At 46.0% G+C, this 142247-nt stretch overlaps 4 protein-coding genes across 8 annotated transcripts; 2 read left to right on the top strand and 2 right to left on the bottom strand.

The window, feature by feature from the left end:
- The first annotated feature begins 20263 nt into the window (after window positions 1–20263).
- On the top strand, window positions 20264–22445 carry LOC142873439 (glycosylation-dependent cell adhesion molecule 1-like). The gene is made up of 4 exons (XM_076007841.1): window positions 20264–20327; window positions 20998–21069; window positions 21851–22090; window positions 22315–22445. Exons 1-4 carry the CDS (start codon window positions 20264–20266, stop codon window positions 22443–22445), a joined length of 507 nt encoding a protein of 168 aa, XP_075863956.1.
- An 18827-nt stretch (window positions 22446–41272) lies between these two features.
- Window positions 41273–49191, top strand: PPP1R1A (protein phosphatase 1 regulatory inhibitor subunit 1A). Of its 3 annotated transcripts, none has more exons than XM_012764590.2 (7): window positions 41273–41513; window positions 45294–45354; window positions 46314–46351; window positions 46680–46743; window positions 47337–47447; window positions 48421–48527; window positions 49062–49191. In XM_012764590.2, the coding sequence occupies exons 1-7, from the start codon at window positions 41430–41432 to the stop codon at window positions 49065–49067; spliced, it is 471 nt and encodes a 156-aa protein (XP_012620044.1). In that variant the 5' UTR covers window positions 41273–41429; the 3' UTR covers window positions 49068–49191. The 3 variants fall into 3 exon arrangements, with proteins under 3 accessions (XP_012620044.1, XP_012620038.1, XP_075863446.1); XM_012764584.2 differs by having other exon boundaries at window positions 41277–41513; window positions 47337–47492; XM_076007331.1 differs by lacking the exon at window positions 41273–41513 and adding an exon at window positions 44188–44282 and having other exon boundaries at window positions 47337–47492.
- Window positions 49192–50238: 1047 nt separating this feature from the next.
- Window positions 50239–77802, bottom strand: PDE1B (phosphodiesterase 1B). Of its 2 annotated transcripts, XM_012764551.2 has the most exons (16): window positions 77641–77802; window positions 77430–77552; window positions 60481–60594; window positions 59425–59607; window positions 59170–59236; window positions 58729–58845; window positions 56355–56495; window positions 55885–55985; window positions 55651–55776; window positions 55422–55523; window positions 54272–54392; window positions 53873–53954; window positions 53411–53519; window positions 52789–52919; window positions 52160–52280; window positions 50239–51662 (listed from the first exon to the last, which is right to left on the bottom strand). In XM_012764551.2, the coding sequence occupies exons 2-15, from the start codon at window positions 77537–77539 to the stop codon at window positions 52177–52179; spliced, it is 1608 nt and encodes a 535-aa protein (XP_012620005.1). In that variant the 5' UTR covers window positions 77540–77552; window positions 77641–77802; the 3' UTR covers window positions 50239–51662; window positions 52160–52176. The 2 variants fall into 2 exon arrangements, with proteins under 2 accessions (XP_012620005.1, XP_012620026.1); XM_012764572.2 differs by lacking the exons at window positions 77430–77552; window positions 77641–77802 and adding an exon at window positions 64870–65058.
- A 4767-nt stretch (window positions 77803–82569) lies between these two features.
- Window positions 82570–127091, bottom strand: NCKAP1L (NCK associated protein 1 like). Of its 2 annotated transcripts, none has more exons than XM_012764537.3 (31): window positions 126917–127091; window positions 125700–125810; window positions 124908–125000; window positions 118246–118302; window positions 117161–117303; window positions 115908–115998; window positions 115679–115816; window positions 114987–115035; window positions 114732–114888; window positions 110086–110142; window positions 109683–109779; window positions 109023–109132; window positions 108717–108849; window positions 108240–108321; window positions 107969–108027; window positions 107618–107763; window positions 106442–106574; window positions 106033–106152; window positions 103097–103242; window positions 102670–102801; window positions 99908–100126; window positions 97798–97928; window positions 94853–94950; window positions 94640–94733; window positions 94405–94487; window positions 94024–94104; window positions 91208–91301; window positions 90245–90361; window positions 89812–89921; window positions 87534–87623; window positions 82570–84000 (listed from the first exon to the last, which is right to left on the bottom strand). In XM_012764537.3, the coding sequence occupies exons 1-31, from the start codon at window positions 127016–127018 to the stop codon at window positions 83869–83871; spliced, it is 3405 nt and encodes a 1134-aa protein (XP_012619991.2). In that variant the 5' UTR covers window positions 127019–127091; the 3' UTR covers window positions 82570–83868. The 2 variants fall into 2 exon arrangements, with proteins under 2 accessions (XP_012619991.2, XP_075863445.1); XM_076007330.1 differs by having other exon boundaries at window positions 94640–94730.
- Between the last annotated feature and the right edge of the window lie 15156 nt (window positions 127092–142247).

Raw genomic sequence — 142247 nt, 5'->3', positions numbered from 1 at the left:
CACCCATGTTTAAAAAATTGATTTGCACAGTTCAGGCAAAATAATCTTTTAATCATTTGAATTTCCTATCTACTTGTAATATCCCATTCTTATTTCTTATTCTGGTTTCTCTCATGCGTAACCCCCTTTCTCTCTCTTTTTTGTTAAGTTAGATAATCATTTATCTATTTTTTCCCTAAATAATAAGTTATCTGATATTTTAAGTTTAGGTTCTATGATTTTTTTCTATATATTTAATTTCTGCTTTTAATAATATATTCTCTCCGTTTTCATTAAATTTAGCTCATTCTTTTGAATTGGGTGCTTAATTAATTTTAAAAACTTTTTCTTTGACTAATGTTACCCTTTAAGGCTGTGAAATTTCCTGTGAACACTGTTTTAGCTGTACCTTATAGATTAGATATGTAGTATTTTCATTATTGCTATGTTCTAGGTATTCAGTTATTTTAGTTTTTTTTTTATTTTATTTCGGCATATTATGGGGGTACAGATTTTAAGGTTTCAATAAATGCCCTTTCACCCACTCCCCCCACAAGTCTGAGTTTCCAGCATGACCATCCCCCAGATGGTGCACATCTCACTCATTATGTATATATATAACCGCCCCCCTCCCCTCTGCCCAATACCCTATTCCTGTAGTACCTATGTGTCCACTTAGGTGCTGCTCAGTTAATACCAATTTGCTGGTGAGTATATGTGGTGCTTGTTTTTCCATTCTTGGGATACTTCACTTAGTAGTATGGGTTCCAGCTCTAACCAGGAAAATATAAGATGTGCTATATCACCATTGTTTCTTAGAGCTGAATAGTACTCCATGGTATACATATACCACATTTTATTAATCCATTCTTGGATTGATGGGCACTTGGGCTGTTTCCACAGCCTTGCAATTATGAATTGTGCTGCCATAGCATTCAAGTGCAGGTGACTTTTTTGTAGAGTGTCATTGGATCTTTTGGGTAGATGCCCAGCAATGGGATTGCTGGATCAAATGGTAGATTCACTTGTATTGCTTTAAGGTATCTCCATATTGCTTTCCACAGAGGTTGAACTAGTTTGCAGTCCCACCAGCAGTGTAGGAGTGTTCCTCTCTCTCCGCATCCACGCCAGCATTTGTTATTTGGAGACTTTTTGAAAAAGGCCATTCTCACTGGAGTTAAGTGATATCTCATTGTAGTTTTGATTTGCATTTCCTTGATGATTAGAGATGATGAGGATTTTTTCATATATTTGTTGGCCATTCTTCTGTCTTCTTTAGAAAAGTTTCTGTTCAAGTCCTTTGCCCAATTTTTAATAGGGTTATTTGATTTTTTCGCTGATTTTCGTGAGTTCTAAGTATATTCTAGTTATCACCCCTTTATCAGATACATAGGATGCAAAAATTTTCGCCCATTCTGTAGGTTGTCTGTTTACTTTCATGACTGTTTCTTTGGCTGTGCAGAAGCTTTTTAGTTTCATCATGTCGCATTTATTTATTTTTGTTGCTGCTTTGATTGCCTTTGGGGACTTCTTCATAAACTCTTTGCCTAAGCCAATTTCTAGGAGAGTGTTTCCAACTTTTTCCTCCAGAATTCTAATAGTTTCATACCTTAGGTTTAAGTCTGTTATCCAGCGTGAGTTGATTTTTGTGAGAGGTGAAAGGTGTGAGTCCTGCTTTAGCCTTCTACAAGTGGCTATCCAGTTTTCCCAGCATCATTTATTGAAAAGGGATTCTTTTCCCCAGCGTATGTTTTTGTCTGCTTTGTCAAAGATTAGATGGCTATATGAGGATGGTTTTATATCAGGATTCTCAGTTCTGTTCCACTGGTCAATATTCCTATTTTTGTGCCAATACCAGATTGTTTTAATTACTACAGCTTTGTAGTATAGTTTGATATCTGGTATATTAATGCCTCCCATTTTATTTTTGTTGCCTAGAATTGCTCTTGATATTCGGGGTCTTCTTTGGTTCCATACAAAGCGTAAAATTATTTTTTCTATATCTGTGAAGAATGCTGATGGGATTTTAATAGGTATTGCATTGAATCTGTAGATCAGTTTGGGTAGTATAGACATTTTAATGATGTTGAGTCTGCTGATCCACGAGCATGGTATGGATTTCCATCTGTTTACATCCTCTGCTATTTCCTTCCTCAGTGTTTCATAGTTCTCCCTGTAGAGGTCTTTTACGTCCTTGGTTAAGTATATTCCTAGGTACTTTAATTTCTTTGTTGCTATTGTGAAGGGTATTGAGTCTTTAATTTGGTTCTCAATTTGATTGTTGTTGGCGTATACGAATGCCTCTGATTTCTGTGTATTGATTTTGTATCCTGAGACTTTACTAAATTCATTTTATCACTTCCAGGAGTTTCTTGGTTGAATCTTTGGGGTTTTCTAAATATAATAACATATCATCAGCAAACAGTGAAAGTTTGATCTCTTCTGCCCCTATTTGGATACCTTTAATTCCACTTTCCTGTCTGATTGCTGTAGGCAGGACTTCCAGCACTATGGAATAGAAGTGGAGATAGTGGGCAGCCTTGTCTGGTTCCAGTTCTAAGTGGGAATGCTTTCAGTTTTTCACCATTCAGTATGATGTTGGCTATGGGTCTGTCATATGTGGCTTGTATCATTTTTAGGTATGTCCCTTCTATGCCTATTTTCTTAAGTGTTCATATCATGAAAGGGTGTTGAATTGTGTCAAAAGCTTTTTCTGCATCTATTGAAAGAATCATGTGGTCTTTGTTTTTGCTTCTGTTTATGTGGTGAATTGCATTTATAGATTTACGTATGTTGAACCATCCCTGCATCCCTGGGATGAAGCCCACTTGGTCGTGATGGATTATTTTTTTGATAACCGTCTGGATTCAGTTACCTAAGATTTTGTTGAAAATTTTTGCATCTATATTCATAAGGGATATTGGTCTGTAGTTTCTTTTTTTGTTGCATCGTTTCCTGGTTTTGGTATCAGAGTAATATTTGCTTCATAAAAGGTGTCAGGGAGGTTTCCGTTCTTCTCGATGTTGTGGAATAGTTTCTGCAAGATAGGTATTAGTTCTTCTTTGTAAGTTTGGAAAACTTCGGGTGTGAAGCCATCTGGACCAGGACTTTTCTTTTTAGGGAGATTTTTAATTGCTGTTTCTATTTCAGCTCTTGAGATTGGTCTGTCCAGGGAATCTATTTCTTCCTGATTGAGCCTAGGGAGGCTGTGTGTTTCTAGACATTTGCCCACTTCCTCCACATTTTCCAATTTGTGTGAATAAAGATTTTTGTAGTACTCATAAATTATATCTTGTATCTCTTTGGGATCAGTTGTGATATCTCCTTTTTTGTTCCTGATGGAGCTTATTAGAGATTTCTCTTTTCTGCTTTTCATTAGCTTAGCCAGTGGCATGTCAATTTTGTTTATTTCTTCAAAGAACCATCTTTTTGTTTTGTTAATATCCTGAATAGCTTCCCTGTTTTCAATTTCGTTTAGTTCTGGTTTGATCTTATTGATTTCACTTCTTCTGCTGGGTTTGGGGCTGGTCTGTTCTTCTTTTTCCAGCTCTTTGAGTCATTTCATTAGATTGTCTATTTGTGATCTTTTTGACTTTTGGTTATAGGCATTTATGGAGATAAACTTTCTTCTCAGAACTGCTTTAGCTGTCCCAGAGGATTTGATAACTTGTCTCTCTATTGTCATTTTCCTCATAGAATTTTTTTATTTCCATCTTGATTTCTTCATTTATGAAGTAATCATTTAGTAGGAGGTTGTTTAATTTCCACATTTTTGTGTTGAAATGTGAGTTTCTATTACGGTTGATTTCTACTTTTATTCCACTGTGATCTGAGAAGATACATGGTATGATTTCTATTTTTCTAACTTTTCTGAGGTTTACTTTGTGTCCTAGGATATGGTCAATCTTAGAGAATGTCCTGTGTGCTGATGAGAAGAACGTATATTCAGTGGATTTGGGGTAGAATGTCCTGTGAATGTCAGTCACTCCAATTGTTCTAGAGTTTTGTTTAAGTCCATTATTTCTTTATTAATTTTCTGTTTGGCGGATCTGTCTTGTGCCGTCAGTGGGGTGTTGAAATTTCTGGTGATTATGGAGTTGCTATTAATCCATTTGCTTAGCTCCAGTAAGGTTTGCTTTATGAATCTAGGTGCACCTAAGTTGGGTGCATATATATTTAAAATTGTTATCTCTTCTTGTTGAAGTGTGCCCTTCACCATTATATAATGACCCTCTTTGTCTTTCACCACTTTTGTTGCTTTAAAAACTAAATTGCCTGAAAATAGAACTGCCATGCCAGCCTTCTTTTGGCTTCTATTCGCTTGCTTGGAATACTGATCTCCACCCTTTTATTTTTAGTCTATATGCATCCTTGCAGGTTAGATGTGTTTCCTGAAGACAGCATATACTTGGCCTGTATTTTCTTATCCATTCAGCCAGCCTATGCCTCTTGAGTCGAGATTTTAAACCATTCACATTTATTGAGAGAACTGATAGGTATGGTAGATTACTGTTCATTCTGTTGGATTGGATGTTGTTGCTATGATTTCTGTCTTGAGCCATTGTAATATCTGGCCTTTAATCTTTGGGTTTTGGTTGTTTTTATATTCGTGGGTTATTATTATGATGTTCCGTGTGTAACGCTGTTTTGAGTACTTCTTATAGGGCTGGTCTTGTCTTGGTGAATTCTCTGAGACTTTGCTTGTCTGAGAATGTCTTTATTTCTCCTTCATATACGAAGCTTAGTTTTGCAGGGAATAAGATTCTAGGCTGGGCATTGTTTTGTTTCAAAAGAGTGAGAATGGGGCCTCAGTCTCTCCTTGCTTGTAAAGTCTCATTAGAGAAGTCTGGTGTTATTCGAATTGGCTTTCCCTTGTATGTTACTTGCTTCTTTCATCTTACAGCTCTAAGAAGGGCCTCTTTAGTTGATATTTTGGTCAGTCTGATGACTGCATTTCATGATATCTTCCTGTTTGCATTGAATCTCTCAGGGGTCCTCTGAGCTTCTTGAACTTGTATATCCAGATTTTGAGAAAGGCCTGGGAAATTTTCCTCTATTATATCTTCAAATAGTTTGTCCAACCCTTGAGTGTTGTCTTCTTCCCCTTCTTTAACCCTATGACCCTCACATTAGGTTTCTTCACATAATCCCACAGCTCTTGTAGGCTTTGCTCTTTTCTCTTGTTTCTCTGCTCTATTTCTGTGACTGGTTTATTTAATTGGAGGGTGTTATCTTCAAGCTCTGAGATTCTTTCTTCTGTTTGATCTACCCTGTTCTTGAGACTTTCCACTGTATTTTGTAGTTCCCTGAATTGATTCTTCATTTCCAGGAGTTCGGTTAAACTTTTCTTCATTGTGTCTATTTCTTTAGTGAACTTTTTTTCCAGATCGTGGAAGTTTTTTGTGGTTTCTTTGTGTTGGTTATTGAGTTGTTCTTGCAGGTTGGTGAGTGTTCTTATGATCCACGTATGAAATTCCTCTTCTGTCATTTTGGTTGCCTGATTTTGGTTGGTGCCCGTTTCTAGGGGGCTGGGGCTCCTCTTTGGGGGTGTGTTTTCTGCTTGGTTCTTCATATTTCCTGAGTTCATTCGCTGATTTCTTCCCATGTCGATCAGTTGTTGTTTATTTTCTTTAGGTTTTTGTTTGTGTATTCACAAGCCTTCTTTAGTTTCTGAGCTGGTAGGTGGTGTCTGTGGATGAGATTCAACCACTCTCTGTATAATGCATCAGTAGGTGTCGTGTAAAGGGTGTGCAGGATGCTCTCCCTGTCAGTAGGTGGTGATTTCTTGGAGGAACAGTGTATGCTGTTGTTTTTATGTCCTGTTATCAGTTCTTGTTCCTGTAGAGAGAACTCTAGTGCCTCAGGTGGTGGGTGGGGCCCTGGAAGTTCCAGGTGTGTCCTTTTCTCCCCTTCAGTGAGGGCTAGTCTAGGAGAGAATCTGGGCAGAGCTGGTTGGGTAAGCCTGCCCTCAGGCACCACCATTGTCATTAGCAGGGGTCAAAGTTCTGTTCTCTGCTTCCAGGCAAAGCTGACAGGAAGCAACTGGAATGGCCTGGCTCAGTCAGAGAGTCTGCATGTGGGGCTGGGGCTCTCTGATACTCGCAGTCTGGAGCAGGCCTCGCTTCTTTCCACCGTCCCCAACTCCGCAGCTACTCCTGGGCCTCTGCCAGCAGGCCAGATCACACGCCACCAGGCCTCCCCTGGCTGTGCTGCCGGCAGGGAGTTTCCCTGCAGAGGAACGCTGGGCGCACGGCCTCCCTTAGCAGGGAGGGTTGCCCTCTAAGACACTGATCTGCCCCTGAAGGCACACACACCTCAGTAGGCTGTTCACAAATATCCCTTCTGTGCCCCAGGCAATGCGAGGCCTCGGTGCACAAGATGTGGTCTGTAGGTCTGACCTCTGGGTCCCAGAGTTCAAACTATATTCCCACCAGGGAGAGCAGTGCCAGTCCCAATTCACCCACAGGGAGCCCACTCTGGGTCTATGTCTCTCAACCTCAGGGTCTGCCCCGTTCTCCTGGGATCACCATGCCAGCAGCACCTGGGAGGGCTGGCGGGTAGTGAGCTCACAGTCTGAGTTCCCCTTAGTCAGCTGTAGGGCCCCAGAAGGGAAAGTCCCATTCCCTGTAGGTGCCTCCAGCTGGTGGCTATATTATCTCTCTGTCTTTCTGGGCAGCTGCAGGTAGGGTCGGGGGAGGGGAGGAGGTGGCAATATGGCGTCTGCCGCGTGGCTCGGGTCTGTGCACACGGAGGTGCCCGGAGGGAGTTGGGAGCCTGGTGCTGCATCCGCTACTGGCTTACCGCTCACTGGCAGCGGCCGTCACTGGGCTGGCGTCCGCAGGTCTCTCCACTCGCTGGGGAGCCCACCAGCAGTCCGGGATGCAGGGGAGGGGAAACGGCCAATCTACCTACACTTCCCGCTGGTCTCCGGGCTGCTCTGGGGGTCCCAGCCTCCAATTCTCCTCCGTGTCCTCCTCCTGTGGAGTCTCCGGTGGTCTCAGGTACTCCTCCTTCCGACCCTCATCTGATGTAGGCTCGTCTTCTTGCTTCTTTCTTCTAAATTCTGCTAGAATCTATCTTTTCTGCAGAGACATTCTGTCTGGTGGTGTTTCTTGTCCGCCATCTTCTCTGGATCTGCCCTAGTAATTTTGGTTTTATTTTCCTTTTTGAATCAAGAATTGTTTAAGATAATTATAAATTCTCACATGGATAAAAATTTTTTTGATTATCTAGTTCTGTTTCTAATTTCTAGCTTTATTGCCTTATTAATGGAGAATGTCCATTTGCATTACTTCTACATTTTAGAGTTTATTTTAGTATTGGTTAAGAGTGTAGACTCTGGGCCGGGCACAGTGGCTGAAGCCTATAATCCTAGTGCTCTGGAAGGCTGAAGCAGGAGAATCGCTTGAGCTCAGGAGTTTGAGACCAGCCTGAGCAAGAGTGAGACCCCATCTCTAATAAAAATAGAAAAATTAACTGGGCATGGTGGCATGCACCTGTAATCCCAGCTGCTCAGGAGGCTGAGGCAGGAGAATCACTTGAACTCAGGAGTTTGAGGTTGCTGTGAGCTAGGCTGATGCCACAGCACTCTAGTCCAGGTGACAGAGCAAGACTCCATCTCAAAAAAAAAAATTTTTTTTAATTTAATTTAAAAAATAAAGGACTAAAAAATAAATAAGTAAATAAAGGACTAAAGAAAGTAAAAAGAATACCATAAAACTAAATCTATAATATCAAAAACTAAAATTCTAGAAAAAATCAACATAGCGGGATGTGGGAGAAGACCAAAGGAACATAAGTGACATGAAGTCCTTGTCTTATTAGAGAGAAAATATACATATTAGGCATCCCATTTCTTCCCCCCAATATTTCAGCATTTTTCTCCACTCTCTTTCTTTGCTGGGGTTGAAGTCTAGGCTAGAGGTACTCATTTAGGAATAATCAACATGTAGATTGACTATAGATGGGATTTAAGTGGAAATTGAATGGAATCACCAAAGAACTATAAATAAAAAGTACAAATAGAAAGAAAAAAATGCCTTCTCTAATATTTAAAAAAGGTTGGGGAAAGTTAGGAAAACACAGCAGAGAAGTAGCAGCCAGTGAGGTAAGAAGAAACCAAAAAAATGTGGTGCTTTGTAAGCTGAAAGAAAACATGTATTTCCAGGACAATGAGATGATCGACTGTGCCAAATGCTCCTGGTAGATAAAGTAAGAGACCTGCAGACTGACAGAATCAGCAATGTGGCTGTCTTGACAAGAACAATTTTGTTGGGGTGGCTTGGGTGAAAGCCTGATTTAGAGCGAGTTTCATAGGAATTGGCAAAAACAAATATAGACAATTTTAAAATAGGTTTGGCTGTAAGGTGAAGCAAAGAGCTGAGCTGCTCCCCAAAGAAGTATTTTGTCAATGTCCAACATGGCCCTCAAGGATGATGGACAAGGAAGATCCTCCCAGAGAACAGAACTGACGGCTGCTAGATTGACCCACTAGGAGTATCATTTCAATGCGAGGCAGGGTACTTTGGTATTTCTGCCTAGCACGATATTCACTGTGAATCACTGGCTACTGGAGTTGTTTCCCATCCCTCCTTTTTTTTTTTTTTTTTTTTTGAGACAGAGTCTCACTTAGTCGCCCAGGCTAGAGTGCTGTGGCATCAGCCTAGCTCACAGCAATCTCAATCTCCTGGGCTCAAGAAATCCTTCTGCCTCAGCCTCCCAAACAGCTGGGACTACAGGCATGTGCCACCATGCCCACCTAATTTTTTCTATATCTTTTTAGTTGGCCAATTAATTTCTTTCTATTTTTAGTAGAGACGGGGTCTCGCTCTTGCTCAGGCTGGTTTCGAACTCCTGAGCTTGAGCAATCCACCCGCCTTGGCCTCCCAGAGTGCTAGGATTACAGGCGTGAGCCACTGCGCCCAGCTTGTCCCTCCTTTTTTAATGGGACTTTTCATTATAGTACACTGTTTCTTCTCTACTACTGTATGTATATTGGATGTTTTAATGGCGGGTAATATCTTTTTACCATAGATCATAGGACATCAAGGAATTACAACTAGGCTTGAGATCTAGATCTGCAATTAGGTACAGTAAATAGATGAGAAACTTTGGGGTATCTCTTTTTAGAGAAGGAGGCAATGTGTTTCATATAGTGCAAAAAGATTCAAAGGTTTACAAATGTGATGAACAGTCTTTACAAATGATGGACACCCAAAGGTGGAACTGTAGCAGACACCTGAAATAAGATACTGAATAGAAATCTCTGTTGTTTTATAACTGAGACTATAGCTACCAGTTGAAAACAGTAAGTGCTGTGTAACCTATAACCTAAAGAAAGCGACCAGACACATTCCTCAGGATTGACTCAGAACTCACATAATTGGTCCTGTCGCCATCATTCTGAAACTGTTTATATTAAAATAATGTAAGGCCGTAAGGCAAGAACTTTGGTAAAAGTCTGATTTCCATAGAAGTATACACATATCTAAAAGTTAACCAACCACTGTTTCCTAACTTGCCTTCCTCTAACCACTTACTGCTATAACTGGTTATTACTTAAGTGTTACATATCCTTGACAAGTGCAAGATTTGTGACTTCCCCAGTCACTTCTATAGATAGCACAGCTATTGTAAAATCTAAGATTGATCTTTGAAATACCTTCCAGACTGTGTGTTTGGGGAGACCAACTGACATCAATCAGACAAGTGACCATGCTTGGGAACTGACCCAACAGGTTCCATGACCCTCTACCCAGGACTGTCTCAGCCAAAAAGACAATTTCTGCTTCCCAACCTTATGAGTTCATCCCCAGCCAATCAGCAGACCCAATTCCCCAGTCCTTTGTTCACCAAACTTCCTTTAAAAACCTTAGCCCCAAAAATCTCAGGGAGGTGGATTTGAGAAATTTCTCCCACCTCCTTGCTTGGTGCCTTGAAATATTAAACTCTTTCTCTGCTGCAACTCCTGCTATCTCAGTACATAGGCCTCCTCCTGGGCAGCCAGAAGTGACCTAGTTGGGTGGTAACAACCCTACTCCCTGGAGTGTGTAAAGAACAGGAGTGTAAAAGAAAATGTAGGAAATTTATCAGGGTCATGGGTTGTCTTGTCTTCTCTCCACACTCGAGCCAGGCAGCAATGGCTTGGTGCCTGCCAGAAGGAAGAATAATGTCTAATTCCAAATTCAACACCTGCCTACACAGCTGACGTGCTGATCTGCCCTCTGTGCTTCCCCCCTCTACTTGAACAGGGGGAAGAATTAGAGGGATAGAGTGAGTAGACAGCATGATCAATATGGAAAGGAGGCAAGAGTTTCCTGTGTATCCAACGGGTCCTGTGGCTTGAGCCACCTTACTGGCATCCCATCCAAAAGGGGTGGTTGCACCACAAGGTGACTCCAGATGTGAGCAGATACAGGGTAGACTGCCAGGAATGGTTGTTGAGGGAGGTTGAATGAGAAAACTGCATGGTAGGAAGGCCCCCAGGAACTTAAATATACACCCCTTCCTTGAGACAGCCATCATTTGGACTCTTGCCACACGGAGGACATAATCAACCAGTCCTAGCCAGAAAAGCAGCTCTATCCTGGAGAAGATTATGAGAGCAATCAAATAAGACATGTTTATTTCTTTTCATTGATCCAGTCCCTCCTCCTGACCTAAACACACTGGGAGCAGCAGAGGACTAGGAGGAAAGAGGAGGTAGAGAAAGTGAGTGCTAAATTTGGACATGAAATTGAAATTTTAAACTGGACTTAACTATAGGATATTCGGCCGGGCATGGTGGTTCATGTCTGTAATCCTAGCTCTCTGGGAGGCCGAGGCAGGAGGATCACTCAAGGTCAGGAGTTTGAAACCAGCCTGAGCGAGAGTGAGACCCTGTCTCTACTAAAAATAAAAATTAATTGGCCAACTAAAAATATATAGAAAAAATTAGCCAGGCAGGTGGCGCATGCCTGAAGTCCCAGCCTGAGGCAAGAGGATTGCCTGAGCCCAGGAGTTTGAGGTTGCTATAAGCTAGGCTGATGCTGTGGCACTCTAGCCCAGGCAACAGAGTGAGACTCTGTCTCAAAAAAACCCAAAAAAACTATAGGATATTCTTGAGATATCATTAATGGGCCAGAAATAGAGGTTCCTTGGAGCATTTTTTGAGCAGCAATTAAAGGAAAATAAAACCATCTCATACTTGAATGCCACTGAGTTCAGACTGTTGAGTATACTCGCTAAATGCTGTTGGTTGCCTACTCAACAGGCGTAACTCCCTTTCTCCTTGTTGACAGATGAGTTTATTCTCGCATGTCCCCTCCTCCTGGCCATGTGTTTCAGGGAGGCAAGCCCCATGCAGGAATGAATCACAATCAGTCAAAGCCAATCAAAGAGGTCCCACTGCTTGTGCCAAGGACTGGTTGCTGTGTCACACAAAGGCATGGGATGCGATTCTGGCTAATGAGACATGAAAGAAGTTTGCTATGAAGACTTCTGAGAAAGGTTTCCCTTGATCTTAAAGGAGGAACAGAAAGGTCCTTTTTCTGCCTCTGGATATTGTAGGAGATGATACCCGGAGGGGCAGCAACTGGCTTGCTACCTAAAGAGAGGCAGCCAGAAGACAAGGCTCCTGAACAGAGAATAGTGGTGTGGAGAAATGGAAGAAATCTAAGTTCTTGATTATTTCATGGAGCTGCTGAATTAACTAAGCCTATCTCCAGTATTCTCATGACATAAGATAATACCTCTTTTACTGTGTGAGCCAGCTGAATTAGACCGCCTGTTATTCGCACGTAAGAGCATCCTACCGGAGGCTATCCAGGAAACTGAGTGCTCTGGGCTGCATTCAAAGCCTGTGCTACCAAGCCTCAAACAAGGGCCCCAGTGTTAAACTCTCCTCCCCACCCCCATGAAGGAATTAATGGGAATACAAGTTCTCCTATCACATAGATGTGATCACGATGGGTCGCAGCCACACCTGTTTTGATTTTTCTCACTTAGAGTCCTCTGTGTGGGTTCACAAGTCATGTGATTTCCTCCAAATTCCAAAATGTTTTCACTCTCAGTGCTCCCCAAGAACAAACTCCTTTCCTCCCTCTGCCATTTTTATTTCACCTCCCAATGTGCAAGTGGAAAGGACCGGTCCCTTGGCCTCCAGGATGTCTAACCTCGAACTGCCCCTTCTCACATCTTACAGTTCTCACACTGGAAAATAACCCCACTGACCAGAGCTGTTGACACAAAGCGTCCAATTCGGCTATTGCTCATGTAGTTTGAGAGGTGGTTCCTAAGGGCTTTACAAGGACAGGAGAAAAGCCTGCCTGGAGCCCCACGGGTGGGTGAAGGGTCACAGGGCCTGCCCAGGACTGCAGCTTTCTGTGCAGCGGGCCCATCCAGCCATGGCCGCTCACCCTCCTGACCTGGCTCGCTGGGCTCTGTGCGGGACGCTGAGCAGCCGGCCAACGCGAGCAACATTCTCAGGGCCTCATCTCCCAGATGTCCCAGATGGAGAGTGCTTTCACAGGCTGGGCCACATCTGACTCGGACCTTCCTGCAGAGAAGCTGGAGATGGCTGGAGTGGACGTGTCAGCAAGGCACCCTGACGAAGGAAACCAGGGACTCAGGAAGAACCACTAGAACCCGACGAGGAACAAGCAGGAAGCCGCTCACCCTGCCCACCTGCCCCAGTGTCCCGTGGATGTGGAACCTTCCTGCAAGTATCTCTCCCTTGCTGACTCTCTCCTGACCCCTTCGTTCCCCATCTCTAACCTGGGCCCGTTCCCTCTGGCTCTGTTACCCTCTGAGCTCCCCTGCCAATGGCCTTATTTTCCTGCCTGTCCTGGTAACAGGCTTCCCTACTGCTCCTGGGGAGGAGATGAAATCTGGGGAGTGTTTGGAGGCAGAAACATTGATTTCCCAGCACAGGCCGTGAATATGTGGGAAACAGCTCAGAACGTGTGAAACAGAGTTCCACTGGGAAGCCAAGAATTTATGGCTGCTATACTGTGAAGTTGACACCAGCAATGCTTGGGGCAGAGGGGCATTATGGGAAGAGTGTGGGAGTCAGAACCAAACAGCTCTGAGTTCAAATCCCACCTACGCTAGGTGCTATTGTGGGCTAAAATAAAGTCCTAAACTCCTGGGGACCGAACGGACCCCCCCTCAGCCAAGGGGACCGTAAAGAAATCTTAAAACTGAGTTCCCAGCCATGACAAGATGTGAGGTCAGACACACCTCATTATACCCCCATCTTGCTAACAGACATCAGACTTTTTTACTAAGGGCTAAAAAACAGAAACCAATCTCCTGATCTAGACCAGCATTCCTTCCTGATAAGAGACCACCAACCCTGGAGTAGTTTTAACCAGTCAATGGAGCATGCTCTGAGAGGGTTCTCATGTCCTTGCTTCACCTTTTGACATCAGAGAGCTACCATTTCTGAACATGGACCCAATAAAAGGGCATAAAGCTTGATTGCCCATACACGTGTTTCTCCTTTCATAATTATGCATGATTCCTCTTATAGCTTGTTAAATATGTATATTTGGCCATCCCGCTCAGTGTAAATTCCTGTTCCCATCGTCCCTGCCTCAGAGCCCTCGTTCCTGGCTTCTGGCCGGGGCTCTGCTTTCCAGCCTATCAGAATGCCCATCCACAGGCTGCAACCCTTTATGAGGAATAAAGCTTTCCTTTCCACATTTATGAACCTCATCATTTTTTAGTTAACATTGTTATGTCACTTTAGTAAATTTACTCACCCTCTCTGAGCCTAGTTGTCCCATCTGTCGGACGCTATCAATACTACCCTACATATTATCAGAATTACACAATCATGTGCGTGGCTCAAGGTCAGACCTGACAGAATGTTGGTCTCCTTTTTCCCTTTCTCCTCTCCAGCCCCCACTGCCCCAGGACAGCAGCCACCATGGTGACAAAACACACGGGCACACACACACAATCTAAACAACAGACTCTCTACTTCCCAAAATCCTTACCAGAAAAGAAATTTGAACTTTTTTTTTTGGAGACAAAGTCTCACTCTCTTGAGTGCAGTGGCATCATCGTAGTTCGCCGCAACCTTAAACTCCTGGATTCATGCTTCCTCAGCCTCCCAAGTAGCTGGGACTAGAGGAGTGCTCCACCACACCCAGCTAATTTTTCTATTTTTAATAGAGATGGGGTCTTGTTCTTGCTCAGGCTGGTCTCAACTCCTGAGCTCAAGCTCCTGCCTTGGCCTCCCAGAGTGCTAAGATCACAGGAGTGAGCCACCACACCTGGCTGAACTTTTGCTTAGAAGCCATTCTGCCCTGACAAGCATTATGAAAGCTATCCATGTAACAAAAACATTTGTACCCCCTTAATATTTTGAAATTTAAAAAAAGTTAATTTAAAAGAAGCCATTCTGTCAGCCTAGGGGAGTGTTGTTCTCAATATCTTGGCATCAGAATTGTCCTGGATGCTGGTTTTAAAATGCAGATTCCTGAGCTAAACCCCAAACCTACAAAATGAAGAGGAAAAAAGACTAAAATAAACTCCTCAGCTGATTATGAAGCTTGAGAATAACCAGCCTGATGCTGTTCTCCTTCTTGAAATGAAAATCTGTCTGCTTCTGGAAATGCTGAAAAAGGAAAAGAAAAAAGAAAATCTCCCAAGAAGTTTTATATCCCTGATCCGAGAGGGTGTCAGGTCCTGGAACAGGAAACCTAGCGATTCCCGGAGGTCCATTTGGATGCTCCCTGTCCTTGCTGAAGAGGATAAGGTGCCAAAACGGGGAGTGGCTGGTCAAAGGCCACACAGGGAGGTGGTGGCAGCACTGCACCTTAGGCATAGATGTCCTGACTAAAAGCTTACGATGCTTGACAGGGAGCTAATAACAGGCTTTTTCAAGTTACAAGACTCACTGAGGTTACATTAAGTGACGGAAGGGAGGAAGGAAGATCAGGAAGCCATCTCAGCAGGCCTCCTGGAGTGCTAGACAGGGCAGAGCCATGGCATGGCCTTGAGAGCCATGGCTGGGCCTCTGTCATCTTGTCAGAGCTTCAGGCCCAGGGCCTCCCCAGGCCCGAGTCTTCCCCTCTCCCTGCCTCCATCCTGGCCTCTCTCTGCTTCCTCCACTCCTCAACTGTTTTTATCTTTGTGAGTTTTCTTTCTCTCTGTTTTTCTGTCTCAGAATTCACTGAGAGTGATGCGGGAGATGTCCCCATGAAGGGAAGAAAGCCTAGTGAATCTGCCAAGTGGGTTCTGGCCTTCACACTGGAAAGAATTCAAGAGCAAGCCAACTAGTGACAGAGAGTTTATAGAGAGAAAGACAGATGTGAACTAAAATAAGATCTTAAGCCCACAGCTGACTGAATGGGCCCCCTCTCAGCCAAGGGGACCCCAGGAATACCCCTGAAACTGAGTTGCTGGCCATAAGAAGGGAGGTCAGACATACCTCCTCATGCCCCCTTCCCTTCTTGGAGATGTAATTCCTGTCTCCCTGAAATCTATAAAACCAAACTGTAACCCAGCTTTGTAAACCAAACACACCCACTGTGAGACCACTTGCTCAAGATTTCCTGAGTGTGACTCCAGGCCGCAGTCACTCATACTTAACTCAGAATAAACCTCTTTAAATTATTTTACAGAGTTTGGGTTCTTTTCCGTTAACACAGACAACAGATCCTGCTTCAGAGACAAGGCAGGAGTTCTTTTCCAAACAGCAGGGGGACCCCTTATGAGCAATGGTAAAAACCCCACTAGGAAACAGCCATACATGACCAGCATTGTCTTGCGGCAGGCCATAAAGGGTCATCGTCAACTGCTGTCACAGAAAGCAAGCACAAGCAGTTTGTAAGGCATCCAACTTAGTCACTCATCCATCCTCGGGTGGCCCAGGCCGACAACTTGCTAGCGACTTCCTTGCTCGGGGTGGTTAGGGCGTGTTATCTGCCAAAATGGCTGCACTCAGGCTCTCTCAGCCTTCCTTTGCTGCCTTATCCCTGCATTAAGAGGAATCTCATTGGCCTGGTGAGGAACCATCCCACGTGGAGCACCAGAATAGGCCAGGTCTCTCGGCCAGGCCTCCCCGGAAGCCACTGGTCTTCCTTGTGTCCAGGCTGTTGGTGGCTACCTCTGAATAAAGCCCAGACTTTCTCACAAACGAGAGTGGTCAGGACAGCAAGGTCATCTGGCTCAAAGTCTGTATCTTGTGTGCAAAGAATCACTGTGACCTCTTTTCCCAGAAGGGAGTTATAGATGTGGCAAACACACAGTCACCTCTCCCCCGTATCCAAACCCTTCCCTGAGCACACAGGATGAGACGGGGGCTCTTGGAGGGACAGACCAGGAATGGTGGGTGTGGAGAGCCTCACTGTTTCTCATCCTCGTCTGAGGCTGGTCTGGAGCCTTGGGGGCCGTATTTAGCAAATAAATACACAACACTCAATTAAATGTGATTTCAGACATATTCGAGACATACATATGTCATGTGCAATATTTGAGGCATACTAAAATATTTTCACCGTTTATCTGAAATTCACATTTAACTGGGTGGCTTATATTTTATTCGGCACCCTTACCTGAGAGAGCAGGGAACTGGTCTGTTTTGCTCAGTGTTGGAGCGCCAACACTCCAGCATTATATACTATCATGCCTGTATGTAATAGACATTCAATACGTTCTTGTTGGGCTGGGCACGGTGGCTCACTGCTGTAATCCTAGCATTCTGGGAGGCCGAGGTGGGCGGATCGTTTGACCTCAAGTATTTGAGACCAGCCTGAGCAAGAGCAAGACCCCGTCTCTACCAAAAATAGAAAAAATTAGCCAGCATGGTGGCGCATGCCTGTAGTCCCAGCTACTCAGGAGACCAAGGCAGAAGTATCGCTTGAGCCCAGGAGTTTGAGGTTGCTGTGAGCTAGGCTGACACCACAGCATTCTAGCCAGGGCAACAGACTGAGACTGTGACTCAAAAATAAATAAATAAATAAATAAATAAATAAATAATACATTCTTGCTGAAACATTTATGTGTCAAAGAAGGCCTCTCAGAGGTCACATGCACACTAAAGAGGTACTTCACTGTACAAGCATATCCCCCAGGGGCCAGCCTTGAAGAGGCAAATTGACTCATTCAACAAAGCTAGACTGGAGCACTTAGCAAGTGTTAAAATTTATGCTAAACATGTAATATGCTGAAATAAAAAAATAAATTTAAAAAATTTATGCTAAACAAATTGTGATTCAGAGATAAATAAACTATGGCTCTGTCCCCAAAATGGTAATTGACTAGTAACAGCAATAGATCCCAAAACAGATAATTACAATAGAGTGTGATAAGTGCTAGACAATAAAAACCAAAAGGATAGGGACCTGGAGTGACATTTAGGTTACCATATATCTCCAAAACTTGTTGCATGGCAGGCACTCAGTAAATAGTGGTAGAATGCAATAATGAAAAAATAGAAATATGAACAATATATTGTGGAATCGCAGGTGCGATGACTATCCAAGGGAGGAGGAATGGTGAGAAGGTTGTATTTCTTGCTGAATGCAGGTTCTCCTACCTGCCACCTAAGAACCAAACTCAAGAGGTAAGTGTTGGTGGAGGAAAGGTGGTTTATTCAAGTGCCAGCAGGCTGAGGAGGTGGCAAACTATTGTCTCAAAGACCATCTCATCTCCTCTGCTTCCTGAGCCACTATAAAGGGAAGAGGTGAAGGGGGTTGATGGCAGAAAGCAGGCTTTGTGCAAGTCATCATTGAAAGGATGGCCTTGCTAACAAACTATCTAACAGAAAATTAAACGGAAAAAAAGGACAAAACTCACAACAAATAATTGCTCCTCTGAAGGGAAAGCTCACAGCACAACTGCCCCTTTTTGATAAATCACCTGTAGCTTAACCTGGTGTCTTTAAAAATTAACCACCTGCAGAGATTTGTTTCTACAGCACTTGAAAAGAACTGAGCAGATAGAAGGAGGAGTGATGCTTCCCAAGCTCTTGTCAGACCACATTCCAAGGACTCCAATAAGCCAGTCTCGCAGAGAAGAGGGGGGAAAAAAGGAAAAACAGATGCAGCTGTTTCACAGCCATTTTCTGGTATCAGCTGGCAGCAATCACTTTTTTTCTTTCTCTGTCTTTATCCCCATAAAAACCCCCGAACTCCTTATCCTCCCTGCCAGAACTTCTCCTTTCTTTCTCTTGTGCCGAGCAGCTGCCTCCCTTTGGGAAGTAAAATAAGCTTTCTTTCTTTAAAACTATCCTAATCTTTGTGTCGAGAATTCTTTGTCATCCCACACTATGAGTTCCCACCCTAACAGTCATGACTTGCTGCCTGATTATCAGCAAACAATAGATCATCTGGTGGGTGTTGTTATCAATTTGTGGTTGGCCTATTCTGGACTTGATCTGTTTTTCCTCAAGTTCATTTTCTAATCTTGTGCCTGGCAGCTGTGTATGCAAGCTGCAGGTTAATTCTACACTTTTAAGACAGAACAAGCGAAAACCCACTGGAAACAAATGGCTCCCCTTTAGCTTAGCCTGGCGATACAGTCTGAATGGCTCTTGGAGTTCGCTTACAGGTTCACTCCAGGGAAATGACATCTGGCTTGGATCATGGTGTAGGAATATACCAGGCAGATAGAGAGGAAAGAGCATTCCTGATAAAGGAACAGCATGAGCCCAGGTCTAGCATTTTAGGGAGTAGGGAATAGTCCACAGGGCTAAGAGATGAGGTTGAAAGGTGGAGGGCCAAGGAGTTTGGACTTTATCCTATGGGTGATGCATAGTCATTAAAGACTTTTGAGTAGAGACGTGGCATGAACTTGAGGCGATCCCTCCAGCATTAGCATGGAGAATGGAATATAGTGGATGCAGACTGGAAGCCAGAAGAGCAGCGAAAAACTAAAATATCCTAGTCTGGAGATGACAGAGCCTCAACTTATGAATTATGTGCATTAGTAAATAGGTCTGCAGAGCTAAAAGCCCTGCCCTTGTGAGCTTGCTGTCAATGCCCTCATCTGTTCCCGTCCTATTCCTAAGTGCCTTGGGCTATGGAAGGGCAGGTTGCTGGTGAGAGGGGGAAATCGGGGAGGAAGGGAAGGTGGGAGGCAGCCCAAGACAAACTTCCTTCACTGTACCCTCTCGCCTAAGGAGATGGCTGTTCCGGAGCACATGGAGGACAACTGCCAGCCCCCTGGAGCTCTCCCCTCCTTCAGCAGGAGAAAAGGCCTCACGCTGGTTGGCACAGCCAACTGTGGTCTACGGATAGGACCCTACCCTCAGTGGAACCCCCACTTTCCCAGCAAGCCATGTTCCTTGCTGGAGGTTCAGTCTCAGGGTGCAGCAGTCTTCTCCTTCCTGGAGATGATCCAAAAACAGAGTTTCCACAGAGACCATCAAAACACCCAGCTGGAGAAGGGCACAAAATCAACTAGTTCAGCCCTTAGGCCCAGGACCAGTACCCAAGGCCTAGGCACAAAACCCCTCTCCTTTCCCAGTGCCTCTTTGGGCATCCAACTGCTCCGTCTTGCCTGCTTCTAGAGCCACTAGACCCTGGATGTGGAGTTACACTGGCCTGGGTTCAAATCCACCCACATATGTGACGTTATGCGAGTCACCTCACCTCTCTGAACATCAGTTGCTTTGCTTGATAAATAACACATACGTCCCAACCATCATGAATTAAATACCACAGATAAACAAACTCAGGACAGTGCCTGGCACATAGCTGGATTTCCTGTAACCACCTCATTCCTTCATTCCTGAAGTGATGGGAAGTTTCATCTGGACCCTACAGGACAGCTTGGCCCTTCATTGATTAATTCATCCAACTAATATTTTCTGGGCCCCTACTATGTGGCAGCTACTTGCTAGGTGCTGGAAAACAATGGCAAGAAAAACAGACATAATGGAAGTTTCATTCTTCTGGGGGAGAAAGATATTAAATGGCCACACGAATAAAAGTAAAAGTAGACCAGTAGTGAGTACCATGAAGGAGGAGAACTCACACCCGGGTAGTTATTCCAAGGACATCTGGGGATGGAGCCTGTGGCTGGCACACCCTTGGCATGGCCTGGGCCAGGGGGAAGGCTGGGGGCCATACTTTCCTGTTAAATGTTTTCCAGAAACTCCAGTTCCCCAAAACAAGTGTATTCGGAATGGGGAACGTGGGAGGGAAAACCTGGTATGCTTCCAGGTCCAATCCTGAACCAGTTTCCCCAGAGCCCATCCTTACCCCAAAATAAATAAAGCCCCTGCCAGGCAGCCTCCTCAGCAACTCTGAGCAGCCTCCCCAGGGAAAACTGATCCTGTCACAGCTCCGCCATGAAATTCTTCACTGTCCTGCTTCTGGCCAGCCTGGCCTCCACCTCTCTTGCCATCCTGAATGGTGAGTCTGGCCTCCTTCTCACTTCCCTTGACCCTCTAGAGGTCATTGAGCCATCAGCTAGAGAGATCTCAGCACTAGGAAGGCCCTTGCTTACCATTTGTAAGGCGCTGTATGGAGAGGAGGAGGGATGCAGAACCAAAATTCTCACCTGGATTGACTTAAGTATGAAGGCAGGGAACTAGGGCATATGACCCAAGTAATCCTGCAATCTAGAAAGCCTAGGGCTAAGGCCAATGGGTCAAATTGGACCAAAATAAGGGCAAACCATGGGTCAGCAGAGATTCCAGTTAGATTCCAGCCTCTGGTGATGCTGGACAACCCAAGCAGAGTCACTGCCTTTCTCCGGACTTCCATGCCTCCCTCTGCACAATGAGGACGAGACATATACACACATTCATTCCACAGCATTTACGCTGTGCCAGACACATAGTTCTAGGCACATGGAATACACTAACAGAATAGACAGAGACTCAGTCATCACCAAGATTGCATTTTAGGAGAAAGAAACAGTGAACATATTACATAAATTACATTATGTATTAGAAATGCTAAGGAAACCAAAGGGTGAAGTAAGAGAGATTGAGAATGCTGGGGCGGGAGGAGGTTACAGAGAAACATCTCGAATTAACCATCTTGAGACTTCTAGAGACTTTAACCTCTTCTCTGTCAGAGCCAGAAGATGAAATCCACTGGGAGACTCAGCCCACAGATGCTCATAAGTCTCAAGCTGGCATCCTTCAGAGTAAGTTGGTGGTGGTAAAAGATTTTCCAGTAAGTGATGAATTCTCCATCTGGGGAAGAAGTGGAGCTAAGGCAGTCACTCCGGTTTTGGACCTTAATCCTTCCTGCTGCACTCACTGGCCAAGATCTGGAGGCCAGGAGCACTTGAACAGCACTTTATGGCGGGCAGTCATTGAAGATGGGAGAGGGGCCTACACCTCACACCCAAATGCTAGCAGGTGAAGGGGTTCAGCTCCCCCTGAGGCAAGGGTGTTGGAGGCGTTCATTGGTTCCAGTCTCCCCACCCCCACAACCCCCAAACCATGAACATTTCAGGGTTCTGCTTCATAGATTACCTGTAGACATGGGTTATTCACAGGCTGGCTGGCTTCCTCCAATTTACCTGGGAGAAGCCAGAGAAAGCAGATGCAAGCAGTACCTGGAATTCAAAGGAAAAGAACCAATATTTATTAAACTCCTCCTATGCACCAGGCAATGGGACAGGTGTTTGCAAACTTAATTTCTTTTAACTGGGAAGGTAAATTTGATGGGAGAAGTGGAATTCCTAATCAATGGCATTCTAAATCAGGGATGTGCCTTTTGAGTGCTTATAGATTGGGATTCTTGCCTTTCCAGTGCTTATAGATCTGGATTCTGGTATGGGACCTCAGTCCTACTTGTGTATTAATTAGGCAATGATTCCACCTTGATCCCCTCCACCTGCGAAGGACATGATCTAGGGCAGGCTGGCTGCTTCTCACTGTGAGCTCTTTCTCTGCCCCTCACTCCCTCTATCTCCTCAGTCCCAGATGCCCAATTCACCCCTAACAGCCACCCCGGGATGGACCATGACTCCAATGAGGACTTTCCTAAGGAGAGTTTCATCTACAGAGAAGAGCTGATTTCCAAAGAGAATGTTGTGATCAAATCTACTCTACAAAAGAGTCAAAAACCTGAGCTGCTTCACCCCATGCCACAAGAGGACAGTTTCGGAAATGCTGAGCTGCAATCAGAAGAGACCGCAGAACTCACTCCCATGGCTGGTATGAGCCCTGGGAAGGGGGAAGCTGCTGGGAAGACATTAAGCTACTTGGGTGGAAATAGGTTGGGTTAAAAAGAGAAAGGAAACTCTGGGGGACAATTAAATGTAAATAGGTCCAAATGATGCCTTGATCGCCAGTGCTGTGGAAGGTTGTTGCTGGGGTGCAGGGGAGGAATGGGTTGGAAACCCGCCTTAACTTGACATTTCTCTCCTCATATTGCCCAGCAACCACCTCAGAGGAAAAACTGGCCAAGTTCAGCCAGAAAATCAAGAAGAATCTGGACAAAGCAGCGGAAAGAATCATGAACTCTCTGGAAAGTGTAATCCCTGGTGCCAATGATGTCATGAGTCCCTAAGGAAGAGGGTGTCTGAACCCCAGGCTGGTCCACGGAGGTGCCTACATCATCCACACTGCACTCATCCCAACACCAAGTCTCAGTCCCTCAAAGTCATGCATTAAAGCAGTGCGTTCCATGCCTGGCTCTGTGATGGGTTCCTTGGGCCCAGGAAGTGAGGCAGGATGCCCCACTCTGTAGGATTCTCCTCTGGTTTCCCTGTCCCTTTGAGTTTAAACCGCCCATCCTCCTCAGCGAGTCTCCACTTCAAACATCTTTTGCCAAGTCTTGGCCCTTTCACACTGCCCCCACCTCATCAAGGCATTGCCTCCGGGCCACCTCTCCCTGCACGCCACTGCTCTCCCCAAAGTCACAGACAATAAACCCATGTCTTTTTCTCAGTCTTGATGCTCTTTACTGTCTCTGTAGAATTGGACACAATTATCCAGTCTAGAAACTTCTCAATGACTTTCCAGGACACTGCACTCTCATGGTTCTTCCAAGCTCCCTTCTCCTTTCCCAGCACTCTATGCTCCCAGGGTCCCCTCCTGCACCCTGTCTTCCCTCCACCCCTCTTCCTCTAGGCCCCATCTGCCAAGACTCTGCTTCACCGCAGGCTGAATGACTCCTGTCTCCCCACTCAACAAACGTCCACCAGGTGCTCGTGATGCCAGACCCATCTACCTGATATGTGCCAGTCTCCTCCTACCCTGGCCAGTTTTTGCTGTAAAGGCATATGCGGCTCAATGGGTAAAGAGGAGCACAGGAAATGAAAGCCCCTCTGTCTTATAAACAAAGGGAGGCTGCCACCCAACGGCAGGTGGGAGCCATCTCTGATCTCTAGCATCCTACCCCCAGGACATATCAAAACACCTGCTCAGATGATCAACAGAGCAACTGACCTACTGCAGTGCAGGGCTGGTGCTATCCTGGGCCAGGAACATGTGGAAGTATGTTCAGAGCTAGAGACAGATAAAATTCTCCTTCCTTCCTTTGCTTTCTCCTGGTATAGAAAGTTGCCACATGCCCACTTTCCCTAGTTTGCCCACCCTCCTCCCAGTAGAAGGACAGGCAACTCCACAAAAAGCATCTCCCAAACTAGATTGAAAGTTCTATTATGGGTCTTTCTTAACCAATAGCTTAAGACAAGGCAAAAATTCTTGTCAAAATGACAGAGAAGGTAGGTAAGGAGATTACCAAATTCAGGGAGGAATTAGAGGGGACATTTCCTGAGAAAATTAGATTAGGAGAATTGAAGTGCCCTGGAGACTAAGAAGCCCCAGACTCATCCCTCTGATGCTCTAGTTCAGACCAATAGAGAAAATGGGATGAGGTCACTACACAATGGGGATGAAAGCACCCACCTTACTGATGGCGGCACAGCTGTGCCAGAAACCCATGGTGCAGGCGAGGTACAGGTTCTCACCACTCTTCTTTATATCCTCCTGGAGTCAGGGGGTGGCCAGCTCACTTTTGAGCCCCATGGCCTTTGAATTGGGTTCCCATAGGGCACAAATAAACTCCAAGACCGGGCCCTATAGTCTACCTCCCTGATGAGCTCAGTCATGTCGCTCAGCACCACTCACTCAAGGGTTACAGCATAAGCACTGAAAGCAGCATAAAATAGCAAATAATTCAATACTAGCAACAAAAAATTGCCCTATATTGGAACACAAACCCCCTCCTAATTTCAAAAGTAACAAAGAACAAAACTGAAATATATGCTCTTTTAAATAAATTAAAATTCAAGGAAGTAAAAGTCCAAAATTTCTTCACTTCCCAATTCTTATTCTGCTCCTTAGCCAGGGGTCTCGCTCCAAAGGAATCTAGGCATGTCCCTATTCCTATTCATAGATATCCCTATTCCTAAAGATGTCAATGTCCCACAAGGTCAGTTCTCTGTTTCCCCCAACCAGCTGCCAGGCTCTGGCCAGGCACACACACCTGGAAAAAAAAAAATTGTGATATCTTGGGACGGGCTGGAGAGAGTGGTTTAGCTGTTGTTGCTCCAGCTGTTTAGTAGAATAAGGTCTGGATTCTGGAACTTAAGGGGCAGGTACACACCCTCTGTAACTTTAGCTTCCCAATGTGGAGGTAGGGGTAGGTACCTGCATCCTCTCCCTGGCCTGGGCTGAGCCACATCTCTAGACCTCCAAGCTGTGACCGGAGGAGGGATTGTGGTGAGAACTCACAAACTGAGGATGAGGAAGGTAGAGACCCACTACCATGGGAATGTTCCCTCGGAGTCAGGGGAAAGGCTGTTATGCCTGGGAGTAGAGAACTGGCTGTATCCTGGTCTTTTTCCCCCTGAAATGTGAGTAGTTCCTCTAGCATCTCCAAAGTTGACTTAATCCATCCCCAAGTAACTCATAGGTCCCTCTTTTTCAAAGTCAGAATAACTAGGACACAGGAAACACCATGGCACCAGCTCCACACCAGCAAAACTTAGAAACATAAGTGTATCCTCAGAACCCAGGGCAATTATATGCCCAGAAACTAGTGCATGGTTTTTTGGTTTTTTGTTTGTTTGTTTGTTTTGTTTTGTTTTGTTGTTTGTTTGTTTGTTTGTTTTGCAGGGGAGATGTAGGGGACTGACATATATTTTCCTAGTTTAAAAATTAAAGTTAGTGAGTAATATACGTGTTCTGCCCAGAGTGTTTGAAAGTAATCTGTTCCGGACAAGGTCCTTGTGATAAACAAGGTGTTGCCTAGAGGCATAACAAAGGACCTGAGCTGCGAGTAGCAAGAGCGGCCCCGCCACATGGCACTGGGGGTCTGGAGGCCACACAATAAACATATTGTTCCTGTGATTGCTGCATATACCCCATAAGATGGCTGGTTAGTCAATGATGGGTAAGACCCCTCAAGGAAGGGGCAACCTAAGCCATGCACAGCCGCCAGGGGTCAGCCAAAGATCTTAGGGGGTCACCCTAAGAGAAGGTGGGGATGAGAAATGCCCCCTGTAGCTCACCTTGCCCATCCTTGCTAATCTCAGTCCTTTATCTATGCCTAGTGCCTAGAGCAACCACCTTGAGATTCTGAGTCTGGGTACATCTGCTTCCCTAAGGCTATTCTGAAATTTATGGCCATTGCTGCAATGCCTGGGTGGTTACGTACAAGGAACTAACTTTAATCTTTTAGAGTATAAAAATAAAACTGACCCAGTGTATTATTACTCGAGTCAACCGTCTGTATGTGTGTCCGTGTTTTTCTTTGTGTTCTGCGTTTGTGTTTTGTGTTCTGTGTTCATCCTCTGTCCAGCAAATGGGCCAGGACAGGAGTGGTGGCAAAGGAACCTTTGATGCAGGTTCAAAGTGCAAGATAGATGTTGTGGCTCGTGGAGCTTCCCTAGCCGTGCTGCTGCTGCTGCTGCTTGCATCTGTGCCCTCCTAAGCATCACCATCCATGCACAGCTCACACAGGGGGCAGGAATCTGTCTTGCTTAGCCAGAGCAGAGTGCAGCTGAGATGGAAGGGGCAACGGCAAGGCATCTATGTCAATGACAGTCTCCTCCTCCTCTAAGTCCAAAAGACATGCGAGGGCACTTGAGCTCTGCAGGAATCACGTTGCTAATGCCAGCATCGTGCCATGGCAGAAACTTCGTGGTATCTGCAAGAAGACAGAAAGCTTTGACTTCACCTCGCCAGGATGTTCTCAGTCTGCACCAGCCCTTTAGAGTTCTCAGCATGTGAACTTAAACCTCAAGTGGGAGAAATCTCTCATGGAAAGGTCAATTTTGGCATTAAGTTTACCTTGGAGGGTGGGGGCGTGCATACTGGCTCTTCTCTCAAAGTGGAGCATTTAAGATATTTTTGTCATCTTGTGATATTTAGAAATTTAAGCTTGATTTAGTCATGCCATAATGTATACATATATCAAAACACCACATTGTATCCCATAAAATGTATATGACTGTTACCAGTAAAACATTAAAATCTTTTTTAAAACATAGAATCTCTTTTAAAAAATCATACTGTACACCTGTAAAAAAGTTATTAAGAAATTTAAAGTTATGCTGCCATTAGTCCCAATTTAACTCAGAAGTGACTAGATCTATTTCTTTTGTGCATGAATTCCCTTTTGAGTATATTTCATTTTCTCAGTAACCGTGTGGTGTGTCTCTTGGGCACGTTTCCTCAGGACATAGGCAATACCCCACCTCCTTAAAAAAAAATAAAATCTGTGTCCCTTTGAAACTTGCCTAATAATACTTACAGTGTTGCCACTAAACCTCCTGCCTGGTCTTCTTCCCTCACACTATGCAAATGACTGAGTGCGTGCTCCCTCTAGTGGCCTCACTCCACTTTGCACCATTAAATTTCTAGGCCCCATTCATCCTCCCAGATCTAGTAATGAATAAATATTCTGCTCTTTTCTAGCTCCATCCTTAAAATTCCTTAGAAGGCTGGATGTGGTGGCTAACACCTATAATACTGGCACTTTGGGAGGAGGGTTTATTGAGGCCAGAAGTTTGAGAAAAGTATGGGCAATATACCCAGACTCGATCACTACAACATTTTTCTAAAAATTAGCTGGACATGGTGGCATGTGCCTGTAGACCTGTAGTCCCAGCTACTTAGGAGGCTGAGGCGAGAGGATAGCTTGAGCCCAGGAGTTGAGTGTTACAGGACTACAGTGAGCAATGATGGCACCGCTGCATGCCAGCCTAGGTGACAGAGGCAGACCCTGTCTCAAAACAGAAAGAAAAAAAAACTACTTAACCATAGAGACATTTTTTTTTCTTTTAAAATATCTCAACCATGGGCTTTAAAAACTCACTTTCTCCCAAGAAAATCTTCTGTCTTCCCCCAGCCCAATAATAGAACGGCCTTCTTTTTTCTTTCTCTTTCTCTGATTTTTCTCCTTATAAGACCAAGTCTTGTATCTTACATGAACTCCATGCCTCCTTGATTCCCTAAGTAAGTCTTTTTCTAGAGACAGAGTGTCCCAGGTACAGGGCTTGTTCATTTCTCTCTTACCCTGAAGGTTTGTAATAATTCCATTGAGTTTTTTTCCCACTTTCACCCACAATGATGTTTCCTCTGTATAAAGGGTCTTGTTCCTTGTTATCTGTATGAAGCCCACCATACCTCTGTGGTCAATCCCACAGTGGGCCTCTGAGATCCAAACCCTGATCAGAGCTTAATAAACCTATAACACCAAGCCAATTTGAGATTATGTGTTAGGAAATAATTCCAGGAGCCTACGATCAGACCGTAAACAGAATCCCTCCTCAGTCCCCTCTATAGCCCTAAATGCAGTTCAGAACGAAGTAGAAAATCAGGAACTGGGACCACCAGCCTAGCATCATCTACTAAAGATTAGCACACACATGCCACTGTAAAAACAAGTCAAAAATAAAAAAATTGGCCGGGCGCGGTGGCTCACGCCTGTAATCCTAGCTCTCTGGGAGGCCGAGGCGGGCGGATTGCTCAAGGTCAGGAGTTCGAAACCAGCCTGAGCAAGAGCGAGACCCCGTCTCTACTATAAATAGAAAGAAACTAATTGGCCAACTAATATATATAGAAAAAAATTAGCCGGGCATGGTGGCGCATGCCTGTAGTCCCAGCTACTTGGGAGGCTGAGACAGAAGGATCGCTTGAGCCCAGGAGTTTGAGGTTGCTGTGAGCTAGGCTGACGCCACGGCACTCACTCTAGCCTGGGCAACAAAGTGAGACTCTGTCTCAAAAAAAAATAAAATAAAATAAAAAAATAATAAAAAAATAAAAAAATTAAGTAAAATAATAAATCAATTTAAAAAAAGCAAACAAAAAAGATTAGCACACACATCTGAAACCAAACTTTCACAGTCTGGTGCTGTGTACCCATGTGTCATTGGGATAATTTCATCCCAGCCTCTGGGATGACCTGCACCTACAAAACTGCAGGTCAGAGCTACCTTTAGAGATTTTGCCAATTAAAGGCCACTGAACTTGAGTCCCCCAAGGCCAGTCTTTGACTTTACCACCAAGTCTCGAGGGAGGCCCACCAGCATGCCATCCTTCTAACCCTGTTGAGTCCAGAGGTATCCAGAGAGCAGAGGGCAAACAGGAGACCAAAACATGAGTCTTATCAATGGCTACACACGTTCCAGACACCCCCAGCACGCTGACCTCTCTGGCAAAGCTGAGCTGCAGAATGCAGCTGAGACACAAGTTCAAAAGGGGCCTCCTCTCCATCCTCCCACCTGAGCCGCTAAACAGAGGGAGAAACAGCAGACATCCCCTAGGGGAAAGGTGGGGAAGGGAGGCCCTGGCCAAGTGTGTGCCCTCATGAGACAGGGCAGGAGAGAAAGAGGCAGAGCTATGCAGGAACATTCCTGTTCATCATTAACTCCACCCCATTGTGAAACATAATCTAATAAATGTTCTGTCTCACCAGCTGTCATAGCATCCCCCTCTGCAGGAGGGTGCAGTCACCCAGAAGAGGAGAGCCTTTCATCTTGTATTAGTTTTCTAATGGCAAATTACCACAAACTTACCAGCTTAAAACAACACAAATTTATTATCACACAGTTCTGTAGTTCAGAAGTTCCAGATGTCTCTCACTAGGCTAAAATCAAGGGGTGTCAGCAGGGCTACATTCCTTTCTGAAGGCTCTAGGGGAGCATCAAGTGCCCTGTCCCTTACAGCTTCTAGGGGCTGCCCACATTCTTTGGCCCATGGCCTCATGCCTCTGTTTTCCAGGCCAGCAACATCTAGCCAAGACCATCTCACCCTGCCTTCTGGCTGGTTCTCTCTTCTGAGTCCTTCTTCTTTAAGGACCCTTGAGATTACCCAGATAATCTGGGATAATCTCCCTAGACTAAAGACAGCTCATTAGCAACCTCAATTCCATCTGCAACCTTAATTCCCTATCGCCAATGTAAGCTAACATATTCACAGCTTCTGGGGATTAGACTGTGCTCCCATCCAGCTCCCATGGGGTTGGCCACCACCTAATCCCCCTTTAAGCCACAGGAATCAGTCACAGAGGCTCCCAAACCATTCAGGCAGGTATTTAGGTCCATACTTTGTCCTGATTGCTCTTAGAGGAAGATGGGCCACCAGGTTCCTCCTGTCCTGCTCTCTGTTGGTCTCAATCACCACCAGGGCCAAATCAAAGCTGCCAGTTATCTTTGTTATCCAGAACCCCATCCCCTCTTGGCTCTGTCAATCCCAAATCCAACCAATCCTCTGCCAGTCTCTCCCTCTCAAACCCCTTTATTGTGCCCTCTAGAACTCCTGATCCATGATCAGCAAATTCCTTGATAGTCCCAGTGTCTTGTTTTGAAAGCTCTATTGCCTAATCTTAAATAACATTGTAAGATTTCCTAAGAATCCCACAGCCTCTGCAGCTCTTTCAAGTGGAAACTGCTTCCCCCTTAACCACTACTCACCCAGAATCAAAAGGTGCACAGGGCAGTCCTCTGTGTTCCCCACAGCTGCTTCACCCTTCCTCCTCCTTCCTACTGCAAATCTCCCCTCCTTTGGAGCTCAGAACACAGCCTGCCCCCTCCTCCCAGCCTCTCCCTCCGTCACTGATGACCTCAGCACCTGGCCTTCCTCCTCTTACTGCTCCTGTGGTTATTCTTAGAGACATTCAACATTCACGTGCATGACCCCTCCAGCACTCTGGCTTCTCAATCCTTGACCTTTGTACCTCAGTCTACACTTTGCTACAGTGACCTCCAAAACCCTAAGTCCGAGGACCACACCTTCTGTCCACAGCCTCCTGTCCCTCCAGCTCCATCACTGTAGGGCCCAGCCATGACAACTCTTTGGCTTGATGCAGCCCTCCAGCCACTGACCCTGCCATTTCCCCCACGTGGCAAATGACTGCATTTCCCCAGCTTCCTTGCAACTAGATGTGGCCATGTGACTAGGTTTTGGCCGGTAGGATATGAACAAATAAGAGCAAATTATGGGTGGTGTCCTTGACAGAAAAGGGGTGTGCCCTCCCTTTCTCCTTTCTAAACCCTTCCCCCAAGTGGAATGAGATAAAGCGGTGGGAGCTGGGGCAGTTCTAGGCCACTGAATGGAAGCTGCGTGCTGAAAAGGAAGAGTGCAAGATAGAAAGTCTTGAATATTGTGGAGCCACCGTATTATCCCTGTTTAACTTCTGTTCTGTTTAAACCATGGTATTAACACTTTGTTGTGGTGCCTGAACTAGTACCTTAAGATACTTTCCCATCTCATCTTCCTGTGTCCTGAAATGCCACTACTCAACTACTCAAACCAAAAACCCGAGAGTCAATCTTGATTTCTTTCCCATAATCTCCACAATCAATACATCGATGAGGCCATAGACTCTATCTCCAAAATATGTCTTTATTTCATCCCTGTCTCCCCTTCTCCATTGCCACCACCCTATTCCCACCGCCGTTATGTACCACCCGGACTTCTGCTTCCTGACCGACCCTCTGCCTCCACTCTCACCCTTACACTCCAGCCTCCACTCAGCATTTAAACAGGTGATTTTTTTTTTCTTTAGAGACAGAGTCTTGTTCTATAGCCCAGGGTAGAGTGCAGTGGCATCATCACAGCTCACTGCAACCTCAAACTCCTGGGCTCAAGCAATCCTCCTGCCTCAGCCTCCTGAGTAGTTGCAACTGCAGATGCGCACCAAGACACCCAGCTAATCTTTCTATTTTTAGTAGAGACAGAGTCTCGCTCTTGCTCAGGCTGGTCTTGGACTCCTGACCTCAAGCAATCCTCCCGCCTCGACCTCCCAGAGTGCTACGATTACAGGTGTGAGCCACTGCGCCCAGCCCAGACAAGTAATCTTTCTAGAGTATATATAAGATCATGTCAGTCAGTCTACTACTTAAAACCATTAGATGGTTTCCAATTACACTTCAAATAAAATCCAAACTCTGTATCAGGGCCTACCTGCGTGGTCTGGCTCCCAAAAAGTCCCCCAACTTCATCTCATTCTACCCAATATGGTGTGACCAGGCTGCATCCTTCATGGTCCTTGCACACTCGCCAGCATCTCCTCAGCTCATGCCTTCATTCCTCTGCTAGACCACTCTTCCTCTTGCTGTTTGTGCAGCTGACTCCTGCCCATCCTTCAGGTCTTTGCTCAAAGCCCATCTTCTCAGAAAGAGTTCCCCTGGCCACCCTCTTCAGCACCCACCCAACTTCCCTCCCACCAGTCACTGTCACCTCCCCCTGTTTATTCCCTTCATACATTTTTACCATGCTCTGAAATTATCTTACTTATACATTTGCTTACTTGTTTATATACTTTTTCCCTCATAAAAATGTAAGCTCCATGAGACCTGGGAACTTATCCATCATTGTTATTCACTATTTTCTCTCCAGGACCTTGAACAGTAATTACTGGGCAAAGAATTGGAGTTCAATGAATGAATGGAATTTGAATTGAACTTATGAGTGAACTGAATGAGTAAACGAATGAATGAATGAATGAGTGATTAGTGAAATTAGCTACTCTTTTCCTTGAAAGGAGCAAGTAAGGAACAGAGAGAAGCTAGACGGGTTCACGCCAACACTCACCCCCTTGTGAGGAAGGACGCAAAGTCCTCTCTCTAATGGAAACAGGTGCAGGGAAGGAGAGATAGAGAGGGGTCTTCCTCTGGCCAAGTGGTTGGGAAGGGAATGATCCTGGGAGGGGCTGAGGAGCCTTCCTGATTGGAGGTCCAGTGTTCCCATCCACACCCCCTACAGGGTTAATGTAGAGGTGAGGAGAAGGCACCTACCCAGAGAATCTGATGTGGTATTAGAGGTCCAGACACTGCAGGGAGGAAGCCTGAAGTTATGTCTCTGGAAGGGATTCTCAACACATGTTCAGGTAAAGGGACCCCAGACTGGGGACTTTCTCTTATTAGGGGTGGGAAAGGGTCTTATAAAGGAAGAGCATCCCCCTTTGCTCCCAAATTTCCTACCCAGAATATGGAATTCTACCACATGGAGGTAGGATGGACAGGACAACCTCCCCAGAGCCTGCTGCAAGTCCTCCCCTGACCCAAGAAGGCAGGAGGACAGCTACAGCCTCAGACGACCTGGCTCTAGACTAACGAAGCACCAAGTCTCTCTACTACGGCTCCTTCTCTCCTGTCCCAGGGGCCCTTTTCCTTCAAGAGGAATCACAGAATCTTTCACTCAGAGCCTCTGATGCATAGTTTCTGAACAACCCAGGATCCCAATGCATGGAGTTAGAAGGAGCCCCTGGACAGCTTCTGCTTGGGTTCCTCCATCAACGGAGATCTTCTTCTGCACAAGGCAGCCTGCTCCAGGCTCCGGTGGCTCTGAGGGAGGAGCATTCTTCCTCTCAGCCAGCCAAACCTGTCACCCTCGAACTTGCGTTGGTCATTCAGCCTGGTGGAGCAGCACAGGTAAGTCAGTCGGTTCGTGTTTCCATGTGACAACCTTTGAAACATCTAAAGACAATTATCCTAATAATAAATGCTACCATTGAATGAGCATTTACCAGGAACTGTACTATTATTTACATTATCTTATCAATACCTGCAACATCCCTAGGGCGTAGAAATTATTGTTCCCATTCCATAGATTAGGAAATAAACTCAGAGAAGTAATGCAACTGGCCCATGGTCACTTGAGTATTGGAAGAGTCAGGGTTTGTTCCCAGGCCTGACTCTATCCAAAGCCCATTCCCTTCCCCCTCTGTTACACCAAGCCCACCCCACTACTACTGAATCTTTCTTCCCAGCTCAACAGCAAATCCTTCAAGCGATTCTTCTCTGAGGAGTGCTGGGCCCCAACCCTCCTCCATTTCCTCCAAGTTCAATGGAATCCTTGCAGCCACAGAGCCTCAGACCCTTTTCTTGGAAACTGGGAGTGGAAAAGGAAGTCCTTCCTCTGCTATTAGGAGAAGATAGAATCTTTCCAAATTTCTCCCCCCTACCCCAGTTTTCAAACACTGGCCCTAGCAACCCCACCACTCCCTGCTACCCTCCCTTGTTCAATTTCGCCTCCCTTGTCCACCAGGACTTTGTTGATCTACCTCCCCCCTCCCTTATCCACACATTCTTCTTCCCCAAGTCCTACCTAGCCTGTTAAAAACCTCGCTCCAGTTCACCCTCCTCCACAAAGCCTCCTCCAGTCCTTCAGGCTGCCCCTTCCTCAAAGCTCCCAAAGCCCTTATTTCTGCCTCGACAAGGCAGTTACTGTTTGCAGCTCCTCGTGTCTGCTTACAGGTCTCTGTCCCCGGCTGGGCTTCTCCAGCGCACAGAGCATGACTTTAATCTCTGCACTCATCACAATGCAGGTGCTTAGAAAATGGCTGTTAGCATCAAATGCAGATTGGTTCCTTTTTGATCCTTCAAAAATGAATGTAGAATGGTGGTTAGGCTGCAGAAATCCAGGAAACTAATTGAGATACCATGAGAGCTGGGTCCCCAGCACGTAGGGGGCACCTGGCCTCTGGAGATTGAATGAAATAATCTATTACAGTTATCAATGAGTCCAAGGAAGGAAACAGGCTTTGAAGCAGGATCTGCTGCCCTCTAGTGGCCATTCTACCACCGAGCGCCGAGCCATTTGTTTTGTATCTATTTTTCTCAAAGAGAAGTTAAGCTGCTGGTACAGACTTAGAAACTGACACCCGTCTCTCCTGGCACAATCTTAACTAATCCAGTTGTTTTTGTAAACGGTTATTAAAATTATAATTTCAAGTAGGCACCAGGATGCAAATGAAATTCAGGCTGGACACAGTGGCTCACGCCTGTAATCCTAGCACTTTGGGAGGCTGAGGCAGGAGGATCACCCGAGCCCAGGAGTTTGAGGTACAGTGAGCTATGATCAGGCCACTGCACTCCAGCCTGAGCAACAGAGTGAGATCCTGTCTCTAAAATCTTTATTTTAATTTTAAAAAAGCAATTTCAAAGTGAGGTGCCAAACCATCATATGAACAATTTCAAAGGAAATTTTTAAGAACCAGTTTCTGACCCCCTAAAGCCAGATCAAGGATATAAATGGGGGTCATATAATGGGGAGGAAGGGGGATTATGTGGAGAGGAAATGTATGGAGAAAACTGTGTCGTCAGCCCCATCCCCTCCCTCCCAAGGAAGGAGAGAGGGGCCTCCTCCCTTAGAGCAAACCTAGCGTGGTGCTTGCTCAGGTTACCCCAAGAGCAGAGTGTTCTGGAGTCTGGGCGCTGCCCAGAAGTTTAGAAGGAGAGAGAGGGCTAAGGAACTGCCATCTTGCATCCTGGCAGAGCTGCTGCTGAGCCACCTGGGCCACAAGGTTTGTCTGACAAAGTAAGCAGCAGCTACGGCTCCCGCAGAAGATGGGTGCATCCCTATGCGTCACCTTGGTCCTGTGCAGTAGGGCTACCTCAAGGGACAAAAGGACCCCAGCAGTTGAGGGAGGAGTCTCAAGCTCCTGGGACAAGCGAACCAGGAGAACGGGGCTGGCAGGGCAACGCGCCGCCGAGGAGCCGGGAACCCCCACCCCACCCCCAGAGAATAATCACCAAAGAAGCAGAGGAGTCTGGGGACAGCAGCAGCTGACAGAGGACGCTGAGCACTGACTGATCTCAAACCGGTCTGCCCTGCCCACCCGCCTGCACCACCGCCCCTCCCCAGCACACCCCACTCTGAAACAACATCCAGTGACAGTGGGAGAAGGGCCAGGCTGGGGGGCAGAGTGGGAAGGAGAACATAACAGATAAACACAACAGAAAACAGCCACTCCCCCTTCCTCACGGGAAGCTTCCACCGAAGTAGGGCCCAGCAGGCTGGAGAAGTGACATTAGTTTCAGGTTTCGATTCATACATTGGCCTGATCATTCTGATTTCTGAATAGAAACTGCCCCTTACTGGAGAGTGAGCAAAAAAGTTAAAAGAGGCTTTCCTGGGTTCTCACCAAGGAGCAAGGAAAAAGTTTAGCCCTGCCCACCGCCCAGTAAACTAGAAAGGAATGTTTTATAAGGAGCAAAAAGTATCATGAAATCAAAATGCAACTTAGATTGTATAATCAAAATGCAACTTTATTTTTTAATTATATGACAAGTCGTGGTTTGCATCATACAGGTTACGATCTCCTCTTCACTGGGACTTAGTTACAGGGATCCAAGATTTTCCCTTCAAAGTCCTCTCAGCCTTCTTCTCTCCAATCTAGAACACCCCTGCTGCCGCCCCCTCCCCTTCTTACCCCCAGTAGTGTCCCCCGCAAGGCCCCTTGAGACCAGCACAACCCCACTAGGGGTCCTGAACACTCCCTCCACTTCTTGGGTGGGAGACAGAAACGGGGGCCCCTGGCCTCCTGTACAGTTCCGGCACGGCCCCCTCACCACACCCCTGCCCTGCCTGGCATGCTCACCATCTGTAGTGCATTGAATAGTGTCCCCCAAAATTTATTTACCCAGAACCTCAGAATAAGAAAAGAGGGTATTTGTTAACATAATTAACTACAATTGCTAGGTGAAATAATCCTGGATTTGGGGTGGGCCCTAAATCCAATGACTGGTGTCGTCCTTGTAGGAAGAGGAGAAGACACAGACACACAGAGGGACGAAGGCCATGTGAAGAAAGACGCAGAAACTGGAGTTATGCTGCCATAAGCCAAAGAACAGCTGGGGCCATTAGAAGCCAAAAGAGGCATAGAAGTGTTCTTCCCTAGAGCTAGGGTCCTGCTGACACCTTGAATTCGGGCTTCTAGCCTCCGGAATTGTGAGAGAATAGATTCCTGGTGTTATAAGCCATTCGCATCTCACCCTCCAGCAGCAATCAATGGCTAACCTCTGGCAAGAGGAAAATGCAGGAGGGGAGAGCAGGACTGTAACTTTCAAATGACCCCTCTGTCCACACTCCCCTGCTGAGCAGCCCCGGGAAAAATGCAGGCATCTGCTCCCACAGCCACCCACAACAACACGCCCCTGGAGCCCAGGGGGCCCTTCCCCACCCACTGCTGGAAACCTACCCTTGTCCTGTCCTGGTTGAGGAATTTTCCATCCTCCCACCCCCCAAGTCAAAGTCATTAGATTTAATCATTAACAAGGCGGGTGTTAATTAGCAGAACAGGGTGATTGTCCCTGCTGATGAGGACACACTGGACATCAAGAACAGCTGCTCCAACAAGAGCAGGGAGGCACAGGAGCTGGCTGAAAAGGAGCAAGGGATGTCATCCTGTAGACACCTTCTCCCAAATCCTGAAGGCAGTGAAATCCACATTCAACAAGAGTCAAAGGAAAAAACATTAGCAAGTGCATACTACCGACATTACCTCATCCCACCCCTCACTATATATCGTAGGCATACCTGCTGTTGATCCAGTTTTAAGGGTGAGGACATTGAGGTTCAGAGAGATGAAGCTACTCAACCAAAGTCATAGAGCTAATAAATGGCAGAGCTGGGATTTGAACCCAGGCAGAGTGCTCTCGAGGCTGTGCTTTTAACCACCACGTTGAAAGAAGCCAGCACAGAAGGGAAGCAGTGGGGTCTGAGTAGAGGTCATGCTGACCTCCTTCCTCCTCCCCGTGCCCCTTACCCCACAGCATCTCACGCTTCCACTTTTGTAATACTCACAGTTCATGATTATGTGGCCACCCCACTGCCACCCTGGCTCCTGCCAGCCTATAGGCTGTCAATGAACAGAGACTTTATCTGTTTTGTGCTCCACCATGTCTCCAGCACTTAGCATAATGCCTGGCACATACAGATACCCAGTAAATATCTGTTAGAAGAATAAATTCAAACTTTAAGAGGGTTGGGAATGGAAGGGACCAGCTAGAGGCTAGCTAGGGATTGGGTCTTCTGCATTGTTGATGATCACAGTTCAAATGCATCTCAAGAGGTCATCTGGTCCATGCCCCTGCTTCAGATTGAGCCATTGCCCTGCCATACCCACCAAACCTGGTTTGCTGGGGAAAGCATTGTCATGGCTCTGGTCCTTGGGAGAGCTGCTGCTTCTCTGTTGGCCTCCATTTCCCCTCTCTAGCTGGAGGGGGTTGGATTGGCTATTCTCTAAGACTCTTCCATCTCTACCAGTGGTGCTTGTGGTTCGTGAAGAGGCAAAGCACTTTGGAGATAAGCATCCCCTCTGTTTGAATCACCAGCTCTGGCCCCATTCCTAAGTGTGCCAGCTGTTGGGGGTGCACCCAAGCCTGGCAGGATTGCAATGATGGGCTTTTTCACAGGCAAACTGGGACTCACACAGTCATCTCCTCAAAGGCCACACATGTACTCCATGGCTGCTTCTGGGGCTCACAGACACTATGGAAACTTCTTGTAGAGAGGCCCTCTAGCCAGCCTAAAGCCCCACAGGACCAGCCTCACTGCCAAGTACCCACGCCTCTGTTCCAGGTCAGGGCCTACTCTCCACCTGGCTGCCTCCTTCACAAGGCTTGGCCCCTTAAAGACTCTCAGTCGTTTCCAAAAAAGCAAAGCCACCCAAATGACAAAGATTCACTCCCCAGTGAGGGTTTTCAGAGCATATGCCACAACCTCTGAGATTATTCCAAAAGAGTTTGCAGAAATGTTTGAGAAACTGCAGCACATTGGTATGAGCATATGGCTTCCTGGGGGACCACTTGGAGGGGTCGTTGCTCCTTTGGGTGTATGGAAGCAATCTCTCATCTCAGAACTGCGTTCGTGAAAAGCACACACACATCATGAATTTAACAAGCAGGAGTGTGCCCTGCCACACTGGCCAGGCAGGGAGAAATGCAAAGACGGAGGCAAGGCCCCCAGCTCCCGGGTTCTAACCTCGGTTCTGAGACTTCCTGGCTGTGTGACTGGAGCACTCTTAAGTTAGAAGGACAGAATAGTAGAACAGGAAGAAACCTGCACAGTCACCTGGTCCCCTTCATTTTGCAGATGAGGAAACTGAGCACAGTGCAGGAAAAGGGGGTAGCATGGGAGGGGGTAATCCCAGAGTCGCCCAGAGAGTTGGTAGCAGAAGGAGGAACTGAACCCTGACCTTTCAAAGGTGGCCCAGGTGGCCCATGTCAGCAATACCCCTCTATGCTACGCTGCCCTTGAAAAGTAAAATAAAGATACTAATACCTGCCCTCCCTCCAGGTTGGTTGTGAGGATTAGTGGATTAATGCATGAGGAGGTTAGTGGGGGGTGAGAAGGGTAAATAAATAAAAGCAGAAAGTGCTGAGAGCAACAAAGAGCAGCCACATTAACCCAGAGCCCAGCGAGATGAGAGTGGGCACGTGGGAGTTGCTAAGTGGCTGCATAACTAGTCACATCCCTGTCACCTTAAATATTTCATGGACCCCGGAGTGCAGCTCCCCCAGCCAGGCTGTGACTGCAGCAGGGCCATGAACACTTGCACACTCGCACGCACCTGACATAGAAACAGGCCAGCCGAGGGAAGGGGTTGAGATGAGGCAGCTCCAACTCTTACTCACTCTAGGAAAGGCTCCAAAGGCAGGCATCAGGCCCTGCGCCACTCCCGGCCCCGTGTGTGAGCAACCCACGCCTTCTCACACCCACAACCCAACAGGCGCTCTCACATGGCTCCGGACATAAATAAAAGTCAAAACAACACACACCTTCCAACTTAGCTCAGCACCCAGCCACACTCCCTCTCCCTACTATCCAGAAATGCCTCGCCCACCTGCCCCAGTCTCCTCCTCCCGAAGCCAGTACTGAGAGCTGTCTCTTCCCTCTCTCCTCCTCTGCCTCCACCCCAGCACCAGCTGCTCCCAGGACCCCTCTTCCCACGCGGCCCTTCATCAGCCATCTCGCCAAAGCCTGAGCTCTCTTGGCCCCTCCCCTGACCTGTGGCTTTTGGGGTCTGAGAATCTGGGACTTGAGACAACAACATGAAGGGTGGCCGTGAGGCTTTGGGAGGAATTTCCACGACTAGACCAAAGTTTGAGGGAAACTGGATGGCCAGGTTGGGGGCAGGGATCTTTTAAGGAGAGCCGGGAGAGGTGGCCCCCACCCCAATTCTGCTGACCTACTAGGAGATGGCAATAATGCCAGCAGCTATCAATGCATCGAGGACCTTCTATGAGCCAGGCACCTCACTTCACAACTCAACCCTATGAGTTCTGTCCATCTTGCAGATGATGTTGAGGCTCAGTGAAAGGAGACTGAGTCCGCAGAGACGAGGGTGTGGGAATCCTGGCTTCATGTCCCCTGGTCCCGGTAGAATGGGTCCCGGTAGAATAGGGAACAGACAAGCCAGCTAGCTAGAGGATACTCTCGATCCTGCTCTGTGCGTGTGTGAGGTGAGGGAGGACAACAAGTGACTGGGCCCTAACACACCAGGCACCTCCCCACCCCGCAACCTTATCCTGGCTACTTCAGTGCTTCACAATCTCTCTTCCTCCATCGTCACTTCTTGGGGATAGGGTGCACCGAGGTTGGGGTCCAGGGGGCCAGCTGTTTTCTGGCTGGCCCTGCTACACCCAACAAAGAGCAAAAGGGTCTAGCAAGTGCAAGCTGGATGTAGGGAGTCATTCCTGGAGTCCAAGTGACAGCAAAGCAGGGGCCAATTAACATGCAAATGGAGGTCCAGCTGGCTCACTGGGTCCCTATAACCTCAGCCTTGCTCTGAGAAAACTGAGCCTGGAGAGTGTAAGAAGATATGGCTGGGGGAGGGCAGGCGAGGTTATTTTGGGAGGGAAGGGAAGGGCTGCCCAGGAAAGGAGACAACTGAGAGTTGAGGCTGACCTCATAGAAAACAGGATGATCACAGGGTCCTCAGAGAACCAGGCCTAGATGTGTATGGAACTTGGCAGTTGCTTGGTTTAAGGAAGGAAGGAAGGAAGGAAGGAAGGAAGGAAGGAAGGAAGGAAGGAAGGAAGGAAGGAAGGAAGGAAGGAAGGAAGGAAGGAAGGAAGGAAGGAAGGTGGGAGGGAGGGAGGGAGGGAGGGAGGGAGGGAGGGAGGGAGGGAGGGAAGGAGGGAAGGAGGGAAGGAGGGAAGGAGGGAGGGAAGGAAGGAAGGAAGGAAGGAAGGAAGGAAGGAAGGAAGGAAGGAAGGAAGGAAGGAAGGAAGAAACAGATCTCCTGCCCCTCTTCCAGGACTCCCTGTGCTCCTCCTCCCCAACTGGTCCTTCTCCCCTCCAAAGACATCCAGCCCTGCCCCTCCCCAGTGCCCCACACCTCTCCTCCCTCTGTCCAGTGAGCCCCAGCTCCTATGAATACCCTATCTCCCTCACTGGCCAATGTGGATGGACAGCCTAGTCCTACAGCAAACTAGTAAATTCTCCGAATAGTCTAACCAGCATTCTCCCCTGCAGGCCTTTCACCTACTTTATGGTCCCCTAATTTAGCAAGCAGAATGTGAAATCTATTTCACAAGTGTTATTGGCTCCCCACCCCATTACTCCTTCTGCCGATTCCCAGATGCTCCTCTCTCCCCAAGCCCTCCACCCACTCCCATCCACACTTCCAGAGAGAAGTCTCTGGAGACCCGCTGAGGTCTTCAGTCCCCTCTCCTTGCCGCTGAGTGAACGAACACAGGACGGGTGCCCAGACCCCCCACCTGTCCCCCAAGTTTTCACCTCTACGGTCTTTCCCTAAAGGGAAAGTCACTCTCCGAATCTAACCTTAATCCCTCCTGCTGCATGCCTAAATCTCCTTTCTACCTTTTCTCTATAATGCAACCCCCTTTAAGATGATAAATGAAATCTTCCTCTCCTGCAGCGCCCCTCCACTTCCTCAGACCCTAAAACCTGCCCCACCTTAAAGAAGTTCTTCGTAGCCTCTCCCCACCCCCACTCCCTGCCCAGAAGTCCGAGGATACCTAGGCATCTGCCCGGGTCGACTGGGACTGTGACCGGGCCACGCCCGGACTCGCCCGCCCGCGGGGCGGTGACCCCGCAGCCGCGGGCGCAGCCACGAGGGGGTTAAGGTTCCGGGCGGGGGGAGGGCGCCGGGAGGGGCGGTGCGGAGCCAATCGGCGGCTGCGGAGTCCCACGAGCCGCGAGCTGGGAGCGCTGAGCCGCGAGCCGGGAGCCGAGCGCGCCGGGCTGGGGCCGGGCCGGAGCGGAGAGGGAGCGCGCCCGCCCCAGCCCCCAGTCCCGCCGCCTTCCCTCCCTCCGCAGCGCGGACCCAGCGGCCGCCGCCGCAGCCATGGAGCAAGACAACAGCCCCCGGAAGATCCAGTTCACGGTCCCGCTGCTGGAGCCGCACCTTGACCCCGAGGCGGCGGAGCAGGTGCGGAGCAGGGCGGGGCGGCAGGGTGCTCGCCCCACAGAGGACGAGGGACCTCTGGACTGGTGGGACCCGGGATCCCTGCCCAGCCCTTCCTTAGCAGCGCCCCTTTCTGAGGACGAACGCGCCCAGTTTGGGGGTCTTCTGTCCCCTCCCCCACCGTCGGAGCCACATCTCCACATCTGGGCTTCTTTGAGACTGACCAAAGGACTGGCGCCTCCACTCGATGCCTATCCCGCGAGAGTCACTCTCTTCCTCCCCAGCCCTGGGGAGGGGGCCTGCCTGAGGCCTCGACCCCTCCCCCCTTAACCACCCCTGCATCCCCCACCCAGTCGACCCCGCCGGAGTTTCTGAGTTCCGTGGCGTGGCGGCGCTGGAGGGCAGCAGCAGCAGTGCGGGAGGGGCTGGGAGGGGGGTCGGTCATGGAGGGAGCCTGGGACTGTGGGAGTTGGAAGAGGAGAAACAGCTCTCCTTGTCCCCTCCTAAGTGGAGGCCACCGTGCCAGGCTCCACAGAGAGGTGACAGGAAGGGGCTGAGGACAACCGAGAGAGCTGGGTCTTTGGGGAGAGGGGTAGTTGAGTCTGCAGACTGAGGCTTCTTTCTGCAAGTCTGGGCACATGGTCCTTATTCCCAACTCCTGCCCTTTGGAGTGGGGTTGGGGGGTGGGAGGAGTGAGTGGCACTGGGAGGCCAGAGGTGGGGGCTTTCTAAGGGCTGGGGTCCAAGCTGAACAATATGCAAGGGAGAAGCACAGTGACAGGCTTGGCTCTAGGGGTGGGAGTCCAGGGCCCTGGCCCAGCCTCCTGGCCTGGCCTATTTTTAGCTCAGAGCAGCCTGGCAGAGGGGGCAGTGTTTGAGAGTGTGAGCAATTGTGTGTCTCGGTAAGATTGAGCATATGTGTGGAGAGGGTGACCACCCGTGAACCTTACTACTGCTCATTTGCCAAATATGTGCTTATTTGACCATTGCTCCATTTCTTTGTGTTCTCTGTCCATTTGCCCAGACATCTTCATTCCTAAAGAATATTGATTTCCCACAAGGTCACTTCTCTGGTTCCCCCAACCAGCCGCCAGGCTCTGGGCACCCACACCTGAAAAAACTTTGTGACCTCTTGGGATGGGCTGGAGAGAGTGGTTTTTGTTGTTGCTGTTGCTCCAGCTGTTTAGTAGAATAAGGTCTGGATTCTGGAAGGGAAGGGGCAGGTACACACTCTCTGTAACTTTAGCTTCCCAAAGTGGAGGTAGGGGTAGGTACCTGCATCCTCTCCCTGGCCTGGGCTGAGTCACATCTCCAGACCTCCAAGGTGTGACCGGAGGAGGGAGTGTGGTGAGAACTCACAAACCTCCTGAGGATGAGGAGGGTGGAGAACCACTAGCATGGGCGTGTTCCCTTGGAGTCAGGGAAAAGGCTCTTATGCCTGGAGGCAGGAGACTGGCTAAGACCCAGAAAAGAGGGCTCAAAAGTGTGGGTTCTGGGGGTTGGGGCTGAGGTTCCAAAGAGAACTGCCTCCCACTGGCACAGCCCGGGCCTGACACCTGCATCTGTTTGGTGTTGGAGGCGGCAGGTGTAGTAGGTGTGTGTTGGGAGGAGGATGGGTAGGCCAGCTGGTTCAGGGATCTGGGGGACAAGGGAGGGGCAGGAGGCAGTACTAAGGAGCAGAGGAGAAAAGAGAGCTGGGACTTAGGCCTGCTTTTCTCTAATCTTCAGAAATCTGTCTCCCAGGCCTGAAATTCTACCTGTAGTCTAACCTCAGCCCCTCCTGCTGTGTTACCAAGTGTGCAGGCAGAAAGCTCCAGGCTTGGCAAGTGCTCCTAACCCAGACCAACCCAGGAGTGTGGAAGGATTTGGAAGCTCTGAGTTACGGAGCACAGAGTGGGAGTGAGTGGAGGGTGCCCACAACTTCCAGATCCTTGGTGTGACTGGTTTGGAAATAAATCAGAGGTGAAAGCACCTCTCTCAAAGACCTTGGGAGCTAGGATTAGGGGTAGGTGCAAGGGAAAGATGGACAAGAGACCACCTACTTATTTCCTAATAGTTCAGGTGCCCCAGAGGTGCTTCAGGAAGTCTGAGTTTCCTCCTCTCTGCTGTAGGATATCACAATTCTCAAGGACTCTTGAGTGCTTAGAAACCTTGTCCAAGGCAAAGCAATAGGTTAAGGGAAGGACCTGTCCAAGATCACAGAGCCTGCTGCCCTCTCAAAGGCCTTTCTCATCATACTCGCAGCCTCCTTCTCAGGCTCCCAACTCAGATGTTATCTCAACTCATCCCCACCCCACCCTCTCCCCATCTCTTCCACTCTTCTCCAGCCAACACCTCCCCACCCCAGGATGGAAAGAAAAAGAGAGAAGGAGTCTCCTAGTAAAAGGATGGCCCCCACTGCGCATACATGAAGCACACATGCCCGCCTGCTGGTCCCCGGCCCATTTGCACCAGGAATAGCCAGAGACAACTCACAGTTAATGTTTGTACGGGGCAGGCATATGTACACACACACACACACACACACACACACACACAAAGGACTGGTACTGCTGGGGACCTTGAAATGTCATCAAACACAGATGCCACTGGCTTCTCCTGGGAAAACAATGCCCTACCCCCACACACCCCCATTCTCTGCATCCTGTTTCTTCTTTGGGGAGAGTCCCTACTCGGGCTTTAACACCCCCTCTTGCTATAGCTCGTACCCACTTTCTGAGCAGAGAGGACGATGTTCACCACCCCGTATCCCCTACTGCCAGTGGTGATGGCACTAAATAATGGACACACAGAGGTAAGGATTTGATCATTCAGTGTCCTCACCCTACTCCTCTCAGTCCTGGATAATTTAAGCCCCTCTCCCAGCCCCACTGCCCTTCTCTTCCCACTTCTGACCTAGAGGAAGCTTCAGGGACTCTAACCCCCATCCTTCTACTCAGCCAAGCCTTTAAAGAGGCTCCAGAGAAAGTGAAAAAAACTACATCTCCCAGGAGTCTTTGGGCTAACTTCAACAACAGTCAACTTTATTGGCAGCATGACAAAAGAACAGCAGGGGTGAGGGGCTCAGAGGCTCAGAGGTCAGCTTTATATGTTAATTTCCTAGATTGGGACCAGGACCATGAAAAGCTTTTTCAACTAAACTTCAGTCCCTGACCCGGGTCCTGCCTAGGGCTCCACTTCATTCATATTGTGTTTATCATGATGAGGATTTCCCTGAACCCTATTTTTTGACAAATCAGAATGTTAATGTGTCCAAGGATAGGGAGGACATTAGAGGATGAGGGCACAGGCTGGAGGAGATGCACATTCAGACCTTCCTTCCTGTGCTGTCCTCCTGGCTGGGTGTACTGGAGGGATGCTCTCTGCAAGCGCTGACCCACAAAATGTTAATGTCTGCTTGAGGGGTGGGTGGGAGATGGAGGGAAAACCCTGTGCCCTCTCAAGTTATTTCTGACCATTGATCCAGGATGGACGGAAGGACAGCAAGCCAGAGATCAATACATTAGAGCAGATATAGCTGCTGAGATGGAGAGCTGGGGCCAGGACAGGGGGAGGTGAGAGATGGAACAGGGGGATGGGGGCAGCAGTGGAGTGGGTCTTTTGGATCCTCAGGAGTAGCTCTCCCCTGGGGGGAGGATGGGCCCAACCAAGGATGTGTACCCTGGACAGTGGGTCCAACGCAACGTGGCAATTTCTGTGGCGTGGCAAATAGGCCGGCCTGGATTTCGTTGCTACGTGGCCTTGGGTGGGGCGTTTTTGCTTCCACATGCACGTGACTTCTTCTCCCTTTCCCACTTTCCCTCAGATTCGGAGACGCCGCCCCACCCCTGCCACCCTTGTGTTGACCAGTGACCAGTCATCCCCAGGTAACCCGAAGGATGGGCTGCTGAAGGGAGTGGGGGCTGCCGCGGACAGCTGGGTCCCAGTGAGGAAAGGTGGTGCTAGGTGGAGGGAGGGCAGATCTGGGGAGGCAGGGATCCCCTCAGTCCCCGGCCGGAGAGTGGCCTGGATGAGCAGGATTTCCTTCGCTTTCAGAAAGATGGAACCGTGCTAGGAAGGGAAGGGAGACCACCTGGCTCTTAAGCCCCCAGGAATTGGGGTGGTCAACAGAGTGCTGGTTGCTGCGGCAACAGCCTTTCAGGTTCCTCTAGCAACTGGGATGCTGCTGCCCCCACCCCCAGAGGCAGTGTCAGCTGTGAGGGGGAGGGACCGCCTCCATCAGCTGTCTGCGCAGCCCCTAGAGGGGAGGGAAGGTTAGAAACAGCTCAGGGAGCAGCTGGGATTCTGGTCACCAGCATCCCCATCAGGGTCTAGGGAGAGAGCAAGGTCCCGGCGAATGTCAGGGCAGCTTGCCCAGTGGAGGAGAGGCAGTCAGGCCAATACGCTGGACTGGGATTCAAGGGCCTGGGTCTCCAGCTTTCCTCCAGCTACTGAAAATGATTGTACCTTCCTGGACCCTGCACGGAATCAATTTCCTGTTCTTTGTCAGTGTTCCCTCCTATGCAGGGCTCAGATCTGGCTGGCCCTGGGGTGGGGAAATTGGAAAGAGAAAGACATGGCTACTTCAGAGGGACAAAGAAAGCAAAAAGACCACAAACTCTGCCTTCAGAGACCATCAGATCTGAGGCACGGATGTAGAAGGCAGAGTCAATGCCAAGACTAGATACAGGGGACAGAGGCAGCCAGCAGAGCAGGACGAGTGGTTCCAGGGCATCAGTCAGGGCCAAATGCCTGGGGGTGGATGTAAGGGACAGATCAGGAAGTCAGCTCTATGAGAACCCCTGGATTTCCTGTCCTGATCACCTTCTTTCCCTGTTCCCCTCAGAAGTAGATGAAGATCGGATCCCCAACCCACTTCTCAAGGTGAGCTGGTCTCTCCCACTCAGCCTCGCCCAGAGAACCCGCAGATTCATTAGGGGATTTCTCCCGAAAACCCTGCCTTCCATCTCTAGGATCTTCTAACTGCCTCTTCCCTGCACTCCTGCAAGTGTGCATGAGTGGATCCCATGCCCCACACACGCACCCCTCAGTCTTCTTGCTCACCATTGTGGAGGTGGCTGGGGAAGCAGGACTTTTCGTCCCCCACTTTTTGAAGCTCACACCTACCCCCAAGCTCCAGTGCAAAAGCACAGCAAGGCAGAGGAGGAGGGCAAGGGGGCTGGCACCCATCTGTGCTCTGTGTCCTTCGCAGTCCACTTTGGCAATGTCTCCACGGCAACGGAAGAAGATGACAAGGATCACACCCACAATGAAAGGTGCGGAAGACCCTTCCCATCTCTTTTTTCTCCTCTGTGCCTGCTGCAGAGTAGACCTACTGGCCCCTTTAAGAAGGGAGGTCATTGAATCTGCCTTTATCATGGTGGGGCTGTCACTAGACACCTGAGGCCAGAATCCCAGCTCTGCCAGTGACTAGCTGAGTGGCCTTGGAGAAGCTGCTTAACCTACTGAGCCTTGAGTACTACCTCACTATGCCAGATAAATAAAACATGTGAACTCATCAGCACAATGCACAGCACCTAGGAGGTACTCAAATAGTTCTTGAATCTACATTGAGTCTTTCCTCCTGCCCCCAGGGGAAACCATGTATCCCAGCAAGCTATGAGTATCTTTTGTTCTTAAAGGCTCTTACCCTACCCCCTCCCTTACCTGTGAAGGAAGCACTGTTTATGGTCTAGCTTTCCTCCATCCTTTTTGGCCAGCTAACGTCCCCTTCAGATCTCAGTGGATGGGAAAGTCAAACACCTGCAATGTGCACCAACCCTTTAGTGGGACTGTTGGATTTGGGGGTCCACAGGGGAGACTCTAGGCAGTCATGTCTAATGTTCCCTCCCTTTCTCTGTACCCCCAGAGCTCCAGATGATGGTTGAACATCACCTGGGGCAACAGGAACAAGGGGAGGAGCCTGAGGGAGCCGCCGAGAGCACAGGGACCCAGGAGTCCTGCCCACCTGGGATCACAGGTGCAGGAGCGGAGTCAAGGCTGGGCACCTCTGGGACAGCACAAAGTATGTTCAGGCTGGGGAGGGCCCCGCATCCTGCTTCCCAGCCCAGCAGGAGGCAAGCCTTATCTACTGGGGGGAGGGAGAAAGAGCTAGAGCCTGGGAGAGGTCTAGTAGTAGCCAAAATCTATCTCAAGGATATGGATATATTTGCATGTTTTGCATATATTTTAATCTTCCCTTTCCTTACTGAACGACTAACCCCTCCCAACTCAGACCGCAAAGATTCCTACTGAGGCTGCTTGGGGGAACCTACCTTAAGGGGAACGGCATTCACAGGCTAGAATCTTGTCACTTTACCAGCCAAGAGGCCTTGAGCAACTTACTTAACCTCAGTCTATGAAATTATAATGATGGTGCCTACTTCATTGGGTTGTTTGTGAATATTAAATGAGACTGGTTCTCAGCACACCACCTGACATACAAAGTATACACCAAATGGAAGCTGGTGGCAGTGGTCTTATACATGTTCACCATCTCTTATCCTAAATGTATTCTAGAATTCAGAATTTTTCCAATATTATAAAGGAGATATAGTATATATATTGTATATTATGTAATAGCCCCAGCATAGTACCCTATAATCAAGCACATTAATATTTCTGCAATCCAGTAAGTGGTCTCACCAAATGAGACAAATAATAAAGACTAAAAATAGCCTCATATCAGTTCAGGTTGGGTTTAGCTACACATTGAGTTTATACCCCAATTTTAACTTTTGTAGGAGAGTTTATTCTGTCTTTTTTCTGATTGCAGATAAAAAATAGCAAACCTATAGTAGTAATCATGATGATGTTGGTCTTGCTAGATTACACCCAGTCCTGGGCCCCTGTCAGGGACCACTGGGGTATGGGGTGTAGTAAGCAGAAGCAATCCCTTCTTTCTAAGGCTTTCATAAATGTTACCTCTTCCACCACCCATTTTCCCTCCTTAGAGCCTGCAGAATCCATCCCTAAAACTCAGGAGAGGGGCAGTGAGAAGCCCAGCACAGAGGAACCCTCTACCCATATACCACCATTGGATTCCCAGGGGACCAACTCGGTAAGACCCCAGGGCTGGGCTGCCAGGGCTACAGGACAGCAAGCTGTGTGGACAAAAGTAAGGGGCTAATATTTGGAGCCCAGAAAAAGGGAAACAAAGGACCAGCTTGAGTCACTGAAAAGTTATCCTTATGGTAGGAGAACTTGCATCTCTGACCAAGAGAAATGGGATTAAGCTGCAGCAGGAAGGATTGAGGTTAGACTTTATGTAGGACTTCTGACTCCTGGAATGGGTGACAGAAGTGGACCATGGATTTTCTTGATAAGGGACATTTGGAACGCAAAGGGAGATCCTCACCTGCCCAGGCTGGGTGGGCAGAGTCCCTCCCTGCCTGGAGGTGGACACATTGATAACTTCCTGAGCTTTGATTTTACAATCCTCACTTCCCCTGTGTAAACAGGACAAGGGGCAGCCACTGTTATCAGACATCAGAACACACTTCTTGAGAAGTTAGGTGCTTGACAAATGGGATGGTCAGCAGGGGAGGGGACAGAATGACCTCTCACCTCCTTCTGCCTCTTTCCCCCACCACAGGTCTGAGAGAGGAAGAGGTGTCCTGCAACCGAGACTGCAGTTGGGAATGCATGGACACTGGATCTGTTTCTTATCTCTTCACTTTTGGGGAAATTTTGTTTTTAAAAAGTGATAAATTTGTTGTTAGGTCTTTGGCACTTTCTTTCTTTCATGACTCAGAGAATCCTTTCCCTCCATCTCGTCCTGCTCTCTTTCAGCCCTTCCCTCCCACTCAGCTGGCTCTGGGGAGGAGGAAGTAAGGAGCCCTGAGCAGGGAGGAGAGGTCCTCTATCCCTCCCTGCCTTTACTTGCTGTGAGGAGAGAGATGGGGGTGTCTCTTTCCACAGATAGGCGGAAGGACTAATTCCCTGGGTGCCAAAATGGAAGAAAAGCCCCAGGTTCTTTCTTAATTGAGGAAAGATCTGACCACCCGGCAGGCGCACCCTGCACCTGGAAGACTTGGAGCACTAAGGCACGAGCCACGTCCCGCCGTGACTGTGCTGTGTGCGCCCTCTGCTGTACAAAGAGGGAACTGCGCCCTGGCACTTGGCCCATGGGAAAGAGAGGGCATTTGTGTGGACGCCTCCTTGCCTGCCCTCCAAACCTCAGCTGCCTGACTCTTGGATTCCCAGGCTTCTTGATGTGTTCCCTCCTCCAGCTCTGAGACCACATCCCTTATTCCAACCCGTTAGCAAAGACGGATAGAGAAGCCGGTGGTTGTTAATGAAGAGGCTCTTGCTGGGAGCAAGAAGGGTCATCGCTGCCCTTGTTATAGATACCGAGGGGCCCAGGTTAGACAAAACCAAGCGTAAGTGAAGACACTTCCTCAGATCCCACAGCCAGGCCTCTACTGCCACTGCTTTTGATTTTCCCAGGTAGTGGAGGGGAGAGGGGAAAGGAGGGAAGGCAAGATGCTGCCCCCTCCTTGCTGAAGCAGCAGTGTGGTGCGGAGGAAAAAGAGCAGAGCCCGAGAAGTGTCAGGTCCCACTTCTGCCCTGCACCTGCTGTGTCCTTGGGCAAGGCCTCGTCCTCTGGGCCTCAGCTTGGCCACATACACATTCATACATTTATATAAATACGTGTGTGTGTGTAAAATAGGGAAAACACCTTACCCGGATTTTATCAGGCTTAAAAAAGGTAATGTACATGAAGATGCTCAGTTAACCAACGTCCACCCAGAGAACACCAAACAGCCAGGCCAGGTCTCTCTTCTTTATTGATCTCTGGCTATAGCAGGGGTCTGGGAGACCATGGGCAGGGGTGAGTCACATGCGTCTCTGCCCCACTAAGGGTGGGGTGGAAGGGACAGGTATCAGGGTGGCGGGTCTAAGAGACCATGGATATGGATTTCACACGAACAGGGCCCACTGTACAAATGCATGGTTGGAGGTATTTACAAGAAAGGAGAAGGGCAGTCACCTGGACTGTGGCCTTCCCTGGGGCAAGGTGGGAGCAAGGAGGAGCCTGAGGAGAGGAAGGGGCACCAGGCCTGGCCGGGCTCTCTCCAGAGGCCATGACCCCGTCAGCCCTCAGCCCCTCCTCCATCTGCCTTTCACCCACCACTCCCGACTTGTCCTGGGGAGGAGCCTCTCGGTGCCTGCAGCCGGGGCCAGTTCTGAGAGGTGGCAGGGAGGGAATGGACCCTCTGTTGGCAACACAGGGTTACTGGATTATACCTTACCTTCCCCACACACCCTTGACCCCAACCCCGCTGGTCTCTCCTGCCTGTGCTGATAAGATACATCCTGAAGGTGCTTTGCTGGGGAGATCTCAAAGCACTTTACAGACATTGGTCGGATGGGAGCCTCCCAGCCCCAGGGGAGAGGAGGGAGGTAAAGAGCTTGAGGGACTCAGCCAGGGCAAGTGAAAAGCCCCAGGGACCCAGAACAGTCCCAAGTTCTTGAGGGCTACAGGAAAGGCCTCTCCTCAGCCCCTGGTCCCAATGGCTCCTCTTTTCCCCCAGTCACTGTTTCAGAGTGGGAGGGAGGGGAGATTGCAGGGGTCGGGCTGGGAATGGGCTGGAGCAGTGCAAGTCTGGGGTGAAGAGGACGCTTCCCCATTCCCAGGTCCTGGAAAGGTACCATCCCCTGAAGGAGCCACTCCGGTCCCCTCCCGCACTCAGGGCTCTGAAAATCCTGGCTTTCTATCCTATTCCAGCCCTTCCCAGGGGAGGAGCAGGGGCACCCAGACCTGCCAGCTAAGATCTGGGGTGGGGGACTGAGGGAACCCCCAAAATGTATTGCTTAGAAACTTGGAGGCAAATAGGACAGGGGAGGGCCAAAGGGGCTGGCATCTCTGACCCTCCCCGACCAGGCCCTGGGAAGCCCCATGAAACTCTCCCCTCCCAGGTAGCCATCTGGCTATGGGGAGAGCCCAGAGGCTAGGGGAGGGACACAGTGACCACTGGGAGCCTGAAGTTCCCCAGTCTTGCTGCCGGGACATTAATGTATGCCCCCATGGGTGTCAGGTGGGGAGGGGCCCTTCCCCCAACCCCACAATCTCTGGCATGTGGCCTTCGGGTGGGCTGTCTCTTCCACAACCTCCACGCTCCCTTGGAGCAGATGGGGGAGCCAGTCCTGATGGATGGTGCTGATGATGTCGAACACTGGGCTCAATGAGGACCTGGGAAAAGAGAAACCTCAGTGCTCCAACCTCTGCCTTCGTCTCCGGCCTGACCATCCTTCTCCAAGCCCCAGGCCCCACTCAGTCCTGAGAATAGTTGTGCAAAAAAATGCCCTTCAAAAGGGTGGCCAGCTAAGAGTGTGAGTGGGGGCTGAAATCAAAGTCATGTTCAACAGACCTCACGGAGCCCTGTGCCTTGGCCGGGCTGCTCTGCCCTGGCCCTCACCACGGTGCCGTCCCGGCCAGCTGCGGCCTGGCGCAGGCCCACCCTGAGCTCTGAGAAGCTGCCTCCTTTCTTCCTGCTGGGGCTGTAGCACAGAAGAAGGTGGGAGATCTCCCTGCCCACCCACACCCTAGTTCAATTCTGCCTTCACTTCCTCCATTTCACTGCCTGGAAAGGGTGGGGGAACCTCATGTCCACTGGAGCCCAGAGATGACCCATCCCAGAGGCTATGTCGCACACCCAGCTCTCCCGACTCCCTCCCCAGCAGGCCCACCTGGGCCAGCCCCAGGGCTAGTCCAGATTCCCATTCTGGTTATGTTCATCTTCGGCAGGGGAGGGCGGGGCCTCTTCTTCACAGGGGGACAGCTCGTCAATGGACATCTGGTTGGTGATGCCTGCAGAGGAACATAAAGTTGAGCTTAGACCAAGAATTTTTCCCAGAACCGAAAAAGTATGTGGAGAGAAATAAGGGATTCTCATCCACCGCTCTGCCTTCAAGCTCAGTACATTCAACCCATCCCCACTTGAGGAGAGCCTCTCAGCTTTGCTAAAACTCACAACCTCCACTCCCCAGCAAAGGAAGACATTTCCTAGTCAGGGCCACCAAGTTACCCAAACCTCCAGGGCACCACTGGCAGAGACCACAATGTGCATGGGATCCCCCGGGTTGTGGAATATTATGGCTGTCCCTATCTATTGTCTATCCAGCCCCCGTTCCAGAAAAGTCCAGGCCATTCAGCCAGTCTTTCCTGTGATCTAACATTAGTCTAGTCAGTCCCATTCCCAACTCTAGGAGTCCAACAAAGGGTTGCTCCAGGGGCTTAAGAACAATAGACCCGCCACTGCTCCATTAGCTGTCCACACAGCACTCCCGACCCGCCAATGCCACGCAATGCCACGCACCACTTGTAGCCCGTTCCTTCCATTTCTGCTTGTTCTCCTGAATGTACTTGATCCAGGTGGCGCGGAAGCTGACCACATCAGGGTTGGGGTCTCCCACTTCCACATCTAGAGAGGGCTGGCGCCACTGGAAGCTAGAAGAAGGACCCCCACACATACCCCCAGAGGTGAGACTCAGGCCACTGCAGAACCACCTCCACAGCCCTCGGAGTGGAGGAGATGGAAGATCAGGAAGAGGTTCAGGGAGCCTCATCCTTCTCTTGTTCTCCCTCTACTAGATACCCTTCAAGTCCTTCTCCCCTAATTTTACCCTTCCCTCTCCACACCTTTTCCTTAGTAGAAGGAAAAGACAAACAAGTTTAGCCAAAAGGCAAAAAAGAACTAAAGTAAGAAACAAAAATATGGCAGAGGGGAGCGTAGGTGTAGGTCACACCCTTCCGATCCCATCCTTCTGCCTCTAACTGTGTGACAAGCAGTGGGGGGAGGGGGTCCCCCAAGCTTGGAGCAGCCTGCCACCCTGCCAGCCCCATCACAGCAGCCCCCCCTTCCTGTGAGTCAGTCCTCTCTGTGGGTCTAGCTTCCCTCCCCCAGGACCAGGGGACCTGGCTGCCCCAGCCACCCTCACCTGGGCTGGTTTTTAGACTTGGAGTCTTCATCCGACAGGGGCTGGACACTCTTCTCGGCCACGTCGGTCAGCACAGAGAACGTGGGCTCCACGATGAAGTCGATGAAACCTGCCGCCGAGGGAGCAACACAACAGGGATGTCTTACTCTCACCTGGAGGGCTGGGCATGGCTGGGCCCCCTGGCTGCGTGGAAAACAGGGTGGAGAGATAACCTGGGGCTGAAAACTTCCCACTGGGGACAGGCTTTGGGGTGATGTCTTGGTGACCCCAGGGAACCCCTCCCTACCATTGCCTCTCTACCCCCTGGCCTCCCACCCCAGGACACCACGCTCCAGACGGCAGGCTTGCCTCTACAGGAGGAACGGCTTGCGGGATTGGGGGCTGGAAGCAACCCTGGCCCAGGCCTAGATAGCACCCTTTCCCCTTCCCAGTCCTCTCCTCCCTGCAGGAAAGGACACTCACCAATCTGGGACTGTGCCACCAGAGTGGAAGTGCGGTCACAGAGAGGAGAAAAGGGCAGGCCCAGCTCTGCCTCCTTGTCACCCTGGGGGAGAAAGGACAGAGTGGGAAAGCTGGAGAGGAACCACAGACCTACCAGATCTGGGGGGCAGCTAGAGGTGGTGGGGGGCAATTGAAGGAGGTGAGGAATCTCTGGGCATTTGACCTGGAAATGAGTGATATGCAAATGGAATGCAGCTATTGTTAAGCTTTTAAAATGATGAGATTTCATCGCACAGATGTAGGATCAGGTCAGAAGCTACAGGGAGCTGAATGAAGATCTGGAGTTGGAGTAGGGAACTCAGAGAGCAAAAGATGAGAGCAGGCCCCATGGGTAGAGGTTGGGCAAAGATGCCACGCTACCTGGCGGAAGAATTCCTCCATGAGGGCCTTGGTCCAGCGGCTGTGGACTGCCCACTGCTTGGTTGGGTGGCTGATGTCAGCAGCATGGAGCAGTAGAGACAGGGCCTTGGACTTGTCAATCCTGGTTGGGGCAGGTGGCAAAGGAAGGGAGATTAATCTTTTAGGAAAAGGAAACCTGGACGATTTGCTAACTTCCCATCACACACCCTCTCTCAGACACATACGTGTGCATCATTCTACAGCTTCAAACACTCTCCGAGGCTACACACACCCACATATTTACAGGTAGCAGCACAGATTAGTAGCTGAGAGCCTGGGTTCAAATCCCCACCATACCTACCACACACTCGCTGTGTGACACTGAGCAAGTTACTTAAAATTTCCATATTTCATTTTCTTCAACCCTAAAATGGAAGTAACAACTCTACCACATGTTGAGTTGTTCTGAGAATTAAATGACATACAACATGTAAGTATTTAGGAGAGTGTCTGGCAAATAATGAGTGCTCAGGAGATATTATTTATAATAATTATTGTTATTATTATTATACCCCCCAAAATGACCCGCTGTGACACTGCATTCTCCCACACACAGGCATCATTCACAGAGATGAATACACACCTTCAGGACACACACGAACACAGTCCATTCTCACTTACACGGTTATATATTCCCACCACTTTTACGCAGCATTATATGCAATTATGGTGTTTGTGCTGTGCCTTTTTTTTTTAATATTGACCTCACATGACTCTCCCAATAGCCCTGTTAGAGTAGGAACTGGTGGCAAGCCGTTGTGGAGGGAGGCATATCATTTTCACCGTTTCACAGATAAAACCGGAGTACAGAAGGGTTGGATGAATCTCCCAACACTTTGCAGTGAGCCTATCCCGAAGCTGCGGTGAGAAGCCCCGTCTCAGACTCCCGGCCCCAAGTGCTCTCCCGCAGACCAGCCACCTAGGCTGTGCACAAGCCGGAGGCCACGTGCACACACATTGCACGCGCTCACACACAGACACACTCGGATACCTGGAGCCAGGGCAGTCTCGACATCCAGGTAAAGATCATACCAGCTACCCATGGGTACGACCCCCAACTCACACACCCCTCCCTCTGGCCTGGCCCCAACCACGCCCCACCAGATGCCACCTCTCCAGCTGCTGCAAGGCCGTCTTCATGGTCTTCACTTGCTGGAAATGGCAGGACATGTCTGTGGCCAACACCATCTCGATGACCAGGGCCCGCAGCTCTCTGAATGGACAGGAAAAGAGAAGCGATCAGCACCCTCAGCACTGCTAGGCAGGAGGTCCAGGAAGTGGGAAAAGGGGGCTGGGATAAGGGAGTCTCTTAGGGACGCCAAATCCTGGCTTCTGCTCACGCAAACTCATCCTTGGTGAGGTTGATGAAAATGTTCATCTCGTCATCCTGCATCAATCGGAAAACAGAGCTGATGTGGTGATTCTCCAGCACTGAACGATCGTTGTACAGGATGGCACATTCTGACCTGCAAAACCAAAGGTCAGCAAGTCCATTCCCCTGTAAGGAGGGACTCTGGCAACCACCCCCACCTCCACCGGGCTCCTCCTGCCCCTGCCACATCCCCACCCCTCACTTGGTCTGGATGTGGAAGCTGTTGGTGGTGCCTGTGTGCTCATAGTCATGGATGGCTGCAGCAAAGATGATGGCCAAGACCTCAATCTCTGACAGGCAGTGCTAGGAGAAAGAAAGAGTGAGCTGACACCCTGCTGGTCACTGCCCAGGAACCTCCACACACAGGCTAGACCACTGAGCCCATCCCTTCTGTTCTTCAAGGTCAGCTCGTGGATTACAGCAGCCAGGTTTCTCAGCTCCTAGAATGGCCAAGGACCATCCTCCATCCTAACCTGCATCCCAGCACATGTCCCCAGCACTGCCCAGGAAGTTTTGGTCCACCCAGGAATTCTCTAGAGTGAGTTAGTCCAATTTGGGATGCCAAAAAAGAAGGACCAAAGAGAGAAAAATGGATATGGGAGTACAGTCTAGATTTCCAGTTCTGTAGCCATAGACCCTGAATCACAGAAGACTGGTCTCCAGGGCACCTACCACCATCCCGGTGCGGAGCAAGAAGCAGTGGACTGTCTGGGTGACATCAGCTGCGTGGATCTGGTTGTGGTAAGGATTCTTGTACTTCCCATAGCCTGTCTCCAAGGCCTCCAGAAAACTCATCAAAAACACAGTGGGAATCTGCGAAAGTGGGAAGAAATCGAGATGTATCCAGGCCGCAACTAAGGTCTGTGGTCAACAATCCCGCCTTTCTTCAGAGGGCGGCGTGCACGGGAGAGAGCATGGGCTCTGCAGCAGATGAGTCCGGGCTCATATCCCAGCTCTACCGCCTGCTGGCTGTGTGACCTTGGGCAAGTCACGTGCCTCTCTGTGCCTCAGATACGTAATTGCAGAATAAAGATAATACCACCTACCTGGAATTTAATGAGATAAGTACAACGCACTTAGCAAGTGCTCTCTAAAGAATAGCTACAATTATTGTTATTTCCCTGGAGATTTTTAGGAAAAGGAAAGAAAGTTTCCCTCCTAACTTCCAACCTCCCCAACTCCATTCCCAAATCCAATGCTATGGAAACGGGCTCAGAAGCAAGGGAAAGAATAAGGTGACCTAAAGAGGCCCCTTCCAAACAGATGCAGATCAGCTCTCCTCGGAGAAGCCTTTCTAACTTCTAACTTCCTCTCCACATACACTGACACCCCGCACACACAACACACAACACACGCACACACAAAGCACCAGGAGCCTGAGCTCTGGCCAGCTATTCTCAGTTCTGTCCCTGTCTCTCTGTATGCTCTTGGAGTGTGTCTGCCTCCTTCCAAAGGCCCAGGGCTCCCAGAGGGCAAGGCTGTCTTCACCTGTCCCTGAATCTCCGAGGTGGGGAGGGGCCCCAGGTTCAGGATTCGGAGAAGCTTCTGTAGAGACGACCAACAGAGTGACAAGAGGCACAGAAGATGTGCCACTAGTCAGTCAGACCCTAACATCCCCCACCCGCACCCCTGGAGGGCTGTGCCCCAAATTCAGGGAATTTTAAAGGACTGTTTCCATGACAACTGCCCTTGCTATTGCGTTGCCATGGAGTCCCTGGAGGGAAAGGAAGGAAAAGGGAGGAGCAGGGGAGGGGCTAGGTGCCCAGGAAGAGAATGTGGAGTTTGAGAAGGGCGGATCCCACCGGGTCACTACCATCAGGAGAAACCAAAGCAATAAGCACCCCACTTCCCCTAACTGCCTTGGAGCAAGGCAGACGAGGGCTGAGCCAAACCCAATTCAATCCTTCAGGTAAGAAAGTAGAGTTTGGAGAAGGTGATGTCTGAAATGTGAGAACCAGTTTGGAGAATCTAGAGAGCTGGGAAAAGTCTTAAGAGAAAGAAGGCTCTGCTATCCTCCGTCCTGGAGGGGGCAGGATTGGAAGGAAGAAAGTGAAACTGCACAGGGCAGGTCTCAGGAAGATGCTGAAGAAAATCCCAACTGAGCATCTCAGGAAAGCTGCGGAAACTCTCTTGGGATTTGCTGGAGGCGTGGAGAGTGGAGGAAAGGCTCACATGCAAAAACAGTCTGTTACAGTGAAGGGGAAAAAGCAGGTGGGTGATATGACCTCCCAGAGCCGGGACCCTGGGTGGGGACCCTCCAACTGGACACCTTTGACTGTCCCTTCGTCAGCCCCTCAGAACACACATCTCATCCCATCTCTAACATCTACTGCCCCCCAGTGCTGACCAAATATCCCCATTGCGACCCTTCAATCCCCCTCACCCTCCATTTCCAAATGTGTTTTTTTATGTGAAAGTGTATTTTCCTGCCTCTATTCCCTCCCAAAAGATGCTCCCTCCTGTCGTAGGATCTGGAGAGGATTTAAATCCCATGTTATTCTTCTGGCCAGCCAAGCTGAAGAACAAATGGGGTTCACACCCAGTCCTGCCCAGAGCTGATTCTCTCCATAACATTCCTGGTAGAGACTAAAGCTGGAGGGGGGGGGCTAAGGGAAGTGGCCAATTCAATTTTGTCCCCCCTCCCCCACAGGAAACAAACACAGAGACTCTAGTCCCAAAGGGCCCTGCTGACAGCATCTGGACTCTAGGCCTCTGGTGTCCACAGACAGGAGGCAGAACAGCTGAAAGGGTGCAAGCCAGCCTGGAGGGGACAAGTTAGGGGGAAAAAGCAAAGGGGGAGAGAGCAGAGTCCCAGGCTAGACAGCTGCAGACCTAGGATCTTCCCCTAGAAAGTAATCTACAAAGTCTGGGGCCGGGACAGAGGCAAGCAAAAGAAAGGCTAGACTGGGGGTGGGGTAGGGAGACTTCCCTGGGGGTGATACTGGGCGTAGGAGCCCGTGGGATCTACTTGCTTGGGAATCTTTTAGAACAAGAATGAGAGGAGCAAGGAATCCTGCCTGGAGGCAGAGGTGGAATGCTGCCCAACCTTGAAGCGGCTGATGAGGTTATGCCGAGTCAGCAACTCGAAAACAATGGTCCTCAGGGCGTGGTCATCTGCTGCTCGGTTCAAGGAAAAGACATCAAAGCACCAGAGGTCCAGGTTCTGTGGAGAAACAATGGACTAGGTCGCTTTCTAGCAGCAGCAAGGATTGAAGTTAGACTTCAAGGAGGACTTTCCAATGAGTTCAGAGACATGTAAAGCAGGAAAACAACAAGGTAGTAAAGTGGGCCTTTTCCTTCCCAGATAGAAAGATATGGGAGAGATAAGAAGGCAGGGATTTGCCTGTGGAGTGGGCAAAAGTTGTTTTGACAGGCATGGGAACAACAGTTAAAAGGGAAGGCAAAAATGATGGCACTAACAGAGTGTATAAGTCCCAAAGCCTACTCCATCCCCCAACCTTCTCTTTCCCAAAAACCCAGGGATCACCTTGAAACAATTGAGGACTGCAGTGGAATAGGTGGGGCCCACAGAGGTGTACGTTCTCCGGAACATCCTAAGAGAGAATAAAAACAAAAAGCCCAGGTATAAAGGTCTTGGGAGGGGGCATCTGGCCAGGTGTGGCTCTGGGAATGAGCCAGGGACACGTGGGAGCCTATGGCTGGTAGGTCATGGAAGAACAGGTGGCCGGGAAAGAGGGGCACGGCTAGAGGCAGAGGGAGGCCGAGCCCAGGCAAACCTCACCGTTCCACAAAGATCCCAGCCTGCACAGCGTGCACGATGCTCCGGAACTTGGGCTTCTCCTCTGCTCGGCGGCCTTTGGCGCGGGCCTGCTGGGTGAAGGTGGAGGCCAGCCAGTCCCGCACCTCGGAAGGCACAGCGTCTGACCGCAGCTCCTGCAGCTCATCCTCCGTGTCCAAGATTTGCCTGAGACCCCAGAAGGGGAGTCACAGAGGAAAGATAGCAGGTTCTTCCACAGCCTAGAGACCCTGCACCCAGCCACACCCCACGCTCACTAACACTCATGCCAGCTGTCTCCAACCCTCCCTTTTCTTTCCCTTTCTGTATCTTTTTAATTCTGTATCTCTACCTAACATCTCCAATAACACTGAAACAGGTCACTATGGGAGGTAGTGAGCAGCCCAGCTATGGAAGTGTTCAAGCGGGCAATGGAATACCATCTTTTAGGAATGCTATACAGCAGCACTGTCCAATAGAAATAAAATGCAAGTCATATATATATGAAATTTTAAATTGTCTAGTAGCCACATTAAAAAGGTAAAAAGAAATAGGTGAAATTTATTTTAATGATAAATTTTATTTAACCTAATACCTCCAAATTATTATCATTTCAACATGGAACCAATATAAAATATATTAATGAGCTACATTCTTTTTTCTAGGTCTTTGAAATCCAGCATATATTTTATGTACACATCTCAATTCATACTCTCCTCATTTCAAGCGCTCAATAGCCACCTATAATCGGCAGCTCCGATTTTGGGCAGTGCAAGTCTAGAAGGATTCCACACTGGGAAGGTCAGCACTAGAAGAGCTTTAAGGTCCCTTCCAACTCTGAAACTGTCTTCTCTCCTTGTTGATATCTGTGTTTGTCTGTTGCTGCATCTCTCTGTTCCTCTGCCCCTTTATCTCTGCCAGTATTTCCCGGAGCTTTTTATACTGGCCCCACCCCCTCCCTTTCTTCCTGTCCTTGTCATACATCCCTAACTCCAGCTTTCTGTCTTATTCCCTGTCTCTGGAACGCTGTGCCTATCTGATAGCTATAGGTCTCTCTCTCACCGTGTCTCATCTATATAGACGGCCTCCAGCAGAGAAGCTGTGTACTCCAGGTTTTTCTTCAGTTCCTCGATGTTTACCTCCCCATTCTCCAACTGCTTCACCATGTAGCGCAGCCTGTGGAAAATGGGTACAGGTATCCTGCTTAGGCACCACTGCCTTGTAGTGAGAACAGTACACCCTCTAACAGGGTCCATTTTACAGAAACATCCTCAGTCTTCCATAGAGTAAATAATTCTAACATTAATAATAATAACCGCTGATTTATTTTTATCTCAGGCTATTGCCACTGCCTGTATTAAGTATATCTACCCCTAAAGTTTAATGCCAGGCATTCCTGACTCTATCATCCTTACCCACCACCTGACCTCTCAGCACCCCTCCTTTAGCCAGTGTTGCCTGCAAACTCTTATTTAAACAGCCAGGCCCTAGCAGAATTAGGCAGGTGATGTTTTGGGGTTGATCTGTTTCATAGTCTGAATAACCAAGAGCTAAAACTGCTTATTTCCACCATAAGAGAAGGCATGGGATCAACAGCAATCAAAACAGCCCCCAAGATTCTTTCATTGTCTTTTGGCTGGGTTGGGGGTGGGGGGGAAACATGCCCAGAGCCCCTCTGTCCCTGGCAGGATGGCAAAAGCACAGAACAAAGACCAATCTGAAGGTTTCCGCCTGGCCTCACTCCATGCAGGCAGAGCTAATGGATTATGATTCCAGAATCCATCAACCAGGACAAAGCCGCATTAACCCCTGCCTTCCCAGTCCTGCACCAGAGGGAACCTCTGGCAAAGTTACTGTACCCACCCCCTGCCTCTGTCCCAGCCAAGGCTTTCCCCAGTGCAGAATCCGTGGGGTGGGGCCAAGGATCTCGCTTGCTGGATGCTTTGCCCAAAGGGACAATCCCTTCCTGTTTTACACTTAGGAATTCTGGGGGGTCAGTGATTAACTGGGAGGTTTCTCAGAAGTCTGGTGAGTCTAGCCCAGGCAGTCACCAAGCAAACAAAGCTCTCTGATTTTAGACAGTAATTTTAATGAAAGTGATTAAATATTCCTCCTCTCTTCCCCTAGTCCTGCCCCACTCTGTCTAAAGACAACACAGGGATAAAAAGCTAGCCATCACAATTCTCCACAAAGAGGGGCTTTGGAAACCCAAGGTCACCCTATGAGTCAGGGAGGAAAAGAGAATGAGTCAGGAACTAGAGACTGGAATTAGCATCAATTCCGAGGGATGCCGGGGGAGGGAGAACAATGGCGTTCCTGAACAGAAAGAGCTCTAGAATCCCAGGGTCTCCACGGTCTGGGAATAGGGGTGCCCAAAATAGCTAGCCCAGGAAGCATCACAAGCCAACTCTCACCTCAGGGCCCAGCAGTCCTGGCCAACATGTCAGAGAGCAAATGGGGCAGAAGGGAAAGTGGCAAAGAAGTTGGAGGATGGCCCTGCAGCCTCCTTGGTGGGCTATCTTCAAATCTCACTTCCAGCCTTCCTGCTGTACTGTCTCCATGTGGAAACAGCAGGTTGTTTAACAAGAAAGAGGATGACAGTTTTAGCAAAGCTCAGCCCCAGCTCCGGCTTCATTAGGGAGGAGGAATAGAGGCAACACATCATAAAAGTCTTTCCCAGCCAAATGAGCTGGAAAGGGGCCAGGAGCCAGTATCTCCCAGAGTACCCACCCAGAGATTTCAGAACAAAGAGGTATGCTGCGCATGCAGGACCCAGCCACAAACAAGGGCTTCCCTCTCGGGATCAGTCCCAATGGCCAGGGCTCTCGATTCTGGGAACATACAACCCAGAAAGAAAGGCCTCTTCTCCTACCTATGGTCTCATCTCTCCCCAAGTCCCCACCCTAGCCTTCTGCTTCATTCAGCTCTATTACAACCAAAAACTCTTCCCCCAGGGGTCAATGCAAATCACCAAAGTTCTTCCAGTTTCTTTCTGGACTCATCTCTTGAAACTCACAACCCAGCAGAGTTTCCCAAAGTGAACAGCCACACCCACGGATGCTCATTTGCATTCATTTGCATAACCGCTAACAATGCTGCCAGCTCTACATTTTAAAAAGCACTTTCTCCTACATTATCTCATTTTATCCTCACAATGGGCCTATGAGGGAGGGAGGAGGGGAAGGAATTGCTGTCTCCATTTAGGAAGCAGAAACCGAGGCTCAGGAGGCAGCTATGACTCCAGAGGTGTTCCCAGCCCCAGAGGTGTCTAGGAGGCAGAAGTCACAGGTTCAAAGCTATCACTTCCTGCTGTAAGCCCTTGGGCAACTCACTAACTCTTAATCAGTATTTATTAAAATGCGGCCTGTAGACCACCAGCATCAGAATCATCTTGGATACATGTTAAAAATACAGATTCTAGGTCTCACTCCACACCTGCAGAACCAGAATTTCTGGGGGTACAGTGCAGGGATCTGCATTTTCAACAAACACCCCAGATGATTCAAATGTACACTAAAGTTTGAGAATCTTTAGAGATTCAATTTCCTCATCTGTAAAACAGTGAGGAGGATGATAGACCAGTCTCACAGGGCTATGAATAAGAGGATTAAATGAAATAACATATGCAAAAGGCCTGGCACACACAACGGGTCTCCATAAATAGATTGGAAGAGGAATTAACTGACCAACATCATCCTACCCAGCTCATACCACACTCTCTTCAAATCCAACAGGTGCCTTCTCTCTCCCAAGTCCAGATAGAGAAGAGTGAGTCTAGTTTGGATGGAGGCTGGTAATTAGGAAGCCGCCTAACAGGAAATGGGAGAATGATAATGACCAGAATCTTTTCTTTACAATTGCACAACCACCTTAGGAAGGAAGTTAAGCGATTTGTCTGAGGTCACACAACTTGTCAATCTCAGGCAGGTTGGAAAGGCCTACAATTCAAACTAATGGAACCTGTGTTCCCAAACAGCAAAGGTGTTAGGGCGGAACAAGCCCAGTCATAATCAGCTTGGAGAGAGGCCTGAACCCACAGCTTCTTCAGTCTCTGTCAGTCCAACCTTAATTAACTGTTTGTGGCAGTCGGCCCATAGGAGACTGTGTCTTGATGGTGCTGACTTGTGTATCTTGGCCTCCATCCTCAGAGCACACAGAACGTGCTTGGTAAAAGTTCATTGAATAAATAAAAGGGAGGGGGAAGATGAACCAGGTGTGAGGCTATCTCCCAGAGCTCACAACTGAGATTTCTGAGCCAGGATTCCCAAAATGCTACTGGCAAACCTGAAGAAAAGAGTAAGGCAGTTGACTTTCATTCAACATATGCATCCCTCCAAGCTCCTCCTTCCCCCATCTCTAGATCTTGTCCAGGAGCTTTTGGATAGCTTCTGTTGAAATCTGAATCAAACATGATCCAGACACCAAAAGGAAGGGCTAAGGAGGGAAAGACTAAAGAATAAATTTCACAAACGCAGAGTCTAAGAAGAGGACCTATACTCAGACAGCTGAAAGGATCCAGGTGCTGGACTACATCCTCTTGAAGTCAAATAACCCCTTTCTCCCCCATACACACCGTACTTCCTGGCCTGGCAAGGGCCTCTCTTATTCTAAAGTCCTTCAGAGTTAGGGTCTCCCCAGACTCACACAAAGCCCTCACCTCCCTGTTCTTCTGCAAGAAGCCCTTCTGCCCCACTCACATTCATTCTAATCTCACCTCTTGATCAGCCCTCAGAGAATCTGGCATGGAAATGGTCCCTCTCCTTGTAGAACAGAATGCTCAACCCTACCCAGTCCTCATCCAGCACTAAAGAAACTGGAAGCTTCCCCCAACATTCCTTCCACCTCTACCCCCACCCCTCTTTCACCACCACCTCTTTATTATTTACCTTCAGTCCCTGCACTATAGGAAAAGCCTCAGATCCTGACCCCTGGAAGGCCCAGTCTCTCCTGCCTCCAGTTTGGAAGGGAAGACTTCTAGCAATAATGACCCCAACACCTCAGAAGAGCTCAGCTTCCTAGCTTCTTTCCACCAGTTCATTTCTTTGGCTGATGTTCTGGGGATTTCCAAAGCCCCTTCCACTACTTCCACTACCCATACTCCTGAAAAGATCACCATAAATAGGGGGCTTAGGACAGGGCAGCCTCTAGCCAGGGGGCTAAGAGGAGAATTCTATTTGTTGTTTGGGTTCTTAAGACAAGATGAGGAAATTTCAAAGGGATGTGAGGTCCTAAGCGTGCTGGGGGTCAGGAAGGGGGGGGGGGACACTGCTAAGTCACCTGCCATAGTCAAGAGAAAGTGACACAAAGGAAAGGGAGATGGAAATGAGAGAAGAATAGGTGAAGGGCAAGATGCCGTAAAAGGTGGAGAAGGTGGCACATACACTCACAAAATGAAACGTATGGGGACTGTCAGGTCTTCATCGCTTTCCTCTCCTCATCCTTGGCACCTACCTGAGGATGGGGCCCTGGAGATGGATCCTCTGAACAGGAACAGGGTTTGCCATGGGAACCAAAGTTTCCTCCTTCAGAGTATAAAAATGCTGACCCCAGGGCCAGGCCCCCTAAGGGGGAACAGCTCCCTCTTTGGCCCCTGACTTCCTTCTCCAGGTCCCAGCAGAACTGAGCAACTGACCAGAGCGAACTCTAGGGAGGAGCCTGGCTGGAGGAAGAAGAGAGTGATGAGGCAGAGACCCAGCCTACCGGAACTGGGTGAGAGGCTGCAGAAAAAGTTTCACATCTGAATCAGACTGAAAACAAGAATCTGTTCTCAGAAGAATCCCAGAAAGGACATAAATAGCACAGGCCAGCCCCTTGCTCTGAGGAGGTGGGGCTCCTGTTTGGCAAAAAGGGGTTAGCAGGAGGCTTAAGGGTGCAGGGACAGGGAACCATCCTGAATCTGTCACGGGAGGGGAAGAGTCCTGCAAGAGCCCCCTAGAGGGGCTAAGCAGATTCAACTGCCTCTCAGGGTCTTTTTCTGGGGCCATTCTCCAAAATGAGCTTTAACCCACCTGATAGAATGCAAGCAAGACAGGAGGATGCACTTCCCACAAAGAATTAGACACTGTAGGGGAGGGGCTTGCTGAAGCTAGGAATCAGGGGATCCTTATCCAGAAACCGGATCAACAGGGAGGGAAGGGCCTCCCACCTTCAAGCAGTGAATAAAAGTCAGGAGAATTTGCTCAAAGAAGCCAAGAGGTTGGGCAAATTATTTTAACAGCCCCAGCCCCAGTTTTCTCAGTAAAACGGAATTTGGGGAATAACCATGAATTAACTAGAGAGAGGTCAATCTAGTGCAGAGGCAGAGGAGAAGTGATGAGATGGCCCAGGAGGGGCCAAAAGAGGCACCTAGTAGAGGTCTGGGAGCCAGGACCCGCTCTTCTGCCTCCAGACTTTGCTTTCGCTCAGGTTGGGGAGGACAGCACCGGGCCTCTGCAGCGCCAAGTGGCCGTGCGCACACAGCCCCAGCCCGCGTCCGGATTGGCTGTGAGATGACATCACCAATGCAAGTACACAGGGGCCGCGATTGGTCAGCTGAGGGCTTGGGCGGGGCTAAGAAGGAGAGAGGGTGGGGAAAGCTAATTGCAGCCAGTGAAGAGAGTTCCCGGCTTCTAAGGTCTCCTAGAGCTAGGTCTAGGGCCGGGGGTGGTGTGGGAATGAGGAAAAAGGACGCATGGGGATACGTGTGACAGGAGGAAGGGAAAAGCAAAGACACAGGCCAAGTGCTAGGATTTTATAACGGGAAGTCTTCCTCCTCTTCCCTACCCCTCAAAAGCAGAGAGAAATTAAAATACCTTGTCGCTGTGCCAAGCTTTGAAGGATTATAAACAAACGAAGTTTGGGAACCTGCTGTTTCTCAGCTCCACCGAGTACTGCGATAAGTGGAAGTGGGCTTCAACAGCAACAAGAGGAATGGAGGTTAAATATCTACAAGTTGTTTTCCATTGAGCACCTGGTAGCCATAAAGCAGGGCTGCAGCAGATTTGGGAAGGAAAAAAACCTCCTCTATGTTTCCGTCTTTTCCTGTGTCCCACCACCATGCTCCCCACAGTGACCACAAGCTGATTTGTGTTTTTAGACAGAAGGGACTATGGTTAGGCAAGGTGGCTCACGCCTGTGATCCCAGAGCTTTGGGAGGCCAAGGCCAGAGCCCAGAGGATCACTTGAGGCCAGGAACTGGAGAACAGCCGAGACAACATAGTGAGACCTCATCTCTACAAAAAATAACTAAAATTAGTCCCACATGGTGACGCGGGACTGTAGTCCCAGCTACTCGGGAGGCTGAGGCAGGAGTATCCCAGGAGTTTGAGGTTGCAGTGAGCTATGATTGGCCCACTGCACTATAGCTTGGGCAACAGAACAAGACCCCATCTCAACGAAAGAAAAGAAAAAGAAAGAAAGGACTAGACCCCATGTCAAAAACCCTTACCTGGCATGCCACCAGGGAATGAGGGACAAATCATGCTTGCTTGGAGGGATGGGGGTGAGAGTGGGGACAGGTGTTAGCACACAGCCTGGAGCACCAACAACCTCCATGCCAGGCCAGCTCCCCTCCCTCACCTTGTCCTCTCACTCTAGGCCCTGCTACTCTAGCCAAGTGACCCTCCTAATGAAAGCTAGAGATTTCTTAGACGAGAAAAGCTTTGAAGAGCATATCTTGTCCTTTCCTCTGATCTCTTGCCCAATAGGATCAAAGCTGGTTGGACAAATGACTGCTCACCACCTCACCCCACATACACATGCTGCATCACTCACTCTAACCTATTACTAACTATTCTAATAAGAAGGGATTTTGGTCAACCACAGTCTCTTCCTGGAGAAAAAAATTCACACATATATACTTACCCACACATATATACACACACGACTCTCTACCTCTGAGCTAAGGAGACTGTCACCTGGGAGGGGGGACACAGAGGTAATAACCCCAGCAAAGGGTACAACATGAATTTTCCTTTAGCCCTTAGATTTAGTTTAAAAACAGAAAGGAGCCCAACCATAATTCTTCCCTCCTCTACTCATCCCAAACTTTCCCCACCCTGCACTGAAGACTAGGAGTTGGGATAGGAAACAAAGGAGGGGACACTCTGCCTTTGGTCAGAGAAGAGGGGTTGGTGTGCCAGGGAAGGGATTAACTGGATGACTTCAAAGCTCCGAAATCTTAGAAGTTGAAAGAACCAAGAAAATCATTTAAATCCAATAGAAAGAGGACATGCATCAAAATCAGAATACTTTTGCCTAGACTTTATCACACTATGTAACCTTGGGCAAGTCACTCTGAGCTCCAGTTTCCTCATCTGTAAAATGGGCAAATATGTGCATCACAGAATTCTCACAAGGATCTAGTGAGATGTGGTATGAGAGCAACTTGGGAACTATAAAGTGATACACGAATGCAAAAGATTAGTATTTATTCTGATCCTTTAGTTTGTTTAGCAAATTTCATTAAGAATCATCCATAGGCCGGGCGCGGTGGCTCACGCCTGTAATCCTAGCTCTCTGGGAGGCCAGGGCGGGCGGATTGCTCGAGGTCGGGAGTTTGAAACCAGCCTGAGCAAGAGCGAGACCCCGTCTCTACTATAAAATAGAAAGAAACTAATTGGCCAACTAATATATATAGAAAAAATTAGCCGGGCATGGTGACGCATGCCTGTAGTCCCAGCTACTCGGGAGGCTGAGACAGAAGGATTGCTTGAGCCCAGGAGATTGAGGTTGCTGTGAGCGAGGCTGATGCCACGGCACTCACTCTAGCCTAGGCAACAAAGCGAGACTCTGTCTCAAAAAAAAAAAAAAAAAAAAAAAAAAGAATCATCCATAAACAAAATCTCATTTGCCCACCCTTATACCCAGGACCCCTGATATTCCATCCAGCCCTCAAATAGCACCTGGAATATTTGTAGAAAAGCTCTAGTCTCTGGTGAGTGTAGTGGCTCACGCCTGTAATCCACTCTGGGAGGCCGAGGCGGGAGGTTTGCTTGAGCTCAGGAGTTCAAGACTAGCCTGAGCAAGAGTGAGACCCTGTCTCAAAAAAAAAACCAAAAGAAAAAAAAGAAAAGCTCTAGTCTCCCCGACACCACCACTCCAGACGTTTAGGGCTTCTCTCTGGCTTCTTATTTATTCCACAGGGCCCAGGGAGGCAGGGGAAGCAGAGGCTGGGCACGTGCAGAGCATGAAGCTCCAGAAACCAGGAACAACCAGCTCTCTTCCCCACCCAAGCATTCCCACTCCCCTCACTCCCCTGGCTTCCATTGCTACACAGGCAGCCCCAGTTCTGGCAGCTGGCTGGGCATAGTGGCGGGGGTGGCTCCACAGATAAAAATAGCCCCCCTGGTGGCAGAGCTGGGGTGCCATCCTGGGAGGCACTGTTGACATGGTAGCAGTGACAGATCTCTAGGCACTGGACAGAGGAGCTAGGGGGTGGAGGTGGGATGGAGGAAGGGCTGGGGCAGGGCCTGAGGAAGACTGGATGATAGTGGGAGAAGGCTAGAAACCAGAAGAGTGGAGGAAGATGAGGAACAGGGGCAGGAGGGACTAAGGGGGCAGGAAGGGAAGGAAAGCAGATTTGAAGCGTAGAGGAGAGTCTGGGAAAACACTGAAGAAGGGGGACAGGGCAGAGTCTGCTTCCACCTGCGCATGTGTCTGAAGGCAACTCCCCCTCTGCCTTCTGACCAGAGCCCTCTCTAACAAGTGTTCCTAGCAACAGCCCAGCACAACTCAGATCACATGAGGAACAGAATAATCTAAGCAGCTTGAGCCTTAGCCCAGATGAATAAGAACCCAGGTGTCCCTGCTCCCAGCCCAGAATACAATGAGTCATCTCTCCCTCAGACTTCAGCCCTGGAGAGGGGAAGGAATTGGGAGGTGTGGGCAAGGTCGGAGGAAGGCAAATTTTGAAGAGGAGGTTCCTGGTACCCAGTCCAGAGGAACTTTCTCTGGTTCATTTGTCCACCCTTCTTCTCCCTCCCTGCATTATTTAATTCTGCCCATTAACCACCTCCATGAGGACCACTCCACCAGCCCTCCAAGCCACATCCCAACAGATGTTCCCAGCAGATGCCCTGCTTCCAGGAGGCCTAACAAATGTGGAAGGTGGCCTGGGATGAAAAAGTGAGTTGGAAGCTTGGGAAGGGACTCACTACCAGCATGATCACGGTGGCATTGGGTCGCAGATCTGCAGGACTTGGGTCCAGTCCCGGCACTGCCCTCCATCTTTCCAACTATCTCTGGGCATCAGTTTCCTCCTCCCTGACTCTTCATAGTTCTCAGATTTAGGGCAGGGGGTGGAGGCATTAGGGAAGTAGGATGCCTGGGACTCAATCCCCAGAAGTCACCCTGTCTGACTCACCGAATCCCCCAAATCAGCTCTAACCCGGCGCTTAAAGGAGCAGGGTGGCTTTTTTCTTTATCAGAGAAAGGTCACGTTTGACACTTCATGAACTTTTTAGAAGTTCTCCTGAATATCTACTTTCAATCCATTTTACTGCAATCAAAACAACAGCAAATTTTCTTGGCATTTCAAAGAAGAGCAGAATGAGAGAGAACAGGAGGGACAAAGAAGACTTTGAGGTATCTAGTGCAATTTGATTTATGACATATCTTTCAGATTGGAATTTCTACAGCTACTGCTTGGTAGAGAGATGCTCAGGGCAGAGAGCTTGGCAACACTGTTGGCATGTGTGCTCACTCAGCTCAGGCCCCAAGAAGTTTCCAAACAAGGTGGGCATGGAGGAGAGAACTAGGGAAACGGTGCCAAGCTAGATATGCAAGGGCTGATAAACAGGGATCAGGGAAGCCAAGGAATAGGAATGAAAGGAGAAACTTCCCTAGCCCCCAGGTCCTGCTTGTCAGAGAATCAATAAGCACCTCTGCCCCCAGCAAGCCAAGTTCCCTGCCCAACATAAATGGTGCCGACACCAGCTGGCAGCCCAATCACCCTACTGCGGCCACCATAATTATTTGCAAATCTGACTTCTCGTTGCAGCTGTGGAAATCAACTGATCTGGGAACCTGGCTTTATCCACCAGCACCACCTAAAGCACCCCCTTTCTAGTATCTTCTCCATGCCCCATGTTCCCACGTCTCACTCTGGAAACACCCTGACCCTTTTCCCACCAAGCATGCCCCTCTACTAAAAGCCCATCATAGCTCTCTCAGTGGACCTCTGCCAGGTCTGGGGCGCTGAAGTAGTATCCAAACCTGATGTTTTCTTCCCACACAGGGAGCATCGCCATGGATGCAGCAGGGGCTGGGGGAGAGGAGCAGTTGCAGGGGGGGGAGCACTAGGGAAGAGGGGCAAGAGCACGGGCGCTAGGGACCTCTGCATTGGATGGATAACAATTTGGTATTGCCCTTCTCTCTTCTCAGAAACCCTTCTTTTCCCCTCAATTCCCATCTATGCTCCTTCCCAAAGAAAGGGAGAAATGGTATCCCAGTTCTCTTGGACCATTTAGTCTTCCTCCCTTAAGGGACCATCTCATTATCTAACAACTTCCAGTCTCCCCAGTTGTCTCACCTCCACCCCACCTGCTGCCCTGGTTTCATCCCTCTTTCTCTGCTGCTATCCTGAAGAGAGTTGGAAAATAGCTACTCAACTTCCGTACCTGAGAAAATCAGCCCCCTGAGATTCAAAGGCAATTACTTGGCTTCCTCCCCAGAGGAGCTGGGCAGATGAGGTCAGTGAGAAGGCAAAGAAAGGCCTTGCAGAAGACAGCAGTGGAGGCTGGACTCCTAAGGCGGCCCCACAGCGTACCTGTGAACTTATGCTACACCGTCACCACAGCAACACCTGGGCGAGGGGTGGGAACCCCAGGGACTTCTGGCTCCTAGCCTAGACCTGGGAGGAGGAGACGCACGGAGGGCAAGAGAGGGTACATCAAAGGGAATAGGGACAGAGAGAGGAAGTGGGACAGGAAAGAAGAGGGACAGAGAGAGGAAGTGGGGCAGGAAAGAAGAGCAAAATGGAGCCTAACAGAGAAAGGGAACCCAGAGAAGGGTGGGGCAAAGGTGAGGATGCAGGTAGAATCACAGAGGAGGAAAAGAGAGAGAGCAGAGGAGTTGGAGACAAACCTCAATGATGCCTTTAAAGATTTCACAGAAAGGGAATAGCTGTTTCAAGGTTTCCTGCTCCTCCATCTCAGTCTAAGGGTGGAAGGAAGGAAGGAAGGAAGGAAGGAAGGAAGGAAGGAAGGAAGGAAGGAAGGAAGGAAGGAAGGAAGGAAGGAAGGAAGGAAGGAAGGAAAAGAAAGAAAAGAAAAGAAAGGAAAGAAAGAGAGAAAGAAAGAGAAAGAAAGAAAGAAAGAAAGAAAGAAAGAAAGAAAGAAAGAAAGAAAGAAAGAAAGCAAGCAAGCAAGCAAGCATCTGGGATTCAACCACTCACTTATTTTAGGAACTCCCTGGGCAGGGAGCAGATGGAAAAGGGTCTATTGGTGTCAGCTTCTCTCCCCCTGGGTCCCTCACCTGGTCTTCCAGTCACACAGCATCCCCAGCCTCCTTCACCATCCTCTGGGCAAACTGACAAATGCAAGCTCAAATGTGGCATCTCCTCTCTTTTCCCAAACTGCCTCCTGACAGTACTGGACTAGCAGAGGTTCTAAGGACTTTATAGAGAGTCTCTAAAATAGGACATGTGTGGCATACCTGGTGATATTCCCTGCAGGCCCAGGGATGTGGGCTAAATGGCAGAGGGGAATTCCCCAATACTCATAGACCCCACCTATGGCAGCCCTTGGCCTCCCACACTGACTGTGTCTCACAACTGCAATTGCACCAACCACTGCCAGTTTGACCACTGGGTCCTTTCCTTTGACCTCAGGGGCCCACATTGTTGACAGTACAGCCCCACCCAGCCTTCTGCTCTCTAAGCTCAAGCACCTGCCCTCACCTCTTCCAGATAACCATTCATCAACAAGATTCTTCCAAATCATGTCCCAGACACTAGGACTTAAACCTATTAGGCAATTCATATTCCTGCCTCTTGAATCTTTATTTTTCTCTGTTTTTAAAATAAAGAAAAATCTTTATTTTTCTTTTATCCCAGCAAATAATCATCCATTCATTTCCCTTCCTCTACCTTTTCCACAAAGCAAGCTCTCTCGTGCCAAAAGATCTCCAAGTTTGTCATTTAAACACCACTTTCACACGATATCAAATGAAGAACTGAGACTCAGAGAGGCTACGTGACTTCAAGACGACACAGCCAGTAATTGGCAGAGTGGGAATGTGAACTCAAACTCAAGTCCCCTAACATTCTCTGTGCCTCCCTGGTTCCCTGCCTCCAACCACCTATTCTGACCAAAGGTTTGTCAAGTTCTTCCTTTGATCTGAATTTTATTTCCCCTGTCTCTGCACCTCCCCTTCACCTTACTGCAGGGATTTTCCACCCTCTATCGTCCCAGAGATACCACACACCCCTCATTCAAGACAAAGCTGATGGAGGAAATAGAGAGACAGAAAACATTTGATGGAAGAGAGGGGCAGGAAGAGAGCCCAGGAAGGAGAGACTGCCTTTGCCATAGCTGGAAATAAAACAAGAAGGGCTAATCCAGGGAGGACAGCACTAAACATCACCCCTGCCAAGGCCTGGAAGAAATGATGCTCCTTTTTCTCCAGAGTCCCAGGGAGCCATAGTTTGTACTGCAATCTGCACAGCAACTCCATATCCATATGCAGAGAAAGGAGGATGGCAGCACGATTTTCAAAACTGGTAAGAGCCACAGGAGATCATACCACAGGGCATATACAAAATGAGAGCAAGAGGCAGGGTAAATCAATGAGGCATCCTCAGCTTCCTCCTTCTGCCCACTAGACCTTCCCAGGATTGTGAAAAAATTTGAGTGTGTCACAAATACATACACAAGATCACACATATTATCCTATTACCTACATACACACTCACATACACTCATACATTATCTCATTCATACCTAGGACGATTTCAGGTATTCAGGTAAGTGCATACCTTCCCAACACATTTCTTATCACACATGCCATTTATAAACATAAAAACAAAGACACATCATTATGGACCTCTCCTTCCACAACTGTCCCCAGCACACACATCAACCTTTACACAGACATGTATGTGTACACGTCAGGCAGGTATTCGCAATTTCATCCTGACATATCTCATTCACACTCTCCAAATGCCATAGTTCCCGTACGCTCTGTAACTCCTTCAGTACCAGGCTCTGTCCCGAGGGCTCCAAATCCCACATCTTTAAGTATCTCTCAAAAAACATCTCCGTACCTCCATCTCCATTTCCTACACACCACACACACACACACACACACACACACAAACACAGAGGTTTACATGCACCACAAAATCAGAGACAGAACTGGGCCTCATGACATATATACATGTATTCCTTAATTTATTTATTCATTCATTTATTTAACAGCATTTATTAAGCGCCTACCGTGTTCAAGGTACCACTAGACTCTGATGAAATAAGATGAGCAAAAATAATCCCCAACTGGGGCCTTGTTCCAGCTCAATTGTAATGACCTTGAACCACAGCATAGGACATTGAGCCTAGGCCTTGGGGATCTTAAGTATGTACCATGTGGAGAAAGAGAAGAGAAAGGGATTATGTCTATACTGTCCCAAAGGAAGAAGGATGTTCTATCTGTAAAATGTAAAATTCCAAGAGAGAAACTGGAGCAGAGAAAAGAGAGTGACACTTGTACCACCTTGAAAGAGAACTCATATCTATGCTTTTCCTGTGTGCATAACCCCCAACAAAGAAAAAATTAGGCAGACACTACAATGGTAGAATTTCACCACTGGGGTGGGGGTGAAAAATGCGGAACAGGATGTCTCCCCCATTCTTCGCACTACTTGATACAGTTGAACCACAGGAGCAGGGACTGCGGCGTTCATTTTTCCACCGCTGTGTGCCCAGCACCCAGCCTGCCACCTGGCCCACAGAAGGTACTCAATAAATAGTTGTTGGATGAGTAACTAAGCTGACGATGGTAAACCAATCTCTGCTCATAAGTTTTTCTTGATTCACGAAAGACAAGGAAAACTCTCTCTCTTCTCACCCTCCACACATTCCCAAAGCCCTCTGATCTCAGAGAAGGGTAGACAGGCCGAACCCTTCATCTTAAGGTTAGGGATGCCCAAAATCATCCTGGCCAACCCATCATCTCCAAATGGCCTCTCTCATGCCTCAGCTTATGTGTTTGCTTATTAGGAAAATGTTCCTGTTGGCTAAAGGTAAAATCGCACAGTTAGAGACTCCTCAGCACATATGTTCCAGATTCTGAATTTATCCTTGACAGGGTCTTAGTGTGGGAAACAGAATTCTTGGATGTTCCTCCCAACAAGAAGTTGCCCTGCACCATTATATTAGAGTGGGCTTCTTATCCAGAGGCAAAATCACCAGGCCTGGTCTCTCTGAAGAGAGTCTAGATGTCCTAGATTAGAAATTAAAGGGGTAGAGTTGGGAAAATAGGATGTGCTGAGAAGAATCTAGATAGATATTTTATTTCTTTTTCTTTGTTTTTGGTTACAAGTGACAGTGAAGAATCTAGATAGGCAGTTGATAATACATACACACTTATATATTTCATCTGTCTTCATTTCTTTTCAGCACCCAGTCCTGAGATAATCATGCCTATCCCCCTATTTCCAGACTCAACAACCCCTTCTTACCCTGGCCCATGTAGGGATGTTGGGAGGGGGGGAACACCTTTATTTCCATTTAAAAGAGGGAATGTCTCCTTTCTAACCTCTTAAGAAAACACCTGACTTCATCCTCCTACACAGCTAAAGCTCTAAATCCTTTTATTTCCCTTCATCTCATTATCAAAGCCTTCCAAATATTAAACCAAGGCCAAATCCAGTTAGCCATCAACTTGAGATCTACCTTGATATCAAGATCTTTCTCTGCTTTGAGAAAGTGAGACTGGGAATGGGAAAGTGAGACTGGAAAAGAGAGACTGCTTTGAGAAAGTGAGACTGGGAATTCCTGGTGATTAATAGCCAAGAGATGACAGTTTTCTGGGTAAGTTACGACATGCAGCTAGCATTCGTAAGGACAAGATTGCTGAAGTGAGTGAAGACCAGAATAATCTAATCAATAAAATTAGTGATCCTTGTCCACCAGCATCGTGTGTGAGGACATCTCAGCTAAGGCTCTCTGAAGGGGCCGCTCCTCTATGCCCTTCTCTTCCTAGGTTCCAAGGCCTCCTTCTGGGGGTCCTCTTCTCTTATGGTAAGGCACATCGCACACGAAAGGAAGAAACAGCAATTCATTTTCAGGATAAACTTTTGCTTGGAAAGGTATGGGAGACAGTGAAACTGGTAAAACTCATTCCATCGCAGGGCCCTGTTTCCTGGAATGGAGGCAAGATGAGTGTACGATGAGCCACTAGTGCTAGCGCAGGCCTCCTGAGACACCTTGGATTCTCCCATTTACAGACCTTGAGGCTCTTTTTTTGCCTTTCAGCCACTTCCTTACCTACCGCTTCCCCAGCTTAGTTACCAGAGCATTAACAGAGCATCATTTTCTATCAAGAATCACCTAGTGCTCCTCCCAACAAAAATCAATTCAATCCGCTTTTCCATTTCTTCATCCCAGAACTCATTCCAAGGCTGTGCTTCATAGAGCCCAGCAAATTGCATTGGCCAGAGGCAGCAAAGGAAAAGGACTGAGAAGCACATTTGGATTCCAAGGCTTGTTGCCCACTATGCCTCAGTTCTCCCTACGGTCTCTCTAGGCAGCTACTGTATAAATCAGACCCACCCGCCACGTGTAAAGGCATCATCTTATCACCACAGGTGAATTATTTAAAGAGCAATACAACCATAAGTATCTATCCAGCCCCTGCCCCCATCTCTCCCTCTACCAGAGCCCAGAAATACAAAGCCTCAGTGCTCACTATTGAGGATACTGCAGAGAAACTGGGTTCATAGGCTATGTTTACCGTGTTTCCTCACTAAACACCCATACTCTCCTGTCTATTGCCTCTTTCCTGGGGCTGCGGGAAGTCATCTCAGAGAGAGGGCATCTTCCCTTGTTCACTGATTAAGAACTAACAGACTGCAGAGATTACCCAGTGGCAGCAGCTGACTGGGAGATAAACATAATGCTTGTCTTTGACTCAATCCTCTTTTTTTCTGAGGAGCAGAAAGAAAAGTTCCTTTCCTTCCCTGGGACTAGAGCATGAAATACCTGATTGCTTCCTTTCCCCATTTATTCCTCCCCCATGCCTTCCCTGGTCCTGCAGCAATAGAAAAGATACCTAAATGTGCTTGAAGATCCAGGGAGACCCTATATAAACAAAAAGGCTTTGATGAAGTCAGTTACCTTGCCCCTGTCAATCAATCTTTATTCACCACCACCACCTCCTCCAGCTCCCGGTAGGGGCTCCAACCCCCTCCAGATTCCAGGTGGGTCCCCTCACCATTTATATGCAGAGTGAGTTCCAAGGCCCCTAGAGATGTGAAGCTCTGGTATGGGGTGCTCTCACCCCCACCCCCACTTCCTGTAGGATGCAGGAGGCAGAAACTACCAGTCCCATCTGAGATACCTATGACCCACAGGTTGGCACAAGTATCCCCATGCACTAGATCTGCATGTGTGCAATTGCTCTACACACCTCTGTGACCCATAGTCCCTCATGCACACACATGTGATGTGTCTCGCATCTGCACAACTCCGCACATGGATCCATGTGAGTCAGCTTGGCACCTCCGCTGCCCCTCTGCAGCCCTGTCACACCACACATACTGTGTCGCCTCTCCGCGCTGCGTGTCACCCCAGAGTCCACAGGCACATCGTTACCTCTGCAACTCCTAAGCCCGCTCCAACCAGCTGTCTTGCTCCGCACATGCCTTGCACATGTGGCCTGGCCACGCGTGTCAGGGCCGTGTTTCCTCACACCTGCCAACATGTGTGCCCGAGAAAATCTACCAGCCCAGCTCCAGCTATTCCCACCCCCTAACCCTCTTCAGGCTCCCTAAGATCCCTTCCCCCCATCCCCCCCACCACCGGCTGGGGACTCACAGAGACCGGAGCTTAATCCACATCTTCTTGCTGGGACCTGACTTCAGCTCCAGGGGTGACGGGCAATCCGACTCCAGCATCTCCGGAGGACTGCGGGGGGACAGCTCCATGCTCAGCCACTGTCTACGGAACAGAGGGAGGAGACAGCACCTCGGCTCAGCTACAGCCCCTTGCCGAGAGACCCTCACCCCCCATCCCAGGCCCTTCCCACCTGCGGCTGGCGTGGACCAGCCAGGCCGGTGTCTCTAGGCTCGGCCCACACTGACAGAGCTGCAGTTCCTGCGGCTCCTCCTCTCCCGCTGCCCAGCGAGCTCTGGGTTCCCAGTCCCAGCTCTCCGCGCCGCCGCTGCCGCCGCCGCCGCCGCCGCGCGCTGCCAGAGCCGCCTCCTCGCCTCTCTCCTCCTCCCCGGGCCGGGTCCCTCCTCCCTCTGCTCCCCTCCCTTCTCCTCAGCCGGCCCGCCAGTCTCTCACTCCTCGCAGCCACTCCTCCCCCTCCCAGAGGAACGATTGGAAGCCGGGGGCACACACAGACAGCAGCGCCCAAGGGCGAGCGCACGCACACAGGCGCCCGGTGCGAGTGGCTGCGCGTGCCCTGCGCGGCTGGATGTGCGCGCGTGTTTACCGAGTGCAGCACAGGCGGCGGGCAGGACTTCAGTGTGGGCGGTTGTGTGCGTTCCCTCGGTGTGTGTTTTGAGTTTCTGTGTATGTGCGTGTGGTTTCCTGCATCCGCGTGTGCCTAGCTGCCTGTGTATCCCATGCGGGAGCGAAGGGTAGGGAAGGAACCCCTAGCTCCCCCTGGGGAACCTGGACACTGCTGAGTGCAACCACCCACCATCAGAACCCGGTCGCCCAAACCCCACCTGTGCTGATGTCTTTGAAAGGAAAAGTTCAGGGTCTGCGCTGAGCTGTGAGGGCACCCCACACCTGGCCTCTGGTCCCCCAGCTTGACCTTCCCCACCTGTCTCCAATGCTGTGGCCTTCCTCATGCTTCCAACTACCTGCCTGGCAATAGGAATTTCTCCCAAGTTTCAAACTCTCCAGAGCAGGCAGCACTACATCTTCCTTGACTACAAAATAGCTCCACACAGCCAGGAAATCATTCCTGACAGCTCAACCCCTGCGGCAGCCCTTCCAGCTCATTCCTCTTATTCTGTCTTCAGAGAAAGAAGTCTAAGGACTAAACGCCCAGCACAAAAAAGCCTAGCTGCTTAGCAAACATTTGTGGAATGAGTGAACTGGAATTGAACTCAAGACCTTGTAATAGGACAAGGCCTCTTCCATCTACCTGAGTTCTACCTGGGACTCTTGCAGAACTCACATCTCTTCCTTAGTATTGTTCTCACCCTTATTAACCTACTTCAGAGCTGGGGAAACCCTCACGTAAACAGAAAGCGGAGATGTTGTCACTAACTGCTGGATCCAAAAGAGAAAATTAATCCAGGATCTCAGAATGTGAATTTTGATTTCAGGAACTCTAGCGATTGGAAAGAGGGTGATCAGGAGAAGGTATTTACTCTGTTCTAAATACTGGGTGGAGACTCCCCTTTTCCAAGGCAAAGGAAGAGAAAAGTAAAGTGGTAGGGTGAAAAAAAGGAAGGACTGCCACAGCTAAGACTCCCAACATAAAAGAATTATCAGGGCTTCAGAGCTGGCAGAAGTATCAGCAGAACCAGCTCCCAGGAAGTACAGAGGCCAAAGGAGATGGCAGAGTCAGAGATGGAGAAAAAAGGGGAAATAGTGGGACTTCCCTTCTCTGTCCATCTAACTTCAGCATACACGTCTCCCTTTTCCCTCCTTGCCAAAGGAAAAGTCCCAGCCAAGAAATAGCTGCATCTGAGACCCTAGTCATACTCCAATCCAATTCTCAAAATTTGGAAGCAACCTCCCTCCTTATCAACTAAAAAAGGAATGGGCTGGAAACTACAAAAGAATTGCAAATGAAGATTAGAGCCAAAGAGCTCTAATTAGGAAATTAGGATTACAGCTAAGGAGTTTCCCAATTTAGGCAGGTATTTAGACTAGCAGAGGTAAGAAAAAAGTAGGAGACATTCTTCCAGAGGGATCTCATAACATTTCTTGCCAACACAGTGGCACATCCTGCTCTCCCAGGCCCCCAACTCCTAACCCATCTTAAGGGGAATTCACACACAGACAAAAAAAAAAAAAAGTTATTTGTGAAAGAGATTTTTTAGTCCTAGTCTAATCCCTTTCATTTAATAAATGGGAAAACTAAACCCAGAAAAATTGTAAGTGATAAAACCAGAGCCAAGCCTACCAATCTCTCCACTCTGTGGCTCTCTTTCACTTTCTTTAGTTACCAGTCCTGGTGTTTAGCCTCAACCTCATTCCTCTTGTTGCAATCCAATCCCATTTCTGCCTTACTCCCTCTCTAAAGAGATAAGAATAGGGTATACTTGTTCCATTCATAGGTTTAAAAGACAGCTATTCTCTCCCTGCCTTCTCCTCTACTCCCCCACCCCCACCTTTCCCAGGCTCCTTCTGCCCAGCCTCATTCCTCTCCTTTTCAGCTTCTGAACTGCCCCCTGCCTCCTCACTCCCCTAACCCCACAATCCTTTCCAAAAAGCTTTGAGTTTGATAGAGACCAAAAAAATGATGCTTTGGCAGCAGGTGACGGATGGATGTGATCTGCCTCCTACGGGAATTCTATTTAAAGGGGCGGCCTCACAATCCTCTCCTTCCAAAGTGACAAGAGAAAAGCCTGCTCCTCAATCTCTCCAGAGCTGCAAACTCAGCTCAAGTTAACTTCTGACTTCCTCAACCTGCAACCTGGCCTGCTGCTCCTGCTTCCTATCCAGGTGGGAGGGAGAGTACTTGACAACTCATGGAGGTGTGGGGGCTGAGGGGGGATTCATCTCCTTTCATGACAGGTACTTAGGAGAGGCAGGAGGCCCTGTGGGGAGGAGGACTGGAAGAACACTCTTCCCCCAACCGCGTGAGTGCATTTCAACCATGTGCCAGCTTCTCAAAGTCAAACTTTGTTGGAAAAGAACTGATACAGACATGAGGACCTAAGGTTAAGCAAGCCTTATCCCTAGCTGGGACCTCCCTACATCCTGGATACTGGTGCTCACACCACAGTTGTTACCTTCCTGCAAGGCAAAGACTAAAGGACAAGATCCCCTTGGCCAGGCCCTGGACCTTCTGCACTTTGCAATTTCCCTCACCTGCTCATTGGATTGAACACCGTGGGGGTGGGGGTGGGGCTGTTTCTACTGTCCAAAGGAAAGGGAGCTCCTCTGCAAGCATCTTGCCCCAGGCCTAGTGGGAGGAATAATTCCATTTCATTGCAGCAAACAAGTTAATGGAGATTTTAATGAAAACACTGCACTAATGAAAATGCTGAGGCTAGAACCTACTCTCTGCCTGCAAGACAAAACAATCAGGGTCAGAATTTCTCTGTTACTCATTCCTCAGTTCCTTTTGGCCTAAAGTAAAGCAAACTGGGGGAATGATAGCAGAAAACAGTTCACAGTTGATTGTGTACCAGGTTGTAAGAGGTCAGAAACCCTCCTTGTCAAGGAAGCAAATTGCCAGAAATGCTGATGGGTTTTGTCACCTTCTCTGTCCCTTCACCTCCAGACCTTTTGTTTTAGGTGGTGAAGGCCATTATGTCTTCACCTTCTCCTATTTGCTCTTTTTAGGGTCTCTGGATTCTATTAAGGAAACCTTCCCTTACGAAGAGGCAATCTGATCAGGTAGAAAATGATGTTCAGTCTAAGACCAAACATCAGACTTGGTTCCCAGTGCTAGTTCTGCTAAATATTTGAGCTTCATTAAGTCATTTAACATTTCTGAACCTGATTCCTGACCTAAAATAGGAAAGCCATCCCTGGCTACCTTGCAGAATTGCTATAAGGAGGCAAAAGCACTTTGAAAAAGTATAGGTGGTAGAAGTGTGTGTACAATTATATGTTTATAAAAAGATATTATGTCAAATGACAGTTTTAGAAATGGAAAACAGATCTGTGTTGCCAGGAGTTAGGGATGGGGAAGGGTGTTGTGGGAGGGAAGTGGGTGTGGTTATAAAAGAGCAACATGAGGGATCCTTGTGGTGATGGAACTGTACTGTATCTTGACTGTGGTGGCAGATACATGAACCTACACATGTGCTAAAGCTGTGTAGAACTAAATACACAGACAAGAAATGAGTATAAGTAAAACTGAGGAAATCTGAATAAGATCTGGGGATTATATCAATGTCAATATCCTGATTGTGACAGTGTATGGTAGTGTAGTTTTGCAAGATGTTACTATTGAGGGAAACTGTAACAGTACAAAGGATCTCTCTGTATTATTTCCTACAAGTGCATGTGGACTATCTCAATGAAATGTTTTCTTTGTTTTTGTTTGTTTCGTTTTGTTTTTGACACAGAGTCTTGCTCTGTCACCCTGGTAGAGTGCAGTGTCATCATCACAGCTCACAGCAGCCTCAAATTCCTGGGCTCAAGTGATCCTCCTGCCTCAGTCTCCTGAGCAGCTGGGACCACAGTTGTATGCCATCATGCCCGGCTAATTTTTCTATTTTTATTAGAGACGGGATCTCGCTCTTGCTGAGGCTCACCTTGAACTCCTGAGCTCAAGTGATCCTCCCGCTTTGGCCTCCCAGAGTGCTAGGATTACAGGTGTGAGCCACCACACCCAGCCTAAATTTTCAATTAACACAAGTTTCTCCAGGGGGATAGGAGAGTCCTTTTTTTTTTTTTTTTTTTGGTAGAGACCAGGTAATCCTCCCTCCTCCACTGGGAGGAAGAGATTACAGGCATGAGCTCAGCCCTGCTCTTATGCAGTTCTACATGCAAATGAAAAAGGGATCTCCATCCCCTCAAGCAGAACTGAGCAGAGATATATGAGAGTATAGGGTAGTTGTTCAGATACTTCTGAGCCTTCTCTTCTTCATCAGCTTTGTAGGACTGACACCAAATCACTCCTTAGAATATAATGTCTTTCCCATAGCAAGGAAGGATAATCAGCTAATGCATGAAATAAGATTCCTCGTTGCTTCTATCCTAAAGAGCAGACAATTGTTGCTAAGAACAACTTGTATGTTGTTTATAGGTGCCAAGAAAGTATTGATTAAGCCTGAGTCTTGATAAATAAAAAGCAAACATGCACACAAAATCCAAAAACAGCTATCAAATTGGTTTAATGAAGGCTGGATGGTTTCACTGAAAGCCAACAGTTGCTTCTCTTTCGTCACAGAAGTAAGGACATGACCCTAATTAATCAACCAGCTAATTATTTTTGCCCCTTCCAACCACTATAGACCTATGACATATATGACCTGTTGCTCTAGTCCTCTATGGCAGTGGATGCACAGAAGTGATGGATGGAGGCCACTGTTTCCTGCCATGGTGTTAACTAAACCCAGTTTAGTGCCATCTTGAACGCCCCAGGCTCTGACACTTGAAATTCTAATTAGTGCAGAACAGGACCAAGTTGAAACAGCTTGTACTCCCTCAAGGATACCCACTCTTAGGGCCCTACAACCTAATGAGGTCTGTGAAATTTAAGATCTAGAAGAGAAATCCCTGCCTGGAGCAACAGCTGTACCCAGGCTGACAAGAGGATTTGGGGTTAAATTAGTGCCCCTAGATAGGAGGGGGAGTACCACCAAATGGTATGGGAGCGAAAACCCAAGAGCCTAGTCCAATTAGTTGTCATGTGACTTAGAACTGACCTACACTGACCCTCAGCTCTGGGCTGTGGAGATATCAAAGCAGGAGGAGTTAAAGCCTGACAGAACTCACTCATTACCCACGATGTGGAGTGGAGCAGGTGGGCAGTGAAAATCTCAGAAGGGCACTTCCTCTTTGCCCCTGTAGGAAAGGCAGTCAAGCTGGAGGCTAGGGAAGAGCCCCAGTGACTCCTAAAATAACCCCACAAAGGAAAAAGGGGTTCCTTTGCTGCTACTTTGTAGTATGAGCAGGCTGAATGTTTGCTGAACACATTTGGAAAAGGAAGAGAGGAGATAATGGTCCTAATGAATGTGCTGGAGACAATAGCAGCTCCAGTGGGAGGACTATAAGCTCATTATGGTTTAATATGATGATTGATCATCTCTGCCCGCCAGCGTTATCCTAGAATAGTGATGAAGGTCAGAGAGACCCATGCCTGTCAGACCGCAAGCTCTACTCACCAGAAGATAGAAAATGTACTCGTATGTCACTTGTTTTTTATTGTAAAGTTCACACATGTGGCCCCGATCCCCTAACTTTTTTCATAAACTATTTTCCATGGCCCCAGCCTGTGCCACTTTTCTGTGATTTCTCAGCCCCGATTGTTCCTGTGACTTGTCCATCAGCTCTTGCTCCTGACCCTTTCCCTAGTGACCCCACCCCATTCCCGTCCCGCCCCCCCCTTGAGAAAATGACCACAGCCTCCATTATGGTATGGGTTTAGGGAGGCCCCAAGGGCCCTTCAGTGGGTACCAGCAGGCACCCGGTTTAGATGGAAGGTCCGGGATACTTCCCGATAAGCATTTCGAAGTAGGACATAAGGGAAACAGGACTCCAGCATGTCCAGGGTCAGGAAGGATGACTCCTCCACCACCTGGAAGAGATAGGGACAAGAGGTGAGAATCTCAGATAGGATATATGTCTGTGACACCCTGTTCCTCTTCATGTAGTTCCTGGGCCCTCTGAGCCCTTAGAGTCACAGTGAACAGCATTCCAAATCATGCTCTCCCCCTTCCTCCCTCACTCGGTTTGGCTCCAGGAAGGTAAAGGGGCCTTTTCAGCCTCCTTGTAGTGGCCCCTGTCTCCCTCATCAGGGCCACATGAAGGGCACAAAAGCAGAAGGCAGGAAAGAACCACTTCCCTGCCAGCAGAGAAACCCATTCCCTACCATTCTGTGTGCTAAATCCTATGTGGGTGGGAAGCACAGATGCAGGTAAAGATGGATAAAAGTGCTAATTACAAAGCTTTACAGTGAGAGAAACAATTGCCACCACAGGCCAAGGAAGAAGGGCCTGGAATCCACATCGATCCTCTTGTGTTGGGCCTCAGTCTCCTCCCTCTCTCAGTACAGTGCTCGGGGAACAGTAAGGATGCTGCATAATGGAGCAGGCATGATTAATTAGTTTAATTAGAAGCCTGCATGCTGCAGTAATCCCAGCAGCCCCCACAGCCAAGCAGGAAGACAGATCAAGATGCCTGGGTAAGGGTGGGGGTGGGCAGAGGGGCATATTCGTGAAGAACAGCACGAACATGAATGCAAGAACAAGTGTTGGGCTGGAGGGTCCCCATCCCTGAGGAAGGAGCAGGGTGTATTTCCTTTAGTACCCCCTAATCCCAAACTAAAAGCACACCCTGGAGAGGAGTGTCCCATATCCTATGGCAATTCACACAGATAGGCCCTCCCCAGTGTGTCTGGCATTTCAAGTCCTGAAAATGCACTAAGGAAAGAGAATCTCCCATATCTATTCTAACATGATTCTCTCTCTGAAGTCCTTTCAAGTTTTAAAATTTGTGAGATTTGGCAAACACACGCACACACAACAGCTGCAACAGAATAGAAACTTCAGGCAGAAGGAAAGGAAATCTGCTGGTAAAACTAACCCTGATCTTAGGTTAGACAACAGAAAGAATTCCTCCCTGGGCAAGACTTTCAAACTCTAGGCCAGGAGAGAGATGAGATCTCTCTAGGATACTACCCTCAGGTGCAGGGAAATGAGTAATGACCAAGTGAATTCACTGGCCCAAGACTTTCTATTCCCCAGGAAGTACAGGAAAATAACAGGACTCCCAGCTGGCTAACGTTTATGGGAGTGGAAACAGCTCTAAAGTGAAAGCCAAGAAACCTGGGTTCTAGATCCAATCTGCCATATGTTTTAGGGGAGACTTTGACTGTCATCTTTCCCTCTTCCTCGGTCTCCTCACCTATGACTTGTAAGTACTGGACCAATTGCCAGGGTCTGGTCTGGTTCTGACACTAGGATTCCATGATTCTATGAGAGAGCCACCTCCTTCCCCTAGGAAACCCATGCCAGGAACAGGCTGCCAACACTGGGCGTGGGCACTGCCCAAGTTTGACAGCCAAGCCAGAAAGACCCCAGGGAGAGAAGTGCTGGCCAGAATTTGAGGCTACAAGAGTAACCTCTTAACTCAGAATACATCTCCTTCCCCTTCAGTCATTTCCAATTTCTCTGTGGAAACATTTGCATTTAAATTGCTTTGCAGCAGCTAGTCCCTCTAGTTTCCCCCTCCAGCAAAAAGTGCCTGGTCCTAGCTCTGCTCCTGCCACTCTGCCAGTCTCATGGGGAGGCCACAGGGGCAGACACTTTTCTACACTTGAGGGTGGGGTGGATGGGGCTATCAAAGCAGAAGAGGGAGGGGGACTTGGGGGCATTACTGAATCACCTCCAATCTTACAGAGGTGAAAACTGCCTGAGGAAATGAAGAGCCATGATGAAATCATCCAGAAACTAAAATGAGCAGCAGAGAGAAGCAGCTTATATTTGTTGAGCAGCTATTATGTACTGGGCACCTTCACACATATTATATCTCATTAATTCAAACCACTCTCTCTTAAGGGTTATTACCCACTTTTGTGGATAAAGAACCAGAGTCCCAGAAAGTTAACTGCCTCGCTAAGCTCATGCTGCTCCACAAAATGTGCCCACCCACCCACTAGTAGCGTTTGCCCTCCCTCTGTCCTGTCTGCCTCCTCCTCCCTCTCACCCCTCACCACAACCACATGCCCATGTCCATTCTCTTTCTCCATCATCATCCTGAATCAGCCCTGAAACAGCTAGGCCTTTTTCTAGCTGGAGAAACTGAGACATAAATACCACTCAGTGCCCATGTACTCAAAGGAGACCAGGAGGGAATCCCAGGAATGCCTTCACCTAACATATCTGGGCCTGGGTCAAGTGTACAAATGGAGATGCAGATAGCATATGACTAATTAAACCAAACCAACAATTATATTCTATCTTGCAATCTTCAGAATGTATCTTTGTAATTTTATAGAAGTCTAAGTTTGAATTAAGAATTCTCGGACTCCTCAGAGTTCCGCACTAGAACAGGGTGAAGGGAAGAAACAAGCTTCCAGCCCAGTCTATCCTCTCTTCCCACCCCCAGTTGGAGGGGCTTTGTGTACACATGTGGACCTCCCGAGCCGTACATCTAGACTCCAGCCATACATTGCCGGGGCACTAGAGGCACATCCACCAGGAGCAAAGTCTGCCTCGGTAGGATGGATTGGGGAAGAAGTTCCACATTGGCCCCACGAGCGGGCTGGAGCTGCTTAGAATTTTGGGGTCCCAGACATCTTTAGTGTGGGCGTAGAGGTGAGGCACAGGCTCCAGATAGGCATATCCTCTCCCCATAGGCCAGAGGAAGCCAAAGGAAGGCCTTTTAAACATGCAACCCAGGCCGGTGCCCTCCTGTCCATACTTACGTACAGTACTAAGCCGGAGAATAAGACATTTAGAGGAGAAGAGTAAGTGTGTTGAAGAGGAAAACAGGGTCATGAGAAAAAAAATGTATTTAAGTTAACTGAGTCAGAGTTCCCAGAACTTTCTGCCAGAGTAAAGGAAAGCCCACAGCTTGGGAAGCAAGGAGAAAAGATAGCAGGTGCTGCCTGATTCATAGCCCGCTGGGCTCCCGGCCTTATAGCTCTTCAGCAAAAATCCCTTCTCTCCTCTGAGCCCCGAGCCTCAATCCCCTGAATTCAGTTCTGTGCTATCCAGCACCCTTGTCATAGTATCCTTAGCGACAAGAAATACAGCATAGGAAGTTGGCAGGTGAAACCAAACATGTACTGAACAGGTAATTGCAGATAAGGGACATAGCTGCCCCTCCAGGCCAGACTCAGAAACATTGCAGGAAAAGGGCATGGCCAGCTGGGGGCCAGGAAGGCCCTATCCTGCAGAGAAGGCCCTGAAGACTCTACTCTGGGGTTGCAGGACAAGTTTAGAATGCTAACCAGGATATGAGGACTAGACCCAGAGGGCCAGGCAGAATTAAGTTCTTAGGTAATGCTTTTGGGTGACAATGGCAGAGACCCAAAGACCCTAAAGAGGAGTCTCCATCTGGTCTTTCCTCTCTCTTTTCTCAGACTGGCTTAAACAAGATACATACCAAGCGCATGAGCAGAGAAATGGATTCCCGATTTCTGGTTTTAAGCTTGTCTGTCTCCTGGCCCAGCTGCAAAAGGCTGACAGAGGCCACCTGTAAGGGAAGAATTTGTAAAGCGGATTTTTATGGAGGTCAGAAAAGGACAGCCTCAGGCCACAGGAAGTTAATAAAAGATCAAGGAGGAGAGTTGAGAAGTGCCAGGATGTTCCTGAAGACTCAGGGTGGAAAAGTGGCAAATCCCCCAGGTTTCAGAGACACGCATTGCCTGCAAACCAGCCTGGAGCCCGGTGGCCTGCCAATGCAGACAACGGGAGGTGCTGGGGGAGAGGCTGCAAGGAGCAAGGAAAGAACCGAGAGCAAAGGCAGGTGATGCTGTATGCCAGGAGATTCATCTCTCTTTTCTAGGCAGCCTCCAGACACCACTGTCATCAGGCTGTTTACAGCTGATTCCCCACCCGGCTCGAGACAGAGCTGGGCCTCTGATTCAGACACAGAGCTCCTGGTGTTCTCCTCCTGTTAACTCCCAAACGGCTGTCATCTCCATTCACCTCCAGGCCCCCAACAAATCAAAGAGGGAGGAAGAAACATGATTCATTGTATCCCAGGCCCAGGTTACCTGCATTTAGCAAATAAAGAGGATAAAAGGGGAAAGATGGGAAAAATATTCCCATCTCACCCCACCTTAGAGATCTGGAGTGAATCTTCTTTATATCGAAGATGCTCAGAGCCAGGTCTATCTGGTTGGTTGTACCAGCTTAAACAGAGACCCTCTAACTAAGCTCATAGTCCCTGATACGTACTTCTCAGGATGAGGGTATAATTCCTAAGAAAACAGTATGATCTGCTGTATTTCCTCCTGGAAAGAGACAAATGAGTCCCCAGTTCTTAACTTGGGACCATGCTTTGCAAAGAAATACGCTCCCTATTACTGAGAATGCTCAAGGAGGCAGTGGGCAATGGACCACGTATCAGAAGTATATGAACAGGATTACTCCATGGGAGATTTAGAATGGAAAATTCTAGGGCCTCTTTCACCTATGGAAACAGTTCATTCTGAGATCAACGGCGATAGTTACACAGAGTCAAAATTTGGCTAAAAATTTTTTGAACAATTTTTTCAAACAAATTGGACATATTAATAACTTACAGTGGAATCAGCCACCTGCTTGTAAGCTCCAGTCTCTAGAAATCGAGACCAGTGGCTCTCAAAGTGAGATCCCCAAACAAAACAGCATCAAGATTATCTGAGAACTTGTTGGAAATGCAAATTATTCAGCCCCACCCTAGTCTACATCAGAAATTTCAGGTGATACTGATCTACACTGAAGTTTAAGAACTAGTCATCGACTATTTGTCAGTACAGAGTTAGAAGAGGCCTTATGATTATGAAACTAGGCTGGGCATGGTGGCACATGCTTGTAATCCCAGCATTTGGGGAGGCCAAGGCAGGAGAATTGCTTGAGGCCAGGAATTCAAGTCCAGCCTAGGCAACATAGCAGAAACATGGTCTCTACAAAAAAAAAAAAAAAAATTAACTGGGCATGGTGGTGTGCACCTGTAGTCCCAGCTACTTGGGAGGCTGAGGCAGAAGAATCACCTGAGCCCAGGAGTTTGAGGCTGCAGTGAGCTATGATCACACCACTGGACTCCAGCCTGGGCGACAGAGAGAGAGACTGTCTTTTTCTTTCTTTTTTTTTTTTTTTTTTTAATTTGAGTTAGGGTCTCAAGATAATGTCTATTAAAAAAAAAAGATTATAAAACTCAGTGTCTCTCTAACTTTAATATGCATCTGATCTCCTGGAGACCTTATTAAGAACACAGAGGCCGGGACTCACCCTATGACATTCTAATTCGGTAGGTCTGGTGTAAAGATCAGGAATCTGTATTTTAATGAGCTCCCCAGGACATTCTGCCATACACCAAGGTGCATGGATTCAGTTTAATTTGAATTCATGGATTCAGTTTAATCTCTATATTTTATAAATGAGAAAACTGAGGCCCAAGAAGTCTGTCTTTTCAGAAGTCGAACAACTTCTTTGTGGCAGATCCTCAACTAGAACCCAGATTTTCTGACTCGTTGTCCAGTGATCTTTCCAAGTATTCAGCTGTTAGGGAATTTAGGAAAAATTCCTGCCTTTCGAAGAGTAGCCTCTCACTACTGACAGAATTAGGTGGGAGGTTAGACTCAAAAGCCTCTTCCACAATAACTGTCTACAGATTTAAGTCAAACCAATCCCAGCCCTTTGCAATCTTCCATTCCTTATAATCTAGAACCACTCACCACTAGAAATTCCTTTAGGTGAGTTTCAATGTTCTTGTTGTAGAGAGTGAAGAGGGCAGCAGACACTTGGATGATGGCTTTGGTCAAGCAATGAATATTGTTGTTGTATCCTGGGTTATTGATATCGAGGAGAGAAAAAAAGAAAATGATAAAGTGAGACACCCCAAACTGACCCCAATTTGCAATTTCTCACTTTTTTAGGCTGGGCCACCCCTATTTGACACCAAAAGGATAAGAAGGCATTTGGGGAAGGATATTCCTATGAAATTTTACTTGAACAGAATTTTATGCATAGTTCATTCTCAAGTGCTTTTGAACTAGAACGTCACACCTGAGCCAAAAGTCTGTAATTTCCAAAAAGTGTCTCTGTCTCCTCACCCCACCCCAGGACACTAACCTGAATAGCATTGGCCTCTCAAACCTCCTTACTTACCATCCTTCTCGATACTATAGAAGGAAGAAGGGTCAGTGGCAAGGAGTGGGAGGGAAACGGCAAGAAAGATCAAGAGCAGGCAGGCCACCTTATATTCTTCCTCAGGGGACGAAGTATCTGACGAGAGGGAAATAGAAAAAGAGGCAAAGTAAATAAGGCCAGCAAACAGGAGTTATCATCTGTAGGGATCCTACGTCACAGAACTGCCATGAGGATCACATGAGAAAATATCCATGAAAACGCTTTATAAAGCACCACAGGTAAATTTTACTGCTGAAGAGGACAAGCTAGCATCCGCCTAGAGTAAGGAGCCCGAGTCCTGGAGGCCTCCCCTGGTAGCAGGGAGAACTCTCAGCCAAGGGCTCTGCTGATATGCAGTCAAGGGCACCTGTCAGCTGCTTGATGGGGCAGAGGGACAGGAGGGAGAGGAAGGATTCTCACAGGCCAGGAGAGAAGCGGGGTGAGTCTGGCAATCTGGAAGGACTTAATCCCAGCTCCTTGGTTCCATCCAATTCTGAGTGTGTACAAGTGTGACTGTGCTAATCGGAGGAACGTGTAATGGAAAATATAAGAGACAAGCGTGAGACTGGGGAAGAAATGAATAGTGCCAAGGTGACTACATGGGGGGAGAGAGCACAAGATCACTATGGGCCACTTAGATGTTAAGATACTACACCACACAACTTAGTGTGAAATCGTATACTATTTTGTATTGTTCTCTCATTTCATTTGCATTAAGTCTCTCACTTAATACTTTTTAGTTGATTGGTAGATCAACTAATTGGAACCTGAGATGGAACCTAAACTGCTTATGTAAGTATTTTCTGGAGGTTATGGTTGTCCTTAGTTCCCAGTTTATATCCTCTGAATTCACAATCGCAAATAAAGGCTTCTTTGGCATTGACGTTTTCCCACCCAAAAACAGGGCCCAGGCCCTCCCTTGTCCCCTTCCCCCAATCTTACCAGCTTTCAGATTGGCAATGGCCGCCACCAGGGCTGGGTCAATGTCACAGCCCACCCCTGCAGCAGATGCCAGCTCAAAAACACTCAGGGTCACCTAGCAGAGAAGAAAACACATTCTGGAGAGGATTCCCAGGGGAGCAGTGCTTGGCGGAAGCTACAAGATTCTTGGATCAGGAATTCCTGGATCACAGATTTTTAAACTTTTGGTGTACTATTTTTTCTAGGTATTCCTTTCATAGCTCTCCACAACCTACAGGGAAAAAGCCCAAATGCTTTTAGCTTGGCATTCAGGATACTCCATAGTACAAATTTATTTTTTCAGTCAATGCTTCCTTCAGTCAGTGCAGCCAGGTTAATTTGTTCACTGCCTGCAAACTACAACTTCCTTTCTTTGTTCCATCCTCTAGTTCAGGTCCCTTCCTCTCCTCTACTTATATTTAAGTAACGCCCATCCCTCAAGGTTTAACTCAAATCTCATCTTCTCTATGGAGCCCTCCCTGCAGCCCAAATCCATCTCTCTCTCCTTAAATCGGTACCACTGAGTTAGCATTGATCACACACAGCACCTGGTATTAGTTATTTTTCAGATACAAGGTAAGACTCACCTCCTTATTCCACCAAATAGATATTTTTTTAAAACCTCATGACATAGTGAAGGGAGAAAAAAGCTTTGAAGTAAGACAGATATAGGTTCAAATCCTAGCAGCACCACTTACCAGTGTGTGATTTTGGCTAAAAGTTACTTAACCTCTTTGAGCCCGTTTTCTCATCTGTAAAACTGGGATAATAATACTTACCTCATGTAGTCGTTGTGAAGATTAAGTAGACCACATGTGTAAAGCATCTACCCTAGTGGCTAACAGAGTAAATGTTATGCCTTTCCTTCCTCTTTTTTTTCTTTCTTTCTTTTTTTTTTTTATTTTGGCATATTATGGAGGTACAGATTTTAAGGTTTCAATAAATGCCCATTTCCCCTCCTCCCCCCACAAGTCTGAGTCTCCATCATGACCATCCCCCAGATGGTGCACATCTCACTCATTATGTATGTATATACCCGCCCTCCTCCCCCCTCCCCCCTGCCCAGTACCCTATTACTGTAGTACCTATGTGACCACTTAGGTGCTGTTCAGTTAATACCAGTTTGCTGGTGCCTTCCTCTTCCTTTATCTTAAGGCCAGAAACTTTGCATTTCTCTTGATCCTCTCTAGTGTTTAACACAATGCTGAGCACATAGAAGACATTCAGTAAATATTGATTGATTGACACCTGAATCCCTCATTGTAATTAGAATCTAGTTCCCAGGACATAGCCTCAAACCTCCACTCCCACACCAAGTACTTAGACCTCTTTTGAGGTTAAAAAAAAAACTTAAAAATGTTCTGAGATTCAGTTCTGTGATGTTCCATGAAAGAAAAGAAGAAAAATTACAAAAAATAAAAATAAAAAAAAAAATGTTCTGAGAGAACAAGGATTATTGTTTCAATACTAAACAACTAAGTAGAGGGAAAGATTCTTATGCAAAGACTCCCACAGACATAACAACATACACACAGTTTGCCTATGGTACCGACACAGAAGCCAAACCTTTGCCAACTTCTGCTCTGCCCTTTATTTAAATCCCCTGCTACCTAGATGACACTGTTTGTGGCAACCATGGCCTAGGAGATAAGGGACCTGGTCCCCGACCTGTGGTTTCTGGAGGAAGAGAGGGAGGATTGAAGGGGTCTTATTTTTTCTTCTCCTAACCATCTCACCCCTCTGAGGCAGTAACAGCTTCTCTGATGGACAGGCCATCCTCCCCCTCCGCCCCTACCTGCTTATTTTCACAGCCAAACAGAGCCTAAAGAGCAGAGCTGCCCAGAAGATATCAGCGAGACAAGCTCCTGACAGGCTAGAGCATTGGGCCCAACATCAGCAGCTGCCAGAAACCCAGGCTCAGCTTACAGTCAAAAGCCATCGAAACATCACCCCCTCGCCGCCTCCAAGGCCACTTGACTCTCGTAAGATTTTAGGCAGATACAGGAGGAAATTTCATAACTCTTGATCTCAATGTAAGGATGTTTTCCTTAACATCTAACTTTACTTCTTCCTCCTAGCCAGTATCCTCTTATCATAGACCTCTCTCCACTAAAGAAATCAATTATAGGACAAGTAGCCTCCCCTAGGTGTTGGAAGGCCTTTGTTCCCAGGCATTGGCTGTATTTTCTTCACAACACTTGTTAATTTCAGATGATTCAAAACACAAGATGATTCGAAGGAGGGGGACGGTTGGGGAGTAGATGTTTAGCTTAGGCTGTCTGCAAAGGCTCTCTTCTGGCTCTCCATCTCCTGCAGCAAATGGTAGCCCAAGGCAGGTGATACAGACACAGAGAAACCAGAAAGTTTAAAAGGCCAGGAAAAGAAAGGACACCCTGAGGGCAGGCATGGTGGGTGGGAACAGAAGCAACAAACCCTCTTACAAAAAGTACCTAAGCTCCAGACTAAAGAGGGGACTTGTTTGCACACAGTTTGGCATATAATTTGCACAGTGCTCATTTCCAGTGAAAACCTACAGATACTTCTTACCCCTCTCCTTCCAGTAATGTTCCCCTAAGCCCCATGGGGTCTCCCAAGCTCCCACTTCCCTCCATCCCCCCCATGTCTCCCCAGCTCTGCTCACTCTCTCTTTCCAAGAAGAACCTTCGACCAGGCTTCCCATTCAAACCCTGGCTGTTATCACTATGGTATTCTTCAGAGTCATCCTTCCCTTACAAGATCTAGCTACACCCTTTGTCAACAACAAAAATCTCTTAGATTCCACTTTGATTCCTCCATACCTTGATATCTGTGTCTGGAGTGACAAACTCCTTCAAGCACTCAATGGGACCCATAAGAAATGGGCAGTGGGAGGAGAAAACCTGGAGGAAAGAGAAGATAAGTGAGTCCACAGGGTAGTGACCAACCAGTGCTTTCAAAAATAGGCGGAAACAAACATAAAAGAGCTTGACCTAGATGAGACCCTAGCCAGCTTTCCAAGCCGTCTCTCTCCTTATGCCTCTAGGTTTCCTAAACTCACCTACCCCTGTGGATCTTGAAGACCTCTCCAAATTAAGCTGCTTCTTCTCAATGCTCACCAACCCCTTCCACAACTTCTCATAGGAACCCTACCCACAGAGGTGTCTGTGATTCCGTGACAGCCTCGCTCCTCCCCAGCTCACCTCCCGAAGTCCTTCTTGTGCCATGGCCCTAAAACTCAGGATAACTCCAATGATGGTCATGCGCTTCAGCACATTTTCCGCCCCTGAGGAGAAAGAAGGGTGTTAGAGACAAGAGCTTAGGAGAGGAGCAATGGTTTTGCTTCTTCAGACCCAGCTTAGCCCCCAGATCCCTGAAAACCTCTGTCATTCACAACGCTATTCCCACAGTTCCTTCTCACTGTGCAGAAGTACTCACCCATCAGCTGGGGCAGCAGAGAAGCCATCACGTCCGGCTTGCTAAAGTTGGATCTGATCTGAACAAGTGTGTCCATGTTTTCCACCACCAGCTTCTGCAGCCCAGGAACACAGAAACATCAAGCAGGAAAAGAAGACTTCTTTCCCCAGTCTTCTACACCTACCCCTTTCTCCCAAGGCGGGGCCTTTCTCCCAGGGCTTGTATCCACAGTACCTTCAGCTCCACAATCTGAGAGGTCACATGCCACATCAGGTTTTCACTCAGGAACTTCATGCCATAGGGGCCCAGGACTTCAGCCAAGGCTCGCATCTCTGGAACAGAGTTACAGAGGTCCCAGGTGGGACTCAGAAGGCACGCGGCATTTACACAGCAGATATAGGGTCATTGAACATTTTTTTTTAATTTCAGCATATTATGGGGGTGGAGTCATTGAACATTTAAAATGTTTTCCAGAAATGAAAGGAAACAGGAAGTCAAGGAGCAAAAATGGCCTGAAATCCTACATTCAGGTGACAGGTCCGGCCTGCCCATGGGACATTCACCCCCTCCCCACTGGTACTCATACCAAGACTTAGTACAAATAACTATTTACTTTACTCTCTTATAAGAATCTATACTTTCCCAGGTCCCTTTACATGGTAACTGGGTTTTACTCTGGCTGTACTGGCTATTTTAGTATAGTACTGGCTGTACTATTTTATTAGACATAAGACCTTAAACAAGTCATTGAACCTCTCTGAGCTTTAGTTTACATCTCTGTAGAATGAAGAAATTAATATCTGCCATGAATACTTCACAGAGTTGATGTGAGAGTAAATAAGATACATATAAAAATCTTAGAAAATTATAAAGGTATATATAAGGGATTATTGTGATGATAATTATTAACAGGTGAGGTATGTGGCATAGGTACTGTCATTGTGGTTTTACAGATAAGGGGCTAAGTGCTTGTCCAAGGTCACTTAACACATCTGGGGCTGGTACCAGAAACCTAGTGCAATGCCTTACTACCCCCTTACTGTGTCCCAGAAGATACAACTACTTCGTTACCTAATGTCTGGCTTTTTGCACATTTCTCCCTTCACTTCCCTTACTTAGTACTGCACTGTCCAAATTTCCCTTTCCTTGAGCCACCTTTTCTTTTTTCATAATCAACCACACATCCCAGAGTCCCAAGTCTTTTTTCCTCTAAATCCTTCTCCCCTTTCATCTGCCCCCACTGCCTTATCCCTCACTCCCCAGCCTGCTCTGGTCCTCTGTAAATTAAATAAAACATGCCTAGGGAAATCCCATGTTGGAAACACTAGTGACAAATTCACACAGCAAAGAACTCTATCCCTGATCTTTGGCTATTGGCCATCCCAGCAGGGAAAACCATGAAAGACCAGAAGTAACAACAAGAGATCAGTAGAAGAAAGGCAAGTGTAATGTTGTTAATAAGAGTTCAGAGAGAAAAGGAAGTCAAGGCTTTATGCTCAGGTCTTTGAAGGCAGGACCAGTTGATCTCCACCTCCACCAGTGACAGAGGAAGTAGAACTGGTCACAGCAGCTGAAACAGAGCCTTGTCCAGAGCAGATATTAGACATTTTTAGAGTCACCTATTGACAATAGGAAGAACTGAGCTGAGAACTATAAAAGGATTTCCAAACTGGTCAATTTAGATTATGCTGAAATGGCCGACACAGGGGAAGAGGGGCTGAATCGCCTACTCTGGAGCTGGTAGAGAGGAGATACACTGATCACCAATTTAGATCTGCCAGACCTCCTTGCTCCAGTCTTTTCTACCCCTGGCTAGTAACCCTAGGGCATCTTTCTCTTTCCATCTATCTATTTTTGTAGTAGCATTGCCCCATCACCATGGCAACCCACAGAAATTGGGGTGGGGGTGGTAGAAGGGGGAATGAGCATTACCTCCTGCTGCTTGTCATTTGTCAGCAAGACCTAAAGCTGATTTTAGAGGCTGCCTACAGTTTGTGGGTAGAACTGATGAGAAGGGGACATCTGAAACCTCCAGTGGGGAAGAAGCAGGGTCAGCTTACTGATGGGGGTGGGATGCTGGTAAGGAGGCAGAACTAGAAAACAGAACTATGTATTCCGGCTTTCTTGACACCCCCAAAGAAGGGGAAGACTGGAGAGGCCAGGGTCACTGGAATATCTTCTGCCTGTCCCAGATACCATGCAGCATTCATGATTTATATGGAGGTGAGAGGAGGGAGGAAGAAGCAGGGTAGTTTATGAATTGTCGGTAGGTAAAACAAGTATATTAAAAAAGATCTGTATGGTTTCAAGCCTTCTTTAAAAAGGGAATGAATGGCTTCCTAACTCATTCGGTACACACCCCTTACCCACTCTGCCTCGAGACACAAAAGCACTTCTGTATACTGGAGAGCAGCACTGCACGGTAGTTAAGCACCCAGCTGCTGAAATGCGATGGCCTTAAGCTGAACTCCCACCCCTACCATTTATGAATGTGTGGCCTTAAGCAAGCTCCTGAAACTCTCTGTGTCTCAGTGTCCTCATCTGAAAAATGGGGATAAGAGTATCTACCTCAAGGCTGTTGTGAGGATTCCATGAGTTAGTATGTGTAAACATTTATTATAACTTAGCCCACAATGAATGTCATTTGTCATCTTATCATCATTGTTATTATTAAACATCAGCAATCCAAACATTGGCCAAGGCTCTAAAATTTATGTCTAAGGAAGAAGATGCTATGACATCAGACCGCGGTTAAATAATTCCAAGCATGAGAATGTTCTCCTTACACTTCATCCTCTACCCTTTACACTATATCCTACTCTTTCATTCTTTGTGGAAATGGAGAATAACCATTTACCACGCTTCAAAGAATAAATTCCTTCAGCAAGTCGAGTGCCCCTGCCTAACTCCTAAACTCCCATTTTCCCATTTTCACTCTTCACATTCAACTCCCAGGCCACTCCTCAACCCTAGGCCTCACTGAGAATCTCTTTTTATTGTCCTGAAGGTGAGCTAGCAGAGACGCTGAGAAGAGTGTAGAAAGGGCCTCTGGGAAGGGAGGAGAATTCCCACCAGATCTACAGAATTCCCACCGGCCTACAGAATACCCTGTAGGCCGAGGTATTGCATTGAGGGGGAAAGCCCAGCTCCCTGACAAGGAGACCAGGCCCCGGGCTCACCAGAGATGTCAGAGAACTCCTCTGCACTGAAGTTCTGCTCTCCCTCTCGGGGGAGGCTGATGAAGGCCTGCATGGCTGGGGAGAGGATGATGGTCCCACTGCTCGCCTGTCTGAGCAGACTTTCCAGGTACCTACAGGGTTGGCCAAGAAAGCACAGATGACTAGTGTCCAATCCCTTCTCCCTACTAGGCCCACTGGGCTCAGAAAGAGAAACTCTGCTAAAGTCTGGGGCTGGGTGAAGAGACTCAAAGAAGACAGGACAATGCTCTGATTAACACTCCACACTGTTGGGTCAGAAACACTGGCAGTAATATAATTCCACTTCGCCTCTAAGCTGCAGAGTATTTTGCTATGCCGTCCATTGCAATGGCATGCACACCCTTTTGTCAGCCCCTGTGCTTTTCAAATAGTTGTACTCCCCTCGCACTTACCTTCACAGGCTCAACCTGGCAAGAAAAACATTCCTACTAATTGGGCTCCTCTGAAATATATTTAGCCTCAGTCCCTCCAAGGAGAATGTTGGACTGACCACCTATGATCCTGGAAGCCAGTTTAAGCCAAACCTCCTGGGCAGAGAGACACCCCTTGGGAGTCTGGTCATCTAGTCCATAACATTCCCTCCTGACCGCTGGGCAAGCTTGGAGGGGCTGGGCTCCAGCCAGTGTTGGCAGAGGAAGGTGTGACCGACCAGTCCCTGCCACTCCCAGGCACTAGCTCTGGGTTTAGGTCTGTATCTTTTTTTTTTTTTTATCTCATATTCTGTGGGTACAAATATTATTAGGGTTACATATCTTGCCCCTGCCCCCCCTCCCCACCTGGCTATGCCAGAGCTTCAAGCATGCCCAGCCTCCAGGTGGTGCGCACTGCACCCACCATGTAAGTGCGCACCCTTCCCCTCCTCCCCCTTCCACCTGTCCACCTCTCAATAACAGATTTTTTTTTTTTTTGACATTTTGGTTACAGGGTGTATCTTTGCCTCTCCCTAAAAAGGGATAGAGGTAATCCCTTCCCCCCCACACACACAATGCTCACCACATCCTTAAGATGTGGGTCTCTCCCACCCCCAAATCCCTGTTGAACACTACCATTTTTTGAGCACCATAGTTTTAGTCTGTCAGTACCAATTTGATGTCAAGTAGATGTGTAGCCCATTTTCCAGGTCTAGGTCTGTATCTTACACACATCACAAGATAGCTACCACTGGGCCAGACCCACCTGTCAAACGGGGGTAGGTTTTTTTCCTTTTAATATAATGTTAAATGGCTAACACAGGGGAAGAGAGGCTGAACTCTGGAACTCAAGGATAATTAGTTATCAAAATTTTGAAACAGAAATTTCACATAAAAACTAAGGATTTAATGGGGCAGCAATCAGGTGGAGCCCCTTTAGAGGGGCTCTCCCTCTCCAACTCCTCAAAGTCCCCACTTAGCCCACTACATCCATTACTTTACCTGCCTGCCCCCTGGTGGACTTCGTATTTTTGTTCCTGAGTAAGGGGGAACAAATTTTGTTCCCCCTTAGGAAGGGCTCTTTGCAGCCTGGCTCCTACTGAGCTGATTTTGGATTAAGAGCGCCACCCAGTGGCTTGGGATGGTAAGAATCCAGTTCCTTTTCATTTCTTAGAATCTCAAAGGAAACTGATTCCACCTTCTCCAGTTCCCGGGAGGAGGCCCCCTTCTCTATTAAGAACAACCTACTAGACAAGGAGATAGTGTTGTGGAAAGATGGGGGTAGGCAGAATGGTTTTCAGAGGGAGAAGCTAGGGCAAAAAGAGAAATAAGAACTTCAGAAAGAGGAAGAGAGATCATTTGAAATTGAAACAGTAAGAATCCAGAAAAGGAAGGTTAAGAACTGGAGATTAAGAGGGAAAAGGTTAAATAACTACATGGTAGGTGAATATTGCATTGACAGTTAGAAGGAAACTCCGCAGTGGACTAAAGGGGATCTGGGTTTGCCCAGGCTTTTGTTCCAATCCTCAAGCAGAAACAAGCCTCCATTTGGAGGTCTATGACCATGGGAGACAAAATGCTTGGGCCCTGAGGTCCTGCTGTGTAAAGGGAAGAGTGCTAACACGGAGGTGAGGCAGCGGGAAAGGATGAGCAGCACTGACCAATTTGTGTAGAGAGTGGTGATAGTCTGCTCCCCACAGGAGTCCAGCGGCTGTGTCTGCTGCAAGAGGGCATTGCGGATGACTCTGGAAGCATCTGCACCCAAAAACTGGGCCAGTGACTGGATGAAACTGATGTATGCTTTGAGTCCTGCCAGCAGCTCGGAAGGCCGCACGATCTCCTGGGTCGCGGCGTTGTGGCCAGCCAGCCACACAATGGCTCTGGGTGATAAAAATCCATAATTACAATCATCATGATGAACATGGTAACAATTACTGAGTGTATATAGTGTTCCAGGTGCTGTGCTATGATTTCACTACACATATCTCATTTAAACCTCATAATGACCCAATAAGGTAGGGATAATTATTATCCCCATTTTACAGATGAGGAAACTGAGACACAGAGATATTAAATCATTGCTGAAGGTCTGCCAGTGGCAGAGCTGGGACTTGATTCTAACAACATTTGATTCCTAACCACTAAGCTTTTCTGCCTCTCTGGAGAAATTGGGTCAGGTGGTAAAAGACCTGGGTTCTCAAATTCTATCTAACTCTACCTGAGAGTTCACACCACCTGCATTCTCAGTGACAGTATTTATGCTCTCTTCTTGGAAATAATTAGTTCCAACCATTGTCAGAAATGGAAAACCATGCCTAGAAATTCTTGGAAGTGCAGCGTAATCCCAAGTTAGCCATGGGATGCCAGGGCTGGCTAGAGAGTATGTTTAAAGAAGGTGGAATAACTGTCTCCCTTATACTGTTACAGGGGCACATCAGCAAGACCCCTCCCCACTGGACCCCCAACTCCTTCCAAAACACCTTTCCCAGGTATCAGAGATTTCACAATTAGAGTCAGTACTTTAACTAAAAGCTTTTTTTCCTTGTTAAAACATAGACCTTAGGGGAAAGACTGAGCCTTTGTCAGTCATCTGCATGTCAATATGAATGAGTTAACCACAGTCTTCCTTATGCTTTAGCTGTTTGGGAGTTCTTGTATTTTTGGCAAAATGCTTATGACAGGGGAGGGGCTGCTGGACAACTAAAAGGGAAAAGACCCTCAAGTACCACTTGAGGGAAATAATACAGAAGGGACAGACGAAGGGCAAGCCTAACTTATTTTAGAGTTTTCATGGAGGCTAAACCTCTAGGCCAACCTTGGGGCTTTGGGAATACTGAGGTCAGAGAGGCAAGCTTCAGAGACATGCAGGGAAAACCTGAATACCACATGCTGCTCCAGGGCCTGGAAACCACCACCAGTTTCTGAAGGTTTGCAAATGAGCTATTATCAAACTGCCATCTTCCTGACATTGTGCATGCAACTGGGACACTTCCTTCCATATAGCTAATGTGTCCATAATGAAAACAAATTTTACTCCACCCAAGCAAAAACCTAATTGAAAAATAAATCTGCATCTCCTACAATCAAAACATGGACTCATAACTTGTCTCCCCACCTCTGTCCTTGCCCCAGGTAATGCAGCCAGAGTGATATATTGCATCAAATTTTACTATTATAGCTCCGCTCAAAACCTGCCAAGGCTACCTACCTCATTCAGAAACAATCCAAAGTCCTTACAATGACATATAAGCACCTACACAGTCTGCCTCTCCTGCCCTCCAACCTCACAGCCGACCAGGCTGGTTCTGCCACAGCCACACTGGCTTCTCCATGTCCCTTGAACATAGCAGGCATGTTTCCACCTCAGAGCCTCTGCGCTTGCAAAGCGTTCCTCTTTCCCGTGAGAGTTGCATGCCTGGCTTTCTCAGTCCCTTCACAGGTTTACTCTAATGTCACTTTCTCGAGGAAGCCTTCCCTGGCCACCCTATCTAAACTGCAACACCCACCACCACCACACACACCTCCTATCTCCCTTTCCCGCTTTATTTTTCTGCTTAGCACTTATCACTATCCAAGCTACTATGAATTCTATCTTCTTATTTTGTTTATGTCTCCCAGTAAAGGGTGTGCTTCATGAAGACAGGAATTTTTATGTTTTATATACTGCTGTATCAACAGCTGTTAGAACACTTCTAACACACAGTAGGTTTTCAATAAATATTTGTTTACCATGTCAATGACCCACGACCTCATCTTCAGTAAAAAAAAAAAAAAAAGGAAAACAATAAATATTTCTTGAATGAATGAATAAGCTACAGATCCCAAAACAAAACTCAGAAGAACAGAGGATTATTCATAATAATTCTTCTTCCCATTGCCCTCATTGCTGACCATAGTGCCCAATTCCTATGTAAAGGGTATTCCTCCTACTTTAGGGGGCAATAGAATGAGGGGCAAAGCGGAGGGAAGGGGATGTATTTTACTGAGACTTAACATATGTCAGGAGCTTTGCACTCATTTTTCATTTTCATTCTCTACCAATTCTCAATTTTAGGTAATTCTCAATTATCTATACAGTAAATACCATTACTTGATGAGGAAAGAAACTGGCTCAAGTAAGTTAGATAATCTGCTCTAACATCTTGGCTAATGGCCAGGTTAGCAACACAGGTCTGCTGACTGCAAAGGCCCTGCTCATTCTGCTAAACCAGTGGCGATCCATTCTGGCTGTTCATCAAAACCACCTAAAAAGGGTTGGGTTCTTTTTGTTTGCTTGCTTTTAATAGAGATGCTTGGGACCTATGCCAGACTGACTGCACCAGAACATCCAGAGTGTGGCCTGACCACGGGGATGAATCTAATGGAACCCAACTTTGAGGAATCCTATAATTACACAACAAAGAAGATAAGGAAAGACTGATACCTGTTGAGTCTGGCCTCCAGGTGGCTGCTGAGATACTCAGAAGGAAAGATGGTATGTTCAAACACAGAGAAACTGTATACATGATTCATTGTCAGTGCCAGTTCTGTCAAGTTTAGGTGTAGCTTGTCCATGCTAGAAAGTAAAATGAGCCTTGATTATGGGTCTGGCACTGTCTGCTGGGATCTGAGAAGGGGTGTGTCAGACTATGACCCTCAGGACCCTTCCATCTTCTGGGGACACTCAGCCTAGAACAGTAGGTGTTGATGCTGAATTCAAAGGCAAAGTAGAAAATTCACATTTAAGCAATTTTCCATATCCATCATTCCCTACCACCATTTCCCCATTTTTCTGCTGTAACACCCTCCCTCTTCCCTTTCTTCCTTCTTTGATGCAGTGCCCATCTGCCTTCTAGGGCCCGGGTCCTCACTTGGTGACAATGCTGCGGTTCTTCCGGTGACTCTCGGCTCCTGGCTTATCCCTCTCAGGCTCTCCTTTTCTGGGAGTCTGCCTCTGCTTCATGGTTTTCTTGTTCTTGGCCTTGCTGATGGTAGTCGCACAATGCTTAGGCAGAAGCTTTAGAAACAAACACAGGTGAACACAGAAATGGGATTTGTTGCTAAATCTGCCAAGTAGTCCATCAAACAGTTATTAAAAGGTCTCTCCACTGTTGTCTGTTCTTTTACCTTTCTGCCTCTCTCTCCTCCCATGCATCTCTTTCCCTAATGAGAGCCTATTTGGAATATGCTCACCTTTTTTAGTTTTCATACCTATCTCTCATGTATAGGCTCACAGTCTCAAAATGGCAGTGTCTTTCAGAGATCAGAGCATCACTCCCCCACCCACATCCTGAGAGAGCCTTTCCTAATGGAAAATTCAAGCAAAAAGAATAAGATCTAGGCTGGGCAAGATGGCTCATGCCTGTAATCTTAGTACTCTGGGAGGCTGAGGTAGGAGGATTGCATGAGCTCAGGAGTTTGAGACCAGCCTGAGCAAGAATGACAACTTGTCTCTACTAAAAATAGAAAAATTAGCCAGATGTGGTGGCATGTGCCTGTAGTTCCAGCTACTTGGGAGGCTGACGCAGGAGGATCACATGAGCCCAGGAGTTGGAGGTTGCGGTGAGCTATGGTGATACTACTGCTCTCTACTCAAGGCGACAGAACAAGACTCTGTCTCAAAAAAAAAAAAAAAAAAGAATAAGATCTAAGAGCTCCACTGAACTGTGCTTTCTAATATCTTCCAACCTAGGAAGCCAGTTATTATTTGCTACCTAGACCAATCATCTCACTTGCTACATTCATTCATAGTCTGTCCCATAGAACAGTTACCCACACCACCACAGCCCTCCAAAGATTCAGAGTTCACAATATGCTCATCACTTTCTTCCCACTTCTTTTTTGAAATATCGTATTTCTTTCTAGTTAGCTTAAACATCAATCTAGCATCTCTTCTCTTCACCTAGATACTCCAGGTAACCATACAAAAAATATAAGCTAGAATTATATATTCAAATATTCCTTCAAAGTGGAATTCTCTCCATTTATTCCAGTGCTGCTGAGCATGTGCAGAGCATGCCTGGAAACTCCTCAGCTGGAATTACTCTTAAAGCAGCATAAGGGCCACACAAGAAAACTGGTTTCATTACTTTATAGTCACACCTTCTTTTTTAAAATTCAAATTCTTAACTGTTTCAAAAAAAAAATCAAGTCCATTTTGATGGAAAAAGATGTATCAACCCTGAAATTATGCAAAAGTGTCTGTAGTACATCCTGAAAGCAGTCCCCCAAAAATGTAACTCCATTAGTAATTAGTAGTCACTACTTACTTACTCAAAATGTTAACTTGGGAGGTCCAATACTCATTTGCTTGCAAAAGTTTTGGTGTGTGTGAACATCATTCACATCATGTTTTAATCATCCCTGACACAGCGGTGAGTAAACCTCCTTACCAGTGTCCCTTGCATGTAATAGGTATTCATAGTAAGTGATGGATACACCTACAATTGTACTTGTTTGGATATCTTCCTTGCATTAATTATTCAAATTTCTTTCAAATATGTATTTGTATGCCCTTTTCCTTTAAACTGAGACATTCCTCCAGGGAAGGGATCGTATATCTTCCTTCTGGGTCCCCACCCCAAAAACCAAGCACAGAGCTTAATGCCCAATAAGTAGCAAATAACATAACAGCTAACATGCATTGAGTGCTGCATGCCAAATATTAAATGAACTCTATTTTATTTAATACTTGTGACACTTCTATAAAGAAAGTATCTTCATCCTCATTTTACATATAAGAAAATAAAAAAGTTAAGTAATAATGTAATTGTGCCTCTGTACACACACACAGACACACACACACACACACACACACACACAGAGCCTGGCTCCACTTCTACCAAAGTTGCTATAAAGCCTAAAGTGTGGATAGTCTGGGAAATCTCAACGACTCCAGGGCAACAGCAAAACAAGTTTCTCATTTTCAAATTTTCTAAAATGTAGGTTGAGCTAATCATGAGCAGGTGCTATGAGTCAGTGAAGAGAGGGGAGGGGGAAAACAAGAAGAAAAAGACAAGAAAGCAGCCCTGAGGATAAACACACAAGAGGTGCCCCAAAATGCCCAAATAGCCACAGATTAGGATGCAGGTGAACAGAAAGATGAGACAAGACAGGTGATCTGGGGGTGACTGTCCTAAGTATATGTACACAGGGCAGAGAGAAGAGGGGAAGTAAATTAGAAAGCAAACTCATCTCTCAGAACTCTTCAAATGACAGCACATATTTTGTTGGCGTGCAGCTGTTCAAATAAGAGTATTTTTATACACCTCTATCTAATCCTAAGGGAGTAAAGACTGAAGGGACTATACTAAGAAAAGAATCCTGCCATAAGGCCAGGCGTGGTGGCATCCTAGCACTCTGGGAGGCTGAGGCGGGTGGATCGCTCAAGGTCAGGAGTTCAAAACCAGCCTGAGCAAGAGCGAGACCCCATCTCTACTATAAATAGAAAGAAATTAATTGGCCAACTAATACATATAGAAAAAAATTAGCTGGGCATGGTGGCGCATGCCTGTAGTCCCAGCTACTCGGGAGGCTGAGGCAGAAGGATTGCTGGAGCCCAGGAGTGTGAGGTTGCTGTGAGCTAGGCTGACGCCACAGCACTCACTCTAGCCTGGGCAACAAAATGAGACTCTGTCTCAAAAAAAAAAAAAAAAAAAAGAATCCTGCCATAAACGCAAGTACACGACGTCCCAGTCGTCCTTGAGAGAAAGAGAGAACTTGGCACTTCGATAGGGGAGCAAGAGTGGACAGAGAAGGCACTGAGTGCTGACAGAGGGGAGGCTGAAACATGGAGGGCTCAGCCTACCTGCTCACTCAGGTTTCGCTGCTCAGCACAGATCTCCAGCACACAGTTGCTGGTCTGCTTGGCCAGCTCTTCCAGGAAGGAGTTGCAGTGGTGAAGACCATGGTTCTTCAGGTGGGGGTACTATGAGAAAGAGGGACCAAGGAAGAAGTTGTCAAGCCCAGGACAGCCACTTCTTTGTCATAATACTACTCTGATCACCCCTTGCCTGAACTACCCACTCCTACAGAAGAAGAAACTGAGGCCCAGAGAGAAAGGATACATTCTACATCAAGCTACTTAGGAACTCATATCACATACCTATGTTTGCACCCTTCCTGGGACCAAAATCAACACTTGGAGTTGTGTTTTGGGGGACTATGGAGGAGATGTGACTAGAAAGATGACATGGTTTGGAGTTCAAGATACCCACCTCCTCTGGACACATCTCATGCGTGCAGTGGACAAAATGAGCACAGATCAGGGGGAAAGCAATGGCATAACGCAGCATAGAAGGTTCCTCCAGGGTCATAGCAAACATCTTCTCAAAGGTACGGAGATGAAAGCTGCAGAGAAAGGGTTTAGGAGCTGGTCTCTTTAAGGTGGAGAGAATATTAATTCTTTCAACAAACATTTATTGATATTTACCACTCCTTCCTTGATTTCTCTACCCTTGAGGCAGAAGACAACCTAAGAAACTTAACCCTTTCAGACATTTATAATGAACCTCAGGGCAGTTTAGTGATAATCGTCTTCCCTTTCCTTACGCAAAATTTGCTATCCCTCCTCAGAATCTTTCCATGATTCGGGCCATTCCCTCTAATTTAGAAGTTGTTCAGTAATGCTAATTCACATTCCTCCCAAAACTTGACGCCCAGGCTTCAGAAAACCTTCTCAAATTAACCCTATGAGACTGATCTTTCCTTAACCCAATATCCTCTCAACTTCTTGTACTCTTTTTACACTTTCTTCTATATCCAAGTATTGTTAATATGTTGACATCTTTTTCACATTTTGAATGCTATATCTCCTCACCTGTACTGATTACAGAAAACAAAGACAACATATTTTTCACTTATTTGTTTGATCCTTTAAAGGGTAGAGTTATGCACAAGAGTGTTCAGCTATATAATAAATGTTGAGTGCTACCTAAGGAAGGCAAACTAATGTTCATTCTCCAACTCTATTTTTCAGCCCTTTAATTATTTTCAGTTCTCTCCACTACACTTCCAAGTTTTTCATGTCTCTTTTAAGTTACAATGTCCCAAGAGAAAAAAAAAGCTGAAAAAGTTCCCAAAGATAACAGTGAAGATGAGAAAAGATTGGAACTAGACATATGGATGAATTATCCTAGAGAAGGGAAGGTTGTGTAAACTCCAAGTGGCTTTCCACAAGAGAATGAATACAAAAGGGAATCAACTTCAAATTCCTATCACTTAAGATTATTGGTAGAAGCTGGCATGAGTGAGCCATGGAGTCTGAGCATCTGCCTTTAAGGAGATCTTGAAGAAAATAAGACTTTCCCATCTGTCTAGGGGAATTATAAACCTCTACAGAGGACAGCCAAGGGAGCAAATGAGTTGATAAACAGTTCTGAACCAGGACATACCAGAAAATAGACAGGTCAGAAGTTTCCACCAGCAGTTTCTCTACTGAGTCCAGCATTCGGGAGTGAAAGACAATGAGGTTCATCACCTTGGCTAAGTCAGGGTTCTCATGCAGGTGCAGTGGGGCCTTAACCACACTAGTGTATGCCTGTGGTTGGCGTTGGGAAAGGGCAGAGAAAACAAGATGAGTGAAAGGACCCCCCAGCCTCGGAATTGAAATTTGGCCTGGGTATGTCCTATCCAGTCGGCAGTTTTAAAGATTGATTCACTCCATAAAGCGTTTAAGAGATAAAAAGCTAAGGGATTGTGGGGGACAAAGAATCTGAGGGTAGGGATCCTTAACAGCAACAGACCTGTAGGCGGAACCAGTCCAGCCTCAATCCTGAGAATTCAAATTTCTCTCCATTATCAACTGTAAGAAAAACAGAAGCAAGTTTTTTAAAGGAAACAATAAAACAGCACACTAATATCAACTGCATAGGTCCTCTGCAAAGATATCTTGTCCTATTCTCTGGCTCAAAGCTCAATATCTCTAGAAAAAAGATGTTCACTCTCATATATGCCCTGCCTTCTCCACCTCCCCACCGCCCCCCCATCCCCCACCCCAACCCCCACCCCCTTTACCTTGTTTGAGATTCAGAGAGGAGAGAGTGCTGACGAATGAGGACATGATGATGGATTCCTCCTCTGGACACACAGACAGATTCTAAAAGAAGAGTGGGCATAGGTTTCCCAGGATAGAAACCAGGACCACAAGGGTCAGTCAATGTATGAAGGCAGAAACATTGCTAAGTGCCAAAACAGAGAGAAAAAGCCAAGCAAGAGATGGAAGAAGCTTCCTGGGTTCTTTGCCATGTTAACACCCAGCTTCTTTTTTATTTTTCTCTCCTATTTCTATGTAGTTTCACTTAGGGAGGGAAAAAAGAGACCACTGAGATTATGAGTCTTTTTTTTTTTTTTCTTTTAACAATGTAGAGGGGGAAATTGGACTTTTTGACGCCCAATCTAGAGAGCATGAGATTCAGCAAGAGTGGCTCCAATAGGAAAAATAATCAGGGATTGCCCTGAAATTTCCAAACTATAATCAATTAAACATCATACCTGAATGATGTCACTAAGCACAAGAGCATCAAATCTTGCCAAGTACTGCAGGTGGTATTGCTGTATCACTTTGATGTGTCTTCGGACCAGAGCCCTAATCTCCTCCAACAAGAAAAGGAGCTCTGCGATGCTTCTATAAAGTTGAGGATGAGAACAGAGAGATGTATGAGACAAGAGATTTGAATTAAGACAAACACAGTGATAACAGGGCAGAAATTGAGACCTCCTGAGGTCATTTGATGCGCCTCTTTGTCCTCAGTTCATCCAAGGACAAGGTTCTTAGCCATGTCTTAGCCAAGTACTAACGGGTCAGCGTAGTCCTCAGGTGTCTTTGTCTTGGTGACATTTTCTGCGTGGCGAACCAGCCAGGTGACCTCATCTCGAATGAAGGACAGGGCCATGAAAGCAAAAAGAGCCTACAGAGAGGACAGGGACTATTAGAATTTTCGACTTTAAAAGTGGATTTCAAAGCACAGCGAAAACTCCCATGATAATATACACATGGGTATAATTGTGTAGCCACATCAACAGTGTCCAATAATAAACACTCACACCCACAAACAATCTCAACTATGTGACACAAAATCAGACATGTACAGATGCTGACACTGGCTCACAGTCAGTATCTCTCTTTCCCTATAGAATTAAATTTTAGAAATATTTACTGGGCATTTATGTGGTTTAAAGCAAAAAAGCAAGCTGTCTCCAATTAGTTCACACTCAAACAGAGCATAAGACAAGCACACAAATAGCTAGCTATAATATATGACATGCTATGATAGTGCCAAAAACAGAGATATGAAAAGCTTTGGGGTGCTCCAAGAATATTCAAGGAAATCAGCATATACACATTAAATAGATCACAAAAGACTCAGAAATGCAAACTCTTGTGAATGCCAAGGCACTGCCCCCATAGAGTGTCTTATCACTGGTCATTGTCCCCCTCCCACCGTTTCTTTCTCTTGCCTTGGGACCCAGCAGTCCTGGTTCATCAGTTAACACAGCCTCCAGCTCCTTCACTGCCATCCGCAGAAACTGCCGCCGTTGACAGTGGAACTGGCCACTGAGGAAGAAAAGGGAAACTAGAGAACATTGCCTCTCCCACCCTTAAAAATCCTCCACAGGCAGCACGGGAGAGAGACACACTTAGGAAGGGGTGTAAGGCGGTAGGAAAGTCCAATGCTAAAGTTAGACTTGATTAAAAATAAAAATTAAAAAAACAAGCGCAAGAGTCTGTGGAACAGCAGCAAGTTCTTCAGCTGAGGCGATAAAGCTGTACAGAAACTGGAGATGGCTTAGGTGAGAGAGAACAAATGTCAGGCGAGATTCCTATTCCAGCCCCTTTCAGAAAGCACATTCCCACCTTTACCTGTTTGCAATTACATGTTCCTTGCTCTCCTTTATGTCTGCCACTCGCTTGCCATACCTGAGGATTGACACAAGCACAGCAGGGTTGGCCATACCACCAGTTAGGGCCTCTGCCCACCTTCCCAGTCCTCCGAGTCCAACCTACAGCCCAGGGGGAGCATGGGCAGCCGCACTAGCAGCGTCTTTCCAAAGATCTTTCAGTTCTAGCTCATTATTTTGCAGATAAGGCAAATAAGACCTAGGGAAGGGAAATGACTTGTCAAGGTCACATAGAGCTTTAATGGCAAAGCTGGGCTAAACTTCCTGAAAGTCAAGGTACTCTTCCAGGTTTGAGCAGGGTAAGTGGAGTCATGCATAAATATAACACAGGCCCTGTTCTCAGGTAAAAGTAGTTACCCCAGCTCTACCTTGGGTCCCATTGCCGCATACTTCCTTTTAGAATGTAACTTTATCAATTATCTCTTTCTCACTTTAATCTCTCCTTCTCCATTACCTTATTCTCTTCCCCCAACAAATAAGTTCAAAGCCTCCCTTATTCTAAGAAGGCCCTAGCTTGACCCCGACAATCCACAATTCTCCCACATCACCAAACTCATCCAAAGAAACACCTATACTCTTTACTTCCTTACCTCTCACTGACCCTTAGCCACAAGGCCTTCCACACTAAACAAACTGATCTCTCCAAGGTCAATGTGAACTTTTGTATCAGCAATTTAAATGGTCTTTTCATTGTTTTGGGTTTGTCTGCAATAGCTGACTCTCCTGACCATATCTCCCTTTTTCTACTAGTGACCCATGCTCCAAATCCCAGCATTACCTTAGACTCTGTGCTAAGTTCCCTATAGCTGTCTTCTCTTGTCCTGTATCACTGTTACCACATTAGTGGGACTTTATAATCTCTCATTTCCCTTCTCCAAACCACTCCTTTATTGGAATTAGCACAAAATCAAAGAAATCTGGAGTTGGAAAATATCTTAATTAAATCAGGATTCAATGCCACAGCATTCCTGCTGGATAACTATTTCAACCTCTGCATAGTACAATGGAAAGAAACAGGATTAGGAGTCAAAAAAATCTAGATTTCCTAATTCCACCTCTTCTTAACTGAGTGATGCTGAAACTGAGCCTCAATTTTCTCATTTATAATATATATATATATATATATATATATATATATATATATTTTTTTTTTTGAGACAGAGTCTCGCTTTGTTGCCTAGGCTAGAGTGAGTGCCATGGAGTCAGCCTAGCTCACAGCAACCTCAAACTCCTGGGCTCAAGCAATCCTACTGCCTCAGCCTCCCGAGTAGCTGGGACTACAGGCATGCGCCACCATGCCCGGCTAATTTTTTCTATATATATTAGTTGGCCAATTAATTTCTTTGTATTTATAGTAGAGACAGGGTCTCGCTGTTGCTCAGGCTGGTTTCAAACTCCTGACCTCGAGCAATCCGCCCGCCTCAGCCTCCCAGAGTGCTAGGATTACAGGCGTGAGCCACCGCGCCTGGCCTAAAAAATATATATTAATACTTGTACCTGAATTATGAAGATCAAATTAGATCATTTATGTCAAAGAACCCCCTAAACTATAAATCATACATGGTAGTAGCTGTTTTTAGAGATAGGGAACTGAACACCCTCCAGACATCCCTTCCATTCCTTAGAAACATTAATCATTGGAAAGTTTTTCCAAAGCCACCTCCTGTAACTTCTAATTATGCTTCTTAAATTTATGCTCTCTTAACTCTGGCAGTGTTTTTTTTAATGATACTACCCAGTTATTGAGAATATAAAGAATCGATATTCTCACAGACTATTGATAATATAATCTGTTTAGAGGGCAATTTGGTAAGAGCTATTAAAATTTTAAATGTGCATACTCTTTACCCAACTTCTTAGAATTTACTCTATAGAAATAGTCACGTAGATTCACAAAGATATATGTCTAAGAACGTTCATTACAGCGTTGTTTGTGATGATTTTAAAAAGTGGAAACTTCAAATATCCATCTATAGAGATTTGGGTAAATAAATTATGTTATAACCACATAATGGAATATTATTCAACTATTAAAAAAATAAGTCTTTATGCACTGATATTCAAAGATATCCAAAATATAGTAAGTACAAAAAAAAGCAAACTTTAGACTATGGAGTGTAGATCCATTGCTTTTTAAACATTACTTATATAAGGTTGAAAATACATGTATACCTTTATATGTTTATATATGCAAATATACACACAAGTATATGGAGGATGTTCATCAAACTATTCAAGGAGGTGAGATTGTAGCCAACTTCCACTTTGTATTTTTTACTTTTCTGGATCTTTTATTTGCAACCAGAAAAAATAATGTATTTTGACTCTTTCCTTAATCCTACACCTCCTTCTCATTATGGCTCTCTCTATTCTTGCCTTTACATCAAACTTCTTGAAAGAATTACTTATTAAATTACTTATCTCTCATTTTCTTCTAAACCCACTGAAACCCAGCTTGCAACCTCACTGCTCAACTGAAGTTGTTCACAAGAAGAACACCAGGACTTTATAGCCACATCCAATGAACATTTTTCAATCCTCATTTTATTTTATCTCTAAACGTCATCTGATATAAATAACCAGTCCTTTCTTCTTGGAATGCTTCTTCCCTTGGCTTCTCTTTTACCTCTTCTTCTCAATATTCCTCACTGATTTCTCTGCCCCTGCCTGCCTCTTCAATATCAATGAACACAGAGGTTTGTTCCATCCTTTTCTCACTCTCTTTGAGTAAACTCATCTACTTTCATAGCTTTGATTACCAGTTCACCAGTTCTTCATCTGAATCTAGATAGCATTCCTAAATTCCAGGACCACAAAGTAAAAGGCCTAACACACATTTATCTATCTTCACTGTCCTATATATAATTCAAATTCAACCTGTTGAAAACAGAATATACAATTTTTCTCCCACAAACTTACTCTTAGTCACATGTTCTCTTATCTTTTTTTTTTTTAAGATGGGGTCTCACTCTGCCACCCACGCTAAAGAGCAGTGACTCTAATAGCTCAATGTAGCCCTGAACTCCTAGGCTCAAGCAGTCCTCCCGTCTCAGCCTCCTGAGTATCTAGCATTACAGGAGCAAGCCACCACATCAGGCTGTTCTCTTGTCTTAAAGAATGCCTGATATCCAAACCAGAAACCTTAATATCATTCTCAATTCCTCCTAATTTACTTAATTAATCCATGTCTCTACTTTTTCCCATATACTTTTTCTTCTTGCAGCCAGAGTGATCTTTTCTTTTCTTTTTTTTTTCAGAATGATCTTTTCTAAAATGCAAATATGATTATGTCATCCTCTGTTTGAAATCATTCAAAAGCTCCCTATCCTTTTTAGGACAGATTCAAACTCCATGGCAGAGCATACAAGGCCCCAACTTACCTCTCCAAATTCATCTCTTGACATCCCCACCTTTGTAACCCAGCTGCCTATGCACTGAACTACATGAACTTCTTCGAACTTGCCATGCTCTCTCAATTCAAATATCTTGACAGTTTCTCTGCCTAGAATATCTTTCTCTGCCTTAAGCAACTGCCATGACTTTCTACCCAACACAAACACACACACACACACACACACACACACACACACACACACATACACACACACACACACACTCTTCATCTGTTTAGCTCTTCAGATATATCTGTCTACAGGTTTTTCCAGATCCTACAAGGTCAGCTTAAGTGTCCATCTAAATGCTTCCATGGTACTCTGTGTTGACACATCATAATCCCTTACTGGGGCCAGGCAAGGTGGCTCACACCTGTAATCCTAGCTCTCTGGGAGGCTGAGGCAGGTGGATCGCTCAAGGTCAGGAGTTCAAAACCAGCCTGAGCAAGAGCGAGACCCCGTCTCTACTATAAATAGAAAGAAATTAATTGGCCAACTAAAAAACTATATACAGAAAAAATTAGCCGGGCATGGTGGTGCATGCCTGTAGTCCCAACTACTCGGGAGGCTGAGGCAGGAGGATCATTTGAGCCCAGGAGTTTGAGGTTGCTGTGAGCTAGGCTGATGCCATGGCACTCTAGCCCAGTCAACAAAGTGAGACTCTGTCTCAAAAAAAAAAAATCCCTTACTATATTCCAAGTTTGTTTATTTTCCACCAGTTTGTAAACTCCTTGAGAGCAGAAACTGTTTCTTTTTATTTAACAAGCACACAAGCACATAGCACTTACAATGTACCAGGCACTTTTCTACAGGCTTTACAAATAATAACTCCTTCATTCTTCATGACATCCCTAGGAAGTAGGTCATAGGGAAGGTACTACTATTACCCACATTTTATAGATGAGGAAATTGAGGCAATGGCCATGGAGAAGTAACTTGCCCAAGGTCACACAACTAGGAAGTGGTAGAGCTTGAATTCATACCCAAGCAAACTGGTTTCAGAGTCCATGCTCTTAACCTCTATGTTATCTTATGAATTACTGTATCCCTAAACCCAGTGACTCACCTGGCAAATACTAGGTATTCAATAATGATTTCCTCAATAGTTAGAATAAACTCTTACTACCCATACTCTGAAGCACTAATGGAGGCTGAAAAAGGACACTGGAAGGGGCTGAAAATCCCCAAAGATGAGCTTGGCTCTCATGTCTCTCACCCTTTCAAACCGCTAAACAGGTCTTCAGTGACCTTGTGCACCTGCAGCACCTCCTCCCGGACGAGGGTGATGTACAGGGAGCCCTGCAGACACAGCTTCCACAGCTTCTGGCACTGGCTGTTGGAGTTGAGGCACCCGTGACAAAGAAGAAACCCAACTGTGGATGGGTGAAAGAGGACAGGGGCAGACTTTTAGAACTTGCTCTCCAGGTAACATGCTGCTGTCTCCGTTCCCACCTGCTGCCACTAAACTTACTTATGATCCATCGCTCCATGACTTCCACAGACAGGTATTCACAGGCCATCTGTGAGAAGAGAGAAAGAGACGGTCAGTTATTTATCACAGTCTTCCCCTAAAGGAAAAAAGTCAAGCCAGAATCTGAGTATCAAAACCAACTTTTATTTTGCCAGGCTGGATTAGGGCACTTGATAAACCAATAGCTGGGAAACCTGCCAATAATGAAGGTGAGGCACTGGAAATGAAGTGAGAAATAAGGAATATAGTTGAGAAAAGGATAAGGAGCTTGGGCTGGAAGTTTAATATAACCTCTCTTTAACAGTTCAGATACTTTTAATAACAATAAAATGAGGAGGGCAAAACTAAAACATTCTCCCTCCTTTGGATTCTTTTACCACTTAAAGTATAAATCGTTCATTTGGCACTTATCACTAATCTGGTATCATCAGTTGTATTTTTATGACATGGTATATCTTCCCTAAGAGACTATAAGTTCTTTGAGGGAAGGACTTTGGGCCCATAGTTGTCAAACAAAAATATTTATTCATCAATTGACTCCTAAGCTCAAATTCTTACTGGGCTAAATAGGTGCATATCCTAGAAGAGAGCAAAGGATTCTTAGGGCTGGTATTTCCTGAAAGAAGCACCCTCCACAGAGATGGTCTTGGCAAAGAGAAAGCCTCCACTAACAAGAGGAAAAGGGGACTCACGGTATCTGAATTGGCAGGGTTAATCATGGCTGGGGGTGTGCTGATGAGACTTAGAAGCTGGGCACTGCGCCACTGCTCAGCCCCTTGGTTCCTTCGGACAAAGAGGAAGTGCAAAGAGAGGAGGGCTCCGCTCACAGACTGCAGGGGAAAAGCAAATAAAACTTTATTGTCAATGATGAGGACAAGGTACTTCTGCCTGAGGAATTCTCCACTCTCCCGGGGAACTTGCCTTTGTGTGAGGCCCAAACTCTTCTGTCAGCTTTTTCAGAGGGTGTTCATACTCCAAGACCATCTGACCCAGACGAGCAAAACTTGGGTCACTAGAAGAAAGCAAGCAGAAGAAAGAAGAGTTACAACCCTCCCTTAACTGTGACATGAATTCTTATGTTTACATATACGACAAAGTTGTGTGCATAGACTGGCATTCCCTACTGTCTCCAAAGATATACTTACTAAACTGGGAATTACATGTACAGAAACCTCACTCCAGGCACAGGTGTGCTAAACTGTGGCTAGACAGAACAATACAATTTTGGATAGGTCCATGAAAGTTTTTGCCTTACAAGCTCTCAAAATTGGGATGGACACATGACACATGATAGGTATTCAATAAATTTATGTCGATTAGTTGGAAATCAAGTAATATGCCTGGACCCAAATCTGTGTACAACCCAAAAGGGCACATAAATATTCCAAGCTAACAGATAAGGTGTGTGCCTAAGTATCCATGTAGACACATGGTAATACATAATGTGCTTAGAACGATAGGCCACAACCCACTCTGATCCCTCTGATCTTCATTTTTTTCATCCCTTAAATACTTATATCTGTACTAATGGAGGGGGACATAACTGCAGCTAATCCAAAATCCATTTGTATTTGGCTCCAAATGTATTATCATGCATTACTTACCTCTAATGGCTTTATCTTACTAACATTATTCCTACCAATACTAAAAAAAAAATTTCTTTGCCTTTTGTAATAACCTGAAAAGCAGAGTAGAAGCCAGTCCAGGATTAAAAATTTATCAGAAATAGTGCAAACTAGATAATCCACTAGTAGATATTCAAGAGTTAACTACAGGGGTCCCTTAGTATATGCAGGAGATTGGTTCCAGGACTGCCATGTATACCAAAATCCATGCATACTCAAGTCCCGCAATGAGCCCTGAGGAACCCAGATATATGAAAAGTAGGCCCTCTGTATACTCGGGTTTAGCATCCTGTGAACACTGTATTTTTGCTCCATGTTTGGTTGAAAAAATTCTGCATACAAGTGGATCTGCACAGTTCAAACCAGTGTTGTTGTTGAAGGGTCAACCGTATATGTAAAAGTGTACAAAGTGTACCTTGTTTTGTTGAGGTTATCGTATAGATTATAGGTTCTTATATGAGAACTCATGGCATCTATTTCCTTTGTAACTCCCCTCACCTCATAGAACCATCTATGAGACTGTTCATATAGTATCCTTCCTTAACTCACCCATGACCATGCACCATCTCATGGGCACAGTTGTACATGCCAATGAGTAGCCGTCGATCCTCAATCCGTGACAGAAGTAAAATAACTGAGGTATAAATCACAATCAAGTCCAAGTAACTCCGAGTGAAGTCAAAGTTGAGATTCTGCAAGAAGAATACAAAGGAACTCAAGAACAGCATGGCTAATTAATTTGAATCTCCCTATTTCTCTAACCACTCCAGACAGTGCTAAATAGATTCTGAATGGGTCTAATTAGAAGTAGGAACTGACAGACCAAGTGTAGTGGCTTGCATCTGTTAATCCCAGCAATTTGGGAGTCCGAGGCAGGAGGATCTCTGGAAGCCAGGAGTTTCAAGACCAGCCTGGGCAACAGAGGTTAGAGTGAGCTATGATTGAGCCACTGCACTCCAGCCCAGGCAACAGAGCAAGACCCCATCTCAAAAAAAAAAAAAAAGGGAGGAATTGACAGGAAAATTTAAAAGAAGAAAGTTGAAACAAAAGTCAGAGGCCGAGGTGGGAGGGTCGCTCAAGGTCAGGAGTTCGAAACCAGCCTGAGCAAGAGCGAGACATCCCCCCACCCCGTCTCTACTAGAAAAAAATTAATTGGCCAACTAAAAATATATAGAAAAACTTAGCCGGGCATGGTGGTGCATGCCTGTAGTCCCAGCTACTTGGGAGGCTGAGGCAGAAGGATTGCCTAAGCCCAGGAGTTTGAGATTGCTGTGAGCTAGGCTGACGCCACGGCACTCTAGCCTGGGCAACAGAGTGAGACTCTGGCTCCAAAAAAATAAAAGCCAGAGGCTATAAAAATGAGCTCAAGATGCAAGAAGACCAGGAAATAAGGTAGCATTTGGGAGTTGGAAGAAGGGGAGTAAGATTTTTGTGTAAATTCTACATTAATTAAATCACATTGCTGATCTGCTTAACATGTAAATATATTTTATCTTTATCTTTTTACAAGACAATTATAATCCTGAGAAGGAACACATGAAATAGCCATTCTTCCAGTCCCATCCCACCCCACACTGTCCCACCTTGGTCTTTTCTTTGACTCTGTGATAAAAGAGAATTGCAAAGGATCTTACGATATCGAAATGGCACTGGCAGGCGTCAATAGTGTTGAGAAGTTCATAAACGTGATCCTGGGGGTGGAATTGAAGATGCGGGTGAATAAAGAATAAAGAGAAGGTGACATGTACCTCCAGAATTTGAGGTTCTAGAAAGCCACCAAATAACAGAAGAAAGGCGTTGTTGAAAAGAGGAAGTTCCTTCTCAGTAAGCCACAGTAAGACCTTCTCAAGCTACACTGAGATGACACTCAGGCTACACAAATGCCCATGTTTCCATAGGCACAAGTCTCTACCATATTACTAGGCACACTGTCCCTGATCTTATCACACCTGGGTCCCATCCCTCCACATAAAAAAGTTTACAACACACAGATCATCTAATAGGCGGCTTCAAAAGTGCCAAAAAGCTAACCCTTTTTTGACAAACCCCAAAGTAAATCTGTTCTTGGATGCCATCTCCTGTTCTCAGGAGTAAATCATTAACAAATGGGAATACTGGCCAGGTGCAGTGGCTCACACCTGTAATCCTAGCACTTTGGGAGGCCGAGGTGGGAGGATTGCTTGAGCTCAGGAGTTCCAGACCAGTCTGAGCAAGAGCAAGACCCTGTCTCTACTATAAATAGAAAGAAATTAGCCAAACAACTAAAAATAGAAAAAAAAAATTAGCCAGGCATGATGGCACGTGCCTGTAGTCCCAGCTACTCAGGAGGCTGAGGCAGGAGGATCACTTGAGCCCAGGAGTTTGAGGTTGCTGTGAGTTAGGCTGATGCCACGGCACTCTGGTCTGGGCAACAAAGTGAGACTCTGTCTCAAAAAAAAAAACAAAAAACAAAAAAAACAAATGGGAATACTACCCAACTAGCCATGCGTTTCTATGTACTGACCACTCACTATATGTTAAGTACTTACTAGGTAATTTGCATGTACTTCATTTAACTCTCATTCTCTTGTGATAGGAATTCTTTTTCTTTTCATATGTAATTTTGCCTAAATAAATGTGCAGTTTTATTGTGGGCACTCCCCACCCCACTCCACATGAGCACCCACTTTCCATCCTGCCCAAACCCCAGGCAAACCAGTTTAACAACCAAATATGTCTTTTCTTATTTTTCTCCCTATTTCTATAATTCTATTAGATAGAAAAGAAGAAAAGGAAAGATAGACAGGTTCTTTTGGTCACCACTTGTGTTACAAAATTAAGATAATATTACACCTTTCGTGTCATTTTGCTTTTCTCATTCAACCTTACTTGCTGAAAGTCCTCAAAGTCATCTGGTAGAGCACTAATGCATTCTTTTTGATAGTTGCATAATAGCCTATGGTATACCAAAATTTATTCAGACTTTCTCCCACAGATTCACTTTGTTCACAGTTCCTGGCCTTTTTACACATTGTTATTTTTGTTTCTATAAAAGTAAAATTGCTGGATCAAAGAGTATATTTTTATTTTTAAAATATGTTGCCAAAAGATTTGAAAAGACACTTCACGAGAAAAAATATGCAAATAGCAAATAAGCACACAAAAAGATTCTCAATGATGTTAGTCAGCAGGTAAATGCAAATTAAAACTACAATAAGATACCACTATATATTCACTAGAATGGCTAAAATTTAAGTCTGATAATAGCAAGTGCTAACAAGAATGTGGAGCAACTGGAACTCTAATAATATATTACTGGTGGGAGGATAAAATGGAACAACTTTGAAAAAAAGTTTGGAAAAAGAAAGAAAAAAAAGTTTGGCAGTTTCTTATAAAATTAAACATGCTATCACCACAAGATTCGATGATTCAATTTCTAGATTATTTACCCAAATGAAATGAAAACTATGTCCCCACAAAGATTTGTGCTTGAATGTTTATAGCAACTTATGCATTAATGGCCAAAATCTAAAAACAATACAAATGTCTATCAACAGGTAAATGGATAAACAAACTGTATCCATACAATGAAAAGGTTTTAATCAGAAATGGGAACTGAATCACTGACACATGTAACAATATAAATAAATCTCAAAAACATCATGCTGAGTGAAAGAAGCCAGACACAAAAGAATACGTACTGTATAGATCCCATTTACTTGAACCTTTAGAAAAGAAAAATCTATTCTAGAAAGCAGATCAGTGGTTTCCTGAGGCTAGGAGTGAAGGCTAGGAATTGACTAAAGGGCAAAAACACACAGGGAACATTTGGTGTGATGGAAATTTCCTATACTTTGATTGTGGTGGTGTCTACACAGGCATATACATTGTCAAAACATGTTAAAATGTGTAGGAAAATTTTTTCCAATTTATCTTCCCAAAAAGGCTGTGTCTAAATTAACAGATGGGGAAACCAAGGCTAAGAGCAGTTAAGCAGCTTATCCAAGATCACAGAACTAGTCAGCAATGGTATCAGAATTTGAACCCACAGCCATGATCTTCCCTTTATGCTATATGACCTCTAGACCTCTGCCTGGGTCTGTGCTGCCTCATTTGCTAGTAATGCCTTTCTATAACTCCAGCCTGCAACACAATTTCCACAGGATATAGCTAAAGTTCACTTTCAGCCACCCACACAACCAATGTCACCATATAGGTCTTATTCTCTAAAGACAAGAATCAGAAGTGAACAGAAAGGAACAGAATTAACATTTGTTGGCCTATTACTTTACTATTAATATATGCTAAACACTGAACTAGGTGTTTACCATGCATTATCTCATTTAATTCTCACAAACACTCCATACAGTAAATTTTATTTCTCCATTTTATAGATAAAGAATCTGGGATTCAAACAGTTCTTTGTCTGAAACTGTACAGCTTATAAGTGGTAAAGCCGATATGTGAAACCAAGTTTGTCTAATTCAGTGCCTACCTACTTTACAACTCACCCTACTTCAGTGTCCTTACTTCCCTTCCTGCCCTAAGCAAGCCATACCAAACACCTTAGGCTTGGAACTTCACAGCCACAGCAACCAGCAGGTATTCTAAAATCCCCTTTGGACTCCAACTTTTTTCAGTAAGAGGATTTTTTTTTTTTTTTTTTTTTTGAGACAGAGTCTCACTTTTGTTGCCCTGGCTAGAGTGAGTGCCGTGGCATCAGCCTAGCTCACAGCAACCTCAAACTCCTGGGCTCAAGCGATCCTGCTGCCTCAGCCTCCCAAGTAGCTGGGACTACAGGCATGTGCCACCATGCCCGGCTAATTTTTTGTATATATATATTTTTTAGTTGGTCAATTAATTTCTTTCTATTTTTAGTAGAGACGGGGTCTCGCTCAGGATGGTTTCGAACTCCCAACCTCGAGCAATCCGCCCGCCTCGGCCTCCCAGAGTGCTAGGATTATAGGCGTGAGCCACCGCACTCGGCCAATAAGAGAATTTTTTATATGCCTCCAGCATTCTTTCCACTGCCTCCACTAGTGTCTATCCTCTTCCTAGCCACTACTCTCAATTCTAATATTAACACTCTTGACCTGACATTCCCTCAGATCTTCAGTCCTTCATGTCCCCACTTCTCTCTTCATTGTGTGATCCAATGAATGTCCTGGATTAACTTCCCTGGCGTAGGCACAGGGCACCTAAGGCAGGGCCTGTACTCTTGTACCACCTGAAAAAATATTATAATACCAGCCCTTGGATTGCTCAGAGAGCTAAAATTTGTATTATTTCTTGAATATATGAATAATACATGTTTATGGTAGAAAAATTAGAAAATACAGATAAGTTTAACTTTAATTAGTTTTGGAAAACACTAATAATCCCACCAATCAGAAATTCTAATCTTCTTTAAATGCACATTTAACTATGTAAATATCCATTTTAGGGACATCTTATATCTTAAAGTGTATTATAATTTGCTTTTACATTAAACACATATGGAAAACATTTTTCCATGCCAATTAATATAATGTGTTACCATCTTTAACAGCTGCAGAATATTCATTTATGCACACATATTCTGAACTTTCAACCAAACAGCTATTTATTGGATATATCATTATGAAGTTGTAACTGTCAAAATAATGCAACAGAATACATTCTTGCACACATATCTTTGCACTTCTGATTGTTTCCTTAAAACAAATTTTTAGAAATAGAATTACTACATTAATTTTTAAGACTTTAGAAATACATTATCAATTTGTTTTTTAAAAACATTGCGTTAAATAATTTTTAATTTTTGTGTTTACAAAAATAGTATGCGCTCATTGTTTAAAATTTAAATAAAACATCACCCATGTAGTATTGCTACTAAAAGCTGTTAACAATAAGACAAATCCAAATTGAAGGATATTCTAAAAAAACAACTAGCCTGTCACATTGTATTTATGATATCGAAAAAGAAAAAAAAAGAAAAATGGAAAAACAACTAGCCTGGACTCTTCAAAATGTCAGTGCCATGAAAGATAAAGGCTAGGAATTATTATTAATTAGATTAAAGACTAAGGAGACAAAAGTAAATCCAATGTGTGATTCTTAAGACAATTAGAGAAATATGAATATAAGCTATGTATTACCCAGTAATATTATAGCAATGTTATATTTCCTGAGTAGGATAATTGTATCAGGATTGGGTAAGAAAATATTCTTGTTCTTAGAAAATGTATGCTTAAATATTTTTGGAAGGAAATGTCATGATTTCTGCAACTAACTCAAATGGTTCAGAGAAAAAAACAGTTATAAGTAAATGTGGCAAAATACTGACAATTAGGAGACCCAGGAAAATTGCAAAACAATATTCATTGTACTACTCTTGGAATTTTTCAGTAAGTTTGTAATAAAATATCAGGGAAAAATACTTGAAATTTTTAAAACTTAAATAATGCAAAGATGTATGGCTTATATAAATTGATCATCCCTAACCCCAAAATCCAAAATCCAAAATCTGAAACTTTTTGAGTGCCAGTGTAACACTCAAAGGATGTGCTGACTGGAGCATTTCAGATTTAGAATTTTTGGATGAGATATATGCAGCCATATAACACAAATATTCCAAAATCCGAAAACATATGAAATCCAAAATACTTCTGGTCCCAAGAATCTTGAATAAGGAATATTCAACCTGTATGGAGAACTCCTAAAACTCAACAATAAAAAGCAACCCAATTTCAAAATAGACAAAGGATGTGAAATAGACATTTCTACAAAAAAGATAGACAAATAGCCAATAAGATATACAAATGGCTGATAAGCATATGAGAAACAAATGCTCAACATCACTAATCATTAGCAAAATGCAAATCAAAACTACAATGAGATAACACCTCACACCCATTAGGATTGCTACTATCAAAAAAACTAGAAAATAACAATTGTTGGTGAGGATGTGGAGGAAGTATAGCCCCTGGGTGCTGTTGGTGGGAATGTAAAATGGTACAGTATGGAAAACAGTATGGCAGTTCCTCAAAAAGTTAAAAATAGAATTATGTGATCCAGCAATTCCAATTCCACTTCTGGGTGTACACCCAAAAGAACTGAAAGTAGGATCTCAAAAATATATTTCTGGCTGGGTGCGGTGGCTCACGCCTGTAATCCAAGCACTCTGGGAGGCCGAGGCGGGCGGATTGCTCGAGGTCAGGAGTTCGAAACCAGCCTGAGCAAGAGTGAGACCCTATCTCTACTATAAATAGAAAGAAATTAATTGGCCAACTAATATAGAAGAAATTAGCCGGGCATGGTGGTGCATGCCTCTAGTCCTAGGTACTCGGAGGCTGAGACAGCAGGATCGCTTGAGCCCAGGAGTTTGAGGTTGCTGTGAGCTAGGCTGACGCCACGGCACTCACTCTAGCCGGGGCAACAAAGCGAGATTCTGTCTAAAAAAAAAAAAAATATATATATATATATATATATATATATATATATATATATATATATATATAATTTCTTTACTCATGTTCATAGCAGCATCATTCACAATAGCTAAAATGTGAAAGCAACCAAAGGGTCCATCAACATATGAATGGATAAGCAAAATGTAGTATATCCATACAATGAAATACTATTCAGCCTTATAAAGGAAAGAAATTCTACAATATGATACAACATGGATGAACCTTGAAAACATTATGCTAAGTGAAATAAGCTAGTCATAAAAAGGCAAATATTATTCTACTTACATGAGGTACTTAGAGTAGTCAAAATCATAGAAACAGAAAGTAGAATGGTGTTTGCCAGGGGCTGGAGGAAGGGGTAAATGGGAGTTATTGTTTAAAGAGTAGAGTTTCAGTTTCACAAGATGAAAAGATGATTGCACATTATGGATTTATTTAGTACCACTGAACTGTACTCTTAAAAATGGTTAAGATAGGTTTTATTTTATTTATTTGTGTATTTTAGCACAATTTTTTAAATTAGGGGAAAAAAAGGATAGCTTAGTAAATTGAAGCCAAGCATAATCCATCTCTAAAGATAGTTATTTTTAACAGTTTAATGTATAATACTCCAAATATTTCTTACATATATACTAACACTATGTATATACAAGCTTATATATCTTTTAAAATAAAAATATGATGTGACATAAGCTATTTTGCAATTTGCTTTCATTTAACAATACAACTTAGATATCCTTCCATATCAGTACATCTCATTTTTTTCAAGAATCTATATTAAGCAACACATATGAACATCTACTAAAGAAGGAATAGCCTCTGAAAGACCATGCCTACGTTAGGGACCTAGGATAGAGAGAGCTCACCCGAAATTCCATGACATCCACAAATGACTGGTAGTAGTTAGTGAGAAATCTAATTATTTCAGTTTTTTCACGATGTACTGGCCCTAAATGTTGCTGAAAGAAATACAAGACAAAATTAAAAATGCAAAATAGAAGACAATTAATCAAAGTAATTCAAAAAGAAAAGAGGTTATAGGTAAAATATTCTTAAAGAGGGTTGAAATACACCGACAGAAGTTGGAAACTCTCTGATGCTCTACAGGTCTTTAAACAGAGGATATTCTCTATCTAGGCCGGATGGCTGTGTGAGAGGAAATTTCAAGGATCCTTTTAGCTGAAGAGGTTTACTATTAATAAAAAAAAAAAAAAAAAAAAGTCAAAAAAAGCAGAATGAGAAGATGCTATAGGTAAGATGGGTGAGAAATCTAGGGCCAATATCTAATAAGGAAGAAGTGATATCCCACTAGATGCATAATTCTAAGACATGTAGCAAGGAAACACTGAGTGTGAAACAGGAACAACAATAAAATATATACACCCTGCTGGGTTGAGAGAGCTGACTTCCTGTACAAACAATGTGTTCTTACGAATCTTGCAGTGGAGAAAACAGGCAATGCTTTGCTCCAGTTTACCCTGGAAGAATCCCATCTTATCTCAAAATTCTCAAGACCTAAAGCTCTGCAACAACCTGAAGCTCTGTGGTTGCTCCATTCCCTGCCAAGTTTGAAGAGAGACAGTCAAAAGAAAAGAATCCCAGCCATCCCGGCAGAGAATTACTTCAGAGACAGGCAAAGAGGAGGACGGAGTTCTCACCGTGCTGTTTCGGACATCTATGTTGGGAAATTTCTTGTTGATGTACTTCAAAGATGACTCCATGGACTTTTCCAGTAAGAAAGGTGGCTTGGATTTGGGGTCTGCACAAGTCTGCACGGATAAACCACACTGTATTTCAACTGTTCCTCCTGCCCCTCAGAAACATACCTCTTCCCTGCATCATTCAACCTCGAAGCTCTCTTAGGAAAAGGCACTCTGGGAATTAGTTATGAAAGCATGAGCGTAGGTCGGGAATAAATTCCAGGACACTGAGCCAACTATCAGAGAGCTAAATAACAACCTGAGCATTTTGTCCCACTGGGTAAAGCTTAATGTCTGCTTGGCCCCAGCACAAAGAGGAAGCTGTTTCTCCACCCCTCAACTGCAGCCTGAAGGAGTGAGAAAAGCAACTGCTCGGGAGTTAGACTTTGTGCAAGACTCAGTGTCACAATTTGGTCCACTACATGAGTACCTTATCCCAAAGGGCATTTATAGGAGTCATGGAGACAGAGAAACCGTGTTCTGGGTGATTTATTTTAAAGTTCCCTCCCCCAAGTCCCCTACCTTCCCTTCCAGGAAAACGTCTTTACGTCTTTACTTCCTATGGCTTGCCAGCCCCCGGCCCACCTCTCGCCACCAGCTTCTCCCAATTGCACAGTTCCTCTTCTGAACACACAGATACACACAGCATAAATTGCCCCAGACTAAGTCCCTCAGAAGACAACTACCCTTTTGTATCTAAATTTCTATATATTTTTTTCCTTTTAGAGAAGTACTTCTCCAAAGTGGAAAAGTTTTCGCCAGAGACCCAACTTCAGATCTCCTCAGAGTATGGGAGATCAACAATAAATAATAAAACCCAGAATTCTAGACACCAGAGCTTTATCCAAATCACTAAGAGCACAATTATTCCCCCGACACTCCTACCCCTGCCCCAAGCCCCAGCGGAAAGCAGATGCTCTCATCGGGGTGAGAATCATACCTAGAAAGGGGAAGCCCTGAAAAGGAGCTCCCTTTCTGCCTCCCGGAACCAGCTGGCCTACATAATTGCAGTGACCGAAGGCCTGTTGGAGCAGTGGGAAAGAGCATGGGGTCTAACTGCTGGACCTACCCGCCTCAGGGTTCCCTATCTGCCTCAGGGTTCCCTGGCCCCCTCAGGGTTCCCTCCCCTGCTGTTGCTAGAATAATTAATACTGGTTCCCCTTGCCCATGCTTACCTTCTTGATGTTATACATGCGGATGAGAACCCCCTGACCCCGATCATTCAGGATAGTGAGCTTCTCTGCAAATTTATGCTGATAAGCAGATGTCAAAGACATGATGGTCACTGAGAGAGAGGAGCATCCAGACAGCAATGACTGATCTCCCTAACACTTTCAGCCCAGGTGGTGACACCCTCTGGGTGGAGGGACTCAGCCTGGTTGGTGCGCTGGTCTTCCGTTGCCTCTGCCATTGGCTTGTGGGTGAAATCAGTCATTATGGTTCACAAGCCCTCAGAGCCTTCTTGCGCTTCCTCTTGCACACTCAGCAGGGGAGACTTCCTCTTTCCGTACAGCACTTTTAGCATGGCTGTGACGTGGGTGGAGGCTGGGGAGAGGGATATAGGCTTTCAAGGCCTCTTCACAGACTGGCACTGACCGTTTTGGTCTCATGCCTCCACAAGTGTCCTATACAAAGCCCTGTGCCAGACAAACAAGAATCTGCCCCTACCCCCATACATCTCTATACTTTCCCTCTTTTCATCCTCCCATCAAGAATGCCTATATTATTCTCTACCGAACCTTAGACCTCATCATCTTTTAGGACCCAAATCAAATCCCATCTCTTCCTAACTACCCCATCCAATGTCAAGTATTGTACTACACTGTGTATTGTCAAATATATTATTTTATTCCTTGATATATTAAATGTATGTCTTATCTCTCCCAACTACATCATATGCTCCTTAATGAGAGGAATTATATCTAATACTTCTTTATATCCCTCACCATGCTCTAGCTGACAGACGTCCTCAAACTACGGCCTGTGGGCCACATGTAGGTGTTTTTGCTCATTTGTTTTTTTACTTCAAAATAAGATATGTGCAGTGTGCATAGGAATTTGTTCATAGTTTTTTGTTTGTTTGTTTAGGAGGTTTCTTGATTTTATTTTATTTATTTTTTTATTTAGCATATTATGAGGTTACAAGTGTTGAGGTTACATATATTGCCCTTGCCTCCCCTCTCCCCTCAAGTAAGAGCTTCAAGCGTGTCCATCCCCTAAATGTTGCACATCTTACTCGTTTGGTTGTATATACCCATCTCCTCCTCCCCCCTCCCACCCTCCCCACACCTGATAAATGTTACTCCTTTATGTTCACTAAGGTGTTGATCCTTTAATACCAATTTGCTGGTGAGTACATGTGGTGCTGGTTTTTCCATTCTTGAGATACTTCACTTAGTAGAATGTGTTCCAGCTCTATCCAGGAAAATATAAGAGGTGCTATATCACCATTGTTTCTTAAAGCTGAGTAGTACTCCATGGTATACATATACCACATTGTATTAATCATGAATTGATGGGCACTTGGGTTGTTTCCACAGCTTTGCACTTGTGAATTGTGCTACTATAAACATTCGAGTGCAAGTGTCTTTTTGTTAATAGTTTTTTAAAACTATAGTCCAGCCCTCCAACCGTCTGAGGGACAGTGAACTGGCCCCCTGTTTAAAAAGTTCGAGGACCCCTGCTCTAGCACAGTGATTCTTGAAGTGTGATCCAGCACCATCAGCATCACCTGGAAGCTTGTTAGAGATGCAAATTATCAGGACCCACCCCAGACCACTGAATCCAAAACTCTGGGGTGGATCCCAGCACTCTGTGGTTTAAAAAGCCCTCCTCGTGAATCCAACGCACACTTGAGTTTGAGAACCACTACTCTAGTACAATGGTATTTAGAGGTGCTTAAGAACCCAAGATCAATCCGTGTCCTGAGAGTTCAGGATTGGAAGGTCTGTGGTGGGGCCTAGAAGTCTGCATTCATAAGCACCCTGAGAGGTTTTGGTGCAAATGTCCATTTTGAGAAACACTGATCTAGAACAACATCTCTTAAACATAGTAGCTACTCAGTAAGTATGCCAATTTATTTGTTGAATTATTAAGACCAAGATAGGAAATGGGCCCCATGAAGAATGAAATGAATTGATTAATAAGAGGAAATTAATCATAGCTCTTAAATCTTAGAGGATTGAATGAATTTTAGCACTAAAATATTCTTGCCATTCCAACCAGGACTTGATCCCCTAACTCAGGAAAAATTTCACTCATCTCAAGTTTCTTTCAAGACACAAAGCAAAAAGTCCTAGGAAAGATTCTAAATCAGAAAGAATTGGCCAGGCGTGGTGGCTCACACCTGTAATCTTAGCACTCTGGGAGGCCGAGGCGGGCGGATTGCTCAAGGTCGGGAATTCGAAACCAGCCTGAGCAAGAGCGAGACTCCATCTCTACTAAAAATAGAAAGAAATTAATTGACCAACTAAAAATATATATACAAAAAAAAAAAAAATTAGCCAGGCATGGTGGCACATGCCTGTCGTCCTAGCTACTCAGGAGGCTGAGGCAGTAGGATCGCTTGAGCCCAGGAGATTGAGGTTGCTGTGAGCTAGGCTGACTCCACGGCACTCACTCTAGCCTGGGCAACAAAGTGAGACTCTGTCTCAAAAAAAAAAAAAAGAAAGAATTATTTTCATTTCCACCTCCTTTCCAATGCCTTTCCTGCAGTTTTCAATCATTTCCATTTTCCATATCCAGAGCTCTCATGATCCTAATAAATTCTATGGGGGTGAGTGAGGGGAGAGAGGCAGGGCTGATCAGCATCACTATTTAAGGAACTTAACATGCTTGCTCCCAAAACAATGTATTTTTTTTTAAGAAACAGCTAGATGGCAACACCTAACACATGAAATTTCAAACATCTTTAAGAAAGACTTTGCATTTTTAGAAAACAGAACTTGCCTTCAATTTTATTTACTGGACTGTGTCCTTAGAAAGCTGTGGTCCTGAAATAATGTGATGTTGGCCCTAAAGATTTTGGTAATTCTTTTTGGTTTGGGGTTTTTTTGGTTTTTGGTTTTTTTGTTTTGTTTTGTTTTGTTTGGGGGATAGGTCTCACTCTGTCACTCAGGCTGGAGTGCAATGGCATCATCATAGTCTACTGCAACCTCAAACTCCTGGGCTCAAGCAATCCTCCTGTCTCAACCTTTTGAGTAACTGGAACTATAGTGCACAACACTACAATTGGCTAATTCTTCCATTTTTTCGTAGAGACAGGAGTCTCACTCTGTTGTTTAGGCTGGTCTTGAACTCCTGGCCTCAAGTGATCCTCCTGCCTTAGCCTCTCAGAGTGCTAGGATTACAGGTATGTGCTCCCATGCCAGACCAGCCCTAAAGATTTGAATCACCTGCTGTTATTGAAGAAACTCAAGTTCTAGCAAAGAGATCTGTGAGATTTCTAATGGTCTTTTACCTTGATGGGGGAGAATTTAGAGCAGGGAGTAAGAGGCCAACATTTAGGAAGCTGAGCAGCAGCATAGCACCAGCCTTTTTAGGGTTAGTATAGTTCTATTAACTCTTTCTCACTTTCATTTCTTACCCTTATCCTGAAAATTTTGTTGAAGACCCTTTGTACCAAGCCAGTATTGTTTTCTACTGTCCCTTAATATGTACTCCCCAACCCGGTAGGAACCATCTCCTAGCCTACTGTGAATGTGCTACATCATTTCTGCCTCTCTGACTTCACTTCTGTATGCTTTCCTCTCGCTGACCCAAATCCTACTCAGTCTTCAGGATCTAACTCAATAGTCCCACGTCCAGCCCTTGCTGAACTACTATAGCACTTGGTCTATCACATACTTTACATCCAAGTCGTGTTCCACCTTTAATTTCCCACCTTAAATTATACTGTCTTCCCAGATGAACCAAAAGATTGCTAGAGCCTGGAAACACTTATTCTCCTGTACTTGGTATGTGGGGAAAGCCTACACAATTAGGCTCCAATGTAGTTGAGTACAGTTGGCTAAGCCTTATGACTTAGTTACTAAGAGCCCAGGTTCTAGGGCCACATATCTTGAGTTTGCATCTCAACTCTCACTTATCAGCTCTAACCCAGTTTCTCTGTCTTTAAAATGAAGGTGATATTGGTAATAATTCCTACATAGGGCTATTGTATTTAAAAAGTGATAACATAATTGTTTACTACGTACCAGCTACTTTAAATGTTTTAACTGTACTACCTCAAATAATATTAATCATGCTATTCAAACACTTGCTTTGGGCCGGGCACGGTGGCTCACGCCTGTAATCCTAGCACTCTGGGAGGCCAAGGCGGGCGCATTGTTCAAGATCAGGAGTTCGAAACCAGCCTGAGCAAGAGCGAGACCCCGTCTCTACTATAAATAGAAACAAATTAATTAGCCAACTAATATATGTAGAAAAAATTAGCCAGGCATGGTGGTGCATGCCTGTAGTCCCAGCTACTCCGGAGGCTGAGGCAGGAGGATCGCTTGAGCCCAGGAGTTTGAGGTTGCTGTGAGCTAGGCTGACGCCACAGCACTCACTCTAGCCTGGGCAACAGAGTGAGACTCTGTCTCAAAAAAAAAAAAAACTTGCTTTGTAACTTTAGGCTATTACCACTAAGTGGGTTTCCTAATCTATAAAATGGTAGTAATCCTTCATACAACTGTGGAAGTGATTATATGATACAGCATATGTAAACATTTGGCTCAAGACCTAGTACTGTGGATTGGGAATGCCAACAATAAAGTAAAATTTTTTAATATGTAGTGAGCTTCTTATGTCACTTTCTGTGGAATTCTATTTGGCACCCCATAAAGAAAAAAGTTAGTTTAAAAATGGAACTAATCATGTTAACTGGTAGTCTTAGAGGAGCAGCAGCTCTCCTATAAACTGGAGGAGCCCTTCTAAAGGTATCTTTTATCTTATCCCCACAGCAGGGCCTCATAACCCTCACTGCAAATCAGAATCCCCTGTGGAACTCTTTTAAAGTCACAGTTAGCCAGGCCCCATTCTTGAAGATTCTGATCCAATAGTTCTGGAGTGGGTCCAAAGGATCTGTTACTTTAAAACTACTCAGTGATTCTTATGCACAACCAAGATTGAGAACCACTTCTCCAAGACTTAACTGTGACATCAAAAACCTCCAAGCCTCTGAGAAATCACAGAGCATATGGTGGGAGGAAATAAATTGAGTAGCTTGAACAGAAAGTTGATTCACATCACTTGACTAAAAAGTATTGTGCTTTCCCTCTCCTCAAACTTCAGCTATTTGCCTTGTTTTGTCTTGCCCAAGGAGTGTTTTCCTCTTCAAGTGACACTTCCTTTCAGATTCTCGAGAGACATTGCTTCAAGAATAAGGTAGGGGCCAGGCATGGTGGCTCACGCCTGTAATCCTAGCACTCTGGGAGGCCAAGGCAGGCAGATTGCTCAAGGTCAGGAGTTCGAAACCAGCCTGAGCAAGAGTGAAACCCCTTCTCTACTAAAAATACAAAGAAATTAATTGGCAAACTAAAAATATATAGAAAAAATTAGCCAGGCATGGTGGTGCACGCCTGTAGTCCCAGCTACTCAGAGGCTGAGGCAGGAAGATACCTTGAGCCCAGGAGTTTGAGGTTGCTGTGAGCCAGGCCTATGCCATGGCTCTCTAGCCCAGGCAACAGAGTGAGAGTCTGTCTCAAAACAAAACAAAACAAAACAAAAAGAATAAGGTAGGTCTCAAGATCCTTTAGACTATTATCAAAGTTGGAATACTCTTGTCAAGTCTAACGTGTATTAAACCAAATGGCCTCCATTATAATGTTAGCCTTCCCACATGGGATATTCAACTGTCAATAATTAGGTGAGGGGAAGGGGAATTAAGATGGCGAACGAGAAACACCACCAGAGTGTCTCTGCAGAAAAGACAGATTCTAGCAGAAGTTAGAAGAAAAAAGCAAGAAGACGAGCATACAGTGGACGAGGGCTGGAAGGAGGGGTACCTGAGACCACGGGAGACTCCATGGGAGGAGGTTGCGGAGGAGAACTGGAAGCTGAGACTGCTGGAGCAGCCCAGAGACCAGCAGGAAGGGTAGGTGGATAGGTCAACTTTACTCTCCCTGGCCTCTTGGACTGCTGGTGGGCTCCCCAGCGGGTGGAGAGACCTGCGGACACCAGCCCAGAAATGGCCACCGCCAGCAAGCGGTAAGCCTGTAGCAGACCCGGCACTAGGCTCCCAAATCCCTCAGGGCACCTCCGTGTGCACAGACCTGAGCCACGCAGCAGGCATCATATTGCCTCATTCTCCCCTCCGCCAACCCTACCCGAGGCTGCCCAGAGAGACGATATAGCCACCAGCCGGAGGCAACTCCAGGGAATGGGACCTTCCCTTTTGGGGCCCTACAGCTGACTAAGGGGAACAGTGAGCTCCTTCCCCGCCAACCCTCCCAGGTGCTGCTGGAACGGTGATCCCAGGAGAACGGGGCACACCCTGATGCTGAGAGACATAGACCCAGCTTGGTCTCCCTGTGGGTGAATTGAGACTGACACTCCTCTCCCTGGTGGGGATATAGTTTGAACTCTGGGGCCCAGAGGTCAACCTGCAGACCAGATCGCGTGCACCGAGGTCTCGCATTGCCTGGGGCACAGAAGGGATATACGTGAACAGCCTACTGAGGTGTGTGTGCCTTCTGGGGCAGATCAGCATCCTAGAGGGCAACCCTCCCCCCAAAGAGAGGAGGTGAGCCCAGCCCAGGTGGTGTTTCTGTGCAGGGAACCTCCCCACCTGCATCACAGTCAGGGGAAGCTGGTGGCGTGTGGTTTGGCCTGCTGGCAGAGGCCCAGGAGTAGCCTTGGAGTTGGGAAGCGTGGAAAGAAGCCAGGCCCACTCCAGACTGCGGGTCTCAGACAGCCCCACCCCCACACGCAGACTTTCTGACTGAGTGAGGCCATTCCAGCTCCTCCCTGACAGCTTTTCCTGGAAAAAGAGAACAGAACTTTGACCCCTGCTGACAACATTGGTGGTGCCTGAAGGCAGGCTTACCCAACCCAGCTCCACCCAGACTCTCTCCTAGACCAGCCCTCACTAGGGGGAGAAAAGGACACACTTGGAAGTCCCAGGGCCCCACCGACCACCTGAGGCACCAGAGTGCCTCTCTACAGAAACAAGAGCTGGTTACAGGACACAAAAACAACAACATAGCCTGTTCCTCCAAGCAAGCGCCACCTACTGACAGGGAGGGCATCCTGCACAGCCTTTTCACGGCACCTACTGACTCATTATACAAGGAGTGGTCAAATCTCACCCACAGACACCACCTAACGCCTCAGAAACTAAACAAGGCGTGTGAATACCCAAACAAAAACCTAAAGGAAAGAAATAACAACTGATCGACATGGGAAGAAATCAGCGAAGGAACTCAGGGAATATGAAGAGCCAAACGGAAAACACACCCCCAAAGAGGAGCACAAGCACCCTAGAAACAGACACCAACCAAAATAGGGCAACCAAAATGACAGAAGAGGAATTTCGAATGCGGATCATAAGAAAATTCAACGACCTGCAAGAACAACTCAATAACCAACACAAAGAAACCACAAAAAGCCTCCAGGACCTGGAACAAAAGTTCACTAAAGAAATCGACACAATGAAGAAAAGTTTAACCGAACTCCTGGAAATGAAGAATCAATTCAAGGAACTACAAAATACAGTGGAAAGTCTCAAAAACAGGGTAGATCAAACAGAAGAAAGAATCTCAGAGATTGAAGATAACACCCTCCAATGAAATAAATTAGTCACAGAGATAGAGCAGAGAAACAAGAGAAAAGAGCAAACTCTACAAGAGATGTGGGATTATGTGAAGAAACCTAATGTGAGAGTCATAGGCTTACCAGAAGGGGAAGAAGACAACACTCAAGGATTGGACAAGCTATTTGAAGATATAATAGAGGAAAATTTCCCAGGCCTTGCTCAAAATCTCGATATACAAGTTCAAGAAGCTCAGAGGACCCCTGGGAGATTCAATGCAGGAAGACATCACGACATGCAGTCATCAGACTGACCAAAATATCAACTAAAGAGGCCCTTCTAAGAGCTGTAAGACGAAAGAAGCAAGTAACATACAAGGGAAAGCCAATTCGAATAACACCAGACTTCTCTACTGAGACTTTACAAGCAAGGAGAGACTGAGGCCCCATTCTCACTCTTTTGAAACAAAACAATGCCCAGCCTAGAATCTTATTCCCTGCAAAACTAAGCTTCGTATATGAAGGAGAAATAAAGACATTCTCAGACAAGCGAAGTCTCAGAGAATTCACCAAGACAAGACCAGCCCTACAAGAAGTACTCAAAACATTGTTACGCACAGAACACCATAATAAAAACTCACGAATATAAAAACAACAAAGGCCAGATGTTACAATGGCTCAAGAGAGAAATCAAAGCAACAACATCCAACCCAACAGAATGAATGGTAATCTACCTTACCTATCAGTTCCCTCAATAAATGTGAATGGCTCGACTCAAGAGACATAGGCTGGCTGAATGGATAAGAAAATACAGGCCAAGTATATGCTGTCTTCAGGAAACACATCTAACCTGCAAGGATGCATATAGACTAAAAGTAAAAGGGTGGAGATCAGTAGTCCAAGTAAGTGGAACCCAAAAGAAGGCTGGTGTGGCAGTTCTAATTTCAGAAGATTTAGTTTTTAAACCCACAAAAGTAGTGAAAGACAAAGAGGGTCATTATATAATGGTGAAGGGCACAGTTCAACAAGAAGAGACAATTTTAAATATATATGCACCCAACTTAGGTGCACCCAGATTCATAAAGCAAATCTTACTGGAGCTAAGCAAATGGATTAATAGCAACTCCATAATCACCGGAGATTTCAACACCCCTCTGACGGCACAAGAAAGATCCTCCAATCAGAAAATTAATAAAGAAATAATGGACTTAAACAAAACTCTAGAACAATTGGGTCTGACTGACATTTACAGGACATTCTACCCAAAATCCACTGAATATACATTCTTCTCATCAGCTCACAGGACATTCTCTAAGACTGACCATATCCTAGGACACAAAGTAAACCTCAAGAAATTTAAAAAAATAGAAATCATACCACGTATCTTCTCAGATCACAGTGGAATAAAAATAGAAATCAACCCTAACAGAAACTCACATTTCTACACAAAAACGTGGAAATTAAACAACCTCCTACTAAATGATTACTTCATAAATGCAGAAATCAAGATGGAAATAAAAAAATTATATGAACAAAATGACAATGGAGAGACAAGTTATCAACTCCTCTGGGACACAGCTAAAGCAGTTCTGAGTGGAAAGTTTATCTCCATAAATGCCTATAACCAAAAGTCAAAAAGATCACAAATAGACAATCTAATGAAACGACTCAAAGAGCTGGAAAAAGAAGAACAGACCAACCCCAAACCCTGCAGAGGAAGTGAAATCAACAAGATCAAATCAGAACTAAACAAAATTGAAAACAGAGAACCTATTCAGGAGATTCATAAAACAAAAAGTTGGTTCTTTGAAAAAATAAACAAAATTGACACGCCATTGGCTAAACTAACGAAAAGCAGAAAAGAGAAATCTCTAATAAGCTCCATCAGGAACAAAAAAGGAGATATCACAACTGATCCCAAAGAGATACAAGATACCATTTATGAATACTACAAAAATCTTTATGCACACAAACTGGAAAATATGGAGGAAATGGACAAATTTCTAGAAACACACAGCCTCCCTAGGCTCGACCAGGAAGAAATAGATTTCCTGAACAGACCAATCTCAAGAGCTGAAATAGAAACAGCAATTAAAAATCTCCCTAAAAAGAAAAGTCCCGGTCCAGATGGCTTCACACCTGAATTTTACCACACTTACAAAGAAGAACTAGTACCTATCTTGCAGAAACTATTCCACGACATCAAGAAGAACGGAAACCTCCCCGACACCTTTTATGAAACGAATATTACTCTGATACCAAAACCAGGAAAGGATGCAACAAAAAAGAAAACTACAGACCAATATCCCTAATGAATATAGATGCAAAAATTTTCAACAAAATCTTAGCTAACCGAATCCAGACACTTATCAAAAAAATAATCCACCACGACCAAGTGGGCTTCATCCCAGGGATGCAGGGATGGTTCAACATACGTAAATCTATAAATGCAATTCACCACATAAACAGAAGCAAAAACAAAGACCACATGATTCTTTCAATAGATGCAGAAAAAGCTTTTGACAAAATTCAACACCCTTTCATGATACGAACACTTAATAGGCATAGAAGGAACATACCTAAAAATGATACAAGCCATAGATGACAGACCCATAGCCAACATCATACTGAATGGGGAAAAATTGAAAGCATTCCCACTTAGAACTGGAACCAGACAAGGCTGCACACTATCTCCACTTCTATTCAACATAGTGCTGGAAGTCCTGGCTATAGCAATCAGACAGGAAAGTGGAATTAAAGGTATCCAAATAGGGGCAGAAGAGATCAAACTTTCACTGTTTGCTGATGATATGATATTATATTTAGAAAACCCCAAAGATTCAACCAAGAAACTCCTGGAACTGATAAATAAATTTAGTAAAGTCTCAGGATACAAAATCAATACACAGAAATCAGAGGCATTCATATATGCCAACAACAATCAAATTAAGAACCAAATCAAAGACTCAATTCCCTTCACAATAGCAACAAAGAAATTAAAGTACCTAGGAATATACTTAACCAAGGAGGTAAAAGACCTCTACAGGGAGAACTATGAAACACTGAGGAAGGAAATAACAGAGGATGTAAACAGATGGAAATCCATACCATGCTCGTGGATCGGCAGACTCAACATCTTTAAAATGTCTATACTACCCAAACTGATCTACAGATTCAATGCGATACCTATTAAAATCCCATCGGCATTCTTCACAGATATAGAAAAAATAATTTTACGCTTCGTATGGAACCAAAGAAGACCCCGAATATCAAAAGCAATTCTAGGCAACAAAAACAAAATGAGAGGTATTAATATGCCAGATATCAAACTATACTACAAAGCTGTAGTAATTAAATCAATCTGGTATTGGCACAAAAATAGGAATATTGACCAGTGGAACAGATCTGAGAATCCTGATATAAAACCATCCTCATATAGCATCTAATCTTTGACAAAGCAGACAAAAACATACACTGGGGAAAAGAATCCCTTTTCAATAAATGGTGCTGGGAAAACTGGATAGCCACTTGTAGAAGGCTAAAACAGGACCCACACCTTTCACCTCTCACAAAAATCAACTCACGCTGGATAACAGACTGAAACCTAAGGTATGAAACTATTAGAATTCTAGAGGAAAATGTTGGAAACACTCTCCTAGACCTCGGCCTAGGCAAAGAGTTTATGAAGTAGTTCCCAAAGGCAATCACAGCAGCAACAAAAATAAATAAATGGGACATGATGAAACTAAAAAGCTTCTGCACAGCCAAAGAAACAGTCATGAAAGTAAACAGACAACCTACAGAATGGGAGAAAATTTTTGCATCCTACGCATCCGATAAGGGGCTGATAACTAGAATATACTTAAAACTCACGAAAATCAGCAAGAAAAAATCAAATAACCCCATTAAAAAGTGGGCAAAGGACTTGAACAGAAACTTTTCTAAAGAAGACAGAAGAATGGCCAACAAACATATGAAAATATGCTCAACATCTCTAATCATCAGGGAAATCCAAATCAAAACCACAATGAGATATCACTTAACTCCAGTGAGAATGGCCTTTATCAAAAAGTTTCCAAACAATAAATGCTGGTGTGGATGCGGAGAGAGAGGAACACTCCTACACTGCTGGAGGGACTGCAAACTAGTTCAACCTCTATGGAAAGCAATATGGAGATACCTTAAAGCGATATAAGTGAATCTACCATTTGATCCAGCAATCCCATTGCTGGGCATTTACCCAAAAGATCCAATGACACTCTACAAAAAAGACACCTGCACTTGAATGTTTATAGCAGCACACTTCATAATTGCAAGGCTGTGGAAACAGCCCAAGTGCCCATCAATGCAAGAATGGATTAATAAAATGTGGTATATGTATACCATGGAGTAATATTCAGCTCTAAGAAACAACGGTGATATAGCACATCTTATATTTTCATGGTTAGAGCTGGAACCCATACTACTAAGTCAAGTATCCCAAGAATGGAAAAACAAGCACCACATATACTCACCAGCAAACTGGTATTAACTGAGTAGCACCTAACTGGACACATAGGTACTACAGTAATAGGTATTGGGCAGGTGGGAGGGGGAAGGGGGGAGTATATACATATATAATGAGTGAGATGTGCACCATCTGGGGATGGTCATGCTGGACACTCAGACTTGTGGGGGGAGGGGGGAAAGGGCATTTATTGAAACCTTAAAATCTGTACCCCCATAATATGCCGAAATAAAAAATAATAATAATAATTAGGTGAATGACCCAACATTGCCAATTCTCACTGCCTTTTCTGAACCACTTTTCATTTATTAAGACTAGCCCTTATCAGTCTGGTCAAACTTCATACTTTTCTAGGCTGCCAGCTAAAATAAGGATTTGGGATTGTCTGAAGATTACATTTGGGTATTAAAGCTCTTTTTCCGCTATCTTTAAGAATCTAAAGATAACTGTATACAATATTGAATTATATCACAGCCTTTATTTTCCAGAGAGCCAATTCACTTTAAAATAAGTGTTCTTTGTTCTAATATAATCATTAATATTCAGTGAAAGCTTTAAAGAGCCATGCTGGCTTGTGTTCCTTAAAAGTACCTGAGTCTAAATCCCTGGCTTTAATCACCAAAATGCCCTTAGGAAAATCTGACATTTAACAGTCTAGCTCTGTGCCCTTTGTCTATGCCCTGGGCGTGATGCAAAGCAGAACTGAAATGGGCTATTCTAAGGCATTTTTCTATCCCTCCTGCTTATGCCAGTCTGCCTTGATTTTCCCCCTGTCAAACTATACTGTCCCTGCTTTGCAGAAATCTCAGATGTAGCTGTTGCCTAGAAACTTCGGAGTCCTTAGAATGAATGTCTGCTAAGACAGCTAAAGACAGCTAGCCATAGAAGAAAGTAGGCCTTCTATTGGCAGTAAAATGCAGCAGATTTAAGATGGTATATTCTTAGATCACTTCTAGGAGTCTTCATATGTTAATTCCTACCACTTTAGAAATTTTAGACTGACATTCTCAGGTAATTATAAAGAAGCCCAAGCCGCACGGTGACAGGCACCTGTAGTCCTAGCTACTCACAGGGCTAAGGCAGGAGGATCAATTGAGCCCAGGAGTTTGAGGCTATAGTCAACTATAATTGCACCTGTGAACAGTAACTGTGCTCCAGCCTGGAAAACAGAGCAAGACTGTCTCTAAAAAATAAAATAATTGTACAGTAGCCTGAACTTGAACATTATATTGTTCATTCTTCTGATTCCCTTTTCCCAAAAGTGACTATGCTGAACTATCTGACAATTAGTGTCCTTCCCTGGTAAAGAGCTTAATATGGGTAAGTTAGAGAAAGGATGAAAGGGAGCAAAGCTGAACAGTAAAGGAACTAGCTGCCCCAGCCTTGCTTTCTCCAGCACTCAAGCTTACAGTATTAAACTCCATCTTACCCCAGGACTGTGAGTTTTCCAAGGATCCCTGCCTGTTTAACTCTCTATTTGATGAGCCAAACATTCTATTTAAAACAACCTATAAGACTAAAAATATGTACGATGTTAATTTTTAGTCTTCTAAGGCATGGAAGCAATGAATTTCCCCTATTGTCTAACTGGCTAGGTGATTGCTTTAGTTATTCAAAACTTTCATAGGTAAGACTTTAGATACCTGTATATTTCACACCACATTTCTTTTTCTTTTTTTTTTTTTTTTTTCTTTGAGACAGAGTCTCACTCTGTTGCCCAGGCTAGAGGGCCATGGTGTCAGCCTGGCTCACTGCAACCTCAAACTCCTAGGCTCAAGCGATCCTCCTGCCTCAGCCTCCCGAGTAGCTGGGACTACAGGCATGTGCCACCATGTGCCCGGCTAATTTTTTCTATATATTTTTAGTTGTTTGGCTAATTTCTTTCTATTTATAGTAGAGACGGTGTCTCGCTCTTGCTCTTGCTCTTGCTCAGACTGGTCTTGAACTCCTGAGCTCAAATGATCCGCCCACCTCGGCCTCCCAGAGTGCTAGGATTACAGGTGTGAGCCACTGCACCTGGCCACCACTTTTCTTTTGACATCAGAAAATAGTTCTATGTCAAGACTACCTGATCTTAAATGTCAGTCTTTTCTTTGCCAATCTGTGGTTCCTGCCATTTAAGTCTCATGGAGCTAGAAGCCTTAGAAATATGTCCTTATGACCCAAACCACAGGATGCCAGCCAGCAGATTACAATACCACCTGGCAACATGCAGAAAGGTAAGTTTTTCTTATGAGAGCTGTAAATCAATAGAGGGAGAAAATAAGCTCAGATTATAGAGTTAAAGTGTTTCAAAAAAAGCTTCTGATTGTATATAGCACCTGGCAGTTCTTAATGTTGGAACATAGCATCTCTTCAGCATTTCCAGAAAGGAGTGAAGGGTGGAATACAGGCAAAACGTAACAAGAACTTTCTAGAAAAATCCAAAGATCTAGTCTGCTTTATTTCAAAGCCATTTAATCTTCCAAAGGTTATTTCTTCAAGTTTGGAACCAAATGAAAAATTTCTAATGCTGCCAATCAGATTCCTAACCCTGATGTCTGGAACATAGGTGAGCAAGGGTGAAACAGTTAACATAGTCATGATTTGAGGCCTGGCCCCTAAGCCCTGCAGCTACTAAGTACTACAGCCCTGAGTAATTAAGTCTTAAAACTCTTCCCACAAAACCCTTCACCAGGGCAATCAAAATAGTAAATCTAAGAATACCACTTGTCTCTGGAGCAGCAGCACAGTAAAAAAAGAGTTTAAAATCTAAATTCATTTATAACAGTTAAATGATGATTCTTATGGTACCAATATCTGGTCACTTTCCTAAACATAGAAATTGTTACTGGTATAAAGTGAAATTTGTAATCTGAAAGGTTGGGATTTATCTTATCTCAAGTGACGTCCTTTCTCTAAGATGCAGCATGTTATAATGGAGACACTAGCTTTCAGTCAGATCTAGGTTCAACTATCTGCTCTGTCCTTAAGGGAAATTACTTCTCAAACTCAACTTCCTCATCTATAAAAGGCTGCCTCAGAGTCAACCTCATAACGTTAACTAATATTAAATAAAGATGTATGTGTGTTAGAGCAACACTAGCTCCTGTATATAAACTCCAAATGGTGTTAACATCATGGCTTAACACAACAGAAGTTTTCTTGTATAAATCCCAGTACAAGTATTCAGTGGGTGCTGGTAATTCAAAGATACAGGCTCATTTCATCTTGTGATTATCATCTTTCACATTTGACTTCCAAAGCTGCCACAAAAGGAGAATGGCAAT

This window comes from Microcebus murinus, chromosome 10 (assembly GCF_040939455.1).
Source record: "Microcebus murinus isolate Inina chromosome 10, M.murinus_Inina_mat1.0, whole genome shotgun sequence".
Classification (NCBI taxonomy): domain Eukaryota; kingdom Metazoa; phylum Chordata; class Mammalia; order Primates; family Cheirogaleidae; genus Microcebus; species Microcebus murinus.
This window is presented reverse-complemented; position numbering and strand designations above follow the sequence as displayed.

What these genes read in the sequence shown, in the direction of transcription:
- LOC142873439 (XM_076007841.1), top strand. Translation starts at nt 20,264, where the DNA reads ATGAAATTCTTCACTGTCCTGCTTCTGGCCAGCCTGGCCTCCACCTCT. An exon ending in CTCTCTTGCCATCCTGAATG is followed by an intron (nt 20,328 to 20,997) that starts GTGAGTCTGGCC and finishes CTTCTCTGTCAG; the next exon opens with AGCCAGAAGATGAAATCCAC. An exon ending in TCAAGCTGGCATCCTTCAGA is followed by an intron (nt 21,070 to 21,850) that starts GTAAGTTGGTGG and finishes CTATCTCCTCAG; the next exon opens with TCCCAGATGCCCAATTCACC.
- PPP1R1A (XM_012764584.2), top strand. Translation starts at nt 41,430, where the DNA reads ATGGAGCAAGACAACAGCCCCCGGAAGATCCAGTTCACGGTCCCGCTG. An exon ending in TCCCCAACCCACTTCTCAAG is followed by an intron (nt 46,352 to 46,679) that starts GTGAGCTGGTCT and finishes TGTCCTTCGCAG; the next exon opens with TCCACTTTGGCAATGTCTCC. An exon ending in CACCTCTGGGACAGCACAAA is followed by an intron (nt 47,493 to 48,420) that starts GTATGTTCAGGC and finishes TTCCCTCCTTAG; the next exon opens with AGCCTGCAGAATCCATCCCT.
- PDE1B (XM_012764551.2), bottom strand. Translation starts at nt 77,539, where the DNA reads ATGGAGCTGTCCCCCCGCAGTCCTCCGGAGATGCTGGAGTCGGATTGC. An exon ending in ACCTCATCAGCCGCTTCAAG is followed by an intron (nt 56,496 to 58,728) that starts GTTGGGCAGCAT and finishes CCACTTTCGCAG; the next exon opens with ATTCCCACTGTGTTTTTGAT. An exon ending in GCCTTGCAGCAGCTGGAGAG is followed by an intron (nt 54,393 to 55,421) that starts GTGGCATCTGGT and finishes TGCCCCAACCAG; the next exon opens with GATTGACAAGTCCAAGGCCC.
- NCKAP1L (XM_012764537.3), bottom strand. Translation starts at nt 127,018, where the DNA reads ATGTCTTTGACATCTGCTTATCAGCATAAATTTGCAGAGAAGCTCACT. An exon ending in CATGGAGCGATGGATCATAA is followed by an intron (nt 114,889 to 114,986) that starts GTAAGTTTAGTG and finishes ACCCATCCACAG; the next exon opens with TTGGGTTTCTTCTTTGTCAC. An exon ending in CTCTCTGAATCTCAAACAAG is followed by an intron (nt 108,028 to 108,239) that starts GTAAAGGGGGTG and finishes TTTTTCTTACAG; the next exon opens with TTGATAATGGAGAGAAATTT.